At 40.5% G+C, this 142,440-nt stretch overlaps 11 protein-coding genes and 1 pseudogene across 28 annotated transcripts in view; 9 read left to right on the top strand and 3 right to left on the bottom strand.

Moving 5' to 3' along the window:
• Positions 1 to 604, top strand: part of LOC117733670 (FERM domain-containing protein 4B-like) — a 12,222-nt gene extending 11,618 nt beyond the window's left edge. For both annotated transcript variants that reach the window (XM_034537469.1, XM_034537468.1), the window contains one exon: positions 1 to 604. This exon is cut by the window's left edge and continues 280 nt beyond it. The gene's annotated coding sequence lies outside the window, so the exon portion shown is untranslated.
• A 753-nt stretch (positions 605 to 1,357) lies between these two features.
• On the top strand, positions 1,358 to 3,702 carry lmod3 (leiomodin 3 (fetal)). Its single transcript, XM_034537704.1, has 3 exons — positions 1,358 to 1,645; positions 1,788 to 3,404; positions 3,655 to 3,702. Exons 1-3 carry the CDS (start codon positions 1,358 to 1,360, stop codon positions 3,700 to 3,702), a joined length of 1,953 nt encoding a protein of 650 aa, XP_034393595.1.
• Positions 3,703 to 4,683: 981 nt separating this feature from the next.
• On the bottom strand, positions 4,684 to 8,265 carry LOC117733289 (PRA1 family protein 3-like). The gene is made up of 3 exons (XM_034536819.1): positions 7,953 to 8,265; positions 7,120 to 7,337; positions 4,684 to 5,765 (listed from the first exon to the last, which is right to left on the bottom strand). Exons 1-3 carry the CDS (start codon positions 8,132 to 8,134, stop codon positions 5,590 to 5,592), a joined length of 576 nt encoding a protein of 191 aa, XP_034392710.1. The 5' UTR covers positions 8,135 to 8,265; the 3' UTR covers positions 4,684 to 5,589.
• Positions 8,266 to 9,018: 753 nt separating this feature from the next.
• LOC117733286 (NEDD8-activating enzyme E1 catalytic subunit-like) lies at positions 9,019 to 14,943 on the top strand. Of its 4 annotated transcripts, none has more exons than XM_034536814.1 (18): positions 9,019 to 9,101; positions 9,204 to 9,242; positions 10,566 to 10,689; positions 10,849 to 10,929; positions 11,039 to 11,121; positions 11,381 to 11,461; positions 11,580 to 11,623; positions 11,710 to 11,774; positions 11,871 to 12,026; positions 12,258 to 12,360; positions 12,491 to 12,601; positions 12,701 to 12,754; positions 13,690 to 13,726; positions 13,814 to 13,895; positions 13,995 to 14,095; positions 14,177 to 14,240; positions 14,348 to 14,402; positions 14,504 to 14,939. In XM_034536814.1, the coding sequence occupies exons 1-18, from the start codon at positions 9,082 to 9,084 to the stop codon at positions 14,590 to 14,592; spliced, it is 1,389 nt and encodes a 462-aa protein (XP_034392705.1). In that variant the 5' UTR covers positions 9,019 to 9,081; the 3' UTR covers positions 14,593 to 14,939. The 4 variants fall into 4 exon arrangements, with proteins under 4 accessions (XP_034392705.1, XP_034392706.1, XP_034392707.1 ...); XM_034536815.1 differs by having other exon boundaries at positions 9,047 to 9,101; positions 9,204 to 9,266; positions 14,504 to 14,942; XM_034536816.1 differs by having other exon boundaries at positions 9,057 to 9,101; positions 9,204 to 9,284; positions 14,504 to 14,943.
• Positions 14,944 to 16,777: 1,834 nt separating this feature from the next.
• Positions 16,778 to 20,171, top strand: LOC117733288 (chemokine-like protein TAFA-4). Its single transcript, XM_034536818.1, has 4 exons — positions 16,778 to 16,892; positions 18,378 to 18,533; positions 18,801 to 18,925; positions 20,064 to 20,171. The coding sequence occupies exons 1-4, from the start codon at positions 16,778 to 16,780 to the stop codon at positions 20,073 to 20,075; spliced, it is 408 nt and encodes a 135-aa protein (XP_034392709.1). The 3' UTR covers positions 20,076 to 20,171.
• An 11,798-nt stretch (positions 20,172 to 31,969) lies between these two features.
• On the bottom strand, positions 31,970 to 49,083 carry LOC117733702 (chemokine-like protein TAFA-1). Its single transcript, XM_034537525.1, has 4 exons — positions 48,942 to 49,083; positions 33,390 to 33,530; positions 32,249 to 32,373; positions 31,970 to 32,051 (listed from the first exon to the last, which is right to left on the bottom strand). Exons 1-4 carry the CDS (start codon positions 49,081 to 49,083, stop codon positions 32,019 to 32,021), a joined length of 441 nt encoding a protein of 146 aa, XP_034393416.1. The 3' UTR covers positions 31,970 to 32,018.
• A 19,496-nt stretch (positions 49,084 to 68,579) lies between these two features.
• LOC117733496 (monocarboxylate transporter 2-like) lies at positions 68,580 to 74,411 on the bottom strand. Of its 5 annotated transcripts, none has more exons than XM_034537190.1 (6): positions 74,361 to 74,411; positions 74,266 to 74,328; positions 71,786 to 72,016; positions 71,413 to 71,556; positions 69,853 to 70,689; positions 68,580 to 69,748 (listed from the first exon to the last, which is right to left on the bottom strand). In XM_034537190.1, exons 3-6 carry the CDS (start codon positions 72,000 to 72,002, stop codon positions 69,525 to 69,527), a joined length of 1,422 nt encoding a protein of 473 aa, XP_034393081.1. In that variant the 5' UTR covers positions 72,003 to 72,016; positions 74,266 to 74,328; positions 74,361 to 74,411; the 3' UTR covers positions 68,580 to 69,524. The 5 variants fall into 5 exon arrangements, with proteins under 5 accessions (XP_034393081.1, XP_034393083.1, XP_034393079.1 ...); XM_034537192.1 differs by adding an exon at positions 72,188 to 72,355 and having other exon boundaries at positions 74,266 to 74,407; XM_034537188.1 differs by having other exon boundaries at positions 68,580 to 69,365; positions 69,516 to 69,748; positions 74,266 to 74,406.
• On the top strand, positions 73,105 to 76,337 carry LOC117733497 (uncharacterized protein At5g50100, chloroplastic-like). 9 transcript variants are annotated; one of them, XM_034537195.1, is made up of 3 exons: positions 73,533 to 73,863; positions 74,903 to 75,070; positions 75,216 to 76,337. In XM_034537195.1, exons 1-3 carry the CDS (start codon positions 73,777 to 73,779, stop codon positions 75,408 to 75,410), a joined length of 450 nt encoding a protein of 149 aa, XP_034393086.1. In that variant the 5' UTR covers positions 73,533 to 73,776; the 3' UTR covers positions 75,411 to 76,337. The 9 variants fall into 9 exon arrangements, 3 of the variants coding, with proteins under 3 accessions (XP_034393086.1, XP_034393085.1, XP_034393087.1); XM_034537194.1 differs by having other exon boundaries at positions 74,903 to 75,091; XM_034537196.1 differs by having other exon boundaries at positions 74,903 to 75,123; positions 75,216 to 75,329.
• A 7,333-nt stretch (positions 76,338 to 83,670) lies between these two features.
• On the top strand, positions 83,671 to 88,478 carry LOC117733618 (calcium-independent phospholipase A2-gamma-like). Its single transcript, XM_034537398.1, has 8 exons — positions 83,671 to 84,385; positions 84,641 to 84,793; positions 84,883 to 85,040; positions 85,480 to 85,574; positions 85,696 to 85,867; positions 85,992 to 86,049; positions 86,248 to 86,442; positions 86,841 to 88,478. Exons 1-8 carry the CDS (start codon positions 83,723 to 83,725, stop codon positions 87,297 to 87,299), a joined length of 1,953 nt encoding a protein of 650 aa, XP_034393289.1. The 5' UTR covers positions 83,671 to 83,722; the 3' UTR covers positions 87,300 to 88,478.
• Positions 88,479 to 92,695: 4,217 nt separating this feature from the next.
• On the top strand, positions 92,696 to 103,644 carry nfascb (neurofascin homolog (chicken) b). The gene is made up of 26 exons (XM_034536732.1): positions 92,696 to 92,786; positions 92,880 to 92,985; positions 93,102 to 93,292; positions 94,151 to 94,273; positions 94,403 to 94,621; positions 95,688 to 95,799; positions 95,961 to 96,148; positions 96,233 to 96,364; positions 96,439 to 96,582; positions 96,928 to 97,039; positions 97,189 to 97,352; positions 97,446 to 97,593; positions 97,707 to 97,831; positions 97,917 to 98,018; positions 98,118 to 98,315; positions 98,672 to 98,742; positions 98,834 to 99,056; positions 99,711 to 99,826; positions 100,865 to 101,075; positions 101,160 to 101,282; positions 101,515 to 101,688; positions 101,823 to 101,954; positions 102,043 to 102,112; positions 102,996 to 103,007; positions 103,255 to 103,290; positions 103,413 to 103,644. The coding sequence occupies exons 1-26, from the start codon at positions 92,711 to 92,713 to the stop codon at positions 103,642 to 103,644; spliced, it is 3,540 nt and encodes a 1,179-aa protein (XP_034392623.1). The 5' UTR covers positions 92,696 to 92,710.
• A 6,353-nt stretch (positions 103,645 to 109,997) lies between these two features.
• On the top strand, positions 109,998 to 114,764 carry LOC117733247 (acidic mammalian chitinase-like). 2 transcript variants are annotated; one of them, XM_034536734.1, is made up of 11 exons: positions 109,998 to 110,022; positions 110,105 to 110,134; positions 110,244 to 110,448; positions 111,706 to 111,762; positions 111,868 to 112,033; positions 112,203 to 112,327; positions 112,421 to 112,544; positions 113,049 to 113,231; positions 113,386 to 113,502; positions 114,232 to 114,364; positions 114,544 to 114,764. In XM_034536734.1, exons 1-11 carry the CDS (start codon positions 109,998 to 110,000, stop codon positions 114,762 to 114,764), a joined length of 1,386 nt encoding a protein of 461 aa, XP_034392625.1. The 2 variants fall into 2 exon arrangements, with proteins under 2 accessions (XP_034392625.1, XP_034392624.1); XM_034536733.1 differs by having other exon boundaries at positions 114,478 to 114,764.
• Positions 114,765 to 115,510: 746 nt separating this feature from the next.
• On the top strand, positions 115,511 to 119,339 carry LOC117733364 (annotated as a pseudogene).
• The last annotated feature ends 23,101 nt before the right edge of the window (positions 119,340 to 142,440 follow it).

Below are 142,440 nucleotides of genomic sequence, written 5' to 3'. Positions count from 1 at the left end.
AATATACAGGCCGATGAGAATGTGTCAAGGAACTTTAAGATGTTGCACAACCACACTGGTTGTGCAACCCTATTGTGTTTTAAAGATGGGGAAAAAAAAGAGGCAACGTGTTTTTACCCAGGAACTATCTTCTGCCTTATACAAAACAGTAGGTTATAGAATACAAATGATTTTCACCACTTTCATCTGAGTGAAATAGTCCAAATTGAAAACTAAGCTTGTACATGTTCACAATGGGACACTACAAGAAATTGAATTTCATTAATTAGAGCAGACTATTCAGTGAAATTCCATTTCTTTCTTTCGTTAAACTTTCAATCAGAATGTATTATGTCATTATTGTTTATAGAACCATTTGTCTTTGGTGGCGTAATGTGTTTTAAAATGCATGGTGAGAATATCTTCTTTTTTTTTTTTTATTATAAGAACTTCTTTTTCTACTAACAGAAGACCACTGCCGTGAAAACCATAATATTCAAGTCTCGTAGTTTTGTTTTCTCACATATTTGTACAGTCAGTGTGTAGTTATATGTTGTTAGATGTTGTCATAAAATATTTTCCACTGGGAACAAGGATGTGAATAAATACATGTGTGACACATAGAGGGGCTGTTGTCACTTTCTGTGTGGCCGGTACACAACCGGTTTCGGGTTCTGTTATTGAGTTTGTGAGTACGCCTTAAAGTAGTTCAACTTTTTGGTAGCCTGTATTTGCTTTCATCCTGGAAGAAGATGATGAGATCAACAACACTGTCCATTAATAAAACGTGAAGCCACAGTTAGCAGCTGGTTAGCTTAGCGTATAGCAAATAGGCTACTATGAAAAGGGGACGCATCTGGCCTTGCTCGGTCTGAAGGTAAGCATGGCTTTTCAAAATGTTTAATTCTTTTGAAATAAAACCTCAATTTCCAGGGCGCCAAAAGATTCCTGAGTAATGATCGAAAAAAAAAAAAATACAACTATTAGTATCCATTTCCCTGATGGCAAATGACTCAATCTCGTGTGTTTGTTGTGCAGCAGGAGACGTTACACACCGTCACCCCACCTGCTGCTGTCAATCCTGCACTCTCCTTTGCCTGAAGCAACTGTCATCCCAAAGGATCCTGATGACCAGGCCAGCTGGGTTTAGGGGCTGAAAGAAGAATGTTAGCATGCCTCCCGGCTAGTGCTGTAACTTAAATATCTTCCAAGCTCTTCACAGGGTTTAATTTTAGACTCCACATGCGGCAGGAACAAACGGTTCCCAGCTGGAGTCAAAGTCAGGGGCTTCTCAGTTCGCTCCGTGTGCTCCGAGTCACAGACCGCAGACAACTCGTCCTACCTTTTGATATCAACACAAGAAAGAAGTTAGGCAAACATGTCAAACAGTAACGACCTTGAGGATCTCAATGAAGAGGATTTTGACGAGGATGAACTCCTTGCTATGCTTTCACCGGAGGAGCTTAAGGAGCTCCAGAGTGAGATGGACATTATTATTGCCCCAGATGAGAGGGTACCGGTGGGACAGAGACAAAAGAACCAGACGGAGAAGGCTCCGACTGGGACGTTCGACCACAGAGCCCTGGTTGGTCACCTCCACTGGGAGAAGGAGTCCAACCGTATGCTTGAGGAAGAAAGAGTGCCTGTTACTCTGCTGCCCAGTGAGGTAAGAGGATCAATTTGGAATAATACTATTTCTTTAGAGATCATCCCTTGACTTGTGGAATGTTACAGGCAGCATTTCAACAAAACGTAATGTTTGGAAAAACCACAATTCCAGTTTCTTTCTTTTTTTTTTTGTATTTTAGAAAACTTTGAGGGAGGAAACTGAGAAGAAACACGAAGACGTGGCAGAAGAAGATGTGGAATATGAAATGATAGAAGAAGTCACTGAGGAAGAAGCTGTTGATGGTACAGGTGGAGAGGAAATGATAGAGATTATTGAGGAAATGATTGAAGAGGTTGATGAGAGAGATGAAAAGGACAAAAGGGTGGATGTGAAAGACGAGGAAGGGTTGAAGTCCCCTGTGAACACAGACAAACATGAAAATACTAACAAACGTGTAGATTCTCCAGACACCAACACAGACAAAGTACCAGAAAACAATACAGATGACAATCAGCCTTTTTCAGACTCAAAGAGCGAGAGCGTAGCCCCAACACAGAGCACATCACAAGCTGAAGAGAAAGAGGGAATTAAAACTACTGACTCTTCGCTTCCCAAAGAGGCCTCAGAGGAGCCAGAGATAAACGACACCAATGATAAGCTCCCGCAGAAAGAAGAGAGAAAAATCAATAAATTAAATATTCCAAAGTTGGCATTCAATAACATAAAAATGACATCGAGACCCTCGGGGAATGAGACCAACTTGGAGTCGACACTCGACAAAGTGCGCAACAACAACCCCTCTATCGCCGAGGTCAATCTCAACAACATCGAAAACATTCCCAAAGAGATGCTGTTAGACTATGTCAACGCCTTGAAGAAGAACAAACATGTGAAAACCTTCAGCATAGCCAACACCGGTGTTGATGAAAACATAGCTTACAACCTGGCCAACATGTTGCGAGAGAATCGCGGCATTACGACGTTGAATATCGAGTCCAACTTCGTGACCGGGAAGGGCATCGTGGCCATCGTCCGCTGCCTCCAATTCAACGAGACGCTCACGGAGCTGCGCTTCCACAACCAGAGGCACATGTTGGGCCACCACTCGGAGATGGAGATCTCACGCCTGCTCAAGGCCAACAACACCCTCCTGAAGTTGGGCTACCATTTTGAGCAACCGGGGCCCAGGATGGTGGTGACCAACCTTCTGACCAGGAATCTGGACCGCCAGAGGCAGCTGAGGAAGGAGGAGCAGAGGCAGCAGCAGGCGAAGGAGCAGCGGGAGCTGATGCAGATGTACGAGAGCAGTCTAAACCTGCCTCCTGGTTTACTCGAGATGCTCGGCTACGTACCGCCTCTGGAGCTCCTGCAGGAGTGCGGGCTCGTCCCCCCCTCGTCGGAACCGAGGACCGAACCGCAAGCGAGGACTGTACCGCAAACTCAACAGCAGACAGCAAAGCCGGAGCCTCAGAAGCAGCTCAAACACAAGAGCGCCCCCACGCAGCCCGGGGCCGAACCGGCAACCGCACTGAGGGACGTCCAGCTGAAGAGGACCCCCAAGAAGCGCGACCCTTTTCTGGACCTGGACCCGAGGGATAACAAGGGACCAGAGAGGGCGAGTTTCCAACTGAGGAAGACTCCCAAATTGAGGGATGCAGGCGGTGGAGCGTTGTCAGATGAAAAAGCAAACCTGAGTGACGTGATTAAGACTTTAAAGCCCGTCCCTCGCAGGCGATCGGCGGCTAAGGTGGACGTCACGCCCCGCGATCAGCTCCTCGGTGAGATCAAAAACAGCGGCGTGGCCTATCTGAAATCTGTGAGTATCCGAGAATTTATACAGTGAGAACAATCAAGTTGGGATCCTGCGCTGAGGAGTACTAACCTTTGACAAGTTAGGTTTTTTTATTGAAAAGATGGGTCACTACTGGCGGTGTTTATAGCTCTCAAAACACAAGAACATTGCATGCATGTGAATGCATTAATGGTCTTACAGCTTGTAAGGTGTTTTTACACCACTGCACTAGAAACCCAAGTCATCTTTTCATTCTCTCCTTTGCTTCTTGCAGGTGCCGCTCCCTAAAGTCCTGGAATCAAGTGAAACGAGTCTCCTCTGAGGCTGCAGCGTCAGCTCTTTATTTTACCCCTATTCTCTAGTCAACTTTGCAAAATAAGACTGAACTATACTTTAATCTCACATAAATAAATATTGTTAGGTTGTTGTTCACCTCTTGTTTTGTTCTCAAACTAAATGCTGTTGTATTCGGGAAGCCGTAACAACAAAGATATGCCAATTAAGACGACCCTAGAATCAATTGATATTAAAATGTTTGACCTTTTTCATCATTTGCTATTGCAATTCATATATTTCTTCACATGGCGTACTCAAAAATTCTATTTTTAGTTTAGGTTTGTTTGATTAATTGCTCGATGATTTATTTAGGAGTATTCTGTTCCACATGTTTGCATTTTGCTATAAAAGAATATTACACTCTTTGCCCGGGGATTCTTTGTCTTTCTTTCTTTTCTTTTCTTTTTTTATTAAATATAAAAGCTCTTCGTGCCAAACTTAAAAGATCCCCATGGAATTGTTTTACATTTCTCTTAATAGGTGCAGATATGAAAAAAAGACAAATTGTTTAATGGGAGATGAGTCTGAATCTGGAACAATGATGCCGTATCATGCTGAATCAAATGCTGTGCACTCGCCTGTAGGGGGTATTTATTAGTTCACTATTGAGCACCGTTATTGCTTTTCATGTATTTCAGGAGTAGCCTACAATGCATTAATTTGTTTCAAAGAATTATTTAACCCAAATAACACATGACAAACTTTATTGTGTGATTAATTAATGTATATATATATATATATATATATATATATATTCACACTGAGGCTGAATTGTGAAATGACTGCATACATCATAACATAAATCCCAATATCTTTATTTGTTTTATAGAGGACAGCTATGTTTTACTCCCAGTTCTGTGAGTCAATCACTTTCATGAATGAAAAGGTCTCATAAAAAAAGAGAATATATAATATAGCATTCATATTACAAACTGCTCTCACCATCAGGAGTAAGAAAATAAACACATTACAGATTTCTGATTTTTTTATTAAGGAAATGGGTTTTGATCCCAACAGTGAATGGGAAAATGCTAGCTTAGGAATCTAATTAATTTAATTAATAAGTGTTACTCATTGCCAAGGTTATGAAGCCTACTTTGTATCCTGTAGCCCATTTTATACATTTCTGCATGCTATATTATGAAAATAAAGACATCGCAAATAGCATGTATACATATATCGTGACATAACATATTTAAAAAATAAAATAAAGCTGCACTTGCCAATCATTTTTAATATTGCATAGCTGTGATCAGAAGGAATACAGTCAGGCCAGCCTGTATGGTCTGGAATATTAATATCCACAATTAATAGTCAGGCCGTACATCCATTTCTACACAAGAAGCAAGCTGATCTCAGATCAGTATTCAGAGCTCCTGGCGCGTCAAGATAGACATTATTGCAGTTTAATAAGCCGTGGACAGTTCATTGGGTGTTGGGTAAATTAAACATGCTGAAAGGATCTGATTTCTTCTTTGGAAAAAAAACAAAATTAGTAACTAATAACAGCATTAGATATTGTGTTTTGACATTCTGCTTAATTTGGTTAAAATAAATAACAAGTGTTCACAACAAAGAACATTATTTGTTTTTGGGGGGGGGGGGGACATTTACACAGGAATGACCTTTGGTAACATTTGGTGCCTTTTAACATCCAATCCACTCTGTGATTGTGCACATTGTATTTAAATGTCTGTGAGTAAAGTCACACAAAAGTACGAAAGATTAAAGTAAACCAGATGGATTAAAATAATGGGAATGCAAACTTCAGTAACTTGACATGTATAGAGGGGACAACAACTCATGGGAGTGTGCTATGGACATTTTAATTCATACGACACTGACTTCCCTTGGCACACGTTTGGCTCGAGCCTCATTTCTTCAGTTTGCTTTCAAGGAAATCCCGAACCTTGTTCATTTTCTCCTCCTGCTGGTCCAGGAGATCCATGATGACGCCCATGGGGGTCTTCTTCAGCCCAACCCCCTGAATATTGTTCTCCAGTTTGTTCTTTATGTTGCGCAGTTTCAGCGAGGCATGGATCAGAATCACTACAGGAAACACAACGGCAATGGATTCATATCGTGTGACAATAACGACATAGATTCTAGTGTCTGAAACTTATTGGGATGATTTTCTCTGGAATACATATCGAGAAATAAAAGAGACAAAATGTGATGCTGTTGCAACTCAGACTTGAAAGCAGGTGTAAGGATCTGTAAGGTCTTTTATTCCCGTGGCCGGCAGATACTGAATGCATGACATCAGCCAGTAAATGTAGTTCTGTCCAAATCAACAAGCCATAGCAACGCGTCAACACAGGCAGCAGTGGGCAGGCCTGGGGGGGGGGGGGGGGGGGGGGGGGGCTCATCTATCCACCATGATGGTAAAGCTGCTACATTTGCTATAACGAGACAACCCATCAATTATCGTGAAAATTTATTTAGAGAGCCGTAACTAAACTTCTGATCTAGTTTACCACGCCCTGTAATGGTGATTATATTTTGCAATCTGTGTGATGAGTGAATGCATTCAACTCTGGACATGCTGTTCAATCCCCAGAGTGAGTCAGAATGAGAGAGTGCTTGGAAAAGCTTGTTCACCCACAGAGAAACCTCAGTTATGCATCCCCGTGTGACTCCCTATCCCCCTCAGACATTAGCCAACAAGTGTTTGCAATATAGAGTATAGATCAAAAGCTAACGTTGCATTTAGATTAGGCTAAGCACTATACTTATTCATATATATATATATATATATATATATATATATATATATATATATATATATATATATATATATATATATATATATATATATATATATATATATATATATATATAAAGTTTACATACTTCCTAGAGTGAATCAATATTTTTGTTCACATCTGTTAAATTAAAATGTTGTGAAGCTAAAAGCAAGCAACTTATTTAATCACTCAAAAGCTTTTTTTTTTGTGGTCAAAATCCCAGTGTTGTAGAAGATACAGACAAAGACATGTGTGTGCGTGTGAGAGAGTGGGTGGGTGAGTGAATGAGTGTGTGAGATTCCTCATAACTAAATACATTTTTACAAGAGCCATGCCCTTAAATTACAACTGGGAGAGTGTGAGAACCTAAATAATATAATCAAGAACGTCTACACTTTTCTGAGTCCTATAATGTCATGTACGTGTCTTTAGTTTCTCAGGTCAAACCCCCAGAGAAGAGGTTTTGTTTTAAACAGGACTATGTCAAACTTGAATGTTCATTATTGATGTTGGAAAAGCAGTTCAACATTATCATGTGATCATTGTGGGATTTTGTTTATGACACCAAAGTGCATTAATTTCACACTTAGACAATCAAATAAAATGGGGGACATTAAATGTGGTGTTGTATACAGCATGTAAACCCTGTGACTTACACAGCAATGGGAAGGTGATCCCAAAGATGAAGACCATGACACCGCCACACAGCGACAGCAGGAAGTAACTGGTGAGCATGACCCCGATGATAAACAGAGAGGGGTTCTTCCTTTTGAAGTTCTTGACCATGGCCTGGTTCTCTCCTGCCCACACTGAACCCATGAAGACCAGAGTCACCACGGCTCCTCCCAGAAACATGCCAAATGGATTCAGGAACCTGCACAGTGGGAAAAAAAGGGAAAGTGGCATATTGCACATTCTTTCTCCAGTGACGACAACGATTTAAATAGCACAACCTGGTGGCAATAACAATAAACAACATCCTGGTCAGCTGGTCTAAACCATAAGGCCTTATAGTAAACTCTATTAAAAAGGAAAAACTAACAAACCAACAACAATCATGACCAACTAGCAGCAGTCATATGTGACTATTGTAGGAATGCGAGATCCGTTGTAGCACCAAAAGTTTTTTTTGAGAAACATTTTTAAATTATGGTGATTAACGACGTGAAAAGATTTTTTTAAAAAGACGCCCTGTAAATTACGTTTACTATAGGAAGCATTTGCACACACGTTAAGCTAGTTAGCTACAGCGTCACTACCGACATACGAGGGTATTTAGAAAGAAAATGTGTCACTAGCTTAACTGCTGGAGGCCGAGAAAGTGAACGTTAAACCGCTATAAATGTAAGAGGAAGACGGTTGTTGGCGCAACAATCCCACACGTCACGGAAACAGCTCGTGTGGTCATGTCGGGTGTGGACTCACGGTATGCGGGCTAATTAAACGCCGAGCCACAGATGCTAGCTGGCCTCCGTTAGCTGGGACTCACCCGACGATGAGGAAAACCACCACGGCCACGGCGAAGTAATTCGTCTGGTAGTACAGCAAGTTACTGATCACTCGGTTGTTCCACTTCGTCAAATCCCCGAACTCGGGTTTGGAAAACCGGTCCTGTCCGGGGATGAAATCATCCCACGGTCTGAGGGGCGCGAGCTCCATCTTGGCTGCCATGTCGTCAACGTGTGGCGAAGGGGCGCACGAACACAAACACAGACGCACGCGCTGCGTAATATTTTGACAGGGCCAGCTGATCGCCGTTTGAGCCCCGAGGGGGAGGGGGGGGGGGGGGGAAGTCAAAAGACAAGCCGTGCTCTCGCTCAAGATCTCACGAGAGTTTGATTCCCGAAGAAGTGTCTTTGAGAGTTTGACAGTTGCGTCCTAGAATGCGCAGCAGCACCAGTTCCGGTGAATCCAAAGAGTGCGTTTAGCAGTCTAACAACATCTAGTTTAAAAGAAACGAATAGGCAATGTACGTTTTTTTAAAATAACAATGTAAACAGGGAAATAAACCTCCACTGGGTTAGTTGATACATATTAAAGCAACACATAATATAGACATAGAAACATAATCTTTTTGTCAAAGGAAGATTACATTGTATTTAAATGTGTGTAAATCCTTAAATCAAAACTGATTGTTTTTTTTAAGTGTCTTAAAAAGAGGTTGTTGCCATTTTTATTGTAAAAAAATTATTGTGTAAAATCACTACAGATTTATCAACAATGAATACAGAAATATATTGCCCACACTTTTCTATATCAATCAATCAATCAATCAATCAAACTTTAAATAGAATAAAATACATACAAAATCACAAGTAAAATACATATGATATGATATCTATCTATCTATCTATCTATCTATCTATCTATCTATCTATCTATCTATCTATCTATCTATCTATCTATCTATCTATCTATCTATCTATCTATCTATATAATCTGATACACAGTGTGTCTTCTCTACATTCACATATAATTTGATACACAGTGTTTCTTCTCTACATTCACAGGATTGATAAAAACCCTATTTCCCCTATCCGGGTACTTGGCGCTGCCGGGCGCAGCTTTGACACTCGGAAACACAGCAGACACACTCGGGGAAATGGGACCGTGAAAGTATGGCGGATGCCGAGGAGCCGTGAGTCTCAATGGATGACAAATATGATTTAACCGTCGTTAAACCGGCGCAGTTTACCGCTAACTCGGCACGATTGAACCCTGTTTTACTTTCTTCTTCCAGGGAGAAGAAAAGACGGCGAATAGAGGACGTGACCGAGAAGTTAGTGACGAATGCTAAATAAAGGTCTCTGACTGGCAGCAGGTTTGCGTTGCACTCTGAGCAGCGACTGCTGGACCAGGAGACACGACCAATATAATATTAACTTAATAACCCAGTTAGCGCTTTGCACCATTCACCCGTTGACACGATGTATCCATTCGCAGCATCAAACATAATGCAAAGACCCCGCACCGCACCAGTCCTGCATCCTCCATGCGAGACAAATCCGGAATAACCAGCACATTGCAGCTGTAAACGTGACCAATTCCACACTAACGTGTCCTACTAATCCTAAACACTCACACAAGTACACTCCAATAAGTCAGTTATGCATTCTAATATGTAGGTTACTTCATTCATGAATGACATGTCGCACAATGCAACGTACAAGGAACACATAGAGTAACCAATTCAAGCTGAACACATACAGTTTAATAGATGGTGGCATTCCAAATGAGCAATTTGATGTTATGACACACACAGTATATTGATTTGTTATATTTAAGCTGCAAAAACAGCGTAGTGGAAAGGTATTACTGTAAAGTATTTAGTCCATACTCTATACCAGTCTGGTTGTTGCACTGCATTCAGTTAGTCACATCACTTAGTGCAACGGTTCCCATCTTTTATTTTTGTTGGCTATGACCCATCAACAATAAGTCATCTCTATTGTGTGAATGCATGTATATGATATGTTAGATGTTTAAATGAAGAGGGATTTCCCCCCCTCACACAGTTTATTTTGAAAATCTTTTAGAGGCCACAAGAAGGAAAATATTCCAGAAAAGTCCTAAAACTAAAAAGAAATGTTGTAGAATTATTTCTGTTATTGTTATTTTTGGTTATTGTATTATTTCCTACATGGCTAATCTTGTTGTGGCCCCTTAAATCCATCTCTCATCCCCATGTGACTAACAGGTTGGGAATCACTAGCCGGAGACTTTTGACAACTAGGCTGCGTAATCTCAAGAGATTAGTAAAAATTTTCACCTAAATAATATTGTTCAAATCCAGGTGAGGTTGACTCATGAACAGTGTGTTTGCAGTTTGCTGGGTTATCATAAATCAATGCTCAATAGCAGTTTAGTTGCTTTTTTTTCTCTTATTTTCATTAAGCCTCTTTCATCTGTGTTTACATATTTATTAATCCCCATCACTGTTATCAACACAGCAAATTTATTTGTTGCATCGCCTTCTTCACACAACTTTCAGGAAATAAAAAAAGACATATGATATGGGCCTACATGGCATTAATAGAGGGAGAAAGGTACTAGTTGAAGTCACGGTACTCGTTCAGTATGTGATGGTGCGTTTCGGTTCCAGAATGGCTGTAGATGGCGGACACAGGGACGGTGGTTGCGACTGGGACGGCCGGTGGAATCATGTGACCAAGTTTTTGGAGCGACCTGGCCCGTTCACCCACCCTGACTTTGAGCCAAGCACTGAGGTAACTTATACATACTTTAATGGATACGTAGAGCGTTCTTGTCAAATGTTAAACTGAAACTGTCTGGTGCGATAACGCTTGTGGCTTCACACTGTCCAGTGATGGAGATGTTTCCAAATCAGAGTATGTAATAATGTACACATCATTCTTTCATCTCAGTCTCTACAGTTCCTGTTGGAGACGTGCACGGTTCTGGTCATTGGAGCAGGAGGGCTCGGATGTGAACTGCTCAAAGATCTGGTAGGAAATAGTGTTTATGTGTGTGGAAATGACTTATTGCTGAAGTATGAGCTGAGCAAACACAAACTCGTATTTATATAAGTTCTTACACAGGCTTGTTGTGCTTTAGGCCCTGTCTGGGTTTCGCCTCATTCATGTGGTTGACATGGACACCATTGATTTGTCCAACCTCAACAGGCAGTTTCTTTTCAGGTAGGTTCCACTCCTCTATTGATTCTCCGCGTCGTAGTTTTCACAGTATTTAAACATTTTTTTAAAAAAGAAGCTATTTGTGGTGAAAAATATATTTGTACAATTGTTTTGAGAAATAAAAAATACAACATTCTTCTAATATTCCTGTTAATTATTTACGTAACAGTCTGACAGCCCTCAGTTCCAGTGTGATCAAATCAGATTACATTCGGCATCTCATACGTCCTACAATCGATAACTGCTATATGCATTCATATAGGCCCAAAGATGTTGGACGACCAAAGGCAGAAGTGGCCGCCGACTTCATCAACAGTCGTATCCCCGGATGTAAAGTGGTCCCGTATCCTTTGCAGCAACAGTTTTTACAGCTGAAAAAAAAAAACCCCTACGCTCTAGTTTACAGTGTAACAAAAAAATAAACATGACCAGGATTTTTATTCCTTATTAATATCATGCAGTCACTTCAAAAAGATCCAAGACTTTGATGATTCTTTCTACCGGCGTAAGTGTTTTTCTTACAAGACATATGCATCTGTGGAGCTTACCAAGTAAACTCCTCCGAGGTTTCAAATGCTCGTCTCTCTGCAGAGTTCCACATCATCGTCTGCGGACTGGACTCCATCATCGCCCGGCGCTGGATGAACGGGATGCTGGTGAGAGATCTGAGCGTTGCGTTCGCTTGAAGCATCGTTGCATACGAGGAGGGTATAAGTCCAATGTGTGTTGAGTTCTGATTGACGTTGCTATAGATCTCCCTCCTGAGCTATGAAGACGGAGTCCTGGACCCCAGCTCCATCATCCCGCTCATTGACGGAGGAACGGAGGGCTTCAAAGGAAACGCCCGAGTCGTTCTCCCCGGCATGACGGCGTGCATCGACTGCACACTGGAGCTGTACCCGCCGCAGGTCTTTCTTCAACAGCAACTTATCTTCTAGTTTCATTTGAAAGATTCATAGAGATACAGCACACATAAGTTCTTCTGTTATTAATGGATAAATGATATGAAAGAATATTTAATCAAAAAAAAGATTGGGTCATAAACATAAGCAGTGATAGCTACCAGACTGAGCAGAAACAGAAAAAAATAGTTTTGACATAGAGGTCTGCACACTTGACCCTAATTTTACTATCCACAGATTAATTTCCCCATGTGCACCATTGCGTCAATGCCGAGGCTACCGGAACATTGCATTGAATATGCCAGAATCTTACAGTGGCCAAAAGATAAACCATTTGGAGGTAAGCGAAATTATTCACTTTTTTCTAATCTTACTTTAATCTTTAACATCTGATCACATTACTTAACCTTCTTCTGCCTGTGTACATTATTACAATAAATGATAACTACAAGGGTGTTTTTCTCCATTAGAGACCAGCTTAGATGGAGACAATCCAGAGCACATCCAGTGGGTGTTTGAAAGAGCCCAAGAAAGAGCTGCACAGTTTAACATAACAGGAGTGACATACCGACTCACTCAAGGTGAATTATAAGACAATAATATATTCTACACTAACGTGGTATGTCAGTCATTTAATACAAAAAACAAAAACTTTAAATGTGTTACTTTCTGTTCCACAGGAGTTGTGAAGAGGATCATTCCTGCTGTGGCATCAACCAATGCTGTTATTGCTGGTATGACACACAGATGTTTTTGAGGCTGTTGCTGTTCAGAGATGTTGACGGAAGGGAAATGTTTTTTAAAATTTAAATTACATATTTGAGGAAATGCACCACATTGCATTGTAAAACGTACTAGTCGGCGTGGTGGCGTTGTGTCGTGTCATTTACCCACTTGTTAGCGACATCCTTTTGTAAGACACGTATACACTTAAAAAATCACAAGAGGGATATTTACCCACTGTTTTATATCATGGATAAACCGATCGGTCGTGCCGACACGCTCCCGACTGTCACGATCAGATTAGGCTTCAGCTAGCCGGCCAGTGAATGTGCTTGATTTAATAGCACATTTAATAGTCTGGTTTACTACATATGATCAATTGTACAATTCACCAAACTAGATTTTACCGGGCGGCAGGCAAAAGGCGTTGATCGAGGCGTGCCGACCTCCGGCATCGCCGACTGGCTCTAGGGATGTCGTATGTCACCTCTCTGGCGGGGGATTGAACCGTAGCGAGGTGGAGTGGTACCAACTAGACATGGAGCATTTCACCATTTTCAGTGAAGAAGGAAGGCAAAGCTCTCAATTTACCAGCCTGTCGACTCTTCACCTTTAGTCTTGAGCATTTGGGTAGTGACCCAAAGAATCCCGTATACAAGCGGCCAAAAAGAGCTTCCTTCAGGGTGGCTGGGCTCGGCCTTCCGACTTCCGGAGGGAACTGGAGGCGGAGTCGCTGCTCCTTCGTGTCGTAAAGAGCCAGGTTCACTGGAGGAATTGTATGTCTCATCTGTCCCGGGAACGCCTGTGGGTTGCCCAGGAAGAGCTGGAAAGCGTTGCTGGGGAGAGGCACATCTGGAATACCCTACTGAGCCTGCTGCCACAGATAATCTGTAGGATATGGACGGATGGATGAAACTAGACTTATATCTGTCTTTTTCCTCCATAGCTGCCTGTGCCACTGAAGTTTTTAAAATTGCAACAAGGTTAGAAGCAAATGACAAAGTCCTAATTTCTGATCTAAATTGATTTGTGAAATGAACATGACTTAACATCCCATTTTCGTTTTGCAGTGCGTATATTCCTTTAAACAATTACCTGGTGTTTAATGACGTGGATGGACTGTATACCTACACTTTTGAAGCCGAACGAAAGGTTTGCCATGCCCGAATTGTTCTTAACCTTAGCCAACAGCAACCGCCCTGAGCAAAACAGAGCATAACCACTTTACTCTGCATCTTCTTTGATTGGCAGGAAAATTGTTCAGCTTGCAGCCAGGTGCCTCAGGATCTCCAATTCCCTTCTTCTGCCAAATTACAGGATGTGTTAGAGTACCTCACGGAGAACGCCTCTCTGTGAGTATTCAGAAAACAGCATTTTTTTTTAACGCGTCTGACTGTTAAAATTGTGTGTAAATGTTGTTTTTCTTTCTCCAGACAAATGAAATCCCCGGCTATCACCACAACTCTGGAAGGGAAGAATAAGACGCTGTATTTGCAGGTGGACGAACAGCAGCCTATTTGATATGTGAATGCCGCACGGTGTCACCCACATTTCACAATAACATATGATTTAAAACTACGATTACTTTTTTTTAAAAATTCCAGTCTGTTAAGTCCATCGAGGAACGAACAAGGCCAAACCTCTGCAAGACTTTGAAAGGTAATAAGCGGCAGTGCTCCACTCATTCTGTCCAGTGACCCGTCGGCGCTGACTTTCATGACAACGTCATATTTAATGTTGGGTTCTTTTTCCTGACGCAGAGCTGGGCTTGTCGGATGGACAGGAACTGGCCGTGGCCGACGTCACCACGCCTCAGACGGTTCTCTTCAAGCTCAATTTCACCACCTGAGCTTTCATTGCGAAACCGAGGTCGGCTTCAATCTGAATGCAAACGGCTGTTACGGAGATGTTGCATTCGCCCTCTTGATATGATGATGTAAATAAGATGAGTGAGGTCTCGCTTTATTGGACTGGTTGAAATAGGAATATGAAATCCTTTAACCAAATTTTTTTTTTAAATTATTAGTAATGGTTACTTCTTGTATTTGTCTCTGTTTGGACTTCTAATGTAGCTATATATCCAATGTCAATCAAATAAGAATATGATGTGCACTATGCTCTAATAAAGTTTTATTATGGTTGAAGAAAAAAAATCTCTTTTTAAAAGATTTCTTTTGTCTCCATTTTGAGGCAACTGGGCCGCTTAAATGTTTATCTTTTAAGAACTTAAAATGTATTTAAAGCAGCTGGATTACACCCACAGCACATACTATTATTACGATTAGAATAACAAATAGATAGTCTTATTTGTTGAAATAAAAAAGGCTTTATGTCAATCTAGCAAATTTCCCGAATTGTCACACTTTTTCTTTTTGATATGAATCGCTAAAAATATGTTGGAAATCATTATTGTACTTGCCTATTAAGCTCTAATTGAGTCGCGCTATAGTCTTTTGCACATTTAAATAAGTATTCTGTTTAGCCACGAAGCAAAAAGTGTGAAATATATCTCTAAAAGTCTGTTTTCAAATATGAGCTTAAAGTAAAGCACCATCTCGTGCCTCGGCCTCCGGATGCAGCGCGTGCCCTCTAGACCGCTGCTGTGACGGCATGTCGATACTCACTTTAAGCTTCTTAGGGCGCTAATGAAAGTGTCCGCGTATTGTCCGGCGGACAGATGGACTGTGTCTTGATTAAGTTTTAATTTTCCCTGACGGGGTAAAAAAAAAAAGCTGGCAGGCTTTCGCACGTTGGATGTTGTGTTCAGGGACCGACATCTCTCTCTCTCTCTCTCTCTCTCTCGCATCGCCTCCGGCCGGAAAGGTAGAGGAACCGGGGTGTGAAGGAGCAGCTTGACGTGTTGACTGTTACCTCAGCTGGGGCGTTATTCGCCCCCCTCGTCCCCCCCGTCCCCCCCCCCCTGCCCTCCTCCACTCCGCTCTTACTCTGGATCGAGGCAGAAAACTTAAAAAAAACAACAAAAAAAAACGTTGGATCATATCTGCTGCAAACTTTTGCCTCCTCGATGAAAGGATCGTCGTGTATAGAATAAGATGCTGATCTAGAAACTGACGGAGGCTTCTGCAGCGGCTCATCATGCATATCAATAACCAGAGCAGAGGTAGGGCCTATTTGAAATATGCATCGCAACCTTTTTTTAAATCTGTAATTAATTGTTAACTGTTCTTAAATGAAGGGATTTGCTGCTTTTTCCTCATTTTTACATCAATTTAAAATGTCACTATTTATATGTTTCTCTTGACTTTGGGTTCTGGGAAAATTAAAACTTTTTTGTATTATTGCAAGTAATCTGCATTATTGCCCTTTCTTATTGCTGTAATTTGACATAAAAGTGCACGCCCCAGCTTTTCTTTGACTCATGTAGAAAACAAATTGTTTTGGAGGGAGAATTACACTTTGAATGCAGACTTGTTTACAGCCGGAGGGATAATCTGAGTCAGAATTAAGTGCAAGGACCCATCTGGCCCTAAAGTCGAGCCTCAGATCAAGATCTTATTGTCATTTCTTTGATTTGCCTTGGTGAAGCTCTGCGATGCACGAGTCACAACTGAGCAATATATGCAACAATTTTATAAACCTTATGTCAGGATATATCAGACACTTTTAATATTGACTTTTTTATCACACGCTTTAGGGAAACTATTGGCCTGATTCTGATTTAGTGTGCGTATACTGGAGAAAAAAAAAGGCAACTTTAAAAATAGAAAAACAAAAAAAAGATCTTGAATTAACTGGGAAAACAAGTTTTGAGCAATATTTCACAACCATTTGGAAGTGACTGTAAAAAGACTCATAATACTGTAAAAAGCCTCTAATGCTCGTAGTATGTTTTTGCTCGACATCAAGGATCTTTTGGCTTAAAAAAAGTCCCTATATATCGCACTGAAATGTTATCAAGTGATGCCGTCTAATATTAAGTGTTATGAGATATTTTGACTAGTAATTAAACAAATATCCGTGGTAAGATGTTGTGTTTCTTGCAGTGCGTGAACCTCTTTGTCTGTGCAGGCAATATGAAGCTGAACATATTGGCTGGACCATTACACTGGGGCCTCCTGGTCCTTAGTATAGTCGGCTTGTGCAGCCAGCTTGTGTCCACTGGCAACCAAAGCTCCCGAGGACAGACAGGTAAGACCCAACCAGACCAGTCGCACTCCCCTGAGGGACTCATTATGGCTCCTGGTCACCAGTCTGCTGCTGGAGAGTTCAGCTCAAGCAACAAGAACCTGAAACTCACTACGCGTCTCATTAGAAACAGGAATTAATATGGAGGATGCCGTCAGAGCCTGGTGGTGCAGCAGATAATCCACAGGCAGCAACACCCTTAGGGCTAAAAGAGCTAACTGTGTTTGCCTGGCGATGTCAACAGAGCAAAGAGAAGCTCAGATAACAGCACACACCGGTTAGAGAGAGAGGGACTTCTTCTTTGCTCCATTATATCTTAATATAGCAAATATTGTTTGCTTCTATATTAATGTTCAGAGTGCTACGACAGCCCAAATTAAAAAGAAAGTACCAATATCACAATGTAAAAAGTACTCCATTAGACCTTTGTACAAAATGATACAGTATTTTACATTAGATTGTTGATACAGATGAATGAATGAATATGCTATATACTGAGTGCTTTATATAGACGCTGTAATCCAACATGTTCCAGTTTGGGGGCCAGGCCTCTTCCAAGGAGAGACTGTGAGATAATGCGAAAACAAATTCATATTTGGTGGCTTTTTTTGTAATGGAAAATGTTGGGAACCACTTTTGTAATCCATAATATTCTATTGTGTTTGGTTTATATAACATTTTCAACTGAAATGTTGTTGAGTGGACACATAAAGTGGCATTAAATGGAAAAAAAAACTCTCAATTGTACTTAAGTAAATGTATTGCCACAACCTCCAACATTACACCTAAGATTTTTTTGGGGTTCTCTGCTTTGATTGTAGTCTAATTTTAAACCCTACTTTATTTATGAATTGACCTTCCAGGTGTAGCCAGTCATGCAGCCACACAGACACCTCCGTTCTAAATTAGCAATATGCATGCATGGGGTTTTCACTTTGTTGCCCCCCTTCTAATGGAAGTTCAGGTTAAGGGTACGAACCATCAGCTGCGTAACATTCACCACAAGCAACATTCACTTCCTTTGTTTTTTTGTTTTTTTTTTCCCGGTGAAGTCGTGCAGAAGCAGACGTGGGGCAGATATTTCTGTTCATGCTGTTTATTCAGGTCAATTCTCTTTATTCACAAATCTGAAACATTGAATCGGGCAGCTGAACATGGCGATTGCTGCTGATGTGTTTTGACATTGGAATGTGTTTTTCCCTCACTGTGGCATGAGTGCTGATGCTTTTTATCCACTGGGTGGCGCTGTAGCTTTAGAAACACACGACAATTGTATTTTTATCACTTATTCGGTCATCTGAACGAGTGTAATAAAAATACTACCGCATTAATCAATTTTACATCTAAAAAAAAAAAAAAAACAGGACATCATTACAACTCGAGTATAATTCTGCCAACTGGTAATGGCTGAAGTCCCTTAGGCTGCTCCTACCTACCACACTGCAGTCCACAAAATGGTCACCTTTCCCTCTAAATTCTCATCCTCAGGGTCATCGCAGGAGAGGACGGGGACTTGTGAAGTGGTCGCCGCTCACCGTTGCTGCAATAAGAACAAGATCGAGGAACGCTCTCAAACAGTCAAGTGCTCCTGCTTCCCAGGACAGGTGGCGGGGACGACGAAGGCTTCGCCCTCTTGTGTCGAAGGTAATATTAGTGGGAGCCTCTTCCACCTCTCTCGACCAGAAATATTCGGACATGACTGGAATATATTATTTGTAAAAGTAGAGTCAAGGGTTTCGTAGGTGTCACCAAACTCCACTGATATACCGAGGCTGGTAAAGGACCAGACAGATGATGTTTTTTTTATTCATTCGTTCAAGTCTTTTTTGTTGTTGTTGAAGTTCCTTCCATCTAAAAAAAAAAAAGAAAAAAAAAGTGACCTTTCGGGCTTGTGGAATGTTTTCCCTCCAGCCTCCATTGTTCGTCAGAAGTGGTGGTGTAAAATGGCGCCGTGTCTGGAGGGGGAAGAGTGCCGAGTTCTGCCCGACCTCACTGGTTGGTCATGCATCTCTGGAAACAAAGTAAAGACCACAAAGGTAAGGCCTGCATTAGTCTGATTCACACTGGCAACAATACTGTACAAAATGGCTTTAGTTTAAAGGCAAGGTATTTATAGACGCTTAAAATGCAGTCATTCAGTAAACCTTCATCTTTTCTTATTGCATTCCACTTGTGCAAAACAGGGGCCCGACAGACTTGTGAACACTCATCATAAAGCATTATTTTAGTAATCTCTCCTTTGATGCCCGAATGATTCCACAATCCAAAGCATAATCGCTGCTCCCCGTTGGCCGTCTCAACACACTTGGTTCACAAAACCCAGTTCTTTATAATCTGGTGAAGGAGGGGACCAAGAGTGCATACATGAAAAATAATCCGTAAACTAATACCGAAAAGTAACACCCATGTAATCAAATCTGACGGCCCAAGGAAACCCCACCGCGTTTAGAAATGCACTTTCTCATAAATTGCGGTTTTATGTAGATATTTTCCTGGGGGAAACAATTTTACAGTGAAACCAGTGATCAAAAGATACCCGGTAGTCATGTGGTCCATCAGATTATACTAATGAGCACATGAATACAATAAAAGTGGAGTTTTTTTCTATGGGGACACTGGTACTTAGAACACTTTTGTCCACAGGGGCCGCCAAAATCAACACACAATAAAAGCAATAAGTTAAAGTAAGAATATTACAGTGTCGAAAGTACAAGTTTACAAAGTAAAAGTTACTTACTTAAAGGAGCAGTGTGTAGAATTGTGAGGGATGTATTGGCAGAAATGGAATATAATATGCAAACATGAGGGCCTTTTGCATTCTTTCACGTTACCTGAAGGCCACCGTAGTCCTCCGACACGCTTGGAAAGGAAGGGCTGAGCACGCCGCAATCTCACTTTTCGATCCCACGACATCCCACACTCTGGACTTTGAAGTAAAAGCGCAAGAATATAAGCATTAAAATAAACTTTTAAGTACCCAGAGGGAAAGTACTCATTATGCAGAATGGCCCATTTCAGAATAATGCATATTTTCTGGGTTCTAATTATTATGTTAATGTTGTAGCTGGTAAAGGGGAAGCTAATTACTCTGTATGCTGAATACAAATGTGGTATAATATCTACTTTATTTTGTGTAAAGTTGTGAAATGTTGCACTTTTTACATGTCGTTATAGGTGGCGCGGTAGCACGACAGCAGCTCCATTTAATCAACCTGTCCCGGTCTGCTGCAGTCACCTCAACTAACTCTGGACTCCGAGGAGAGTGGAAGCTCATCAGATGGAGCAAAGCACAATGTAGATCTAATTAGATATCTCCTCGCTGTGCTTTTAAACTGCGGGAACTCATTATTTTAATTTTCCATTTTGCTTGAACACAATTTTAGTTGTGGTTAATCCCACGGAGTGGACAATCTATTAGCAGCTGATAAAATGACGCATACGACACCGGCAGCTCCCAGCGCTTGATATGCCGGGCACATCGTGACGCACTCAATCAAAGTTTGGATGGGCCTTGCTGGCAGACAATAAAAAAAAAAAAGAAGAGATTTTGTGGATTTACAGGAGCCAGAATGCGAATCCAGTCAGTTGCTCATGACTGTCTCCGCCGATCAAAGCAGAAGACCACAAAATACTGAGAAATGTATGATTATGTCGTATTTGTAAACAATGTGGACTCTGAGCTTTGTAAAGAGGTCAGATCCCTTTGGACTACTCCTTACCACGAAGAGGCACACTCTCACACACACACACACACACACACACACACACACACGCACACACACCGTTCTTTTCAACTCCACTGGTTGGACAGGCCACCACCTGCAAGGCTGTGATGGCGTGCACACGAGCATGAAGCGCTGACGCAAAACAAGGACTGTTTGAAATGCTAATGGTGGGGAGAGAGGAGGAGAGAAGAGGAGAAGAGGAGCTTCTCCACCGCTGCAAGTATTTACGTCATGCTTTTGTTTGTCTCTCTGTGGAGGAAACTCTGCTCAAGGTAATGATAGGAAATATTGGAGATTCTCTGCCTTGAATCACATTGTAACCACCAACGGAACAGAATATTTACTGTTATTTCCATTTTATCAGTTGCCCCATATAATAATGTTGATTATGTCGGATATTTAGTTAAAATGCTCTAAATCAATCCACATAACTACGTGTTGTCATATTGCAGCTACTTTTATTAATGAGAAGATTGTGATGCAGCAGACAACAGTATTATGAACACGATCTGACAAGATCAGTCAGGTAACGTATGAAGATGGTGGTTCAACATACGGTTTATTAAAGTCCTTACAAAAGTATGGATATAATAAAGATATAATGCAATCCACTCCAACCGCTCCATAAACAGCTGTGTGGCATTGAAATGACAAGACAATCTTATTATTATTTCAGAACATCTGCACCAGATTAATTACTTAACATACAGCTTCACCTTTTAACAAGCAAACATGCAAAAATATCATCTGGTTCCATCATTTAAATTGTGATCGGATGCTTTTTCTTTGTCTTATGTGGTTGTTAATTCAACACATTTAGGTTTTTGAGCGCTGGTCGGACAAAATATGCAATCTGAAGACATCGCCGTGGGCTTTAAGACATCGCGATGTGCATTTCTTTATTATTTTATGACAATTTCGATAGAACGTCTAATCCAGAAGGATCGCCGGAAGATTAAGCAATTTGTGACATTTGATCTGGTTCAGTTTTGGCAACTGAATCCTGTTAATGATGTATGCACCAACTCCGGGAATAAACCAATAAAATACAAACAAGTATTTGTGACGTCTGGATGCAAATGGTTTCAGATTGACTGATATATTGTTAAAGATGCTTCACGGGGACTGATTTGACTTCTCAGGCTCGGAAAATGAAATTTACACCGAGGAGTTATGTTTAATATAATACTACATGTTCAACTCAAGAGCGGGTCGGGCTTCACTAGGCCAACAGCAGTCTATTTCTGCTCATTGAACCATTCGTATTGTACAAAAATACAGAGCTCATTGAAGTGAAAGGTCCCAAGACTGTTCTTAAAAATCTGAGTAGATCTGGACAAGAAAGCGTTGGAAAGAAATGAAACTCACGGACGACACAGAAGCTGCAGAAAAGATGAATCCACTGGGGATCGAACTGAATAGGCTGATGTGTGACACTTCCATACTATTACCATCCTTACGCTCACTCGCACTTCTGTTTTTCACAAACATATTGAGATTTAAATGTTTTATTCCTGCACACTGTAACACCAGTGGTTCTCAAATGGGGCTGCGTGTACCCCTTGGGGTACGTGATGCCACTCCAGGGGGTACATGAGATTAAAACAAATATATATTTAAAATTAGCCTCCATTCCAAAATCCTTTAACGATAGTTATTTAATAAATATACAATCAAATATAAGTGTAAGTCCACGAACTAAATTGAATATAGACACTGATGGCACAGCGCTGTGCATTACATTTGTTTTGCCAACCCAAAATGCTTTGCGATGGTTAGGGGGGGTACTTGAGAACCACTGATGCACACGGTGTAAATAATGCTCTTGTATATATTGTTTGTAACCTTTATGGCCATATTTGTTCAAATAAGTGATTTTGTTTTTCAAATTCTCAACAAGAACTAACTTTTCTGGGATAACAGTTTGAGATGAGGTAAACCTATTTTGCGGCCCATAAGCATCCTTCAAATGTGTTCCTATATTCCTAAAATACCATGCAGCACTCAACAACTTTACATTTGTTTTTCAAAGGAGCTGGCGTGACATTCATTAGGTGACTTTCAGATGTTTCTGAGATAAACTGATGCACACTCCTTAGAAAAGTTTAAGAAATCTTTCCACACTGCTTGATTATCTTTTATCCTTAAAGTTGCCTTAAATCCAGTCAAAAGAGCTTTATCTCTCAGAAATTGAGCAGAAACCCTCTGAGCACCTGTCACAATACATGGCTTTAAAACAAATAGCATATCCTGAATTGAAAATGAAAGCAGCCAAAATAAGGTAATTAAGGTAGGAGTTATGGGATCTTCACTCTTAGCTCGAACATGTTGCACACAAGAATAATTCTTTACAGATGAGGCAATAACAGATGAACTGAAGAATATATAAATTCACAATTTTCTCCATTCCGTCCATAAAAATGAAACAGAAATGTTGTTATTTACAAAGGCCGGAACAATTCTTTGGATTTGAGTCTCGTACTTCAAACCCCTCACAAATAACACATTTCTGGCAGCTTATTTGATATCCGTTTGCCGGTGATATGTGGGAGAGAACCTTCCCTCTCTTGTGTGAGTCTATTGGGGACAGTAGTTCATATTCACTAATAGAAAATAAACTGTCCTGGGGCACATGAAAAACATAATAAAAACGCTGTTCTATTCCCCTTTAACAACTTTTCCCTCATATGGAGTTGACACTTGTAATAAAAAATGTAAACACAAATTTCCTTTCCTCTCTTTCTTTCGTTGTGTGTCACTGTGTGCGTGCGTGTGCGTGTGTGTGTGTGTGTGTGTGTGCACGCGCAAACTAAATTAGCCTCCTTTTACTGCAGGCAACTATATAGGCGACTCAGAGCGATAGACTGAAAGTAGTTTGGTCGTGGATGAGAGGTTTCATCTATTTTATTTTGTCATTATGCATACATGGTATCGAGAACATAAATTACAGTGTTTTGCTTAATTAAAAAAGAGAGATGAACAATTACACTTTAACAAACAAACATTAATTGGACGATATTAATGTTATCAACTACGTGTGATGTATTCATTGGATTCATGCCTCACTGCTGCATGTTGCACTAATGAAACAGACACGGTTTGGTGTGAGCGGAGGGACAAACTGAGATTCATGTGTGTTAGTTTGATATTCATGCTTAGAATATTTAGTTTATTTTATCATAAAGTGGAATGGAGCCCACCTTTTAATTACTTTCCTCACCCAAGTGATAATGAGGGTTTATTGTAATTTCATTTAATAAAACATTTAAAGCTCAAGAGATGAATCTGAATGGCTTTTAAAGGGGATTTTGCAATGTGGATCAGAACAGCTAAAACAAAGTCCCTCTGTTTAACATTTAAAGATCAGCAGTAAGTAAGTAAAACGTCTTTTCATATGTCCCTTTTCAAAACCAAAACCAAATAAATATACACATTTAAATAGTTAGTTAAAGGTTAATTGCTATGAAGCTGCAGCAGATCATGTGTGTTTTGGAGTCACGTCGTTGCTCCAGAGGTGCTGAAAGGCAGATGTTGTAACCTTTGTCCAGAATCAGGCTGGCTGTTTATGCCCGTTTCCTGTCCTAATGCTAAGCTAACCATCCACTGACTACTTCAAAGTGATATTAATCCTCTTATCCAAGTCTCAGCCAGAGAGCCAACGGCCAAGTGTGTTTCCCAAAATGTCAAACTATTCCTTTAAAGATTAGGACAAGGAAGCAACAATACAATTATCATGCCTCTCTCTTCAAGCTGCGCTCAGGCTTGTCCTCCACACCACTCAAGTTTCATTTAGGGCCTAATCTCATTACTATAAAAATAGTATTTGTTAGTACTTTATCACAAGTATTGTGCATTGTGGCTCATGGCTATGGTTAGCATTTTTGTACTTTGGCCTAGTACATTTCATTTTTTTTTAAATAGAAAAGTTCCATAGGCCCTAATCAAACAGTGATTAAATGTCCGTGCCGGCCAACATGCAAAGTGACGCAAATCAAACGCACCCACGATCTGGGGGTCACCAACAGGTCTTGAGCTATTGAGATATTTAGGCACACACCGTCCTGAATACTCACCTTGTGTCCTCCAGGGGATTCATATCTTCAGAGAGTTGTGTGAGGGCCTTTTGCTGCTTGTGACAGCCGATGTGACAGCAGAGCATCATTCAGCCTAAAATGTTTAAAACAAAAGTGTGCGGAGGAGAAGGTTTAAGTGCACTGCTTATATTCCTTATATTGAGGACGAACGAGCAGAGAAGCTGAACGTTGAATGACTTTGTGGTCACAAGACTCACATTATAATGTGGCGGCTCAGACAGGTGAGAACAATAACTCACTCAGTCATTGTTCTCACTGTACTGAGGGGAGCAAAGTGAGTGAGTTCCTGCTTTGCCTTTTGATGCTGTAGCTGTGGAGTTTACTGTCGATACAGCCGTGTGTCGTGTCTGCCTTGGTGATGTGTATTCCTCCTGTTGATGATGAGAAGTAGCTATTTAATTCACGCGTCTTAATGTTTGCTAGTCTTTCTTTTTTTTAAAATTATAATTCTCAGAGTTTTGCCTCATTTCTGGTGTATTCTCGTGAGGCTGCTGCACTGAGAAATGGCGATTGTATATTTATAATATAAATAATTTGTTGTACGTACAGGCTGCACCGTACAGGCTGTAGCCTCGAAGATAATGGAACTTGTTGTTGGTTTGGACGGGCTCTTCTCGCTGATGTTGTTCAACTAGTGCGTAGCTTGACATTTATTGCAATATATTTTGCAGATTAATTGCAATATATTTTGCAGCCTAAAGGTGTTTTGGGATTTAATAGTAGTGTCATATCATCTTAAAACATCTAGTTGATCTACTGTTTCCACATCAATTGAAATAATGCTGTATTTCTCTCTCTTTCTAATCATATTAACAGTTTATAACAGTTGTGTATTTCTGTAATATTAGCAGGTTATGTGGTAACTTTACTCTGAACCATGGATTTGTAAAAAGAACATTTCTAAATGTCCTTAAAAAAAAACATCACTGTGCAACATTTAAATGTCAGATGCACTTCTGTATCAGACCGGAGCAAAACCTTCCGAACCATCTTCACGAGGCTGACGGTATTCCGTCTTTCTTTATTTATGTCAGTGTCTCACAGTAGCTAAGATGTGATAAAGTACTTTGGTAGCATGCATCATAGGTCAATTCAAGTCAAGAGAGCAGGTAGAGACCATACTCTTTAATTTTCCCAACATTCCCCCATATGAGAGAGAGAAAGAAGAAATGTACACTTTTATTGATCCCTGTGGGGAAATTCTTCTCTGCATTTGACCCATCCTTAGTTATTAAGGAGCGAGCTGCAGTGAAACGCCCGGGGGAGCAACTGGGGCTTCAGTCTCTTGCTCAAGGACACTTCAACATGCAACTATGGGGAGAGCGGGGATCGAACCCGGGTACCATGTGGTTAACGGGACGAACACTCTTCCCCCCACGAGCTACAGCCGTTAGCTACAGTTTAGGGTAGCCGAATTTCATCAACAATCTTTCCAAAGTGTCTCATGTGGGTAATTGTGATTTCCTGTCAGTCTCCATTAGAGTCACGTATCAAGCTGAGGCCAAAGTGGTGAGGAAGAACATAACCTACAGCGAGACACCGCCGTGAGAAGGAGGGATTGGACACGAGTCGGCCGCTGCTCATTTCACGTCCTTCACCTCCAAAGATGACTCTCGCATTATGTCATTGTCTGCCGTGAGACAACAAATGAAAATGTCAGACAGACATTTTCTTGACGATGAACACAATAGTATCCCTATCTGTTTTAAGGATGGACATCGTCAATAGGTGGATGTTAGAAGCACTTTCCATCACTTCTAAAGGCACAAACCTTTTTAATTCATAGGCTGAGACATGAGGAATCAAACTACTCGCCTGATTATGGTTGTTAGTTTTCAGCCTTCCAATCCACCAATAATAAGAGCACACAGCCCCACTAACTCAGCTTGGTGGCACTTCCATGGTAAGTCTGTTCCTCTTCTCTTCAAAGCGGAACCATTATACAAAACCTCTTTTTGCATACCTGTAGTTATAGTGTACTTTATGCTGTGTTGTTCACAATAGCTTGACAAAATGCAGGTGAGCTCATCTTTAATTCAAGGCAGTCTTTCACACACACAGAGAGATAAATCCGCTTCCCACTCATAAGAGGAAGAAGAAAACAGCCTCAGAGTATTTATTTCCCAATTTGGCAATTATTCAGCCTACCTATGTCGTCTTCAATTTCATCCAAGGATTCAATTCAATGTTTCCGTGAGGCATTTAGCTGATGCTCCTACCCAGAACAACACTGACTTGCTCTTCCACAATGCCAGCCTTCCACACCACAACATATGCCCCCCCCCACACACACACACACACTTGTCACATTAATTTCCCAACAATCACTTCAGCTTTACAGCAGGTCACACCCTATGCAAATCATCCCACCAGGAGAACTTTAACATTTTTTTGTATTTTTGTCTTCACGGGCGCAATGTGATTCTATTATAAAAAACATATTTAGCCCTCTGATTTAATTTTCTCCTCACCCATTTGTCGGCACGAATATCTGTAAAAACGTCCGTGCAAAAAACACAACATGTCAGCTGAGTGGCCCCGGCATCGCTCTGACATAACTTGATATAAGTCGGTGCAACAGACACTGTGCCGGTGTCATTGTAAATCTGTCTATGTTTGCTACGTATGATCAAGTTGTTATTCCTTTGTGGGGACCTAACGGCATGAAAGGCCTGGTGCTCTCTGCATGAATCATTTAGATGAAAGCCCGAGGAGGAGGGGGGCAAAGGAGCATAAGGCACCTGATGTCAACTTTAATTAGAATCCAGTTTGGTCGGCATTACCGTGACTTTAAAATCTGAGAATCCTGCAGGGGCAGCGGAGACAGTTGTCGGTTACAGGATGTGATTAGACTCGGTAATCTTGTCGATCGCTGGATACCACAGAAAACCACTGCAAAGAGGAGCTAATGGCTTCTATCTTGTTAAACGCTTTGTGTACACTATACGTGCCCCCTTTTTTTGGTGTGTATTTGTATCCAGGGCAGATATAGTATTCGCAACAATTTGATACACTACTAATAAAAAGGCATCTTGAGCATTGATCCTCTTTCAAGCAGATAATTACCGGCGTGTGGGTATTTTTTTTCTCGATAGGAGATATTTCACACTTTTCACCTTATCATTATATCCTGTCGCTTTAAGTTGCGCCTTGATATTCATGGAAATGGAGGAGCGACTTCCAAGTGCAGAGAATGGAGCATGACTAGACTGTCTGAGTGTTTTGAATGAAAAGTGTCTTCTGAACAAACCAACCCATGGGAGCTTCAATTCCCAGGATGTCCCTGGTGCATCATAAAAAGAAGTCAGGGCACATCATCATCACTTGTGTCTTATTTCTCACTGTTCTGCAGCTCGATGTGAGACATCAGATCCTCAAGCAGCCGCCCGGAGAGCCACGCTGAAGACTGACGGAAAACAATGAGATGCCGCTCGCTGCCGTCCTGCACATATTATGCCCATTTAACAATCCCATGTTGGACAGGAAACATTATTTCAGAGGCTGGTTTGCATTGCAAATAGCATTTTCTTGTGTTCATGCAGCCATGTTTACAAGTCACCCCTGTCAGGTTCAAGTTGTACATTTAGTGCAATGGATGATGGACAGCATGCTGTAATCACCCTCTCTGTGACCACAGCTGATTTTTTTCTTTTTACATTCTGCTGCAGCAAACTGCATTATATTTCGGGTGCCCAGTTATGGCTCAAGAACCGATATGGGCCGCTTGAGATAACACAGCTGAGTGCATCTCAGACCCGATGAAATGGCGTGTGCGTCTACTTCGAACCGATTGCCTGCATGCATCGCCGCTTGTTTTTGAGTTGGGATGAAGAGTGTTTTACGGCGCTGTACAGGCCATCAGTGTCTGGGTGTGGGAGCGGTAAGCCAAATGTGGGTTGTATTAATTCAATCACACATCACAGCAGTGTTTGTTGCAGACACACCTGGCAGGGATCTGGACTCTATTGAGTGCACCTTTCTAGGAGCTAACAGACAACACATGCAAGGGCAGAAACACAGCAGGGAAACACTGTGCGATGCCTACTAATTCACTATTGATCGCTAATAAAGCCTCACCTGGATTTGCAGTCCAATGTCCTCCTTCTCATTACAGCAGAACATGGTTGTCTCTCCTCATTAAAGTGTAAAGGTAAATTCACCAATTCATTTGTATGGTAATGACTGGGGACGACAACTGCAATTATGACAATTTGACTGTAGTTGTCTTGCAAATATCCTTCATATGGGTTTCATTGAGCCATAGTCTCGCCACACTACCAGGTTTGCTTCTGTTCTACTTGGCTTTGGGCTGCATTGTGGGTTTAATTGCATAAGTCTTCATAGAAAGCTGACATTTATATACTGGGTTTGATTTGTGTTCTCAGCACTCCATCAAGCACCCTGTGATTCTGTCACATACAAGAGCACTCCCTATTCAACACTTATGGGAAAAGTCAAACTGTTATTTAGGGGTTTTATTCAGCTATTATACAGCAGTAAGTTCTTAAGATATATTTTTGTGACCACACATATTTCCTCTGTCAGTCCAGGCAAATGTACTTTTCCCTGGGGTCAAAACCAACTTTTAAATCGACTTGTTGTCCATGTATGTGTCCAAACACCATATTCTGTAAATGTTGAATTTAAACATTATCTTTGCCACCATTTTATCTTTCCGGACAGAAAATTGACATTTGGGATATCAGGACAATGCATTTAAAGATGCATCCCCAAAATAAGTAAAAGATGTAACGGTGTTGTCCTAAAAATGGAACCAGGGATTTGAAAGACTCATGGGAGCTGTCATTGTTGAAAAGCCACCAAATGAATCCCCATTTTATCTTCGTTAAAATGACAAGATGATCAAATGTCACTCACCGGTACAATGGTAGATACTAAATATCACATAATTTCCGAATAAACAACAACAAAAGAAACCTCTTCAATGCATAAATAAACTATTGAGAGGCTATTGAAACAGAGGCTCTCTATTCCTGTTGCAAAATATTGTTGACGTTGGCAGATCATTGGTCAGAAGCTGATTTATTTTTAAGTTTAAAAGCAGATGACTACAATCAAGTTTTTATATTTGTATCTCATGAATGGGAGACAAACAGTGCTTTTAAGGAAAGTTGAATATACGCACAGAAAGTGGACGGTGGAAAACTACAAAAAAAAGCCTTGGATCCAGGAAAAAAAACTTTTTTTCTCCTGGAAACATTTTTCCAGAAGATGGATGACACACAGCATCAGCAGTCACCCAGAGTTCCTCCTGCAATAATTTCCAAGGGGCAGAGGCTGTGAAAGCCATGGCCAGCATCCCACTGTGGTACTGCATCAAAGTGTTGTAAATACAGGAGTCCCGTGACCCATTCATCTATGTGCACGAGTGTTCATAGCTTTATATATCTGTGTCCAGAGAGCAAGAGTAACTCCAGTTGGTGACCTGGGTGTCTGGCTTAAAGATGCAAGCCCAAAGGGGATCAAAGGGGATGGCCTAGAATCTTTTGGTTGAGATTATTATGATTAAAGGAATAGTTTGACATTTTATGCTTATTTTACTTTCTTGCCGAGAGTAAGATTGACACCACTCTTATATCTGTCTATTAAATATAAAGCTATGGTCCTATTATCCACTGCAGCATGAAATTGCAACAGGATTCTGATAAACTCCAACCATAATTACTTTGTGAACATAAAAAAAAACTACAGCTCCCGTGTGGAAATGTATCAGCAATGTTAGCGGGTCCGCTAAAGACAGAAGTGTTGAATAAACGGCAAAGTTATATCTTGTTTAAAAAGAAATTGCGATCCTTATCTTAACAACATGACATACTTTTGAGTCGCAGCTTAGGTGAATCTAAATTCTTGCTAACGTTGACCAAATATCCCTCGTACAACCACAACGTGTCATTTTTACACTTCCATTCAAGCCTGATTTAAATAAATGACCTATAGTGTGTTAATTAGTGAGCTTTCGACATGCTTGTTTGCAGATTTTGTTACTTTTGGAAAGCGCCAGGCTAGCTCTTTCCGGTTGTTATGCTAGGCTAAGCTTACTGTTGCCTGACTCCAACTTCTATTTACCACACAGCCACCATGAGAGTGGAGCTAATCTTCTCATGTAGCTTCTTTTAAGAAAGGTAGACCTTTGTTTTACAAAATGTCTAAGCCAATGGTTTGACTACTTTCCCATCAAGGTGTATTTAAATATCATGAGCGCCTGGTACTCTGACACCTGTGAGGGCAATGGCAAGGAAGCGCTCACATTAGTTACAGGAACAGTGACTTTAATGACATTTCAGCACATATCAATCATATGTACAATATCCTCTTTGAATGATTTAACACAAATAAGGCATTTCAAGTATCGAAAACAACCTACTGGTATCACGTTTTTTTTGGTGAGTCAATCAGTTTCAGGGTAGCTGACACAATACCAAGTTTGACTGGTAAAGCCATTTAAGAGGTGATCAAAGGCAAACAAGTACCATACAAACAAAATGGTAAAATGTACAGTATTGCGACACACAAGCTGTATTTGCAAAACATCTTCCTCACGAGTTCATCTGCTTTACGGTCACATCGCATCCTTGAATTCGTCACAATTTGGCTGTGTTGGGTTTTGTGGGGAACAAGGGGGACGGTCAAGACTGCATTCAGGGACTCGAATGATTGTTTTTCCACACCACCATAAATAAAAGTTCATGTACACAAGAAAAGGACAAAGACTTCTGTACAATATTTTTCCTCTTACAATATATATGTAAAAAAAGAAAAACCTGAGGGCTGTCAACAACTGTACTTGCTCATGTCGTGTCCTTTTGATGTATTCTCGTCTTGTTTGGCGCTTGGTAGAGAACATCCGTCCTACTGATGTCTGAGGAGGGACGTTAAATGCTCTCCAGATTCTAATTCAAATGCACAGACATTCACATTCCATCTCAAAGTTGGAAAGAAATGATGAAAATATACTCATTACAAGGTTATGATGAAGTTCCCCCGCAGGCATCTTTTTACACTTTAATCTGAGAAGTGTTCACAGTTCTCAGAGCAACAATAGTTTCATTGTCTTTGTGATAATTGCTCCTGTGACAGTCCTGAAACAAGAAGAAAATACATATTTAGGACGATGTGTAATATCACATAAATTATCATACATTGTGTGCTTTGCCTTGCCCGAAGCTTAACAATTAAGACTGTTAAGAGAAACAAATTAGCATAGCAGGGTCCCAGTATAAATGAAGAGGCTGACCTGCAGATTAACCTTTCCACCAGAGGCGTTCTCCTGCGTCCATTCTGCAAACGTGTTAATATGTTGATGTTGTGTATGGCTGAGTGTTCTGAGAAGAAAAACAAAGGAGGAAATTGAGGGGAATGGACCGCGTTGTTAACATTCAGTCCAATCGGCAGTATAATTTAAACCGCGCTAACTGTGCTGCTTTGCCGACGCCACAGCGAGCGTCGCTGCGCTTCACATCTCTCTCCCACCTCTCCGCCGCGACGTCTTGTTTCCTGCGGTCGAGAGAGGTTATCTTACCCTTGTGGTTTTGATCTTGTTGCCGGCGTAACACATCCAGCCCGAGTTGTCAGGAAGCGTCTTGCATTCTTCCCCCTCCAGGCAAGGCTCCATCTCACACCACCACTTCCCAATTACTATGGATGCTACGGGCAACGGAGACAAGAGAGATGGTGATGCAGGTGCCTTTTCACCCTTAACAGAGTGAACCACCACATATCACAACACGGCACTTTGCAGATAGATGGCCATTAGGCGGGGGGGGGGTTGTGTCAAAGGTGGCAGTATGTGTCACGTGTGTGCGATTCCAACAACTTGTAACTGTGCAAAATTGTAAAATGCAGTTTCTTTATTATATGCAGTCATAGGCTACATGAATGTGATTGGTTGAACTGGAGCTTTTCACCGATTGACTGGATCGGTAGATGTGACTGTGATTTGACTTCAATGCACGCCACATTCTTGCCGTCAGGAGAGAAAATTGCCTTAAATATAGAGTAAGTAGACAGTAAATGGTTTGTAATGTGTGGCGGAGGAAAGGGATCTGTCAGCGCTGACATCCAGCAACCTCCAATTCCCCCTGACCGCTCAAGAGATTTCATATTTGCAAAAAGGATTTATGATAAAAAGCTGCAGGTGAGAGGTGAGAGGTTTTCCGGAGTTTTAGTTGTGGCAGCGCCAAAATCCATTTCTTACAAGGGATCGAGTCTGTGCAGCAGACATTTTGTCAAAGCATGTGTAAAACCATCATGACATATCTACAAGAAACCTAATCAACAGCCGCTGTCCTCGGCATCAATTTGCTTTTTTTTCCTTCTTCACTTCTTTACTCCTCCCCGAGGTGCGCTACATTCAGTCGTTGTGTGTAAAGCTTACCGCTGCAGATACCTTCTGCTGTCTGTCAGCAACAGTATTTGACATTATCCCCGGGAGTGTTAATCTCACCTGGGATGAGGCATTGCATGGGAGACTCTTATTTGTGTATCTTTACAAAACATTTTAAAAAAACATTTGTTTTTCCCAGAATGTTACTTTTTTTTTCTAAAAAGAAAATGGAAACCTTTCCTTTTCCTGCAGTGTGTTCTTGTGCCACATTTGAATTGTAGTACAACCCATTATGCATTTTTTTGTTATCTTCTTTTTTTTATGCTAAAATACTCACCGTCGACGCATGAAGGTCTGTTTCTGGTGGTTCCAGCAACCTTCCCAGGCAGACATGAACACTTGACCGTCTGAGACCGCTCCTCGATACGATTCTTATTACAGCATCGGTGAGCAGCGATCACTTCACATGTGCCCCCCTCTGATAAGAAAAGAAAAAAAACAGACGACGAACTACATTAAATCAGCACCTCAAAAAGCTTTCAGAGGACATTGGAACTCCTCCCTGTGTGGACATGTGTGCACCGTCAGTGTTTTTGTCTTCTAGACCAAATTATTATTGAAATATGTAACTTAATCGCAGATTAATTGTTCAGCCCTGTCTCCTAAAAATTACATTCCAATACAACGAAACGTATTTAGTCATGGGTTACGTTTGCTTTTGACGTATCATGAATTAGTTTCAAATTAGTGTCAAAAAACACCAAGGAGATTGTTGAATTATTGAATGCAGACCTATATAAAGTGAATCCGACAACTGTAGTTACTGCTTAATTTTAGGATCACATCTTGACATGATAATTTTATAAAATACATTAGTTTCCAAGTTTTTTGACTGTACACCTGTTATTAAAAAGCAGTGCGTGCCTGTGGCCCTTTGTCCTGTTTCACATGCCAGTTGTTAGCTGTTCCACCAAAGAGACATTCCCCCTCTAAATGTCTGTCACGGTTTCATTTAATAAGTGCTCACATTGTCCAATATGTCCCAACACAGTAAAGGCTTAAAAAAGTCTAAATTGACATTGCAATACTATTAGTATCACTTCAGTAAAACATCTGCATACTTCCTCCACTATAACTGTCCATCTATGTTTAAACAACACTTTATACATGTATTTTAAGCGACCTTAATCTAGGGTATATCATGCTTATTAATACAAAACAACTGTAAAAACATGACACAAGTGAGCTGTAAACAAGAATAATTGTGCATCACACTCTTTGAGCGAGCGAGACCCCTGCAGCTTGTTGAATTGATGAAGAGATGTGTGAGAGCAGGCAGAAAAAGAACACACACACACACACACACACACACACACACACATCTATTCTCAGGAGGAGAGGCCTGCTTCAGGGTTATCATGAATATGAACACTGGCTCAACCATGCAATTATCACCGAGCTACTGACTTTGCCCCAAAGGCTAAGAGGACTGGACCGAACGGACTCGACCCACCTCAACCGCTGGCATCTCCCACCCACTGCGCTCAGACTCTCCACATATATGAGAGTTGTGCAGCAAAGGACCGTCTGACAATTACACCCGTCAGCACGACACAAGATCAAGGAGGTTGCGGCGAGAAAAAAAAGTGCAGAGAGAGATGGGGGGGAGGGTGGGGTGGGGGGGGGGGGGGGAGTAGCCAGTATTTTGCCTGCAAAGTGATTTGAAGTAATGTTCGGCAGTGAGCTGTGGGTTTGTGAAATATGTTATGGCGAGATTTGCATATATCGCTTCACCACATTTGAATACTTTGGTTTGTGAGGCCCGAGAAGTTAGAAGCACGAATGCAGCGTCGTGGAAAGAAAACCTACCGCGGTTAGAAGAGCGAGCATTGAATCTATGCAGCTAATTAAATTAGATAGCAGATAATTCAAATTAATAAAAAAAAAAGCCAAGTGGTGACATTGATTTGTTTTTATTTAAATATTTTCTCATTAGCATTTAGAAAAAGTAAACACACTTAATAACACACATAAAATAGTTGTGAGCGGATATCAAGACATTTATTATTTGTCAGTGACTATAACGCCTCCTTTATTGTTCTATGAAGCATTCAGAGCTGGTATATGAATGGATAATTTCTGCTTGAAAACACACTATGCCATAGGCATATGGTATCTTTTCTTTTCTGCATTTTATGTAATACTAAATTACTTTAAACGCCCCTATCATTTAGAATAATTACAAGCAATATATGAACATTTACTTATTAGTATTCTGTCAAGAGATATAACTCGTCCCTGTGGTCACTCATAAGTTATAATTGTTGATAAATGTTGTATATTTATAATGAAAACATTTCCTTATTTCTGCAAACAAATATTATAGTGTGCTATAAACCATTCATTAAGTGTTTGAACAACAATTATGGATGGTTTGTGGGAGGAGTTTAAACATTGTTTAAAAGCAACAGCAATTATTTTCATTATGGTCTAATGTTCTCAGTTAATCGATTAATGGTTTTGTCTATAAAACAATAATTATGAGGTAATGCACATTATCCAGATAACTTGGACCAAAACATCAAGGAAGAAATTATTGCAAAATGATATTCTGTTAATCAACTCCGAGATTAATCTACTAATAGTTTGGCCTCTAAAATAGTTTGAAAATGACATATTCTGTTTTTATTTACTGCCTTAATGCTAATTTGGGGCTACAATTAATAGTTTTTGTCATTACAAGAGTGAGGACGCATCAGTTTTCACATCGTTTTATAGAACATTTGTTAATTGGAATCTAATTCATGACGTAGCTCAAAGCCATTGAGGACAAGAGAAGTTGAGTGTCAGTTTCTGAATATCACTGAACCATCAAGTGAGCTCCTGTGGGGCTCAACCAACAGCGCCCCACTTGACCTGCTGGGTAGAAGCAGATCAGTGGGCTCCACTCTCCTCTGGATTCTTTTCATTTATATCACATTGCATTATTTACAAAAAATCATGTCCTTTTTATTTTCCATAAAACATTTAAGAGAAGTCAGAATCAACTTGATTGCACTCCATTTGGGATTTGTGTGTATCTCAAGCGTGGATAATCAGAATATGTGCGGCGAGTTAAAATTACAAGAAATAATAAACAAAACTAATATCAAGGTGTTGATTGGATAAGGCGGTTTTAAGGTACTACATTGATAGCGGCATAGCGTCTTTTTTTCTTGCTTCTTGCCAAGTCTGTCGAGTTTTTTTCCGGGGGGTTATGATGACTCCTGGCTCTGCGTTTCAGAAAACATCAACAGCCTTTGGTTTAACTGAATAATATCCAGATCTTGTATCTGGTCCGGGAGAATGTTGCCTCCTGTCTGATGCACTCAACAAAAGGGCATGTCTGCACAACTTTAATCGTGATGTACCAGTGGAAGCAGTGGGGCATCATTTGAAAACAACAGCCCACAGGGGTTTGTTCTTCTTAATGCATCTCCTTAATTGCATAAGACAGCCCTAGATTTCCTCTTTGATCTATTAAAAACACTCTACGCAACAGAATTAACTTGCGATGCTTGTTGGTAGCAAACAGAGAGAGGAATCGGGATACTCTATATTTGGAAAATCATCACCTCCGAAGAATACATTAAAATCAAATAAAAATGCAAATCAGTGTGGTATTTCCAGCTGGCAGGTGCACTCGGTGCCTTTTTAAACAGAAGCAATGCAACACGGATGAACATTTTTCAAGTTCACCCAGCCTGCGCGTACAACACGCTGCATGCTCTGAGACCCCATCTTTGCATTATGAATATTTCAGAAGGAGACGGAGAATAACATGGCTTGAGATGAACGCTCTCATCAGGTGAAGGCTGGAGCCATGCAAGGGTATAATTGTTTTCTGTATTTCCATTTTCCCCCCATTATCAGAGACAAAGTCAGGCTCCCAAATCGCAGCTTCAGAGTGCGAGTGTGTGAGCTTTTGTTGTCTCTCCAGCAACATTTTGACGGACAGGGAACAAGGGTCACGGGGAAATTGTCATCCGTGGGGTCAGGGGTCACCGCGAAGCAGAGGGTCTCAACTGGAACTGCCCTGTTTCTGTTGTCATGCTCTGTGCTCCTGCCTCGTTATTACTCTGAGCCAGGAAGGCTGTCAGGAAACAAGGTGCCCACCGGCGACCCGCCCAACAGGACACAGACCATTTTCAGGCCTGAAAATGAGCTGAAAAAGAGTCAAAACTTTGCTCTGTAGGAGTGGAGTTTCCGTCGTGGTTTCTTAGATGATTTGTTCGCGGTGTTTCTTTTGTTGATTTCTTTTCTTGCTCATTTCTGTCTCCGGGGGGAAAAAAATGCCCTCCTCCACTTTGCTGTATTTAGTTTGGTCCAAATTGTCTGTTCTCTGTCTCATCTGCACTCCCCTAGTCTTGGATTAAAGTCAGTTATATAAATGAATATGACTTCAACATCAGTGCCATCTTAATATTCTGCCAAATGTAATAGAATTAGAATACACTTTGCTGCAATTGCATGTTAATTTGTTTTCTAAAATGTTTATATTTACATGGTGGTGGAAATATAATATAAATATAATATGGCTTTTCAAGGGCTTACAAGCAATCGTTTGATGTGAAACTCTGTGACTGAGTTTGTCTAACTTTGTCTAACGTTGGGCGAGTCTAACAGCTTGTTATAGAGTCAGATGATAAGGAAATCATAAGACAGATCTGTTATTGAGGTAAGTTATTCATTCTTAACCTTGGAAAGAGCAGATAAAAAAAAACTACACCATTGGTTAACTTGTCCAACCAACGCTGATGCTTTTTCAGAGGTAGAAAAAAACATAAAACAGTTTCACATCAAACGACTGATTGCGTCGTTGCAAATGAACATGGGTTGAATGTGTGCTAGTGTATTACAAAAATCCTCAAATATTGTGTCACATATGGTAACTTGTTCATTATATATTAATATGAAATATCTTCAATTCTAATTTATTCTATTCTATTCTATTCAGCACGGCTCCTTTTATGTCTGCAAAACTATGTAACAGTGTGTTGACAGTAAATAAATTGAATATAGAGAAAGTAAAATTGACTTGTGAAACACAACAAACCCTCTGATACACGACGCAACTTCTCACAGAGGGATCTGCTTTGTTTAAGTCAACCACATGGAAATTTGTCAGAGCACTTAACGATAATGCTATTATCTACACAAATGACAACACCTGGCAGCAGCAGTGTCTCAGCGAGTGCCGCTGAATCCACGGGTCTCTGGCACAATGAGTCACGCTGGAAGCCCAAAAAAAACCGCTGCATCAAAATCGGATGAGTTATGGACAGCAAAGGCTGGATGAAGTCAAATGCTGTCAAATCATGCATGACATGAACGCGTAGCGGCCGATTCTGAATTTCTGTGGATCTGCCGGTTGCGCCTGCCTAATGAATGTGGGCAGAGTTCTTGCGGGACCAGTAAACGGTTCTTCAAATGTGATGTAACAGCCATTGCGCAGAGGAAAAATGGTCAGTCCATCTCAATTGAAACGTCGGTGTGCAATAAGTATGCAATGACTCGCTGTCTACTGTAATGAGCCCGGACTGTGGCGGGTTTGTCTCTGGAGATCCCGATAGCGAGTATATCGTCTGAATATCTCTCTGCCATCTGTTCCAGGCGTTCGACACTGTGTGTACATGAAAAAGTACTACGTGTGCAATTTATACAGGGATTCTGTGTATTAATCATTTGAGTAAGACCTAATAATCCAAGTGAAATATGGATTTAGTGTACGACTGAAAGGATAGCTGTGAGAGCAGTCACTGTTACACTTAATTTTAAAAAATCAAATGGAAAGCCTAGGGGACTCAATTTAGCAGGTACCCCCGTCTCTCTCGGGCTTTGGATTCCGGTGATTGGCAGCCAATGGTTACACCCTGTACTGAATGTGCTCACACATTTATGTGCGCTATAGCAGATAACTGTATGACATCTGAATACCGGTAGCTCCCTCCAAGTCCAGGGCACATGCTAGTCCATTGTAAACTCCGGGTCTGCACAACCTGCCGTAATTATTTTTGATAGCTTCAAAGTAATTTCCAGGTGACAGCAGGTCCTGATTTCCAAACCACAGCAGTCCGTGTTTTAGAACAGCAGGCCTGTCACCTTTTAATGGGGAATGCATCCAAGGTGACCCATAATAGGCTCGACTTTCTCTGTGCATGCTCTCTGCAGACATCCAAGCCAGCAGGCTACAGCAGGTCTGTCGCTGACAGGGAATGGGAGCCGCTAGATTAGAGAATGTCAAATTAATGCAGATGGAAGACAGTGAGAGGTACCAAACATATGACTGCGCGGTGTCAAATTGAGTGACTATTTTTCCCTTTCCTCCTGCGAAAAACATCTGAAGCTTCGCGATTTACCGTTATTATTCTCGACAAATGCTGGGGTAAAAAGTGAGTGGCACATCGCTCGATAAACTGCGAGGCAAATTTGTTTTTTGAGGCTGAAGAAAATGCAGAGGACTCGCGTGTTGGTGTGAAACCGGTGCAAAACGCTTGAGTGAACTTGAGAATTCAAAAAAAACCGTTTGAGAAGTTACAGCGTTCGGGGGAAAAAAAGCTTCAGATGGCAAAGGAGTCGACACTAGAGGATATTTTTTTCTTAACAAGCTGGATATGCTGGGTCTTTTTAATGCACCTGTGTGCTTTTAGTTTACACGTACATGTGCGTACGTGCGCATGTTTGTTTATAGGAGAGAGTGCACGTGATCGCTGGAGAGAAACAGAACAATTTACAAAACATACAAAACTACCATTTGCTGCAATAAAAAAAAAGAAAGAAAAAAGAATCACCGTCCGTGAAAATAGAAGCAGAGAAAGTCTTGAAATATGGCTGGCGGTTTTGACAGCGTGTCACACAAGGATGCCGTGAGATTGGTCCTGTGCAGTGGGCCAAAGATGGGTGATGCTATTGAAATGCAAAATGACTACACACAGAGAAGAGATGCTGTTGTCTCAAGATGCATGAAAAGTGCATGGAACAGAGGAAGCAAGCGAGTAGTAGTGGAATGAATTTTTTTTTTTGCATTTGCATATGAGCCTCAAAGTCCGTCCTCTCTGTTGTCACACTCAACACAGGCCCAGGACACCACGAGTCTGGTCCTGATCAAGGGCATTAAATGCCATTCTGATTCCTGCAAGAAAAATGCCCGTGGTTATTTAGCTTTTATGGTGGAGATGTGTGGCTTGTCGAGCATGCCAGATTCACTGTACAGCACCAATCACACGGCAGCTTTCATGTCCATTAAACACGTGCAAACAAAGGCGCTATGTCTTCGCTATCCTCCTCCAACCCCACATTCACATGTGAGCTTTTTCAAACGTAAAAATTATAATGTAAAAAAAACATCAAAAAAACACGTCTTCTGTCAGTGAGATGTCACTCATTTTTTAAATGTCAACCTGTTCTAGCCCTTTTCCCCAACTGGCAAATGTCCAGAACTGGTATTTCATATTTTTTTAGATCGCCTGCGCTGATGAAACAGTTACATTCAGAAAGGAAGAAAGGCAAACAAAGATAGAGAGAGCCTTTAGAGAACAGCTGCTAGCCTCTGATGTGACTGCTGGCCTTCTCATTGCCAGACAGACCATTTACGCAGTGTGCCAATGTGCCCGCAACATGTACACCGCGTATTTATGCATAGCACCAAAAGCCAAATGACCTTTTGTGCCTTACGATGGAGACTGAAGGGTCGGCTGTGATAGACGATTATGTAACACCTGCGAGCTGATAAAGGGAGAAATCGGCGGGGACGGTTCGGTACTTATTCAGTCTGATGCAACAGAGCCGACGGTGTCACATGTTCAACATTTTGATCACATCTTACTGCAGTTAAGGGAGGTATAGAACATGTGTTGCTGCATGGTGTCATTCACTATCGATATAACGTGATTTAAATTGTAGATGTGTTTATTTTACTGACATGATACAGTATCAGATCATATTGTCCTTTTTAAAATAGTGTGACATGTATCTGAAAGTGATATTTCCCACTTTTGTCCCCAACTTTCACACATGCATGCTCCAGTCTCTCCAGGAAAGGTAATTGGATCTTTAGTGTAAATATGCAAGATGACTTATGGCACGCCAAGGAGATATTAGAGCAGAATAAAAACCTAAAATCTGAACTAGAGCTTGATAAAGCCAATATTAATTACTTTGCTTAATACTCATACTATCCTCCCCCTTGGAACCAATTAGTAAGTTGAGATGCCTCTTTTCAGTTTAATGAGGTCTAAGTACTGATAATGAATTTCATATTCCTGCCAAGCATTTAAAATAGGCTTGTGGAATCACAAAGGCAATGCCATATGAAATGCTCTCTCAAGCATAATTCACATTCTGCGAGTAAGTAATTATTTCAACAAGACAATAAAAGAAGAGGATATACGCTCCCTTTTTCACCACTACAAATACAGAGGATGAATTAAAATAAGTATTTTCTTCTTCACACTGAGCCCATTTGGGGATGTGTAGTCACATCCAATTGGTTTACAGACCCAATTGTCACGACATTGTAATAAACGATGTGTCTGACAAGTGGGTCGCCAAATCTACAAAAAAAACCACATCTAAATCTCTCCACGAATGGGGCCAGCATTGAAGTGACACAAGCTCTGTTCATCTTCGAAAGAGCAGGGAGAGCCACACCTTGAAAATCCTCAACAAAGGGAAAAAGGGACAAAAACAAACTTAGTAGCCTTTTACCTTTGCTGGAACAATCCTCAGTACACAGAAGACAAGGAGGTCTGAGCTCGCTGATATAATATTTACGAACAGCGGGGACACAAAGCTATCATTAGTTTAGCAGTAGATTTTGTTTCATGGGAAACATGTTGAATTAAAGAGGAGCAGTGCTCACACATGAACCCACACAGGCTTGTGCAACCACCAACGTCAGCAATTACCGTGAAGTGTGGGGACAATGGGATCCTTTCCATTGTGAGGGTTTGTTTTGATTCTCTGGCATGGGAATAAAAGATGAAAAAGAGGTTGGATTTCTATTTCAATTTTTTTTAATCAAGAGAAATTGGAAGTGCTGTCATTGGGCACAGCTTTCAGTGCAGTCTGTTACCCTGTAAATCAGTGGGGTTTAGGGTGTGACTACAAATGGGCTTAACCCAAGACTGTAATTGGACGGAGGTACGGTGCGATAAAGTGCTTCAGATTTGTGTCGTTGGCTTTCCTGTCATTGTTTAATGAAAAGACGTTCTTTCTCTAACACTCAATAACTTTTTGCTCCTGCACATGGTGATGTGTTTGTACGCCCCCCAGGTGTTAAGAGAATACTGCAACGGGGGACACGTTGAGCATTATGGTCATAAAGTAAGTTTATACCGGGAACGGGCTCAAGGTCCCTGGACCAGAACCTCTGTATGAAGGGACAAAGATTTCCTATTGGAAAGGCACTCGAACTCAAGGACCGGTCCATTTCTACAATAAAGGAGGAAAAGAAACTCAAAGTGGCCATTGGAGCTATTTGGACCTAATAATATCAGCTATTTTTCAATATTATTTCACACAATATTAAAATGCTAATTGATAACAATGAATATGTACCCCTTCTCAAACGTTTCTATAACCCTGTTCTAATGCAGAAGCACTATTCACAATATTGGCAGTTTAAAACATATTTGTCAATAGGAAAAATTAATGTATACATAAACTCTATTAAGACGCCAATTGTGCATTTTTTTGTAAAGTTCCTTAATGTTCTGCAGGCACAATCAGTTTTCAGAAAAAGTGTCTAATATGGGCAACAACATTTATAAGGTTTGGTGTTTTCACTCAACAAAAACAATAGTGTCTGTTTTAGCTGAGCTTTGTTTTGGACTATTTCTGGATTAAAGCAAGTGGAATGCTTTTATCAGGACTTGGGGTTTCAGAGTCAAGTATCCTTTAGCTATGTCGGCTGTCACAACAACATATTTAGAAAACTGCTGCTAACTACTAAACAAAACAGGGGTCTTAAAATATTGCTAATGATACCAAGAGCATGCTCTGCTTTTTCTACCCAACAGAGCAAAGAAGAAAAAAAGCAAAAAGAAAAGCAAATAATTTCGTTCTGAGGCAATTTGTGTTTTGCAGTTATTAAAAAGCTTAACTACAAACCTTCTCATGTGCACTTTATTTAATTTGTTTGGCCAGGGGCTGCAATTCATGGTAGCAGTGCCGTAACATAAATGTACCCTTTATTTTTCTCGGTTGCAACCCCATTAGCTATTTGGAACAGGATATTTGGCTTACTCAATTCATCTTATTAGTATAATAACCCCTACTCACAATTAATATCTTACAAATTGCAGCACATGTTCTCAAAAGTATCAGTTATATTACAGTACATAAGTGGTTAGCTCAAGCCGTGCTCATTTATCGCCGTTTAATGTTGATATTTTTTTTAACCCTAAAAACGCACCCCTCAGCTCTTTAGTTCAGTGATCTTGAAGCCGATACTGTAGTTTCTAATGGATTCAATTAAACCATTAAGTCCCTGCTGTTTTCTCTTGTGTCATTATGTTGAAGTTGTTGGAAGTAATAGTTTGTCGGTAGGAGCGAGGCTTCATGGACGGCAATGTCGGCTGCTCGGTTGGTCATTCCACCACTTTGATCCGGACTGAAATATCTCAACAACCATTGAATGGATTGCCAAAATATTTTGGTCTCAAGAATAAACGGGCGTAGCTGATGAATGGAATGAATGACCGCCTCAGCTGTACTTTGTGTTTTAGTGCTATATGGCAACAAAGATGGTGAACATGTTGCTGATGTTAGCATTTGTCTCAAAGCACAGCCGTGCGCACATGTGTAGACTAACGAGCTGCTAGCATTGCTTTAGAGTCTTTTTATTCTAGTATTTATTATCTTATACAGTGGCGTAAGGTAGATGGGCCCCAATGCACATTATGTTATTAATTATACACATTAATTATTATGATTGGCCCCAGTGCATGCTAGTTACCTGTTCTATTATGAACCACTCACACACCATTGTATCTTTCGTCACATAATCAAATAGAGACTTAACATTGGACAACATCAACATACAAATTACCCAGCAACATTACATATCTATATTTGACAAAATACCCCCCCCCCCAAAAAAACCTATTCTTTCAATGTATTAGTTTTTACCAAATTTGTTTTGTCATCGCTATTGTCTTATTTACCAAAACTAGAATTACTGTCTCGCGGTTGTATGCCTCCGCCAACTAGTCAAGTTACACTTTACATCTATGTCTGTTCAAAATGACATCACTTCATACATTTCTCCTTTAAGATATGTGTATGAAATTTAAATAAGTTGTGGACATTTGTGCCAAAACTACAGAAGTTCCCCTCCAGTGCATTCCTGACATATTGCATTCACAAGAATTGGCCGGATGGACAGCCAACCCTAACACATAATGTTTCCAGTCCTCTCGTGGCTGCGGTGACCCACACTTTCTCAAAACACCTTTTTATTGCCTGTTTTATACCGCCATTGAGTGCCTGCTGGCACCCTCACTCACACTCTAGTGATAACCCGACCTAGTGATAACCCAGCTGAGTGCATCGTCAAGCCCCAGCCGCCACACTCTGTGTCTAGAGACGCAGTGGGGCGGAAACAGTTTGCACACTATTGTTATTGTTTAAGGTGGTATGTTTGGCCAATTGCTCATAGCTAACGGAACTACCAGCACACACACTGCTGAGTACCTCTCTGCAGTGTGTGTAACCGCCAACAGCTAACAAACCCATCAGGATACACACTCCTGTAACTCACCACCAAGTGATGCACGTGCAGTTTAGACAAGGCGTTGGCCAAATGTGAGTTGTATTCCTTCAGTTGCACCAGACAGCAGTGATCGTTGAAGACACACCTGAAGAAGATATGCACTCTACTGAGTACACCTTTCTACAGTACTTAAATTGGACTGCTTCTTTGAACAGAGGTATATTTCCGGGGTGGGGAATCAGAATTCATCCCTCAATGCATTGTTAGAGAGCCTGCTCTCTCTTTGTAGACCCACCCCAAGGTCCCCAGTACAATCGCACTGCCTGCACTGTCTTTATTTACGCCCCTGATTTTATATCTAGATATGCAGGGAGCATAAATTGTAAAAAAAAATGTGTGTCAGGGTGAAGGTTTATATTGTCAATCGTATGTTCTACGAAGTTTACAGGCAATGTTATTTTCATTTTGTTTTCAAAAAAACAACCGTGACCCCAACACTGCGACGCGTAATCGAGCTGTCAACTTTGTCTGCAGTTAACACCCTTTTTTATTAATGCTCAGGGATTCTAGGAAATAAACAGCTGGTGTAGTCAGCTGGTGTAGTCTTAAGAGAAAAAGATGGCTAATTAATTAAGCTGTGGGCCAGAGAAATTCATTTTGCATATAAGCGTTGTGACCACAAACCATAGCCCCTGCACAGAATTGGCTGAAAGAACGCAATTAAACATGCAGTTTAAACAAATATCCACAAGCTTAGAGGATTTTTCTCTTGTGAATAATTCATAGCCTGGAAGAAGAAATAAATGGGAAATACTGAAATATGTTAAACCTATTTGTAGCTGTGAGCATATACTAATAATTAGGCCACTGATTGTCCATAGATTCATTTACTTAAATATGTATTTTTCTTTCAGGGCCAACCAAGGAAATGACATGAATAGTTTATTTCTGGTAACATATACCAGCTTTGCCTCTCCTGTCTACGCAACCAATAAAGCAAAGAAAATCCACTTTGAAGGCTATAGAGGACGTTTCTGGTGTTATACAGATTGGTCAGGGGTCCTTCGGCATCTCAGTGGCATGTGTAACAACATCAGGACAAAGTGGGTTTGCTGAGCTCCAGATGTGGAGAGGCCTCGGGCTGAGGCTGCACGCCACTTCCCATTGGCACTGCAGTGGAGCAGCAATGACACTAGTGAGATCATGGTTGAGAGGAGGTCTATGGGAGGGGTGGAGGAAGATGTCTGTCAAAATGATGTGCCTCCAGGATGCATTATATAAGGCTATTAAATCATCAGTGTCTAAAATCGTGCACAAACCTTTGTTTGCGACAGCCGAGAATCCATTTTTCATGTTTGTTTCATTGTGAGCGTTACTAGCGAGTGGTTTCTTTTGTTGGAGTGCATTGGCGAGAAGAAAAAAAAAAAGCCTTGATCCTCTACTTCTCATTAAAGCTCCTCAAGGGGAGACTTAAGAGATTTGAATGTAATTTTCGCTCTGGAAAGAAATACTCCATATTCTAGAAGAAAACTGATAATAAAGTTGCATACCATTGAAATGACATCGGTGTTGAAAAGGTAAATCTTTGAGAGGGACAGACAGGACAGAGGAGGGAGGGTAACTCAGTAGAGGACTATCGCAGTAGTGTGTTGCGAGTGGAGGACAGTGAAACGAATATCACACAGAGTAAAGTATTTATGACTTAAGTCTGAATAAATTATAGTATACTGTGGATACTTACAAGTGAGTTACTTCTGCTTTTATCACCGGTTCTGCTGCTCTGAATATCTTATCTCCTTATGCTTGTTCACTCGCAGCTACACATTTTACAGCAACCGCAAGGCGAGAGATTATCCGCACAGTGTTGAGGATAGATGACCTTCTATTTATGAACAGGTTGACCCCTCAAAGCCGACTGTTGGTCGGAGTAAACAAGGAGCAAGGCCACCTCGGGCAGCCGCTATACTTTTTTGTCTCTGTTATCACCTGCACATGATGAACTGCATCAACAATGGAAGGATTTCGTGCGAGAAATAGACTGCATGCTCCACACACTCAATGGCCCTTTGTTCTCTTCTGCACTGAGCGTACATTTCAGTCTGACCAAATATCATACAAGAGCGGAGATGTTACTTCTGACAGAGTGATTTTCCACACCTGCAAAGCACATTTTCCTGCTAGATTAAGTTTAAAAATCGAGGCAAGTGGGAGTTTATTTTTCTGTTCAGCGAGTCAGTGTTTCATAAAAGGAGAATTCTGCTTCTGCGGTTTCCGCTGGACATCTCCGGGGGTTGAGAAAAGCATGACCCCCGCAAAGCAACATCTCTGCCAGGCACTTTACAGATGCACAACAAACACAATCTTTTTTTTCTTTTGTGCATAGTTCACGCTCTTTGCACCAAATAAATACAGCACCTTATGAATCATACAGAAGAGAACAACCCTGTCTGTACCAGGAAGGCAGAGAACACCCGTAAGCATATCTAAGAGAGTGGCAGGCAGCAATCTGTAAGTAGAGCTGGGAAACCGGCTGCCGTGTCCGAATCACTGAACACACGCAATCACCTACTCAAGAGTCATCCGGCTAATGGACTTCTGGACACATAAGGTGGTCTGCACTAAGGTGGTCAATATCTTAGTGCACGATTGGAACAGTTGCTTATATGCTGCTAAAAGTAATTATCACTGAGAGCACATACATATGTAATCTCCCTTTCTCGTATGCCTTTTTGACAATACAGGTGTTTGTATTTACAACTTATATATCATAGGGTTTGTGTATGTTGACAGGGTCAGAACATCAGGTCACACGTTGGCTGTTTCCAAATTCGCTCCACGTGATTGACTTAGTTTTCTAAACAACATCCTCCAATAGATCTAAATTTATATTGGCAAGGACAAAACTGATCCCTCTGGCCTCTGTAATCTCGATTTCCGCTGGTAATACCAGTCCCCGTGAACTTGTGGCATTTCGCTGCCTTTAATGATTGGCCCAATGGTCTGCAACCAATGGCCTCTTTGCCACCAATTCATGACCCGTCAACCCCAATCCTCCCACCAATCCAACAGGCACACGGCACACAGCACAGAACAAATGTCCCAGTGTCAGAATCAATCCAGACAGGCTTCCCATCTTCCTCTCATAAAACTGGCATCTCATTTATCCAGGAGTGAGGACTAGCCATACTATGGTAAATGGAAAGACAGCGCATTTACACTTTTAGTGGCAGAGGGTCTTGGAGGATTCAAAAGGTTCGCTTTGAACTCGTTTTCTTCAAAGATGTAGCTGAATGCACATTTAAAATATGAATTCCCTTTTGTTGACATGAGATATGACAAGATATCTTATTTGCGTGTTTATTTGTCTTTTATTTTTATTTTTTATGTTCCCCTCCAATACACATGTGCATACGTGAGTAATGAAATGAAGACGTTGGAACAGAAAGTCTTCTGACTCACAATATTGAGAATATTGAAAGGACCCCTTGCTGATATGCTTGAGGTGCACCGGCGCATGGAGGAAATAGCAGACACCAAAGACCTGCACGCTCAAGCAGCTACTCCTCCCTTTGAAGTTCTGACAGCATTCGGCTTCCTCTCCTCTGTTGAATCCTGAGATCATAATTATTTACCATAACCACGGCACACCAGATGAAAACAAAAGTTCGACCGCAATGATTCGGTCCCTATTCTATTCAGTGCAATTTCACAGGGACCACAATCGCAGAGATCAAATTGAGAAGGAGCAGTGTAGCATGAACATCAACTTTAATAGCTCAAGAAGGAAAATGCAAAGGCATTCGTTGTCTGTCTTTGTGATCTTGAGTACATTCTCATGCTATCAAGGCCAAACCCCAACGGAAAATCAGCATCTGTAAAATGTGCCCGCTGAATAATTGGTTGTTTGTCCAAGCTTAACCGATAATATATCAATGAGTGTAATAAAGTCAAGATGGAACTATAAACCCACGACACGACCAAGTGTCGTTATCTGAGCAACCACACCTGTGACGCAACTATAACCGGTGGCAGCAGCTGAAAAGATGACATTTAAAAGGCAAAACATTTGCTTCTCATTTGAAAAAAATTGCTTTTGAGAAATCTGTAGTAGCCAGAGCAGGCGAGAAAAGGACTCACCAATCATGTGGATGGTGGTTCGCCCAGGCCTCGTCCCGTGATGCTGCTGGATGGTGTCGTAGAAAGTGGCCTGACACAGCTGAATGGCAGTCACACTGACCCAGAGGCACAGGCAGAGCAGCCAGGACATGACAGGACACATCTGCAGAGGACCGGCAGAGGTGGAGTCAAAGCGAAATACATCATGTTCTCAACCTATGACCTTAAACCCCTCCAACAAGTACACACACACACACACACACACGCACGCACACACACACACACACACACACACACTCGTATCCAAAATAAATTAATGAATACAAGTGAATACATTTCATGTTTTTGTACGAGCACTCTGGTCTATAATTGGCCTTAACGCTACTCAGTCGAGTCTTTTAGTCATTGGGATTCATCATTAGCATGATTATATAAGTATGACTTCTTCCCTGTTTCGTCTTGCTAGTTTGCCCTGTCTTGTCCCTGAGCCACAACGCTGTAAATGTGGTGTGATCCCTGGGGAGTTTTTCCCATGCAGCAGAGATTCCCCCTGACAGGCTGACTCCCTTCAACTCCTGAGCTGTGCTCCTGCCTCAACACCTAAATCAAACTTAAAGAAAGATAAGATTTTTGCAAGCAGCTGGCTGCCAAGGCTTTTCTGTATCTGTCAGAATAATGTGACAGTGACACAGCAGTAATAGGAATCAAAAGCCTTGTAATGTTTCACCAGGCTGTTTAGAAAATGAAAAAGGGAAAAGAAGTAGAACAGCGATGCGGCTCCTGGTCATAGGAGAAGGGTGGCTGTGAAGGAAATCTACCAAGGTGAAAATACTAAATGTTTCAGCAGCAACAAATTGCCAGCACGCATTAGATTAGTCAACCATATTTTTAAATGCATTAATTCACATTAGCTTTTGTAAACATGCATTGTATATATTTGGATGCAATTCTTCAGGATATGATTTTCAGCATGATAATGTATTGTTTCAAGTCCACAAAAACTTTTTAGCAAAAATATGTATTGCATCCTTTCTGCTAGTCGTAAAAGAAGTGCATTCTCCAGGCTCAACTCGCCAGAGCAGAGTACTTTTCAGCCCTTTTCACATTTTCATTGTGCTTTAATCTTTAAAAGTAGCGTAGTACAGATAATTGCAAAATTGCTGAATAAACATTTTAATGGAGATTGCAATTCTCTGTCTAATCAAAATTCGGGGAATAAAATACCAGAAAAATGCTTTATCTATTATCTGTCTATTTCACCAATGTGCCATGTAATATACAGTAAATTATGCGTGCATATTTCTCATTTTGGCATTTAAATACCAACTCATTTTCATGGCAAATTTACGATTTGCCAATTTTCTGCAAAAAGCTAAATCTCTTGACAATGGCATGCTTTAGATAGGAGTAGAAAGGAACAAAATCTTACCTGAGCAACCCAACAAAGAGTATATAAATATCTCAACAGAATGACATAAATCCATCCATAATGCTGCTCATGTTGATCCCATCCAGTAACTCTGAATTTAGCTCGAGGAGGGAACTCCAGTGAACCCCGCTGCACACTTTGATAGCAACAGTCCAGTGATTCAGAAATGACCGTCAAGCCGGAGTCAGGAAATAGATTTACCGCTCTTTCAATTCCACCTTTGAAATATCACTGCATCCCCCTTGAGGAGCTGCTCCCACTGACACTGAATTCATTTGCCCCTTTCGCATTTACAGGCACGTGCCGAGTGCTCCTTAATTAACTGTAGTGGAATCTCTCCATTCACCGTCTGCATCCTTCCAGTGAGAGGCAGCCTCTGAGCAGCGACTCTCGCCGAGTCCCCCCTCAGCGAGCACTAAGAAACAAATGCTCCCGTGCAGCCTCGCTGTGTGTAAAGGCTGTATCACATGTCTTAAAGCCAGACTGCCTCTGGATTAGATGGCATGGTGGGAAGCACCTGATCATCTGCTTCTGACAAATGCAAATCAGGGAAACTGGCACCACTCACGTCACCGTGACCACATGATTAACAATTATTTACATTTAGAATGGATTCCTTTTGCTCCCGAGGGGAACATTTTATTATTTTATTCCTTTCCTTTTTTTTTTGTCTGTTGTCAGTTTCTACACTGGCCCGACATAAAGAGAACTAAGAACGTGATTAATACTTTTAAGTGAGTAAAAGTTGTTCCGAGAAACTTAAGAAGAGAGTCAGGGTGTTATATTAGCAGATGCAAGCGCTTGAGGGGGGAACTAAGTAAACCCTCGGGTCCTTAGCTTTACCTTTGTGCCGTTAGCGAAAGGTGCAAAAAAGAAGATTAGGAAAGAACATATTTTTGCCAGCTGAGCAGAAGAGGAAGTTGAAAGCAGATTGTGACAAGAAATAATAATGTCCATTCTGCTGAAGGTAATCTTCACTTCCAGTTCTTCACTGGATGATGGAGATGTAATGGTGATCTTAACAAAGAGGTGGTGTGAATGCTTTTGAGTAAATCAGCGGCGATCTGTATGTGTGGGAAACCGGTCCTCCCCATTCCTCATCACCTTTAACTACATAGTGAGCTACTTTTGCATTGTGTCTGGGATCTTTATTTTTTTCTGTATCGCTGGCATGCAGAACATGCCCAAGGCCTGCAGCTCACACTGCCATCTCTACGGCATAAAGACTTCACATTTTATTTTTGATGCGTGCTCAGGAAGACAGGGTGCATTCCCAGTTCAGGACGAAGTGAAGAATACCCAGAGTGAGAGGAACAGCAAGGAACTGCTTGAGATGTAGGCGCACTACAATGCAGCAATAATGTCAGAGGTTTTGGCAGCAACTCTGTGCAGAGGGGGGTTTTGGGACATATAGGAGGAAGCCAAATTGTATAAATTGCCGAGTTGTTCTGTGCAGAACAATGGTTTCTGAAGATGGGGTCATTAATTGTTCATAGAGATATTCCCAAGTTGACACTGTGCTTTGACACAGGGCTGCATTTCATTTAAGCCATCTGTTTTACAGGGAGTTTGTTCAGAAATATATTGAGTTGTTGGAGCACATCAGAGGTCCAGTATCTGAAACCGAGCCGTTAAAGCTGGAGTGTCTCCCCCCTCTGGCGGGCCATATGGGAGAGACCTTGGCGCTGGAGAAGCAGCTATATGGCGAAAGCAATGGCGGAAAAATCCTTAGAAGTGTCCATGAAAGGTTTCTAGATTTCACCGGACTCAAAGACAGCCAATCAGAGCCAAGGAGTCTCTTACACAGCTGTCAATCACTGCTCACAGTGCTAAGGAAATCAAACATTAATCGAGATTCTGCATTGCCCATTTATTGCCCCAAATATTTTCAGAAACATATATTCAGTGTACTGTTTAGCTTTAAAATGAGAGTTGTATGACCATGTTAAAAAAAAGGAGAAAAAATAAATGTTGTTTCTTGCTAAGAGCTACACGAGCAGCAACCATTTAGCTAACTCTCGACGTGACCTTTGACCGGGTTGTTAATGTTGTGATGACTCTGTTGTGCCTGAAGCCTTTCCCTGTTCTTTAAGAAATACTCATTCGGCTTCCGGCTGCTTTGAGTGTTTCTGGAGCTTCGATGGATTTAGTGCCTCATTTGACAGGAATTCAAGACATTCAAAACCCTGTGCTGCCTGTATTACTGCCGGCTGCAACCTTTTAGAACCTTTTAGAACGTTTTCACACGCAGGTTTATCTCGCCCATCCCGTTTTCATTTTAAAAAGCTATCCATTTTAATGTCACTGTATCCGAGGGAACGTTTGCTATAGCTAACAACAGCGAAACCCGTTAGCTGCTACCTGATTGTTTGGCTTGATCGACGTGACGTGATTCAACGTCACTGTAATTATGCAATTTATCTTTCTTCATTCATGTGAACTCTTAAGCACATTTAGTTATATAAATAACATTAACAAATAATTTAATTTTCCATTTAATCTAACCATTGTGGAGTACCTCCAGGTCCCAATGGTGGTGAGCTGCTCAACCTTTTACAGGGAGCAGGACAGTTTATGTGGGAGGGATTGACTCAAAATAAATTGGAGTTCAAGGATGCATTCAGTGCAAAGCTGTCACTCATTTGTGAATTTTAGACAATAATATGACATCGATAAATGTCATATTAAATATCAGCTTTTGGATTTACTGGCAATATGTGTTAGGATCAATTAATTGGTTTTTCTTTTTGCCTTTACATGGAATTTTATTGATAACAAGAAAAATATATGATATCAATCCTTCAACTTCAGTGGAAAGATTACCATGTAGATTAATATAAGAAATACCTCTTGATCTTGTGTATGCTTGTTTGATGTTTGTTGAAGCAAAATCATTTCTATACGGATACATGTTTTACACTCAGTACTCATACAGGAGCAGCACTAGCAAACTTTACAAAACTGACTCTCTTAGAGTGTGTTAAACTGCATTTGGCTTTTAGGCTTGTGACACCCCTTTAAAATGCTAACTTTATACCGAAATTATTCAAATTCTGAAAAAGAAATGAGCCTTTATCTATCATTCTTGCATTGCAGCAAACAAATCAAACAGACTTTTTTTCTGACCTGCAGACTACCAGTTTTCTGTCTGAAGAAGGTTCATGCACTGCTGATTCAATGGACTCCTCCCTGAAAGGTTCTGACGGCTGCTCTGAAAAGTAACAATGAAAACAATTTTTGTAAGAATGTTCACAAGAGTTGTCTCCTAAATCTAAAACGGTCGGCACAGTTATGGCCAGGAAGCATAGACAGGCCCATAAGCTCCCACGGGCTTTTTGCCTGAACGTTACATACCTACAGTGATGAGATTCTCAGGGACATCGTGCTTCTTCTTACATTTGCAGAAAGACAACATAAAGTCATGTATTTTACAAATAATAGCAGCAATATGGGTCTACTCTTAACGCCTGTCTGATTCCATGTCAAATTTCCTTTCCAAATGGCATGCCCACAAGATAAGGTGTTGGTTGCTACGTTATGCCGAGGGTGGCTAAGCAGAGTAAAAATGTCAATAAATCGTTGTGTTTTGCTCAGGGTGAGAGAGCTGGAGATGTCTCAGGAAAAACTATCTAGCAGTTTTATATTTCTCTTCCCCCTCAGCTGTGCCTACATAACAGGAAACACTAAAGGTTTAGCTGCCCGCAAAAACATGTGACATTTTAAGATGAAATTACTGTTGATAACAATAACTCCATTTCCAGGAGGCCTGTTACAATTAGGCATAGAGCACATACTGTAGATCATGACACGCATCACCACGCAATGCATTTTGAACAACAAAGGAGGGGGAGGGGGGGAGGGGGGGGGAGTTATTGTAGATAAAAGTCATATATTTCTACAGGCATTTCTGCCGTAATTTCGCACAAATCCTCACATCCGGCCTGTGTGATTGCATAGCTGTGACAAGTGGTGTGAAAAAACATTCAACAAAATAAGAATATGTTATCTCGCCGTTGGTTTAACAATTCAAATATCCTCTCTGTGAGATCAATAAATCATTGCCAGAAAATTACTTACAATGAAAAAGTGAGGGACCCCTCTCATTTGCATTTTCATTGAGTGTTTTTGTTTTCTGAAGCATTCTCTGCTCCTTTCTGGAAAGGTCAATGGGAAACCAGTTGGTGTCTACTTTATCTGCATGAGCCAACTCACAAGTTCAGCCAAGTAAGAAATAAGATTATCTTTAGAAGGCAGTGTGAGAATCTGGCCTTTGAATCTTATTCAGCAGAGTATTAATGTCTTAGCGGGTAGAATCAGCCAAAATTGTTATTAAAATAACTGAAGTCTTGAGTGGATTTTTTTCAATTCGCTGAACCCCTCATGTTTAATGGAAATTGAGTGCCTCACCTTTTACATCCGTTGATCTTAACATTTAATAGATTCTTTTAAGGATATTCATCTTTTCCATTATATCTTTGTCGTGGCTCTGATTGAAGCATACTTCTCTCAGGCCAAACAACTCATTAATTTCACAGACACACATATGAGAAGACTCACGTAACCCAATTTAATGCAAGTTCAGCGTATCATTTAAAACTGGAAATGCCTTTTCTTCTTGATTATTTCCTGAATCTGATTGACATTTACTGAACGCTACACTATTTGATCTTACCATGAAGTCAAAAGGCATTGGACGCACATTATGAAAATGTCCAATTAACAAAGAGGGCTACAGTATTGCAGTGTCAGGAAGAAGAAAATAGAGCATTTCAACATAAGTAGCCATTCTTTTGGTCCAAACTGCTGATGACAGTCTCCAGAGAGAGCAGATGCTGTTGCCTTCTGGCTCAGGGCTTCACCGTTCCATTCCCTTAACTGCCTCTGTGGCTCCTGAGATTGTCTACTGTAAAACCTTCTGTCTCTCCGGCATACAGGTGACGAAAAAAAACACGGATACAATAGGTGGCTTTTATTCCTGCCTTTTTTTTAAAAAGTCATCGTCCGTCAACGGTTATCTGGGTTAAGTGCCTGGCCTGGGATTGTGTTAATAATAGAGATTAAATATATATGCCAAGTGGTATATGCGTTCGCATATTTTTAAGATGGAAGAATAAGATATAAACATTATTATGCAGGGAGATTTTTAAAAAAGGGGGAGGAAATCTTTTTCTCATACAATTCATACAATCAATCATCGTCATTGCCTTTAGTGTCTTCATCTCACACGGTCGACATGGCACATTGTAGTCCTGTTGGCTCCGTCACATCACATGACAACCCCGAAATTGTGGTTGCTCATGTAATTGAACTTGCCAGTCTTCCTCGGAGGCCTCTATTCATCTCCTGAGATGAAACTATGTTTGCCCTCCGGATGTTTACATTAGCGCCTGAACGGCATGGACATAATAATTTGGTCTTGTTCCTGTAACAACCGTATGTTGTACATCAGGAATGAACACATCAGACCATTTGTCTGACCTTTTTATGCTGTAGTTGATGCTGGATTGTATAAATACATCCTTACTGCTCCTCCCAAATACCAAAAGCTAGTCAGAAAACAGGTGTAATACGGGGACATAAAAGTGTTATGTCTTATTTTTTGGGGTATCAGGTGGCTGTTACGCCAAGTTAAAGAGCCATAGTTCCGGATGAAACCAGTGAGAGACATGCCAAATCTCTGCCGGTCTCCTCTGCAGACTTGAGGGGATTCAGCAGAAATCTCAGTCTGACCTGACAAGGTCAGAGTGTCTCGTGCAACCTTTTGCGGAAAGCACTCGGCACAACAAATGGAGCCCAAACGGTTTGAAACCTGCTGTTTGCTCTCTAAAGGCGGCTCATTTGGGTCGGCTGTGGACACTCACCCCAACGCTCTCCGTCCCAGTCGAGTAATTGTTCTGGGCCACTGCTGGATGAATATGACTTGAACAGCTGGAGGAACCTCACCGGCAGAGGTGAACATTTCTATAAGTGCTAATGTTATTTCTGTTATCCGATGGTTGGGTTGTCAAAAATGTATAGATGGTATTAGGCAACTCTGCTACAGATGAGAAGGACAACCTGTTTTTTAGGACTATGAAGACAATAGAATTTTCTTTTGCATGAAAGTCAAGGAGCAGCCTGCACTTCACTAGATAAGGATGGTAAAAAAGAAAAATGTAAATACTGTTTTTTATAGTAACATTGCAAGAAAAATAGTAATATTGCCAACCGGGAGCCAGTGTGTGGCTTGCTTACACTCTGTGAGTCTGTGTTTGAATCCTCATGACAAACTGTGGTCCAGAAGACACCTACTGTAGCCGGAACTACCACAGAAGTGTAAATATGCGTGAACAGATATAGTCTCTGCAATAGTGTCACACATGTGCAAGATGCAGTCACAATGCTTTACAGGTGTGTAGTTAAGATCAAACTGAAGGCACAGTGTGAAGATGGGTGTGTTCCGAGCAAGGATGCCAAAATAGGGGGTAGGAAGTGGGGCAGGTGCCCTTGCCCCCACCCACTTTTTTACGTGGATGTAAACTGGTCTTAAAAAATGGATCGGAAAATGGAACGGAAACCTCAGAAGGAAAATGAAAGTAATGCAGAATGAGGGATTGCGTTGCAGTTAAAGAAGCTAGTGGGCGTTTTAATATTTTTGTAAAAGGAATAGCTTTCCGGATTTACAGTTTGACAATTTTGCTTAATTGATACCCCTCTTTTATCTGGACAGTTAGTATGAAGCTATGGTCTGTAGCTGGTTAGCTTAGCTTAGCTTAGCACAAAGACTACACATGAAACACATAGGTTACTGTGTGTTGTTAATCAGACAATATGTCTGTACCCTGCTTCTAGTCTTTATGCTCAGCTGTCCCTTGGCACCTGCTTCATATTTAACAGACATATATGAGAGTGGTATCAATCTACTCACATAACTCTTGACAAGAAGATTGAATTAAGGATATTGCTATGATATGACTTGGCTAAAAGAGAGCAAAACACCCTTTCGTGGACAGGGAAGAAATAAAAAAGGATGTATCTCAAATACATGGTTATATAGAAAAGTCCACCACAAAGCAGGTCTACAGAGCAGGCTGCGCAACAGGATCAGAAGATGGTGAAAGAATTACTGTGAATATTTTCACGAACTTGATTTCACCATTACTGTGCTCACTAGTTTCCCCACCTCCACAGGCATAATAGGAAAATGGCTAATATAAAAACTGAAATTGTATTCTTTCCTCTGTAAAGAGAGATGATTGCATATCAAGTTGGCTGGTTGAAGTACCTACTGTGTATGACTCCTGTGTGGTGGGAGAGGAGGCATTTTTCTTCTAACCAATGGAAGAGTAAGTCAGGTTTATGACTATGGGGAGCAGAGGGTGGCCTTTATTTCCATGAGAAGAGTCATTGTTATTGCCCTGCAAATTTATGGCTTGCTTCTGGAGAGAGCCTACCAGCAGAGTCCTGTCATTTCTCTTACTCTCTTATGCATTATTGATAAGTCTATGGTCCTATCATCTATTGTGTGCAATTGCCATAACTCAACAGCAGAAAACAAACATATGCAGTATATACTGTAGATGTATAGAGTGAATCTCTCTTCTGCTCCCTCTACTGTATTTTACACCACTATTTTTACGAGGTCTTTCACCTGAAGTTATGACGAAACCAAGCATGGTATCAACAACCCTGACCCCTCTTAAAAGGAGCTGCATTTAACATTGTGTACATTAATATTGCAGCAAACCACTGTTTGCTATGTAAAGATAAAGAGTAATGTCTACCTGTATGTGTGTGTGTTGTTATCAGACCTTCACCTTGTTTTGTGTGGCAGTGCGTGCTTTCAGTGCATGGGAGCACATGTTAGCGTACCCCAGCCATTAGCTAACAACCGCTACTCTGCACTGCTGTCATACGGCGGATAGAGCTGATAACGACGCCCCGACCGACAGCGTTGTCTGACAAACCCTGGCACCCACCTCTCGGCTCCCCCTCAGGTGAACAATTTCAAGTCAATCGGACATTCTGGGTGAGGGGCGTCGCCGGTCAAAATTTGAGGGGGCGCTAGAGAGCAACTATGAATGGTAAAAATTTGACTCCCTGATCATACGTCTATTTTGACCAAGCCTGACAAGCTTGCCAAATTTGAGCGGATACCCCCAAAATGCGCCCAATGTTCTAAAATAAAAAGCGGAATAAGAGGAATAATAAGAACCCTAACAAACTCAATAGGCTCCTCTCGGACTGACTTCGTCAGTCGCTTGGACCCTAATAATCAATATTGGATCATAAAATTGAAGTCAGCGTCATGAACCAGCTTACATGGTTTGACGCTTGGGTTCAGGTGAAGGTTGACGAGACACAGATGATGGCTGAAAACAGAATAGACGTGGGCTGTAATGAGCATGCTAATCCACAACAAGAAGCTCTGATGCAGGTAAGCTAGTCTAGAAAAACAGAAAAAAAGTTAGAGTGATAAAAGCACTTCTTTGAATTGTTCAAACAGAAATGAGATATTTATATATGATTACCCCCTGACTACAATATGGTTCTGTGTGCATTACTGGGCTGTGCAAAAGTAATGCGTCGCATGACAACAGCCAGAACAACTGATTAATCGTTGACGTCTGCTTCAATTAATATGTCCTGATAAATGGTTGCTATTAGCAATACACTCAGCAGTTACATGGGGAGATAATTAGATCAGCATGCTGTTAAAAGATAATAAGGATCAGCCTCTTCCACAAAGGTTGCCCTCTTTTTACTTTGTCCTTCACCTAGCCGTGAACGCTGCTCAAAGAGAAGGGGAAAAAAAAGAGACATCTTTCATTTTCCTTTATCAAATCTGCCAGTAAATCTGCCATCTTTCATGTGCACACACAGAAAAAGGAGCTGTATGTTCAGGCAACAACAAGTGCAAACACACACACACACTCATCAAAACCCCTGTACTAAACGAGTTAATCAGTGATGTATTATTTGGCACCTCCCACATCTCTTTCTCTCCTTCTCTTTCCTACAAAGCTCCTCTCGCTGAAGGACCCTTCAGACCAGCAGCAATCATCCTATTTAAACAGCTGAGAGAGAGAGAGCTGCTTTTGGAAACATGGTATTGTATAATGCAGCCTGTGCTTGCAATCATGCACTTCACTCTGCGATGATGAGGTTAATTTCGGGTCTTTTGTGTATATTTTGCTTATTTGCTTGTTTTTTTATAAGCAGTTTAATTCAAGGTAGTTTTTAGTTTAACTTGTTTTCTCATAAGATCATATTGGCCTTACTTTTCATTTAGGTTGTATGCGTTTTTGCTGTAAGAATAATTGTTGCATATCACACAAACAATATTGGTAAAGCTTTTTTCTTGATTTGATAGTAAAATGATGTCAGACATATTTCATGCTGTGCGGCTGTGCCTCTGGAGCTGCAACAGTAAAGAAGGATAAAGACTTAACACATTTGTTTATTAGCTTCCCCACTTTCTGAAGTTCAGCCAATCCATCACCACTGAACGACCTTATGAATACATTACAGCTGATTGGCTGCCCAGGAGTCAGTTTGTGAGTTATGTGGTTTGTCATTCTTTTGCATTAGCTCTTCACTCTTCTCCATTAAAAAGATAAATATGGCTGCAACTGCTTGCTAAAATATATCAAATAATTATTTGTGGTCTAATTTTCCACATGAGAGAAATAAAGGAAAATGATTATAATTCTTATTTAGGCTTCAATGGAGCCTATTACATGTATTGCAGAACTAATAAATAAACTAAAAGGTTGATCGTTGATTTGTGTTGCATGGCAGGAACAGGAATGATCAGACTAATTTTAGGGGGAAATCTCTTATCATTACTTCAGAGAGGTTTAGAAATCAAAACTGCTGCATTTGAGTTGCCACTGAATGCAGTTATGTTAGAAAATAAGTCCCTTTTTATCTGGTAAAGAAGATATCAAGAACATATTCAGTAAGGCTTAAGCCTCAGATACATTCACACAAACTGGGATATCAGATAACATAACAGCTGAACTGCAGCCACGAGGACTGTGTTTTAGTAATATGTATTAATTAAAAAAGCAAATTAAACAGTGAAATGTTTGCAAAAGAAAAATGCATTAATGTGTATCAGTTTGCAGAACTAAACCAGCTAATTCTTACTGTGTTTTCTAATATATATCATAACCTTGAGGCAGAAAGAGGTTTCTGAAGCCGAGTGTAATAGATACTGCCATTATGACAAATCTTTGCTTTGCCTGTTTTATTTTTTATTTTGGACATAGTCAATGAAGCATTACAGATACATTACACTGGAGCTTGCAGTAAAAATATGTTGTGATTTTTTAATGTTTGCAAGCCATTTTATCAAGTCGACTTCCACATTTGGAGCTAAAGCATGCCCTCTACAACATACATTATGCGGTTCTGCAGGACGACATATTTATCAGTGCCTATCAAAATAATAATGCATTTAATTTATATAGCGCTTTTTGTGGTATTCAACGACATGCATAACATAATTATAACATCCTAAAAGCTAAAAAAATAAGAATAACTAAAATTACAGGTAAAACAAATGGGGACTTTGTCAGTTGCTCGGACTCTAATAAATAAATAAAAATAATAAGAACATAGAGCAAACAATCAGAGTTTCAGAGGGAGGGGGCAGATATAGAGAAGGCTCTGTCACCCCACGTCTGGTGCTTGGTCCTATGTGGGATGGACAGGAGATCGGCGTCAGAGGAGCGGAGCTGACGGGATGGAGTGTGGTGGTGGTGGAGCAGGTCGGTGAGGTAGGAGGGGGCCTGATGGAGTGTGGTGGTGGAGCAGGTCGGTGAGGTAGGAGGGGGCCTGATGGAGTGTGGTGGTGGAGCAGGTCGGTGAGGTAGGAGGGGGCCTGATGGAGTGTGGTGGTGGAGCAGGTCGGTGAGGTAGGAGGGGGCCTGATTATGGAGGGCTTTGTGAGTGAGGAGAAGGATTTTGTAGTGGATCCGTTGTGGGACGGGGAGCCAGCGAAGGCTCTGGAGAACAGGGCTGATGTGATCACGGGAACGGGAGTGGGTGAGCAGGCGAGCAGCAGAGTTCTGGATGTATTGGAGTTTGTTTAGGATTTTTGGAAGATGTGCCATAAAGAATACTATTGCAATAGTCAATTCTAGAGGTGATGAAAGCGTTGGATTAAAGTTTCAGCAGCAGATGAGGAAAGTGATGGGCGGAGACGGGCAATGTTTTTTAGGTGCAAGAAGGCAGTTCTGGTGATTTGTTTGATGTGATGTTCACAATGAGAGGTTGCTGTCAAACATGACTCCGAGGTTGCGGACGTGTGGGGAGGGAGACAGAGCGGAGTTGTTGATGGTGAGGCAGAAGTTGTGACTGGTTTTGGTGAACAAAAACAGCTCGGTTGGTGTTTGGGAAAAGGTTCAAATGACTTGATTAAGGTTAAGGAATGATGGCTGTCACAGTAAAAGAAACCAACTATTTATTTTGTTTACAACGTGACACACTTTCCTTGCTTACTCCTGACTTCATTTCTATTGGACAATAAGAAAAGCATATAATACCAGCCTCATCCTCTCAATTGAGACTGTTCTTCCAATAATATACACAAGAAATATAGAAATATATCCAAGTGTCAAAACCCTTCAGCAGCATTAGTGATTATGGTGGGAGCAAAGGAGGAAGTCAGTCGATGATATTATAGTGTGACAAAGTGCGCTTAGGGAGGAGATTGTAGATGATGGATGGGTCAACAACATATTGAACATTGGGAGAGCAGTCAACTTTGTTTGGAAAAGCGCTATACCATCATTTGATTATTCCATAATCTTTTTTTCCCCCCCGACCTTTACCAAAAGGGCCCAAATCATGATATTTCCCTAAACTTAAACAAGATGTGTCCGTGTCTCAACTAAACCTTAACCATAATGTTGTCCCATCAGTAATTTCCTTTTTCTTTTTCCAATAGTGATTTTGGAAGGCAAAAAATATATCACAAGAATAACACCTGTCTTACTTACATCTTAATAAGAAGCCAATTTTGAAATAAGTTTGTTTTTTATTTAATTTTCCCCTCTCGGCTTTATTTATCTAGTCACCAATAAGACGGCAGGAATATTTATATTTTTTTATTAAGAAAACATTAAAGACTCGTGGAAAAAGCAAGATGATGAAGTTCAATAAAACGTTTGTCAAAACACAGAGTTTAAGAAACTGTGACTGACAGAGGGAAGTGGCATTGTTTGTTTTTTCCATGATGCCAGTCACGTATGACTGCATGCGTCTCGGTTGGAAGAATTCACGTTATAATATATATATTTTTCAACAATGCCCTTCACTTAGCGCCTAGTCTGCCTTGTTAACAGGAACTATTATATCAAACTGTAAATTATTTCCCGGTTGAAGGACAGGAAGACGTGGTGCTTTGGTCTTTTCATTGGGCCCGTTAGCGATAACGACATCCACGTCTTTCTCCCTTAAGAGTGGTTTCATTTTAGTAGTTTTTATTTCACTAGTCCTTGAAACAGTTTTTCCTAAATGACTAAAGAATACTTTTGACACCTACAAAGAGGAGAATTAGCTTTTAAATTACTTTTTTCTTCTCCACCTGTGCAGCTGTTGACAACTCCTCTTACCATTTAAAATGCTGTTGCTCAACCGCATGGAATCTGAAGGAGAAAAGAAAAGAAAAAAACTTGTGTTCAATAATATGTGCCGCACACAAAATGCATCCACATTCTATTGTCACTTACTTCTGAAAGAACCTATAGGCTCTGCTCTAAAGACTCTTTATTGACTTGTCCATATGGTTTATAGGTTTCTAAATGGCTTCACTTCTCTCGAGGAAAAGAATGGGAATTTAATCACACACCTTTGGGGGGAGGGGGGGGGGGGGGGGGGGTAGCGAGGCAGCTGTGACAGTCAACAACCTCGCGTCATGTCAGCCTCAGACTCAGGAGAGACTGTCCTTGAAACACAAAGGACCCCCTGATGACATTGATTCACTTCTACTACTGTAGCACACTAAAATTACAGTGCGCTCCGGGTATCAAAATAAGCTTTTCATGAATGCCTCCCACATTCCCAGGGATAGCTATGCCGCCATCGCTGCTCCTTTGCTCATCAACAATTTAGTTTCAGAGTAACGATACATTTTTAATTATTCCGGGTGATGGAAAATAAATGTGCAGATGACACAATTTGGTAACAGAATCTCAGCATTACAAGGGTTCCCGATGTGTAATTACTCAGATGTTATCAGTGAATCAGGTACTGCGTAAAAGGCTTGCGGTTGATTTGTGCCGTCATGTTTCATCCTGCTTTTCATTTTTTCGAGGCGAGGAACAGCCGATACGCCTCAGTTGCTGTTATAATTATTTCTGCTCCTCTCTCTCTCTCTCTCTCTCTCTCTCTCTCTCTCTCTCTCTTCTCTGTGCCCAGTCTCTCTGTCGTGCTCTCCGTCTCAGCCGAGGCCCGGGTGTCGATCCCCGAGGACATGGCGCTGGATGCCTATCGCAGGCGTCTTGCATGTCGGGGGGGGGGGGGGGGGGGGGTTTGGGGACAATCTCAGATTCAATACCGTTTCCAAAAAAAAAAAAAATCAAGCCCGAGGAATTAAAACGAAATCACACAATGTTATCTCGGGTCGAATTGGTCACTCAAGTGTGCTGATAGACTGACAACACAAGCCACTTACTTTTCTATCAGCCACATGCCTCAGTTTGCATTAGAGCCCCGCGTGTGAGCACAATGTGTAAATAGTACAGTGCCTGCGGGTAGTTTATGTCATCCAGTCCTCGAGCTCTTCAATCAGAATTGTGTAGCATGTAGCAACGCGATTCAGTGTGGTATTCAAAGCATAGATTATAATACACAGGACAATCCTTCCATATTCTTCTCGTAACATGCACACAACAGCACCCGCCGTCCCCAGACATGCAAGCTTTAGTGGTCGTCTGTGTTCACCAGATAAAGAGGAAGAATGGTTCTAATAAGCAGCCGAGAGTCTCCACAACCAGTGTTTCCGCGGCGCACCTTTGTTCTCACAAAGGCTAAATGTATTTTGAGTGGCAGATTAAGGATATTGGTCCGGGGTTCTGCATTGTCAACTCTGAAAAGTGGGTTAAATGTGTGCCGGGATGATAATTCACACATTCTCTGGCTCAACGGCGGACAAAGGAGCCGTAGTGTTCTCGGGTTTTGGGAAATGTGTTTCACAGATTGTTAATTGTGGGTAACATAATCTCATTAAGTCCTTTTGCTTTGCGACTCAATTTCTTTTACAAGCATTAGTCATGATTGAGTAGTTTAGGGGTTTAAGATCCTCTTTTGTTTGAGTTCAAAACATGGCCGTCTTCATAAGGGCCTGTGTTGTCCAATTTCAAACTGTCTTGGTCTGATAAAGACATAAACATTCAAATATTATTATTATTACATTACTTCTCCATTCGGGTTTGGGCACGTTTTAAACTTTGTTTTAATTCTCAATACACAAGTGGTGTAAGAAGGGTTCAGAGCCTTTGCTTAAAGCTATAATCGATATTTTAGAATAGAAACGTATCAAGTGAAATGAGTGACGAGTTGAACCTACTTCTCCCTTGTGCTAATATATCCCCCTAAATCCAACATGCTGTTCCTTTAAGAGCGGCTCATTCTAACGTAACAAAAACACAATGATTCCTATTTCTATGTGAAATATTTTTTCCAATATAGATCCCCTCAGACCCTCTACCTTTTAAGAAGCAGAACTAGCTCTCATGGCATTGTTTTGAAGATGTTTTCATCAAAAATAAAGTTATAAAAAATGGCCAGTGCCTACTGTGCATCACACATCAGAAGACACATGTTTAGGGAGCAGGTGGTGAACAGAGTGGAGCATTTAGCAGCTGAAGAGACATTTCATTCACTCCTTAGTTGGTAGAGACCAAAGACAGAGCTAAAATATTCATTTAAATCTTTAGGGAAATGTATCAAAAGCCAAATAATTAATAATTCAGACATGACCACTTTCAAAATGGTATATTATTCTGTAATTGATTATTGTTATAGAACCATTAACATGTAAGCAGCATTTGATTTGTGTAGCTGGTTGAGGTGGAGCTAAGTATAATAAAATAATGTTGGGCAATAACAGTTTGGGCGGAACCAATAAATTGATTGAAAATAATCAATGATCCCAACATCCCAAAACGTTCAGCTTCTCTAGTGTAACGATTTGAGTTGTATTTCATAAGCTTATGAAAAGAAATATGTTCTCATAACTACAGCTGCTAGATAAATGAAGTAGAAGTATAAATCAGAAGCAAATTAGATACTGTACCTCAAAACTGTTCCTTGAGTATATTTACATAGTTAATAACCACCACTGTAGAACAAAGCCTTTGTTTACACATGTTCTTTCAAGATGAACATTAACAGAAATCTCTCATCTGATTCCGGCTTCCTTCCAGGGATTAGAGACACTGCAACACAATCTAAGACTTGCTTTCCCCTCTACTCTTTCCGGGGGGAGGGGGGGGTTTGAACTGCGTGTGCTCGAGAGAAAAGTAAAAAAAATCTATTTTTCAAAAAGAAATCCGAGAAACACTGACGATTTTACGCCACATAAATATCAAGGTGACCATGATCAATATGACGGTGGCTGTTTGCAAAGATGATGGATTTTAAAAGGCGTAAAGGGACTCCGTGCCTTGTTTTCACCAAATGATCTCAGTAAATCTTGTGTTTCATCGTTTTCAGGCGGCACACTGCGGGACACGGTGTCTCCAGTCTCTGGGAGGTGAGATTGAGTCCTTGAGAGCTCCTTGGATAGACTGACATGGTAATCGCTCCTCTGTCGACATGCCTTTGTGAATCCGCGTTAGCTGCCCCGGCCGTCCACGTTTATTTTAGACCGGCGATGTGTCATTAATAGCACGCGTCCACGGGGCTGATGAATACACTCTTTAAGTCTCTGGTATTTTCACGACGTTGCCTTCCCCCTCCGAGTGCAAACATTGTGGAGACAGATTAGTTCTGCTGCTGTGGTTAAAGGAGATTAGCAGAGATTATTAACAAACATGCATGGATTAAAAGGACAGTATCACTCCCCTTCTTTACAAGACTGTGTGGGTGAAACAGAACTTTGCGTTCGACTGTACAAACACAGCAGCATTATGTCCCAGTGCGGTCGCAGTCATCACAGGGATTGGACGCAAGAGCTGCCTGGATTTAATCGTTTTGGTCCCAATTAAAAGTCAGATTTACTGACATCAGTCACAGTTCGGCCCAGTGATTACGCTCAAGCTGTTCAGTAAGGAGATGATACAGAGTTTATGGGAACTGCCCACTAATTGGACATCTCACTTTGTGGCCACTCATCATTCCCCCCCCCCCCCCTTATTGGAATAGATGACAAATGTGTCACATCCGCGTAATCACGTTTGTACCTATGTTTTTATAAAGACAGATTTAAATAAGGTCATCATGCTTCACTAAACTAAAATAGTGTTTGGTTGTGAACTGTATTTACTGTATAGCTCTTTTTAAACTTATGTGTCACTTTTAAAAAAAACGTATGTACTATATTCTTTGCAGTTTTTAATATAATATGCACAGTGGTGGGATTTGACCATGTACATCTATTCAAGAACTCCACTTAAGTACAAATTAGGAGCATCTGTAATAATGTATTTCCATTTTAAATTCAATTGTACGCCATTATCGGGGAAATAATATACTTTTTACGCACAGCTATAGTACTATATACTATTTACTTTATAAATTAAGATTAAAACAATTAAAGGTACAAAGTTAAACTACTCAACAAGTATTTTTTTAGCTTAAACAATTAGTCGACTAATCGATTCGTTGATTAATTGATGAATCGGTTAATGAAACATTTTTGAGAATTGACTAATCTTTCATGCAAAATGCTTCCCAAATGAGACAGTTTGCTGCTTTGTATCAAATTAGAGTAAACGTACATATTTTGAAGCTTAAACAGTTTGAAGAGAAGACAAGTCAAGATCTCACTTTGTGCTCTGGGTAATTATGACGGGCATTTGCAACTATTTTCTAATATTTCGCAAACCGCTGATCACGAAAATGACGAGCAGAATAATTATAATGAAAATAATCATTAATTGCATTTCTCTGAAATCCACTACAATGCAAGGAATACTGTTAATACGTATGTACTTCTACTACAGTAACATTTTTAATGCAGAACTTTTACTTGTAATAGAGAACAACTAAAACTACATTTGTTGTTGTCGTTAAAAATCACCACTTTGGGGAAACATTATAATCCATGTTGGTTGATTCAAATTAAATCAGCATCCAAAGACTTCCCACATAGAAGACATGTACTCACACTGTTTATCGGATTTTCAGATAATGTTAACTCAGGTTATAAATAAAAATATTGACTTTTCCACAATTGTCATCCATCTGAAAAAAAAGGAAGTCAATATGCACCTTGCAGGGGGGACATGATGAGAATGGATCAATTAAGCATACATCTGTAATAATGGCATTGTTCTTGCTGAATGGTTCCACTGTCTATCTCTGTACTGCAGGTGTACTGCTGTAATAGGCTCAGGCTAGAATATAAACTTATATAAAGACCTGTAGCCTAATGTGTTGATGGGAGCCGGCAAACGATGCACATTTCTTTCTATCAAACACTTTATCTGTGGTTTGTTGGATACGGCAGAATCTTCGATCATGTATTATTAGGTTCTTCACAACATGTAAGATAAATATGTATCAGCTGAGAAACAAACCAAAAATCGACCTGTGAAATATTAAAACATTTGAAGGCCTGGCCTGTGGCTACATTGTGAAAAATGTGCGGGTTGTTGCATGCGCAATACTTTTAATGTCACCGAGGCTAAGCAAAACATTTCAGTTCTTCACCTACAAATGCAAATTAAGGCTTTTTATTAAATGCACACAGGTTTCCAAAGACTTATTTAAAAGTTGGATGCTAAAACATTTCCATAACCTCAAACTGAATTGTTATGACTGTACTAAAGCGATGCCGCAGTGAAACAACTTGTACAGATCCCCATGGCATAGGAAATGTATTTTACTGTAGATTAAAACTTTTAGAGCGAATAAAGAATACTGTTGAACTTATAGACAGGGGATTTCAGGAAAGGTATTTTAAGAGGTAGCGTGTAGACAGACATTTAATTTTCTGAGTCTAATTGCTTCACATTCATAATATCTGTCACAACCCAGACTTTGGAGAGCAATGCTGTAAAGAACCAAACCACCAATGAAGATGCCTGTAGTTTAATTGCAGTTCAGTTCATAGAAGAGATGTGTTGCACCTTGAGGACTCACATGGTAGAGTCCAGTGCCATCTAGTGGTGAGAAGATGGTAGTAAACAGGAGTCGAACAGCTGTGTATTGACAAGAACGTTACACATACAAGGAATTTGGCCAGGTGAATGGTGAATAACAATAAACACAGTGCAACACTACAAAACATCATTTAAAAATATAAAATATAAAAATTAACTTGATTAGTAAAATTATTTGATCAGTCCTTCGGGAAAGCCACTCGAGAGACAAAGAGGACCCATATTAAATGAGTCATTATGATAAATGCATTGGAAACTGCATGGAACTGTTGACCCGTGAGATACAGTTGACCCATGATGCAATAATAACACACAATAACCAATACAATAAATGTTGAACAGGTCCAAAGACTCTAACAACCTCATCCAAAGTAACAAAATAACTGTTAGTCACATTTATATTATTACTGCTACCATTAATGCTTTCATGACTATTATTCTTTGCTTCTATTACTGCTGGTGTCATTATCATTAGTCGTCATTTTTTCCATCATTATTCTGCTTACTACTCTCATCATATGAATCATTTATGTTGTATGCGTTAGCTGTGTTGTAATTATATTATGTTGTTAATCCTATGTTAATACACATGCCATCTGTCCTCAGTGTCTTCTATCCTCTCCGAGGACGGCCGGAAGTTCGTCTCGCTAAGGTTTCTTCATTTATCAGGAGGGGCTTCCTGTTCCGAAGTCAGGGTTCCTGGGAGAGAGGATGTTGCATGCAGTACAGATTGTAAAGCCCTCCTGAGGCAAATTTGTGATTTTGGGCAACACAAATACATTTAATTGAATTGAATTAAAGCCTGTGCATACAGTGTCATCTGTCTATCGATTAAAATAAATATCATACTCAACGTTTTCATCCATCGGTGTCGTGTGCTGTGTTACTATCCTGGCTCATTTTGAGTTGTACTGCCTCTTCACAAGTCCTCATATCCACAGGCACATTCTGCCTCTTCTCCTCATCCAGTTTCTTGTAGTTGAAGTAATGCATGATGAAGAAAAATATGCCCGGCACCAGCATAAACACTCCGCACGCATAGTACATGTATTTGTATTCTCCGAAAATGTCAACCAGAGCTCCTGAAAGAGAAGATGCGCACTTCCTTCGTCACCATTTCATAAATTCACATTTTGTTTATTATAAAAAAAAAATGTTTTTAAAAGTCTCATAAAAGTACACAAACCTGAAAGTGGAGGTCCAAGAAGCACTGGTCCACACTCGATGATGGTGACAAGTCCAACTGCACTGGAGAAGCGTTTAGCTCCAACGAGGTCCATCAGAACTTCAAAAAGCAGTGCGCAAACCATCCCGAACGCCAGACCGAAGATGACAGCGTACACAACCAGACCCACGTATCCGGGTAACAGCGGGCACAAAAGGTGGCACACACCGTTGAATGAAACCGCAAAACTGAAAAAGTATTGGATCCGTGGCCGAACCCACTTGCTGTTGCCAATGAAGCCGGTTGCCGGTCTCATAAACATGTCCACCAGAGCAAAAATAGAGAGCAAGAAAGCTGCTGAATATTCATCAATCCCTTGATGTTTTGCATACGCAGCCATAAAGACCACCGGCGCAAAAAAACCAAAAAACATGACCACATTACCAATGAGATAAATGAGGAAGCCCCGGTGTTTGAAAAGGGAGACGTCTATGAATTTGTGCAGACAGCCCTGACTCTCGCTCTCGTCTTGCTCACCGGTGTCTGAAGCAGCAGCAGCTTCCTCAGCGGCTGCCCCGTTACGCTCCGGTGGTTCGGTCTTTGGTTTTGGTCGGGTGTTATTATTGACCGGTCTCATCAAAGCGCCAGCTACGCAGCAGTTCAAAACGATTCCTCCCAGGATGAGGAAGCTCCCTCTCCAGCCAAAAGAATCAAACAGAAACTGATTGAGAGGAGCCAGAGTGAAGAGGATAACTGGACTTCCTGCCATGGCGATGCCGTTCGCCATGGGCCTTTTGACCTGGAAGTAGGTACCTATGATGGTCAGGGCCGGCTGCAGGTTGAGGGCGAGTCCTAAACCTGTTGAAATAACAGACCGATTCATTGATTTACCAGAAATAATACAATATGTGTTCATATGAATTCAATGTAAAGACAGATAGAGAAACATTGAGGCATGTGAACACATAACTTAAGTCTTAAGTCTATTAAAATATTAATAGTCAGTGTCTCACGTTGCCCATGGATTATTTCTGATTATGAATTTAAATACAAACTCATAAGACCATGAACCATTATAATAAAAGTATACAACAAGGAATTGTTGACTAATCAAAAAAAGATGTACTTTTGAATTCCAAGAGAAAATCGGGCCACTAAAGTTCTTTTGTGTGCCTCAGTAGGCGGAGCCTCTAGATTTAAGTTTAAAGTCTTTGCTTACTTGGTGGTATTAGTATGATTGTGTGTTCTGGTGCACATGCAAGCAAGTAGGGATTTTCTTAATCATCCGATTTAGAAATGTTCAAAAGAATACAGTCTTGAACACAAGTCTGTGTATTGTTCAAATAGTAAAATATTTACACATTGCACAGCATGTGGAGGTTAACCCCCCACAGTGGCACAAACGTCACTAATGGACTGACTCTGATGATCAAAACACTCCTTCATCCTCCCTTTGTCAGCTGGTCACAAGCAGGCAACATAAAGCAAACAGTACACCGAACAGCAGCAAACTTAAACAAAGCCTAAATTGAACTGTTGCTCATCTAATAGGATTATTATTGAACAAAATATATAATTTACCACCAATAACTCCAACGCAAAGATACAGATGCATGATAGTCCTGCCAAAAGAAGCAAGCACCATGCCAGCGCTAACCATGAGCCCACCGACCATGACCACGGGTCTGCTGCCGTAGCGGTTGACCAGTATGCTGCTCACAGGTCCTGTACGGAGCAGAGAAATATGTCATGTTCTTGGTCCCTTCTTTTACTGAAGGTTCGCAGGACTGAGGCTGTATCTGTTTTTTGGTTGAATAAAAGACAGCACATGTATGATAGAATAACTTTGCTCATTCAAAATGTTGATGGGAAACATGAAAAAACATATTTTAAACTGCCTTTGTGAATTTTCTTTTAAAAAAAAGAAGAAAAAAAAGGTATGATTGCCACTGACCTCCTGCATACATAGAAGCGAGCATGACCGAGGACAGCCAGGCAATCTCGCTGTAGGAGACCGTAAAATATTCCTGAATCTCCTTAAAGTAGATGGTGAGGGACTTGGGAAAGGCATAGGAGAATCCTATGGAGATGAAAGCACCAAAGACAACAGCCCAGCCCCAGCCTCCATCTGGTGGTGCGTGGCCTCTTTTGGTTGCTGCTGCAGGGGGCATGTTCGGTCCACCGGCTGAAAGTAAGAACAGTTAGAAGAAGTACAACAAAAAAAACGCACATTTTCAAAGCTGGGGTAACGTTTACATGAGCGCCAACCTTAAAAAACATACTTTCTATATATATATATATATATATTGATATATATATATATATATATATATATATATATATCACAGGAGCTCACCTCTGCACAATCCTTGAAACCGTAATGGTCAAGCTATGAACCCTGTTGTTGTAAGAGGCTGTGGCTGCCTCTCAACAGGAAGACCCTGCTGGTGTGAGGCCTTTGATCTCATCACGTGTGTTTGCATGCCAAATACAAGTGACCGTACACAGAAAAGAAACATTCCTCCTGGAAACAAAAGGTATTTTGTTAGCATTCAACAACAACAGGCGTCCCTTGAGCCACAGATGTTCCGTCAAAGCCGTGTGGGACTTGTGGTTGTTGAATACCAACTAAATAAGCTAAATGGTAAATGGACTGCAATGGTCTTGCTTTTCTAGTAACTCAAAGTGCTTTACCCCACTTCATGTCATCATAAACCCATTCACACAGTCATACACTGATGGCAGTGGATAGACTAACTAACATTCATACAACGTTCACACACCGTAGGCACAGCTACGGGAGCAACTTGGAGTTAAGTGTCTTGCCCAAGGACACATCGACATGGACTAGAGCGCGATGCTCTGATTGAGGATGACCCTGCTGTCGCCCAGCTGTCTTTTATCTTAATTAAAATGGTAAAGGTGTTCAAATGTAATCAGACTTTACAGTAGATACCTATTTGGCTTAGAATATAAGCAGGAGCCCTCAGTAATTCGTTTCAGGTATTCAGAAATAAGTATGAAAAGCACTGAGAAATTACAACAAAAAAAGTATCTTTAGTAAAAGGAGTGCATTCTCAAATAACACTAAATCATTAAACTTATAGAAAATGTATCTCATCTATCTCCAGAAGACCAATAAAAGATATCCCCTGTGAGAAATGGGTTATCTTTTAAAACTGCCGTTCACCTTTATTCCGCGGACATTTGGTTTGTTTAAAAAAGCAGCAGAGTGGGACCTCACGCGAAAAAAATATCACTGCGCTGGAGCGACACAATAGCCACGCCCCCTTAAGTCACGCTCTCCCAGTCAGCTGCTGCTAATAATTTAGTTTGTATGGACTTAACTTTCTTTTTCTAAATAAGCGACTGTGAGCACGCGAGACAACTTTTAGAGGTGTTGCTGTCGAGCGTTTGCTTCTCAACCCCGCTGACCTCAGTTACTCAACCGCTCGTGTAACACGTGCACTGTTAGCTGCTACCAGAAACCCCTCTGTGTTGCTAGCGTGTCGCCTGTTTGATTAGCAACGTGTTGCCGCTGCGGTGGGCACACATTGTTTTTTGGAGATCCCAAAGGAGAGGACGCTTGACCCGCTTGCGTAACGCGGACATTCAACTCAAAAGGCGACTACTAGAGTGACACATGCCCTCCACAAGCGTCATCTGCATCGGAGCATCAGGCTGTGGGTGTGACGGTACACTTCCCTCGTGTTGTACTATAGTAGCCTCCAGTGTGCACGCACGCGCGCGCATTTAACGGTTCCATGTTTTGCGTAACATGAAAGAACTCCAAGGCATTTTTATGTGTATCATGGCAGGTGAATTATTAATGTACAGGACATCGAAATGCTCCCTACAGATGTTTGAGGCTCTTCTGTTTACAATAGTTTCAGCCATCAATGTTGCTATTTTGGGGGCTTTTTTCCCCCAGTCGGGTCCGCCTAAATGCTCTGTCTGGGGTATTTTTCCTCTGTAAGCTGCAGCGAGGATTGCAACAGATGCTGTTTTGCTTTTGGACACGGTATTAAATCGGTAATTGTAAGCAATTTAACACAAGTTATAGCCAAACTGACCGGATAGTAAACGTGACCTGCCGTGTCGGTATGTTATGCCTTTTACTGAAGGTTAGTACCACGTTCGGTCAAAGATGCTCGCGATGGAAAGACCACCACTCTGCCGTTGTAATGGCAGAATATACGAATTTTAAGGGAATGTATTGGCTTTTTTTTTTGTTTGATACAGCAAATGGCCAACGGAGTGATACGTCTGTCTTCGAGTAAATAGCACGGCGCGTTTATTTTAAAGCATTCGGTCAAAGTTCTCTTTAACTTTTTAGCTCTATCACGGTCGAGTACTGGCCGGCAGCTGAGGCCGGAGGATCAACTACAAGTTTTCCCAGTTAAATTAATCTTTAAAAAAAAAAAAAAACATCACCTCCGTATCTGAAGCCTCCTCAAAGTCTCTGGATCTTCACCCCGGAGTGTGTGTGTGTGTGTGTGTGTGTGTGTGTGTGTGTGTGTGTGTGCGCGCGCGCGCGTCCTGTCCCGTCCCGTGATGCTATAATGGAAACTTTCGCTCAGCTGCAAAAGTTGAGACTGAAAATATCTTGTGGGCTACATTAGGGGTCGTCGGATATCCAGATAAACCGAGCTTTAAATGTCAGGTGACGCGAGTCAGAAAACATGTTACAGTATTCCAACAATGCAAACGAATGTAGCTGGAGATATGCAATGTAATATACTAAATCCAAATGATGCTTTAAATGACCATATCATTGAATTTTGACTGTGATATCATTTTAACTCTACATTAGTTTGTATTGTTGTTTTCATCTTTAGGTTTTCCAGGTGGATTGGGTTAAGATTATTTGCAATTGTCATATATATATATATATATATATATATATATATATATATATATATATATATATATATATATATGAACGTGGGATACTAAATGTTTGAACATGTTTGCTTTAGAGGGGGTCTCATTAATATTTTTCTAGAAAACCAATGTTCTCATGCGAACAATAAATGAGTTACTAAAGAGTCCATTCCCTGCTCTGTTTCAGGTGCTGTATGATGGACTTTGTCCCATATGTGTGACGGAGATCCAGTTCTTCCAGTTTCTGCAGAGAAACCGTCCGGTGAAAGTAGATTTTGTTGACATTTCCCTGCCAGTCTACTCTGGAGAGAAATACAAGGATGTCAGCTACGAGATGGCCATGGAGGAAATGCATGTGATTGATGAGAAAGACAAAGTGAACTTACGTTACGAGGACTATAATGTTCTGTGTGTCCGATTGATTTTTGCAGATTAGCCGACATGTCATTTTATTTTGTAGTAGTACCATGCCAGTCCTCTAATGTCGGGTTCATTGGCAGGTTCATCGTGGGATACCAGCTTTTGCAGTCGTGTACGGAGTAGTTGGCCTCGGCTGGTTGGGTTGCCTCATAATGTGGTCGCCTGTGAGACCATTCATGGACAAGTCCTATGCCATCTTTGCCAGGAATCGCTTAAAGTGGACCGGGCGTGGGGGAGAGTGCACCAAAGGACACTGTGAAAAGAAAAAGCATTGATTCCAGGCCGCAGAAAATGTTTAAATGTTTAGTTGTGTCATATCTGTCCATTTATCTTTAACCGTTTATCCTGTTCAAGTTTGCGTGGGCGCTGGAGCCGATCCCAGCTGATATGGGGCGAAGGCCCACAATCAGCCCATCGCAGGGCTTGTTTTTGTGTTTAAGTTAACTGACCGTTAGGAACTAGATAAATACCACTCGGTCTGTCTGGTTACCACTCAATTTATTATTATTAATGGAAAGGTTTAGAAGTTGTTTGCTGAAGGTTAAGCCTTATTAAATGTGTATACTTCAAAGCCATTATTTGATGCAGAATATCTTTACTTGTAAAACTGTAAGTTTGGTTAAACATGCTTAAATTAAATGGAAGAAAACATTAACTTTATTACTGTCACTTTAATTCTGTGACGGAGATTTACAATATAAGAACAGTTTAATAACACAATCTTCTGGAGCTTTTGGAGTTCTGTGTTCAATAATGTTTTATTCTAATTGTTTTAAAACTCTGAGCTGTTTCTTTTAACATGACCACTGGTAAAATGACTGAGGTTAACCCTAACACATTACGGCGCATAGAAAAAGTTATAATGCAAACGTCAGAGGGTAATGGTGTACGATGTCCAACACTCATAATATGGCAAATATACAGAAAGTGATAGAAAAGTTTAGTCATATAGTTCCTGTTGCACGGAATCTCAGATTGAGGTGCATTCAAAACCGGATAGAGAACAAGACCATCAAGAAGCCACTAGATGTCATCGTAAATCTACAATAATCTCCCTTGAGGGAAGTTGCTCCTCTTGTACTCTGCTGTAAGGCAGTCGGGATTATTTGCCGGATCATGATCGGGCTGTAATGATGGGTGAAATCTTTATCTAACCGTCCTCACAGTAAAGGAAATAAAACATTACAACAGTTTGCAAGTTACTGAATAATCATTTATTGCCTACGTCAAAAGGTGAGCGAGTAAGGGAGCGTATGTGCACTTTGTGTTTAAGACGGACTCAGATGTGATTGAGGTTAGGTTGCATTTATTTTTTACGATATAAAAGTCTTGGAAAAGTCATTGTTTAGGATGTTGAAAAAAGTCATGAATCATGTGTAAAAAAACAACCAAATACAAATTGTCGAAAAAAGTAACTAAAGTATAGGATGTTGAAAACGATCAAAATGTCATAATATAGTATGACGAAGAAAGTCGTAAAAAGTCATGAAGTTATCATATAGTTTGGTGAAATAAGACATGTACAACTCATACTATAGTATGACTAACAAAGTCATACAGATGGTACGTTCGAAAAAGTTATAAAAGAGTCGTAAAACATTCACAAAGTCATCGTGCTGTTGGTCAAAATATAAAATGTATAATATACACATATAAAAGGTTACAAAAAAATGACATTATTAAATACTTAACTGTAAAATAATGTTCCATTGTGACATTGCTTACACCCTGGACAGTCACAGTTTAAATGAAAGGTTGCTTTTTGTTCATGCTATTAGCTGTTTGTACATTGTAATTACTCATACTGGTTTACTGTAATTTGACTATAATCTTAATCATGATTAAGCATTTATTTTTATGTATTAAGCACGACAGACCTAATTAGAAGCAATTGTTTCGTATCACATGTTGTGACCTGTGCACAGTTTCTAAGAAGCCCGTTTCGGAGGAAGGTGTGTGTGTGTGGATTGCTGTGACGTAAGCAGCAGCGAACCTTCAGCTCAACCCTTGAATTATTACACCTCTCTAATTTTAGCTTGCAGCCTCATGGCATTCACCAGGGACAATGAAGTTCAGCACAGCATTGGCTTATGCTTGTCCGCCCCCCTCAGCCCAGCTCCACCAATCACGGTTAAGTACTGCATGAGAGAAAGGTTGAGTTAAGTATCAAAAGAAGAAATAGTGCTTCTGACAGTTGGTTAAAAGTGATTAAAAAACAACAGACTTGAAGGGGAATTGTGAAGACAGAAGAACTACCGGTAGTGTTCATCTCAATCAGCTCAGCCTGAAAGTACACACTTTCCATTAAAGAGTGACAATGTGCCCCTCCGAACACATGATGTATTTTTTATACCCAACTTACTTTGTTTTGCAAGCAAATTCATTTGTTTAAATGGTATGTTTCATATAAATGATTGGATTCAAGTTATTATATGTTCCATGTAGCTCTCTGAAGAGGATGAATCCTGCTGACTGGTGACCTCTTGACCTTTCCTCTTAAACCACTAGCAGGGGGGACATTCTTTTTTGAAATGGATTGCCAGGAAACGTGGTCAGGTATTCACGTTCCCTCAGGATGAATGGTAATAACGTTGATGCCGAAGTTTCCATCTGGTGCCGAGTCAAAAATGAACATCAATGTGCTTAATTGCTCCTCCTTGAACCGCTTCCTCCGAGATAATACCAAAGAAATGAATCATGTCCAGGTGGTGCGTTTTTACTCGTCCTCCAATAGGAATACATTCAAACCTGAAGCTCTCAATTTGGATCTTTGAGGAGGCTTTCGTTCACTGGGAATCACTTTCGTCAATCATTTAATAAAAAGTCGTGGGGATCGACGTGTCCACCGTCTCCTGGATCACTGACTACCTCACAGGCAGACCACAGCTTGTCCGACTGGGCCGTGTGCTGTCTGGGACGGTGGTCAGTGATGTTGGAGCCCCACAGGGAACTGTTCTGTCTCCCTTCCTGTTCACCCTTTACACCACTGACCTCCAGCACGACTGAGGGTCATGCCATCTGCAGAAGTTCTCTGATGTCTCTGCAGTGGTCGGGTGTATTAGGGATGAACGGGAAGTGGAGTACGGGGCAGTTGTGGATGACAACTGCCTTGGCATCATTGGCTGCAAACTGACTATAAGGAACAGGTGGTGGAGAGGAGGACACTGAAGAAAGTATTGTCCGTATTGGATAACCCGGAACACCCTCTCCACCTACTGCAGGGACAGCGGAGCACGCTCTCCACCAGACTGCTTCAGCTGCGCTTCACAAGGACAGATACGGGAGAACGTTCCTGCCAACTGCTATAAAACTGTAAATAACCTCTGGCCAGATCCTCATCAAATTAACAACATCAATAAACCTTGCACCGTTTCACTTTATAAACTTGGATACACTGTATAAACTTTGCATTTTTTGTAATTTTTTGTTGTTGAAGTTTTCATTTCCTTTATTTTAATTCTTAAATGTAATATGCCCTGCTATTTTATTTTATTGTATTGTATATATTGTAAACATGCTTGCTGCTGCTACAAAGGAATTCCCCCCTGGGGATGAATAAAGTATATCTAATCTAATCTAATCATAAAGTCTGCCTTGTTCTCACAACTCCATAATATCTTGCCAAGTCACGGAGAGTCAACCAGCAGCCGGAGAACCAAAGTTACCAAAGGGCAGAGAGACACAACGCGGACCTTGAAAAGAAAAAGATAAACCGGAGCTTGGAGAATAGTCCTTAGAGTATGGTTCTGGACTGGACTCGTTGACAATATTTAAAGAGAGATACAGTTATGTTGCTATTCACGTTAACTCGCACTGCTCTCACGCTTTTGCACAAGTTTCAATGCATGGACACCATGTCAACAGAAGGTTGACAAGGAGAACAACTTCAAACATTTTGTTATAAAGTCTAAACAGAGAAAATTGGGTGCCGATCAGTCAACAGTGGAAACTAACAATATTTATATTACTTCCTCTTCCAATCTCTTCCACACATTCCTCACAGTCCATGTCACAACTGTAGCAAGAGAAACCTGTTTTTGTGCATCCCGTCCTCCAAAAAACGGTCGAGGAGCAGCTGTAGAACCACAGGGAGGCTCAACACAAGTGCAAACATGTCATGTCAAGTGCAAAGCATGTCCAAAAAGTCACATTATAGCATGTAAAAAAAATATTGGCATAGTGTGGTGAAAAAAAAATATATATATTTTGAAAAAAGTTAGTGTAGAATGTCGAAAACATTTATGAAAAAGTTAGAATATATTTAGTCTGTTGTAAAGTTATACGAGTCATAGTTTTTTAAAATGCTGAAAGTCTGATCAGGCTTATTCAGACATTTTCTGGCAGTCTAATCTGGCCTTCCTGTTCTCCAGTGTTACCAGTGGTTTGCACTTTGTTATAAATATATAATAGTATACCTTTATTACATTTTGTTGGCTTTTTATGGCATTTATTTACGACATACTTTTAGAGCACAGTTGTTATGGCCTACTATAAAAGAAACACTCTGAATCCCAATTACATTCAAGCTTTTTTTTTAAATGCTCCCATTACAAGACTGCGATGTCCATTTGTTCACTTGACTTTTCTAGCCATCTTTCCTAAAAGTTTATGGTCGTCGCCATCTTGGGTCACATGCGACACAAAGGAAACATATTATTAACGTTACTCTTACTGAATGTTCACTCTAAATGTTATTCAACATGTGTTCATAATTATTCACGTTTTAAAACTTCACAAACCTGTAAAGATAGAATGAGACAGGTGTCGGGGCCCACCTGCTCGGTGCAGCTTCGCACCACTTTCTTAGAAATACCCCCCCCCCCCTCCCCCCGTCCCAAAAAAAGAAATACATAAGATGTGTCAATACGTTTGTGTGCATTTGATAGAGATGTTTTGATGTTGGAAGAGGAAATGGCCAGAATATACAAAATCGATGTATATTGTTCAGCATCATATTAGCATCTAAAGAAATATAACTAAAAAGCATAGGCTATTTTAATAGATAATTCAAACGTTGATTCTCATCATCTAGAACTCTGGGTAAGTCAGTCTGACTTGTTTCTTTAAATATGAACATTGCTGGTAGATGAAAAGGCAGACAACAACAACAACTTTGGATATTGAGGAAAATATTGAGCCTCGCCATAACAAACATGAAAAAAAAGTATTTCTGCAAAACGCAAAGTAATTGTGTACTGTATACAGTACATTACTGACACATATACAGAATATAGAACATGGAGAAAGCTAAATGAAGTCAAATATCCTGATATCCAGATTTAGGTTCACTCAAAAGCAGATAAAGAACCAAACTGTCAGGAAGCTGCCACTAGGTGTCAGCGTAGATCTAAAATAATCACCCTTGAGCGAAGTTGTTCCCCATAATCTGTTGTATGGCAGTCGTGATTATTTGCCAGATCGTGATTGAGCTGTTCATTTGAAGGTGATGGGTGAAATCATAATCTATCGTTTCTAGGAAAACTAAAATATAAAACAAATCAACTGACCAAACTGGCATAATATTTGTCATTTGAATGACATTTTGTAAGTAATTTCTGTGCTGCTGGACAAAACGTTTCCAATCTCACAGGAGCCTCTCCTATTATGAGCATATTTCATCATCATTACATCATTGCAATACAACACAGCGTGTGCTTTACTAAAGTTATATGAGTTGGGAGACTAAACACACTGTGATATACGGCAAACACATTTTTGATTTACACAATTCTTGAATTTTGCTTTTGCTTTCCACAAAAGCAAACTAAATGAATGAAATGTATTTCAGTAAATCCTTTAGATTACAGCTGGAAAAATACTGGTAATTGTTTTATGTCGAGGACGAAAGGTGAGCGAATAAGGGAGTTTTTTACTTTTCCTTTACGACTGGCGACCTGGTGTACCTGTTAATAATTGCAGAGTACAGTCAGGTTTTTTTTAAATAACAAGAAGAATAACAACACCCTTCAGTATACGTACAAAATAGTTACACTGTAACTTGTTGGCTTGTATTTACTCAGCACGACAGACCTTAGACATAAACAATTAGACGTACTAGTTCTGCACCACATGTTGTGACCTCTGTTTCTAGGAAGCCGGTTTGTTTCGAAGGAAGGTGTGTTTGTGTATTGCTGTGACGTAAGCAGCAGCTAACTTCAGCTCACTGAGACCCTTGAGTTGCCACCCTCTCTCTAATTTTAGCTTGCAGTAAGCAGTGTCAACACATGACTTTAAGCATGTGTGGTATTACACAGCATTGGCTTATGCTTGTCCATCCCTCAGCCCAGCTCCACCAATAACAGGTGAGTACTGCATTAGAGAAAGGTTGAATTAAGTATCAAAACACTGACGAAATAGTGCCTCTGACCATTTGTTAAAAGCGGTGTACTGGATATAAAAAAACAACAGACTTGTGAATTGTGAAGACAGAAGAACTTGGTGTTGTGTTTGAGGTAAATCCTTAGTGTATGTTTTTATGTGACATTTCCTGTCAAGGTTACAGTAGCTATAGGCTACTTCATGACCTTCCCCTTACGTGGGAAACAACCATTGCGAGCAGCTTGCCTTTCTCTTTGTGAAGGCACCGAAGAAAGTGTTCAGGAATGCATGTTACACAGTAGAATAGTAGGAGAATGCTGGAATGCTCGTAAAGCTGTCTTGAGTTATCACTTTTCTATTTCACATTGCAGAAATAGCAGATATATTGACAGCATGAAGAGTTATTTACAGGTTCTATACGCAGAAATATTTGTTTCTTTGATTTCTTTAAAAGGTGGACGTGCAAGGTTGTTGAACATAATGTTTGTACACAATCAGCTCACCCTGAAAGTGCACACTCTCTTATCAGTGACAATGTGCCTCTCTGAACAGAAGAGATATTTAATAAGTTAACTCGTATATGTTGGATAAATGGCGATCCCTTGACTTTTCTCAGGCAGGATGGCATTCGTTGTTGTGATTGAAATGTCTCTACAACTACTGGATCACTTGTCATGTTATGTAGTAGAGGCTTTCATGTTTCCTCAGGATGAATTGTAATAACTTTGACACCCTGATTTTTCCATCTGGTGCCAGGTCAAAATTGCAAATGGTCCAATACTTTTGTTTATCACCAAACACCACCAACAATTCCATTCCCATCAGCTTCAACTGCACTTTGTTTGACGTAATTAACAGATGTTAACATGATTAAACACTAAACTAAGACTCTGAACATGGTAAATGTTATATTGTGTACAAATCTCTTCATGGTCTAGCACCAAAGTACATGTGTGACATGTTAGAGCCATATGAACCATCTCGGGCTCTGAGAAGCTCAGGGAGTGGTCTCCTGCTGGTGCCGAGTCAGGACTCAACACGGGGAGGCTGCGTTTCACTTTTATGCTGCAAAAATCTGGAACAGTCTTCCAGAAGATGTGAGACAGGCCTCAACTCTGACAATGTTTAAATCCAGGCTGAAAACGGTTCAATTTGACAACTGAAAGTATTTTATATGCACTCTTCGCTTTTATTATAATTAATATATTATTATTTTTATGTTTTTATGGAATGATTTTATTTGCCTTTTTGTAATTGTATGTAGCTGTAAAGCACTTTGAATTGTGTAGGAATTGTGCTCTATAAATAAACTTGCCTTGCCTTGCCTTACTGCCAAAAGTCAACAAACTACACTGTCCTTCTGACCTTGTTAGCATGCTAATTTTAGCATTTAGCATCACTGTGCTAATACATTCTCTCACAGCTGCTTCTATTTCCCTAGATTCCTGTTGAAAATGCTGCTACGGCCAAAATCAATGCCAGCTCAAGAGTGACATTTGGACTCAACCCCTGCAGGTCAAACATGGGTCGCTACCTCAGCACCAACTTGTCTTCAAGTTCGGTGAACAAGACATTGAGATCATACTGCAAAGTTAGGTACCTAATGAGCCTCCTTAGAAAGTACCCTCGTCTGGCTAAAGCAACACTCGGCCTGGACCTCCACAGACATTACCTGCTATCGCCTCTTCATCTCTCCAGATTTACAAGAAAAGGTATATTCAACCATTTAAACGTCAGTGCTGCAGGCTTTGCTTCCAACCACTTTCTCCGTGATTATACCAAAGAACTGAATCATCTCCAGGTGGTGCGTTTTTACTCGTCCTCCAATAGGAATACATTCAAACCGGACGCTCCAATTGGGATCCTCGAGGAGGCTCACACTGGTTTACTTTCGAGTTCACTGGGAGGACGTCTCGGTCAATCGTTTAAAAGGATGTCCAGACACATCAACATATATTTCAAGAGAAAGGATGTTTCTCTCGCCGAAAATGCCCGCCTTGTTGTCACAACTCCGGAATGTCTTGGAAGTTCACAGAGGCGTTGTCAAAGTCAAACAGCGGCCAGAGAGCAACATAAATCAGGTGCAGACACAACGCAGACCGTGAAAAAAGATAAACAGAATAGCTCAGGAATAAGTCATTCAAAACAAAACAACTTTGGACTGCAACTATTTCACATCAGCTCTTTGGCGACAGCCTTTGGGGAGAGCTACAGTTACGTCGCTGGTCACATTAACTCGGCCTTCTCTCGCGATTTGACAGAAGTTCAAATGCAGGAGAATTTGGACACCGCGTCTTCCACAAGAGGGAAACACACAAAGCTGAAGAGGAGACAAACGCAAAACACTTACATCATGAAGTCGAAAGAAGCTGAAATGTCTCCAGTCAAATCAGGTGGCGATCAGCCAACAGTGGAGACTAACACTATCTCCAGCAGCTGGGAGGAGGGCTACCTCCATTTTGCAAGACATATCAATAAATACTTTGGTGCCAAAGTTACCAAAGAAGTTGATCAAGATCAGAATAGGGGGGAACAACTTCCTGAAGAAAAGAATAGCACTTCCTCACAGACCCAGGGTGCCATGTCACAATTGCAGCAAGACAAACCTACCATCCATGGAACAGGAGGCCTTTTTCACAGCAGCTCTAATACCACTAACTTCGGAGAGAACTATTTCCAAACGGCCAGCCACATCAACCAGTATTTTAATGGTCAAAGTGGATTGAATGAGGACACTGATGGAAATCTCTTAACGGAGATGGATCCTGGATCTGCTACCTCTGAGAGACTAAAGACTGTGTCCTTCATGGACTGCCTGTACAACCCCACAAGTGCCATCCCTGACTTGCTGGGTGCTTATCTGAAACTTGGCCCTTTGACTCAGACCCGTAAGCCTGCGATGATGTCGCCAGAGACAATGCTGAATAAAAGGGTGAGTTGAGGTTACATGTTCAGTGACCAAGAATGTGAGGAATTGATTGTTAGTCTTGAAAGCTTCCCCGTGTTTCCCTTATAACATGAGCTGACACGTCCCACTATGCCTCAGCTCATTCTTAAAGTTTGTTCAGCATTGCTATTCAAAATGTCATAAAAAAAAACATTGCTGGTATCGTTGCAGAAGCTAAACCAAATGCATTCAAAGTTTTATGCAAATGTTTATTGGTAATCTCTGGCTGTGTGTCCTCAGCTGGTATTGAGTCAGAGGCAGACAAAGGAAGTGACACGGGGGCTGATTGGCACTCTGTCACAGGCTTTGTCTCCCGAAGCTCTGGCTGCCTGCGTGGAGGCTCTCAATGAACACCTCATCCGTTACCCATCATGCAAAGCTTTAATGTGGCAGGTCTGTTGGAAGTGGAACAAAAACACAGCACAAGCGTTTAACTGACTGATTTGACCTCAGATAATTCTCAAAGAAGTTTCTGTTTCCAGGAAAGAACTGCAGTCACATTGTTGAAAAAGCGACGGACCAACAGAGATAACCAGGTGCTTCAGAGCGCGTTAAGAGAAAGCTTGGCTCTCATCGGCTATGTGGACCCGGTCAAAGGTCGTGGCATAAGAGTGCTCTCAATTGACGGTGGTGGCACACGGTAACAGTGAGAACAAATATTATTGATGAATGATTGCCTTTTACAAATTTAGTGTGCATGAATATTTATTTATTATTTATTAGTTCATCAATTAATCTTTCATTTATTTTCCTGATAATCTATTCATTGTTTTGTCAATAAAATGTCAGAAGATAGTGAGAAGAGGTTATCAAGACAAGGAAAGTAGCAAAGAGGGAATGTTTGACATTCTGAGCTTGAAAAATAAATCAAAGTATTAATCGATTATCAAAATAGTTCATTGATTTTTATGTCTATCGACTAATTGATTTATCAACTAATTGTTTCAGCTTAACCCTGTTAAAGATGGTCTCAGTACTGTAATGTGTATATAATTTATTAACTTAATCAACTAATCTTAATATGTTTATTCTACATTTAATATTTATGATATTCAATATTTTGTATTGGCCTTTTCCAGAGGTGTGGTGCCTTTGCAGGTATTAAAGCTACTGGAAGCTCAAACAGGCAGGAAGATCCATCAGCTGTTTGACTACATCTGTGGAGTGAGCACAGGTGACAAACAACATAATGGAGAGTTTCCAAGCTAATATTAACAATATAATATATGCCTAACAACCTCTCCATGCTTCTGAATCTGAATCCATCCGTCTTTCTCTGCATGCGTTTATTCAAGGTGCCGTTCTGGCCTTCATGCTCGGTCTTGCCCATTTTTCTCTCGAGGAGTGTGCTGACATGTATCGTCGCTTTGGCTCTGAAGTGTTTCGGCAGAACCCGCTGGTCGGCACTGTGAAGATGGGCTGGAGTCACTCTTACTATAACACTGAGACCTGGGAGACAATACTACGGTATTCAAGGAATAGATTCTGACACTATAAATGTACTCCAGTGTATGTGGTGTATTCTTAACACGTTAATAAGACAGCAATCACAATCTGCTCTGATGGAATTTTCTATTCTCGTCATGCTTAGAGAAAAGCTTGGAAATCGAGTACTTATCAAAACAGCTGGAAATGAGTTGAGTCCCAAGGTAAGAATTCTGCCTTTTGATGATGAAATGATAATAACCAATAATGTTGGATTGATGAGGTTGCAGCTTCTTAAGTCGAGCACACTACTGTGTAACAGGATATAATTAGCACCATTCTTTTATTTTCAGCATTGAAATTTCAGTTTGCAATTTGGTTTTGTAGACATCTCCCGGAGGGTATTGTTGTTATGTGTTCAGGTTTCAGCAGTCAGCGCTGTGGTAAACTGGGGTACCAGTCCAAAGGCCTTCGTCTTCCGCAACTACAACCACAAACCAGGCTCTCTCAGCCGCTACGCAGGAGGCTCAGCTTTTCAGATGTGGCAGGCAGTGCGAGCGTCGTCCGCCGCCCCAGGATACTTCCAGGAGTTCCCCTTACAGAGTGACATTCACCAGGTAGGAAACTGCTATTATTTCTGCATTTTCAGAGAGTTCTCAGTGACTCAAAATGATGCTGACATTTGGGACTGTGTGGAAATAATTTAGATAGCATCAATACCTTTTTTTACAGGATTTTAGATGAACTAACCCAATTATGTTTTATTGGTAAAATTATTTTTAACATACCCAGTTACAAAATTGATGGCAGGAGTGTTGTCCTCTGCATATGGCCAAACACATCGTTATGACTTGTGGTGCACACAAAAGCCTTGTTTTTAATGCAACTGAGATGAAAAAGGTAAGAGCAGGGATGAGTTTGAAGGTTTATATTATAAGGAGATTATTTAGAGATTAGAAAGGAAGAAAATACTTGTGCTGTACATTTTTAGATGAATTTCTGTACGTTTTCGTAGGATGGAGGAATCATCTTGAACAATCCCTGTGCCTTGGCTGTTCACGAGAGCCGTCTATTGTGGCCCAACCAGCCCTTCCAGTGTGTGCTGTCCCTGGGCACTGGTCGCTATGACAATGCAAAGAAGGGACCGACCACCTCCACCAGCCTGAGGGCCAAAATCAGCAACCTGATCAGCAGTGCTACTGACACTGAAGGAGTCCACACCCTTTTGGACGAGTTGTTGGCTCCAGATGTGTACTTCCGCTTCAACCCCATGTTAAGTGTTCTGGTGTCCCTGGATGAGAGTCGGCCGCAGGTCCTGGACCAGCTACAGATAGACACCCAGAACTACCTGGAGAGAAACCGGTCCAAAGTGGCACGGCTCTGTTTGGTGCTCGGGGCGGAGCGCTCAGCTGCGAGCAGAACTAAGGACTGGATGGATGAGAGGGCCTGGGAGATGAAGCAGAGATGGGTGTGAGTACGTACAATATGAGGTATGTGTACGCAGAAATGCATACCCAGTGGACAAAATAACAACCCTGATGTATTGATGCAATTTGGTTTGCTTCAACTAGGTGGTTATTTTCAGAAACTCTATGGCATTGTCAATCTGTCAGTTTGTCCACCATTTCGGCCGGAGTGATTTATTTAATCAACTATTGAATTGATTGCCATTCAATTATGTACAAACATTCATGTTCTCCAGAAGATGAAGCCTCATTGAATTTGGTGATCGCCATTAGCCCAAGCAAAAAAAAATGGATTGCCCTAAAACCTGGTGCAGACATTCATGTCCGTCTCTGAATGAATTGCATTTATTTTGTTGATCCCTCACCTTTTCAACTAATGACATTATCAGGTCAACATTTAGATTTGTTTCAATACTAATTTCAAAACTAAAAACATTCCCGTCAGCCTCTGTTGTATTTTATGTTTAGTAGAACATTTTATATTGCTAATTACTAAACAAAGATGGTGAACATGGTGAACATTAAACCTGCCAAACATAAGCATGTTACTGTGAGCAGGTTAGCATTTTGCTCAAAGTAAAGTACAATATACCAGAGCCACTAGTGTGAATTATATGCTGTGTCTACACTTTTCATACGCATAAATGAGACCCCAATAGTATAGTTATGCCTCAAGTCTCTTTTCTTCTGTTTTATGTGCTACAGCGATTGTGTGTTGGCCTATGAGTTGTTGAGCGCCTACATGTGATCCCAGTTGTCTTTGCTTATTGCATTTTTCTGTCTTTGGCATCTGTTATTGTGAAACTCGGCCCCTTGGCAAAAATATGTGATTTGTAGAGTTTGCGGCCCCTTCAGAGGGGGTTGAACCATCACCAAGAGACTTTAAGTTATAAGACAACTTATAGAGTGACAAAGAAGCCAGATAGTTGTTCCGAAGCTTCATCAAATTCATCAAGGTTATAATGTCATAAGATGTTTTGGCTGTTTTATCCACTTCCTGATATACATGCGGGCTATTTTAAGCCAAATTAATATGATGTTGTCAACAAGCCTCACTTATAGTACGTTCATGCACTTTATTAAAATGCTTTGTGTAATGTGACATAATGCCCTATCTGAATATTAATATTAATGTCGCACTTCTCAGTGTTGTTAAATGTGATATAAGCTATAAATTATTCTTTTTATGTGACATCACAGATAAAGTAGTACATTATTGTGCAAATGGACATTGTTTCATTGTATCTTTTGAATAAATCAATATTCATGAAGGCTTTTGTTTTTGTCATTGAATGTTAGTTTTGTTCCTGTAATGGACAAATAAAACCAACGCCATTTTTTTTTTTGCCAACCCAATAAATAAATCTCCCTGATCTTGGTAAATTGTGTCAGACTTTATCAATGAGGGAACAAAAAAATCATCCACTCACTCGAATGTGACGGGTTTAATCCCCCTCCCCACCCCCCGCCCATGCTTGTGGAAGCTGTGTCCACCCTGTCCACAATAGACTGACTTTGTTCCGAACAGAAACGCTTTGTGTGAGAGAGTGTGCGTTCGTGCCAGCCAGAGTGAAGATACAAGGTCAGTAACCCACTCCCCATCTAACGCACTGCAAATCAACAGCACACATGAACAAACACCATTTCTTAAACAAGCTGCAGCTGACTGTTGCTAGATAAGAGCTGGACGACACCCAAACCTAAAAGTAGTGTACAACCTGTCACTTTATTAAACTATTTATTCTCTCATCGCTGTGGCGATGACGTTATACTTATGTGAGGATTTCACAATGGATTTATTATTATGGGCTCTCTGGCCCTGTTTGCCAGGCGTGTGACCCGGACTCGGGACCGCCGTTCTGACAGGCCGCATGAGCCCCTGTTATCTTGCTTTTTACCTGCGTTAAGCTGGAGTGACAAATAAGACAAATAACAGATGCTGCTGGAAAAAAATTGAGGCTCGCTGTGAAGAAGATGATGTGAATCTACTGTGAAAGGAAGAAGAAAGTAGGAGTCCGCTTTCACTGCAACAAAGAGCAGAGAAAACTATTTAAACTACACTCGAAGGTAGGAGGACCTCGAACAATCACTGTTTTGTACTTTGTTTAAATAATTTTCTATATTAGCTTTTGGACATAAAGTTTAAAGAACTGGAGCACATTGAGACACGTTAGCGTAGCATATAGAGCCTCGCCATGTGAAGGAGTGCTTTAGTCCTTGCAGCTGTTGTTCAAGACGGCTCTCATGGGAAGTCAAGGTTTTAATGATGTCATAGTCTGACTTGAGAAGTGGGACGGGTCTACAGCTGCATCAGCAGATTTGTATCAGAGTGAACACAAGATGGTTCAGCTTTCACGCCTGTGAGATGACTGGCATCAATCTGTGGCATTGTTTTAGTGACACATGTGATGTGCATTTGACTTTATGAACTAATTATGTCACTGTATAATGTCTGGAAGTTAACTATAAGTTTCCCTTATGTTGCCCATCTCACTAAATACCCATTGGTCTTAATATTTTTTTATTTATTCAACAGCGTGCCTCTGTGAATGACAATGTAATATACATAACAGCAATGTAATGGTTTGCCGTGATAATTTGGACAGACAGTCCGACCGAGATTAGTGATCCACAGATGCCCGTTACCTCACTATAAAGTCAGAGCTCAAATTTGTGAGACAATAATGTTTTGATAGCACAGTGGCGATGACTCAATGCAGCTCAGTGGCCTGGAGTCTCTTTCTGGCCTTTTCTTGTGTGCCCCCCTGATGCAGTGACGTCAAAGTGCAAATGAAAGGTGCTCCGAGTCTGAAAAGGCGACTTGTGTGCGGTCGAACATTCCCTCCCACATGACATCTGCTTTTACCCGAGCCCTGTGCACACGTGCCAAAGGAGACACCGCGAGCATAGAGACCTTCTTGTCGCCACTGAGCTGGCTCTGTCCATCCCTCTGCCTCTTCACTGTGCAATCTGGTGCATGGCACAGATCATTGCTCACTGCCAGGCCTGCTTTAGTCCAATGTATGGGTGGGGGGGGGGGGGGGGGGGGGGGTAGAGGGTGGGGGATGGGGGTATTCTGACACACCACTTCTGCTTTCTTTTCTGTGTGTCAGGTTGTGTTTCACTTGTGAACACAGAGGAGGGCATCAGGGCCTGAGGATGCAGGCTGTGGGAGTCCTCACGGTCTACGTCACGAGTGGTCTGATACTCTTTCCAAATGTGAATGAAAAAATATCAAATTCTTAATGATGAGGAATATGTTTGTACAAACGTTACAATTTTAAGTTGGCTTCATTAGTAGACCCCCCAGATACAAATCTTCATTACAAGTGTATTTTCATCTGTAGGTAGAGCCACCTCACCCCCCCCCCCCCCCCAGCATCAAGCTATTGTTTAGCCCAGTCAGTGCTGGTTTGTTTATGCAGTCCTGTGTGGATGCCTAAAAGCCTACACAGATCAGGACTCTGTCGACAGCATTGAAATGTCTTTTGTTTTATACAAATACAGCTTCTCCTGTGACTTTGGTACTTTTTCTAGAAAAGAAAACTGCTGCCTCCCCCCCCCGTAGGATTTTCTGCGCTGAATAGTAAAGACCTTTCCTTTTCTGGGGATATGCATGTGAATGGTTGAGTGTAGAAAAAGAAAAAAAAGTCTTAAAAACAGAGGATACGTTCTAATTAGTGTTATGGAAAACGGAAAAAATCAGAAAATACAGATGGCGTAAGAAGGGAGTTAAACATGAAGTGTTTCATATAGCAGAAGGTAAAAGTAATAGTTATTGTTAATGAGGAAAATGTGAATGCCTATTTCCATCCTTTGTCAGAGCTATTGTGCGGGAGTCATGTGACTTGTGATTTGTCACATGTAAAATTCATATGAGAGAAACAAACATTGCTTTCATTCTCTTGTTTCCCGAGTTCTCTCCAGTCAACAATAAAGCCCACATTTTGATGTCATTGAAACCAACAAGAATGCAAAAGCTTGTTGCCTTGAGAAATAAAAACCGGGCGCAAGAAAAACACGACCTGCCTGCTTTCAGTCCAAATCGTATCCAACTAATTTCTTCTTCTTCTCGAATATATCGGTTTGTTTATTGTGTGAACAAACTTTGAAACCGTGTTTGATTGAGATGGATTGTTCAGAATCGTGAGAGACTTTTGTGGGCGAGGAGTAGGTGGTGTACGGCGCTCATTCATTATTCATGAGATGGGTGGGCAGAGTGTAAGTGGCAGTGACAGACAGAAACGTTATTACTGAAGTGTATCAACTCTTCTGGGGTTCTTGAGCTGATCATTGAAGGACAGAGGCTTTAATTGGTATACTGCACAAACAAGAATAGTTTTGTTGAGAAAAATCGTTGGAATTATTGATGCGTTGGGGAAGCCGAAGCGATGGGGAGGATGGAGCGCTGATTTGACTTTATATGAGAGCGGTAGGTTACTGACAACTTTTTGTTCTGGTCATACTAACAGGACTTGTGGTTCAATGCATATTAACAGCAATACTGTGGTGAAAATATTGGAAAAGACACTCTTTTACTACTATTGACTCAGCGGACATTCAGGGAGTTCATTGCAGCTTGAGACAGTTTAATCACCTGTTCTTATATTTGTGTCTCTGAGTAAATGTGATACAGCAGTGTGATCTAAGTAGTGGAGATGTTAGTGGTGGGAATAATTAAGTAAAATGTTGAGGTATTTGATGCCACTTAATGCTTTTACTCCACTACATTTCATGGGGACCTTTTTTACTTTTGACTCCACAGCGTTTACCTGACAGATATTACTTTTCAGGTTAAGAGTTTATATTTAAAACATTGGGGAAGCTACAATATAGTTCTTTTTTTAACATTGAACCGGTTCACCAAAGAGGGATTATTATCCCCTCTAAATGTTTACATTCATTTAAATATCTGAATATATATTGACTTTAAATATTTTACATTTAAAGAGGTATTCAATTATTCAATATCCTACAATAATATTAAATGAATAAAATACCAATTTATCTAGCAGAACTTTCTTTTCTTCTTTTCTCTCCCAATTATCAACTCAGACCCCATCAGATTAGTTGTGTGACCCTTTGGCAGGGGCCTGACCCTTAGGTTGAGAACCTCTGGATTAAACTACCAAACTGCAACTAGTTCCACCTCCACGTACAACAACAACAACAACCAGTAAACAGCTGCCGGAACATTAGTGCATGAGTTATAATAATCTAATTGTAACTGATGTATAATAAAACAACATTTGCGTCCATGGGGATTAGTTGAAGTTTCATTTACAGTAATTGTTTGGCTGTTTTTTATCTGCATGATATGACTGTGTTGTACACTAGATATCCTGTATTTTTCTTAATCCAATTTGAGAACAGGAAAACTGGTGAAGGAATAACTTGCTTGGTTCCATGTACTGTAAAGATGGGGATACTGGTGGAACCAGCGCTGCTCCTTGTTTTATGGCAGAGTGTTTGGGCTTTGGACATCCCTCTGGAAAGTAAGTCGGTAATTTAACGTGCATTCAATTCATGATATGTGTATGAGTTAAGATATACGTCTCTAATAAACCAAGCTGATTCTCTGCCTGCAGTCAGGCAGCCCCCGGCCATCATAAAGCAGTCGATGAAAGAGCATATTGTTGACCCCAAAGACACCATGGTCATAGAGTGTGAAGCCAGAGGAAACCCTCATCCCATGTAAGAGCTGATGGAGACCGCTGAAGAGTTTTGTTTACACTCGTATAATTATCTGAAAACCGCCTCACATTATTTATTTTTTTAATGTCTTTTACACTTTTTGCTCAATAATGAAGTTTCTCATGGAGACGTAACGGGAAGTATTTCAACGTGGCACGTGACTCTCAAACTTCGATGCGGAGGCGTTCAGGGACTCTGGACATCTACGCCTGGAACAATCCAGAACAGTACGAGGCAGAGTATCAGTGCATTGCCTCCAATGAGTATGGATCTGCATATTCCAACAAGATCAGACTACGGCTATACAGTAAGGAGTGTTAGAGATCCAACTATGGATTTGTATACGTCACTGACAGGCGATGTTCGGTGACCTCATTGTGTGCAGTGACACAAATTGACATTATTTTGGAATGAAATGCAGAGAGCAAACTTTTTCAATTAAACACTCAAAATCTAAGCAGCAGCATTGTTTCACATTTCCCACATAATATGTTATGAGTAGACATGCAAAGCATAAATGAAAACGTATGTAATTTGTGATTTACTTCCGACCTACACACATTACTTGTTACTGTTTCGTCAATATTTAGAATTATACCAAAAAGCTACAAGAAAAATACCTTGAAAATGAAAGAATAAGTCAGGCTATATTCTGTATTCTGGTATTGGTCGACTCAAACTAACAATGTGTTAGTTTCTTTCTACCAAATAAGTAAATCGTTAAAGACACAAAATCACATATTCTTTATTTAAACAGCTGCAGAGTGTAACATTACTCAAACAGGAGTATACATTGTATTTGATAGGGACTATTTACAGCAGAACAGCAGCATACGGACAGTTTAGGGGGGATTAGCTCAACATAAATTACAGTGAGGCTTATTGATGTCTTTTTCATGGTGCTGGGACAACAATGGAGCTCTCTGGCACAGAACATAAATAAACTGTATCCAGCTTAAGCTTGAAACAATACATGATGGTAGGATGAATTCATTGCCTGTTTTGATCTTTTCACAAGATTCAAGTCCTACAAGATAACATAATAATTTGATTAGCTCAGGTATTAGTATGTTGCTGTTCAGATTTGTGATGTGTGCTGTTGTGAAAATAACAAAACACAACGTTGCTGCTCAATGGATCATTTTCAACCTCTGTGTTTGTGAAGGACCTCCTGTTTGGCCAAGGGAGGTTCTGGAGCCTGTGGTGGTCAGCGCTGGCTTGCCTCTGGTCCTGTCCTGTGACCCCCCACGAGGCCCGCCGAAACCTGACACCTACTGGATGTCCAGCTGTAAGAGTCTCTAAATGTTTGAATCAATAAGGCTCAACAAGGAGTCATTGCAACGATCCGCCGATCGAACAAGCGTTCAAGTATTCTAGAAATCCCTGTGAACAGACTTTATTTTTGACACCGTCTCAGGCTCATACGCGAGGCCTTTCAACTGGCCCGTTCAGACCGCTTTCCCCACCATGCAGCCGGTGCGACCGGACCGCCGGGTGTCCATGGGAGTAAACGGAGATCTGTATTTCTCTAACATCCTGTTCAACGACTCTGCTGCTGATTACTGCTGTAATGCCCGCTTCCCCTACAAGAATGTTATCCAGCAGAAGATGCCGGTGGTCGTCAAAGTGCTGACAAGTGAGTATGTTTGTGTGTTCACAGTGTCCATTTTTTGGGGGGACGGGTTCACAAAATATTCCTTTTCAGTAGTAACCTGCAGTGGTGGAAAGTAACTGAGTACATTTTCTCAAGTACTATACTTAAGTACACTTTTTACACTTCTACTTTATTCTATAATTCTACTCACAAGCTCTCCAGCAGTAGTTACAAATAAGACCCATCTTTACCTGATGCAACATTACATTAATATTCACATAAATGCATCAAAAAGTATAATTCAATATCATAATATACATTGTTCTGAAAAGGGCCAATCTGCAAAATTAGTTTAATTTAATGCAGGATCTTTACATGTAACATCTTATTTCTACACTCCAGTATTGCTACCTTAACTTAAAGAACGTTTTACTTCAGATATGAGCCTAAGCTGAAAGCACAGCAAATATCTAAATGCAAAGGATGTAAAGAAAACAAATGATAGAGGTTAGATTCAGAGATCTGAGGCTGGAAGTTTGGTCTGATTCATGGCAGGGCTCTTTGGCCTGTGGTGGGTCAGGTGAAATGTTATATTCGTGATTGCAAAAGATCAATGAAATTGAAAAAAGAAAATCACATTCACTTCATGCAAAACATTTTGGAAGATATTTGATGAGCTGTATTTCTTATTTTCTTATGTAAAATGTGTCCAAAACAGATTTTGTGTAGCTTTTCCTGTCTATCTTCATGCAGCATCTGTTTTCTGCCGACAAAACATTAATTGGGAACTGATTTATTCTTATTATTTATTTATTTATAAACTAACACTGTTTCTGTTCATCTATAACGCATTTACTTTTTCCCCATTAACTCCTTGTGTTTTTTTGTGTGATTATTATGCCTATAAACCGGTCCATTCGGTTTTATGTCAGACTGTACCCTAAAGAATAAGAAGAAGAAGAAGAAGAAGAAGAAAACAAAATGTACTCATTGTGGAGAGAGTGTGCACGGCTCCAGCTGTCCTCTCTTATTGTAGTTGGCTTGTTTCATGGTCAGACAGGGTCAGGTTTGTGAATGCGTGGTTTGTTTTGGGTTATTTCCTCTGCAGCTCGCACGGTGGCCGAGGCTGCCCCCACCTGGCTGTCTCCCACAGGATCATCCAGCTCCATACTGGTCCTGCAAGGGGAAGAACTTCTCCTGGAGTGTATCGGTGCAGGAGTGTAAGTGTCAACTCAAAATCACAACGTATTCTGTAGCTGAAGGTCTTTATTTTTGTTTAAAAAATCCACCGTGTCTATATTTTTCTCTATGGTGTAATCTTTACTTTGATTTCATGAAAGTGGACCTGTGTAAAGCCTTGTTTATCATCATCATCATCAAGGCCAACTCCCGGTATTACATGGACCAAGAATGGTGACGACCTCGTGGTATCGCCTCGCATGAAAGTAAAGAACTTCAACAAGATGGTTCAAATCCCAAAAGCATCTTTTGATGATGCGGGAGAATATACTTGCACCGCTACCAATAAAATTGGATACATTGAGCACACAATAACCGTCAGGGTCAAAGGTGAGGGTCTCTCTCAGAAACACATTTTGGTCGTTTCTTACTTCACAATCGTGTCGAATCAACTAAGTGAGTTGTATTCGACAGCGGCCCCCTTCTGGCTGGAGAAACCCACTGATCTGGTCTTGGCCCCGGAGGAAAATGGACGCCTGTTGTGTCATTCTGATGGAGCTCCGCGTCCCACAGTCAGCTGGTTTATCAACGGGGAACCTATTGAAAGTATGATTTTGGAGTTTATGCCTACTGGCTGTAAAAGTGAATCTAAATAACAGCTGTCTGTGGTTTTCTTCCAGCTGCTACACCTCAGCCTAACAGACAGGTGTCAGGAGACACACTGACTTTACGCAGTGTGACCACTGCAAACACTGCAGTCTATCAGTGCAATGTTTCCAATCAGTTTGGGTACTTGATGGCCAATGCTTTTGTCAACGTGCTGCGTAAGTAACCACTCTTACCATGTCGTTTACAGTGTAAAACTTGTTTTGTTATGGTTTGCTATGGGCTAAAAAAAATATTATTATTCGTAATAATAATATATGATAATATGTAATATAATAAAATATGATATGATATAATATAATAAAAGCTGCTCAAAAATATTAAGTAGGCTGTGATCGAAATGTTTTGAAATTGAGTTTTAAATTAAATAGTGGGAACCCTCTACTATATGCATTTTAAAAAAGCAGAAATGTGCAAAATATTGACCAGGGGATGTGCAGAAATTCACAGTAAAAAGTATAATTATTAATAATATTTATTATAAATTCTCAATGTTTCTGTAGATGCAACGCCACGTATTATTGGGCCCAGGAATGAACTCATCAAGGTGATAGAGGGCAGTCGTACCCTCCTTGACTGCCGCTACTTTGGTTCTCCAGTACCTGAATTGCGATGGTGAGAAGACACTGGAAGTTATTTTTTTAATGCAAAGAGTGTGTTCAGACATCAGCTCACAGTTTGTGTGTGTGTGTGTGTGTGTGTGTGTGTGTGTGTGTGTGTGTGTGTGTGTGCGTGTCTGTGTCTTTATGGCTCTGCTCAAACAGGTCTAAATATGGACAGGGTACTCTAGAAGGAAATCGTTTTAAGACTCAAGGTAACGGGACTCTGGAGATCAAAAACATACAGATAGAGGACCAGGGAACTTACGTTTGTGTAGTCAGCAACGTCGCAGGAAGAGATGAGAGTCAAGTCAGATTAGAGGTTAAAGGTGAGGGTCGCACAGTTTTATACAAAACATATTTTACTTTAAATTCTTTGATTGTGTGATCCATCATGTGTTTTTTGGGTCCACTCTTCCCAGAGCCCACTTTAATTGTCACAAGACCACAGAGTATGAAGGTCATCCGTGGAAGTGATGTGCGCTTTGAGTGTGTCGTGAAAGCAGATGCAACGACTCCTGTCACAACCACCTGGATGAAAGGCAAAAAGCACGTCACTCTCGGCTGGAGGTACGTCATTCATGAACGAGTTCTCTAGAGATATCATTATTTTCGTTTTTGTTTTCAGCGTGAACCCAATCAGTGTCTTGAGCTCACCAGTTAGTCCTTTTTTTTATCCTCAGGATTTCTCTGGATGAATCAAATCTGGTCATCACTAATGTAAACGGGGGTGATGAGGGAAATTACACCTGTGTGATCAAGAGTGAGCTGGACCAGAAGTATGCTTCAGCACGCCTGATGGTGATGGGTATGACGCGTTTAAAAATACATGACATTTCATCAAGCATAGGACATGTTTGGCTTTTTAATTGTTTATGCGTGTTTGTGTGTAGACCGTCCAGATCCTCCCTCCAAGTTGGAGTTGTCCGATCCATACGAACGTAGTGTAAGACTCAGCTGGGTGCCCGGAGACAGCAACCACAACCATATAACAGGTAAGAGCTGTTCAACTGAATAAACGTACAGAAATAAAAACGTTTCGTAAGTCTCGTTTACAGGAAATTCCTATAAATTCCTGTATTGCTGTGTTACAGAGTACTTAGTGCAGTATGATGATGATGACTGGTTGCCTGGTAAGTGGAGAAACCTTTCAACGTATCCAGGGAACCTCAACTCTGTCATCCTGCATCTCACACCTTTCACCTACTACGAGTTTCGGGTAATCGCCATCAATGAAATCGGAATGAGTCGCCCGAGTCGTCCATCCATGCGCTTCCAGAGCAGCGGTGCTCGTGGGTTTGATGTCCCTTTTAAATACACACTTGTTTTCAGACACCGATTTTAAGATAGCAAACAGGCAATTGTGTTGCACCTTTTCAATGAACAGTCGGACTTTTTGCGGTGAAAATACACCAATTAGTTTTCTAGCAAAGAGTTAGATGAGAAGATCGATACTCTCATGTCTGTACACATACTTGTGCTATGGTATGCTAACCTCTCCTGGCCAGAGCTTTACATTTATTTAAATACATAGTGGTATCAATCTTTTTTATCTTACTCCCAATAAATGTAATCAGTGTGTTTCCCATAGTGTTGAACTCTTTCTTTAAAGCTAATGATCTTACCACTGCATTGGTTCTCTTGACAGCCCCAGATATTATCCCAAAGAACGTAAAGGGTGTGGGTACATGGAGGAATAACATGGAGATCAGCTGGGAGGTAAAGAACACTATTTATCTTGACCGTTGAGTATTTTAATTCCATCACAATGAAATCAAACTATGCTGGTCCCTGTTAACCATGCTTACAGCCTCTGACCTACAGAGAGTGGAACGGGCCCCACCTGAAGTATCTGGTGTGGTGGAAAAGGAGAGATTCCCGAGAGGAGTGGAAGAATGCGACCACCAAATGGCTGAGATACTACATCTACGATGCCGATACCTTCACTCCGTATGACATCAAAGTCCAGGCTGTCAATGACTTTGGGCTGGGTCCAGAGTCTCCTGTTGCCATTGGTTACTCTGGCGAGGACCGTAAGTAATCCTCCGTATTATATAGATGAGTACCAAAGGCAGAAAAACTTAACTTCTTTTGTCTTTTGGGGATTTCGATGTGGACAGCGGATGCCAAGACTTCCTTTTTTTCTGTGCTATTTTTAACCCAATTAAAAGCGAAGTCATCGTCAAATGTTAGCCAGTGGATTCTGAGATTGCATTTCAGACAATGTTTTCTGCCTCTTTTGCTCTCCATACGGACTGTTTAGAGATGCATACTCTTATAGCTCATACAGATCCTGTTCATGTACATCTCTTCATATTTAGATACACATTTTCTTAATGTATGCCATGCTTTAGGTTCAGGTGTTAAGTGTTCTATTTGGCAATTTGGTTGAGATCTGGTGACTGCGAAGGACAAAGCATATGATTATACACATCATGACCGGTCAATGACCAGTTCTGACTTTTATGGAAGCCTCCGTTGTTATGATTCTCCACGTTTTACTCCATTCTGAATCCTAATCTACAGGGAACCGTGAATGGTTTCAGACGAATGAACTCACCTCTTATTGTTTTTAGATTAGTTACGTTTTTTCTTATTCTTTTCTTACATCTTGGGGCCAAATTGTCCTTCTCATCACTAATCTCTTTGTGTTCACTGATGACCAAGGCCATCTCTGTTTTCCTCAGGTCCCTTAACCGCACCACTGAACCTGAGAGTGTCCGACATCGAGAGCACTCAGGTGACTTTGCACTGGGATTCAGTCACACGCGGCTCAATGATGGGCGATCTGAAAGAATACAAGGTGACTATCGTGAATTTATGGACAGATAATGGACTTTGAATATAGCTTACATTTAGGTTGATAGACCTATTTATTATTTATTTATAGATTTATAGACAATATAAATTGAGATACATACTTTATTCATCCCCAGGGGGAGATTTGTTTGGAGCAGCAGCAAGCAAAGTTAGAGTAAACATAAAACTATTAAGTATGAAACATGTTCAATATATACAATACAATAAAATATCAGAGTATATTATAAATTTAAGAAAATTAAATAATAATGAAAATGCAAAGTATATACAGTGTATATAAATGTATATAAATGTATATAAAGTATATACCGTGAAAGCGGTGCTAGGGTTATTGATATTGATTCAATTGAAGGAGGATCTGGCCAGAGGTGATTCATTATAAACAAATTTCTTTCAAAATCCAAACAAATACAACTGAAAGTTAAAACAAAAGATGTAAAAACAGTAGCAAAGTTTTACAGCCATTAAAGATGTATGCTTCTTAAAGATAAGATGGGAAAAACTAAAGTAGTGATTACAACAAGTGACTGAAAGAATGGTGTGAATGAGAGGGGCGGATAGGAAAGTAATCCGTCCAAATCAAAAGAGAAAACAAGATATGATTGACCTTATATTGTTGTCAGGTAATTTATTTGATATTTACTTAATCAATTGTTTCACTCACTACCATTTGTCTTCATCATAAATAAATGAAAATATTGGCCATATGTTGAACGTTTTTTCTTCCTATTTCCTTTTTAGTTGTTTTTTGATTATATTTTCGTATTTGCCGTATAAGAAAGACACATTATAGTTGGACTGGTCATCGATCTGCCTCCCCTGATAGAGCCAATCCAATCCTTTATAAAAGCCTTTTTGTTTATTTTTTTTCTATGTTTATTATTATATAAAGCCCGTGACTTTAGTATAGAGATGTTGATGTAACTGAATTAAACATTCATGAATAACTGGAATCTTTTCTCGCGACCAAAAATAACAATACAGTACTTTCAGCATAATCCAAATGCTTCTCATCTCTCAGGCCTACTATTGGAGGGACAGCAGCCAGCTGAGGTGGCTGAGGGTCAATAGAGGGATGAAGTCGAAAGCGTTTCCAGACAACGATCCAGAGCCCTCTGGGGTCCTCACTGGACTCATCCCCTATAGCAACTACAAGTTGTATATAGTCGTGGCAAACAATCGATATGAAGGGCCGCCCGGTAACAATATCCACTTCTCAACGCCTGAGGGAGGTAAGAAAAAGTCCCAAATTGAACAACCAGGGAACAAGAGAACAAAGCTCATGTGTGTCGTCTCCTGCTGTGTTTTGTCTTTAGTACCATCTGTTCCCAGATCTTTCAGGATCCAACAGCGACATCTAGACAGTATTTATGTCGACTGGGACCTTCCAGCTGAACCCAACGGTGTCATTATTGGATATTCCCTCAAGTACCAGACAGGTACCCAAACCCAACATTTGAAACACTGAAGTCCACATCCCTGTAGCACATAATATCACACTTAACTGTGCACATAAAAAAACAAAATGACAATGAAGTATATTCTTGAGAGGGTAATGAACACTTGTGTAGGCATTCTCTGAGCAGGGAAGCTACTCAACAGCTCAGTTGTGTGCACTCTACCGGCATCATGGGTGCTCCTAACACACTGGAATGTCCGCTCTCTCCACAGTGAACGCCACCAGGGGAGAGGAGTCTCGAGTTGAGGAGTTCACTCCAAACGTAACAAGTTTCTCGGTCAGGCGGTACGACCGCTACACTCGTTACAGATTCTCTGTGGCGGCACAAACTCGGATCGGGATAGGGGAATGGCATACGGAGGAGTCGCCTCACTACACCACTGAAAGTACTTTACCGCGTCGTGCAACACATCTTGTGCTCTTCCAAATAAACGCATTGAATTGCTGAGTGGATGCTGAGTGGATGCTGACTTTGATGCATGTCCTAACTTGTGTGTGCACATGCTTGTGCGTGTTTCAGCGTATGCTCAGGACCAGGTGGACATCTCCACTCAGGGCTGGTTCATCGGGATAATGTGTGCAGTGGCTCTCATCGTGCTCATCCTACTCATAGTCTGCTTCATCAAGAGGAGCCGAGGGGGGAAATACCCAGGTACATTGGTGACCCCTCTTATTACGCAATGCCCAATAGCACCACGCTGTATCTCTTATTTCAGTGTAGCTTGTTGTTGTAATTTCAGTACGGGAAAAAAAAGATATTTCATTGGAGCCAGTGGATGACAATGATCAGGAGGGATCATTCGACTACAGGTAAGCATTACAGTGGACTGAAAAAGATACTGACTGCAACAATGCACTAAAGAAAATGTAGATTTTAGCACACCTTATTGTTATCGGTCTATAATGTCATATCTACCGAACTTTTCCTCATTCCAAGTTGTGCAACAACATGTACTATTATTTTTATAATAGTGTGGTAATAATACCTATCACTGAATAGATATTTTTGTTTCCCATAACACTGTATAGCACTATTATAATTAACTACATCCATAACAACAATATCCCTGTATTTACACCCTTTGCTCTGTAGCTGTGCATTAGCTTTATGTTTGGTGCCTCAAAGCTGCCCTGTGGAATAATTTAGTAAACAGACAAATCCTATGTTGCCACTCGGTGTTACTCACCACAACGCACTGATGTGCAAATTCACTGTTAATTGCATTAATTGCACATCACTTCAATATTTGTAATATTTTAAATTGTGCATTGTTTATATCCACATTTGCTATCTGGCGGTCTTCCTCACTGCCTTTCTGGTGCGTTGCTTTGTGAGTGGCTTTTCGTCGGCAACCATCGATCAGTTGAATAACAGGAAACTGGAGGCAGGAATGTTTATCACGTCGCATGCTTGCATGCACACAATACAAACAAAATGGGGACCCTCTCAAAACATGAGCTCCATAGCCCTGCTAGTTGTCAAAAACTGTGCAGGGTCTTTAATATCCATTAAATGTGTCCATGAGCTGCACAGGTGCAAATCAAATCTGCTTAAAGTATGTATCGCCTTCTTTATGTTATCTCGTTGATCACACTTGAATTATTTTCTGTTTTCATTTACTCTACCTTTTCTATCTAAACCTTTATTCTCCCGAAACCTCGGCCCTGTTCTTTTCCCACTGAACCACTCAAGGTCTCTTGAAAGGTATGAAAAGACTAAATATTGACACATTGACACTATTGACATTTAAACTGTACAACCCTGCATGGATTTTGGAATTTATTTCTATTTTTACAGTATGTAACTTGTTTGGAGCTATAAATAGTATATTCCTAACATAATATTTGAACTGTAACAAACATTGTATGAGTGGATGATGAATGAAATTAGATCAAATGATCTATCCTGTCATACAAATGATGATCTCATACACGGTCTCTTCATATTCTAGGATAGCGCGTATCTCCACTCTGCCTTACCCCCGGCGGTATGTACATGAACATCTTGAAATGTATTGATACATCAGGTTTAGTTGTACCCTTTATCCTTTTCTGTCTTCTAGTGCTGACACAACGCACCAAGATTGTATTTGTTTGCACTATTTCGCAGAGAGGAGGAAAGGGGACTTCAAAGAGGCCAGCTGTCCATGGATGCGATGATGAAGCGATCAGACAGCGACGACAGTCTGGTGGACTATGGCGATGGAGGCGAGATACCGTTCAACGAGGACGGCTCGTTCATCGGCCAGTACACAGGAACCAGGAGAGACGTCAGGGAGTTGGACTTTGGTGGAAATCTGGAGCTTCACTCTCCAATGAATACCATCTACTCCCTGGCGTAAAACTCAAAAATTCAAACTGCCTCCGTATTTGTCATGTGACTTCAACGTGCTTGTACCCTCACCTTGAATTAAGAACTCGTGGTGCCTGTGGTTTGTTTGCAGAGGGGAACAGCTGGAGCCTGAGGCGCTGTAACCCTTTGTGTCTACATGTATGCAGAAAAAGCAACGTTCATGCATTTAAAGAAGAAAATGGCAAAATAGTTGGGACAATACTAGAGATGAGATGCTTGTTCATCTGATGAAAAGCAAGCTTTACCTTTTGTGTTTTGTATTGCATTTCCTGTAAATAAAAATGCGGTGTGTTTGTGCTTATGCATGAGTACATGTTCAGTTATCCTGTAAATGGAGAGACACTGGCTGCACATCAGAGGAGACAGAAGTGAATCAATTTATCATGTTGATAAAAGCAGCTGCAAGGACCAACTTTACTACTGTTTTTACATATTTTTCTTTCAGCTAATTTCAATAATGAGATTTGTGTTTTTTCATGTGTCGGCTGTTTAAAATAAGGGCTGCATACTTTCACGATCAAGGGAGGCAACATGTTAATGTACTCTTTGTTTTATATACTAGTGTTTATGGTGCAATGTGAGAGTATAAAAGTGTTTTTGATGATAGCTGAAGGATTATAAAATATCTCCAGGGACTAATGATTTATCTGCATGGTCCGTTTGCAAATTGTGCTCTGCCAAGAAGCAAGAGGTCAAACCGTTTAGGGAATCAGAAAGCTGCAAAAAATAAGCTGTAAAATGAGAAGTATGTTTTTCTTTGAACTTGCCTTAACTGTATCCTCATTTCCCTTCACGATGGAGATTGGTAGAAATCATTAATCTTGATGTAACAGCTATAGTTCATTTGACCCCTAACATTATCTGTGTATTACCACAGTTATGTCCTTAATGTAAATAAAGTGGTAATATGTATTTATATAGCATGTTTGTTGTGATTATAAATGTTGAATTCAGCTGCTCTGTTTCTTAATATTAAAAGGGGTGAGTTATTATTCCTTGAGTATAATTGTTTCAATCACAGAACACCTGTGAGCGTAAGATCACTTTCAGTTCTGTACGCTTCTTATGAAGCTAGTCAAGCAGAAAGACTAGAAACAGGGAAACACACAGCTCAAAGCTAACAGAAACCACCTAAGAGCTCATGTTGGGTTGCCTCTGGGTCAGTGGTTAGCAGGTCAGTCTGTTAATCAGAGGATTGGTTCGATCCCCGGCTCTGCTAGCCCTAGTTGGCACTTAACCCCAAATTGCTCCCCGTAGCTGTGTCTACGGTGTATGAGAGTATAAGTCAGCTAAATGTAATGTAATGTAACAATAATGACACTTGTGTCACGCGGCGGGAACTGTGGAGGAGGACTCGGACACAGAGTGGAGATTTAACTAACCGTATATTTATTCCATAACAAAAAATCACAGGAAAAAAACCTGGAAACAACTAACAAAAAATCACAGGGAAAAAAACCTGGAAATGACTAACACTAGGTTCCTGGACATGACCATGACTAGGCGTGTGTGCAGGACGAGGGATCAGACACACTGGCACAGGACAAGGGGAGACACAGACTATAAGTACACATGAGGGAAGTGGGGAAACAGGTGGACACAATCAGGAATCAGGGAAGACAATCAGACTGGTGACACAAGAGGAAGGGCACGGAACCTGAAACGAAAGGAGAGTTAATTTCCAAAATAAAACAGGAAGTCACAAAACAAACATGGAGACAGGACAAAAACCCAACCTGACATACAGGTGTGACAACTTGCCTGTTTTACAGCTGGTTAAGTTAGCTGACTGTAGCTTCATATTTACAATATGAATGAAAGTGGATTGAAACATCTTACCTCTTGCAAGAAAGCGAAAAAGCTTATCACCCAAAGTGTTCCTTTAACTGATGCGGCAACACTTGGTCTTTCAAACAGCTTAAAGCAAAACCTGAAAATATATTTATATCTTATTGAACTCTGGCCTTTTTGCTGGTATTCAAGATAACTCTTACAACATCAAAGGATCACACAGTTTATTGGAAAAGTACATCTTATCTATGACGTTCTCCTCCTTTCAACATTTATCAAGCCTCTGATATGATACTGTAATCCCCGATATTATGTTTTTATTATGGTACCCCTCTGGTTATAGGAGTGAATAACTAAATCATAAAGTATATACCTTTCCTTTGTTAAGTTTGTAGGTAATGCAATGTCAAGGTGGTCATGACAAGCCCAGGGCAAACAAAACAGGAGCAACTCATAATGTATAAACTGTGCGTAATGTAATAACTGAGCATAATGTCATGATTTAATTATTATAATAATGATAATCAGTTCCATATCATCAATCAGTTCCAAATTGATGAAGTCTCGTGAATGTGTGACAAAATTCAGGACTACAAAAGAGAACCTTACCTTAGATTATGCTGAATGTAATGGACTCTGTGATTCTTAGCATGTTAAATAACTGTTCCATACATAATCACGTTTCGAACCGGTTTTCCCCACTCGGTGACACACCCGCTGAGAAACCCACTCTGGTTATAGGTAGCTGCATAGACAGAAACGTGAAGATAGCGAAGCCACGGACCAAACTCATATGCATTCCGGGGGCCAGAGCGTGCTTGTTTAAAACTGCTGGCTAAAGATGAGCGTAGTTACAGTAAGATTATAATACACGCCGGCGGTAATGACTCCCGACTGCGGCGGTTGGAATCGGTGTGTGCCCAGCAAACAATGTGGGCTACGTAGATAACTGGCAGACTTTCTGGGGGGGAAACCTGATCTGATGAGGCGAGACGGCATTCATCCCACTTTGGATGGATCGGCTCTCATTTCTGCGAACATGGCCAAATTGATTAACGGACTTAATCCATGACCCAGAGTTCAGATCAGGAAGCAGAAGCAGAGTTGTAGTCTTTCACCCTTCTCTGCACTTCCATCCGAGCAGTTACCCACCCTTAACCTTAACTCTATAGAGACTGTGTCTGTCCCACGGCCAACTTAAATTAATTAAATCAAAAAGTAACCACAAGAGGAGTCATGCAAAATAACCTTTTAGCAAAAAAAAAATTCAAGCATGTCTTAAAGACATAAGAACGGATGACCTGCAACTTCCTGATGTTAAACTCAGTTATTTTACTCGGCCCTGAACACCTCAGAGATCAATTATCTAGTGATGTGGTTTCTGTAGATGGCATTGCCCTGGCATCCAACACCACTGTAAAGAATCTCGGCGTTATCTTTGACCGGGACTTGTCCTTTAACTCCCATGTGAAGCAAATCTCAAGGACTGCATTTTTCCCAAGGATTTTCAAGGATCAACCGACAATCAGGGCAAGTATTTGGACTGTGACATCATTGTTTTAAAGTTGTATCCTTCACATGACTTTACACATATTTGAAATTATGCAGTGTGGTTGAAGTGTCGACTTTCAGCTTTGATTCAAAATAGATAAAACAAAACTATCGCATTAACCGTTTAGGAATTACAATAATTTCTACACATTCCTCCACATTTTCAGAGGCTCAAAAGTAATAGGTTACAAATGGTTTGATGGCCATGTGGGGCCTATTCCCTTGTTATTTCATCACAAATTAAGCAGATAAAAAGGTCTGGAGATGATTCAAAATGTTGAATTTGCATTTGGTAGCTGGTCGAGGGAACTCTCAGCATGAGGACCGAAGTGATGTCAATTCAAGTGAACTACACAAACCTATCAGGCAGATAGAAGAAACATTAGGATTGGCCAAATCAGCAGTTTGATACATTCCTAAAAAGAAGGAATGTACTGGCATGCTCACCAACACCAAAAGGCCCGGAAGACCACGGAAGACATGTAAAGTAGATGTAGCAGAATTCTTTTCTTGGTGAAGAAAAACCCCTTCATAACATGAATACTGAGGTCAGGAATACTCTGTAGGGGGGAGGCGTGTCGCTGTCAAAGTACAGAAGATTACAGAAGGTTTACAACAAGGTGCAAACCACTGGTAACGCTGAAGAACTGGAAAACAGAAAACATCTGAATAAGCCTGATCAGTTTTAGATGAAGGTTCTTGGGAAGACGAAACCAAGATTAACTTGTACCAGAATGATGGGAAGAGAAAATTGTAGAGAAGCAAACCACATCATCTGGTTAACATGGTGGAGGTAGTGCTATGGCATGGGCTTGTATGGCTGCCAATGGAACTGGGTCACTGGTGTTCATTGGTCAGTCACCTGATCTCAACCCAAATGAGCATGCTTTTTATTTACTTGCGATGAAACTGAAGGCAGAAAGACCCACCAACAAGCAGCAACCGAAGGAGGCTGTAGTAAAGGCCGGGCAAAGCATCTCAAGGGATACAACTCTGTGTTTTGTGATGACTATGGGTGTAAGACTTTAGGTAATCATTAACTGAAAAGGATGTTCCTCCAAGTATTAAACATCATTATATTCACTATTATGTTAGTTTGTCCAATTCCTTCTGAATCTCTGAAAATGTGGGTGACTGTAATGTGTAATGTGCCCTGACTGTAGATGACATAAACCCTTGTCCTGAGTATGACAAGTTGGATAAAGAAAGGTGTCGAAGTTATCAGCAACAACTAAAGGCTACTTCAGTTGCTGTTACCATGGAAACCATTTTAATCCTAATGTTAAATAAAATACAATCATGTGTTTATCAAGTTCATCTTATCTGCATGAATTGGCCAGCTCTCTTGATCTGAGTGACTTTGCAGAGTTACGTTTACATAACCTTATGTGCATTGATCCAGTTTTATCTGGCAATAAAAACAGATATCATCTTCCGTAGGTTATTATAATGTAATGTGACAACTATTCTCTCCTAAAGGATCCATTGCACCTCACTGGCATGCCCTTTGTCCCTGTCTTATCACATCTATAAAAAGGACTCCAAGGTGGATCGTTGGCACATCCAGCCAATAACTGGGAACAGGTAAGCCATCAGCACACAGGTTTTAGTGACCTATATTTTATTTTTATTTGCTGCATTACTACCTACAGTAGAGCCTCTAGATCAAGGGTGGGCAAACTACGGCCCACGGGCCGGATTCGGCCGAGTATTATGAATTATAAATTATAGTAAAGACCGCTGTAACGCTTTGTACGCTCGGGGCTGCGCGTGCGCGCTCCTTCAGCAGAACACGGCAGGTTAAAGAGCGCCGTCACGCTTTCTGCTGCAGGAGAGCGCGCACACAAACAGCCTGAAAGAGCTGAGCAATAAATGAGCATTAAGAAACATTGATGCTGGTCTGTTGCCGTCATCGTGCTTCAGGAAACTCCTAAGTCCAGGTAGTTAAAGAATGTGTCTGTCGGTAGTTGTTAACGACTGTTACCTGCTTACATTCAGGTTTACCTGTGAGTCCAGGTAGTTACAGAATGTGTCTGTCTGTAGTTGTTAACCAGTGTTTCCTGCTTATGTTCAGGTTTACCTGTAAGTCCAGGTAGTTACAGAATGTGTCTGTCGGTAGTTGTTAACGACTGTTACCTGCTTACGTTTAGGTTTACCTGTAAGTCCAGGTAGTTACAGAATGTGTCTGTCTGTAGTTGTTAACCAGTGTTTCCTGCTTACGTTCAGGTTTACCTGTAAGTCCAGGTAGTTACAGAATGTGTCTGTCTGTAGTTGTTAACCAGTGTTTCCTGCTTACGTTCAGGTTTACCTGTAAGTCCAGGTAGTGACAGAATGTGTCTGTCGGTAGTTGTTAACCAGTGTTTCCTGCTTACATTCAGGTTTACTTGAGGCAAATGAAAGGGAAGTTAGAAACTGTCTCCATTGAGCGAGTGTGAACAAGCGAATTCGAAATACAAGAAATAACTATTGACATCGCTCTATTCTTTGCATTAATATAGATTATTATAATGTTTTTTTCCCTTGAAGGACATATTTGACACTGAACTTGCTCATCTTTATCTCAGTGATAGTGTCCAAATGAGCATAAAATATCACTATGACCCTGACATTCTGTCTCTTGTGTTATCATATTCTGAATGAAGCAAAACTACAGAGCAAAATCACACTCTGATTGAACCAATCTATGAACTGTCAGAAACAATGGATATCAGGGGCCCCAAGAAAAATGTGCGCACACATTCACCAGGGTGACACTCCCCTTGGGGCTTAGCCCCCCCCCTTTCTTGGAATCCTACAAACGCCCCTGCTCTCCATCCATCTGATACTGGACCGGCCCGTCTGTCAAATTTTAAAAGTCAATGTGGCCCCTGAGCCAAAAAGTTTGCCCACCCCTGCTCTAGATGGTAAATGGTAAAAAGTCTACAAAAACTATATTGGAATTTCATAAAGATTCATAATTCTTTCTTTTTTTATTGTTACAGCTCTGACGAAAAGAACAACATGGCTCGTCTAACAATCTTGGCTGGTAAGTTACATTCTTTCAGTTCCTTCAAATGCAATTATCTTGTGCACATTTTAAAAATAATTAAATGTCGTTTTTTTTAAAGGACTGTCTCTTTTGATGTGTCTCCAGATGGGTATGCCTTCATTATTTAATTTCTTCATATTATAAATTGTCATTTGCTTCTTAATCCATATGACCTAAAATAGAAAAACAACTCTAATAATTGTTCCCCTCTCCAAAAGTGTCTTCTACCAAACTGGTGTGCTACTTCACAAACTGGTCCCAGTATAGACCAGGTGCTGGAAAATATCTGCCTGCAAATGTAGATCCCAATCTCTGCACACACCTGATCTACGCCTTTTCAATAATCAACCCTTCTAACGAGCTGGTGACCTACGAGTGGAATGATGACGTTCTCTACAAGTCCTTCAATGAACTTAAGAATAGGTGAGTTGTTCCAGCCTGCCGCATCAGTCAATCTGCAGTCATATCTGCTGTAACAACTAATCTCTGCATTCGAGAGGAAGTTGCATGTTTTAGTATGTCTGGTTAAGTGGTATCAACAATTTTTCTGTGTAGTTGTAATACTTAACGCTCGATTGTTGACCATTAGTCTCACGTTTAATCTAAAGACGCATCTTGTATGGTTGTTATTAATAAAGCTTATTTATATAGCACATATTAAATGAACAAAGGATGAAGCTACACACACATGTCTACATAAATATATATTTACAAACCCACGTGAATGAATCCGAATGAGGTCTGTGAACTACAAGTAGCTTACAGATTGGGTCTAACAGAAAGTCACTGTTTCTGTGACTTCCTGTGTATTCTTGGAAGGCAGCTGGCATTCCGTTTGTACAAAAATATTATTACGTTATCTACGGTGATGAAATTTTAACCAAGTAGATAAAGAAAGAGGTTACATGAAAACAACAACCGATGCATGTGGTGGAAATTAATGTTCCGTTACCTTGTGAGAAATCAAAAGTACTTTAAGCACGGTTGTCTTATAACACTTTATTACCAGAACACATTTACAAGTAATCAACCATGAGCCAAAGTACAGACAAGTCTTGAAACATTCAGCTGAATGGAACAGGAACCTCTGAGCCTTCCCGTAAGGTTATCAGAAATTACTGCTGCCCTTCTGTCCAACATTTTCATCCTTTATACGTTTATGAAAGCTTAGTAGACAAATAACTGTGTTTAATCTACCTAGCAACACATTGATTACAAGCCAGTTTCTTTCTATCTCAACCGCCCTGACCCTCTATAATCCATATGTGTCCACTAAGATGAACCCAGGACAGGTCGGTCATCATTGAATGTCCCGAAGTTGCACATGTTACTGACAGAAGGACAAGATTAAGGGTTTTTTCCCCGACAATGCACACAAGAGTAAAAGGCAAAAAGAAACGGAAGAAAAAATGCACAAAAAATAATTATATGTATATACTGTAGACCTTTATATAAAATATTTTCAAAACAGGGTTTTGAGGAGAAACAGCATGAGTAAAGGATGAAATAATGAAGAAAAAATAGGAAAAAATACGATGCTCTTGGAGAAGATCTTTTGAGCGACAATTTGCATTGCAAGTGAGTCTTTTACTTGTAGAATATTCATACAGTGGCACTAAACAAGGGTCTAACTTCTTCTTTCACTAATTCATTGTTCATATACATGTTTATCCTGCACAGAAACCCCCAGCTGAAGACTCTGCTGGCTGTTGGGGGGTGGAACTTTGGATCATCACAGTGAGTCCACAAGGTTTCAACTGCAAGGCGGTTGATTACAGTATATCCTATAACAATGAGAACATCATCAACAGTGTAGCTATAACTTCTTTCACATAATTATAGATTTTCCATCATGGTTACATCACCATCCAACCGTGAGAGATTCATCCAGTCTTCAATCAGATTCTTGAGACTGCATGGCTTTGATGGGCTGGACCTGGACTGGGAGTATCCTGGTGCACGAGGAAGCCCACCAGAGGACAAGAAGAGGTTCACACTGCTCTGCCAGGTCAGTTTGTAAAATGCACACACTCCCTTAGTCCCGATCACCATTGACATAAATCCTGCAGGATGCTGCACCAACACAGCATTCTTGTTTGAGATGAAAAAGCAATGTGATTATAAATATTCTCACAACGTACACATAATTAGCCTCAACTATTTCCTCTTGCATTTAGGAACTACTCGCTGCCTTCGAAAAAGAAGCAGCTGAAACCAACAAACCACGTTTGCTGCTTACAGCTGCAGTGGCTGCAGGGAAGGGAAACATCGACAATGGTTATGAGATTGCAGACGTCTTGAAGTGAGTTCCTGTGACATAGTAATTTAGCTTAAAAGTTGATTAAAATAAATGAGTTCCTTATTTCTATTTTGTGATATCATGCTTGTCTAACAGATTCCTAGACTTTATAAATGTCATGACCTACGACTTCCACGGAGCATGGGACCCGTTCACTGGTCACAACAGCCCTCTGTTCCGCAGCTCTTATGATCAGGGCGACAACATCTTCTACAATGTGGTGGGTGAAAGAAATGCTTAACACAATTCTGTTGTCATCCTCAGCGCCCAACGAGATGAGTACCTAACAGGTCTTGTTTTTAAAGACACAAGGAGTGTATGAATGATTAGCCTCTTCCAAAAAGAATCCCTTAATCCCTCATGACCAACTGGAAGTGTGTGGAGTGGTTTGTATGCCCTCTGCCTGTATTTTCTCTTTCATTTTAATTTAGCTGTGTTTGGGTTGTCTCTGCACACCACCTCTATAAAATCATGCCGACGAGGGGTTAGATCGTAAGCATGCATTCAAACGTAAGCTATGAAAATGTCAAAAATGGTGAGGCAAAAAGCCAAGCGGACAATCTTTGTTTCAAAACGAGTGACTCTGTAGTTGGCTTTCACCCGCAGGTGAGCACCTTAACCCTCGTTGAGCCGGGAAGGAGGGGCCAACTTTGAATGGTGCGTTAACAAACCCTACAAATTGTTCCTTTAAGAAATGTTTCTTTTTTTCTTTTTCTTCTCAAAGGACTTTGCTTTAAAATATTGGAGAGACCAAGGTGCTCCTCTTGAAAAGCTCATAATGGGATTCACTACGTATGGACGCACATTTCGCACATCATCAGCAGCTAACGGCGTTGGGGCATCAACCAGCGGACCAGCCTCTGCCGGGCCCTACACCCGTGAAGCTGGGTTTTGGTCTTATTATGAAGTCAGTTAAGGTTCAACACAAGCGCAACCATAAGACACAATATAATACGTAACACAAATAAACGCAGTGCAAATTAAATTAATACAAGCCCAACATAAATATTTCAAAATAAGGATGTTTGAATATAATTTTCTTTCATTTTTTTTTTTTACAGATTTGTACTTTCCTCCAAGGAGCCAGTCTCCACTGGATTGATGAACAAATGGTTCCCTATGCCTTGAAAGGAAATGAGTGGGTTGGGTTTGATAACATGCAAAGCTATGCAATCAAGGTAATTAGTAACGTATCATCCTCCACATCTATGTTTATGGAAATAATATGAACAAGTTAAAGTAGCATATCATTATCACTACTTGCAGCTATCAGTATATGTGCCTCCTAATGCACTAGGTAGAGTGAATGAAGCTGCACAGGCAGCCCAAACAATGTTCAATACCTTAGATTGAGCAGAAACGTTATGCTTTGGCAAACACAACCTCAGGTAAGGAATCTTGTTTTCACAAGGTCATTACAGTTGTTTACTTTTGCATTTTTCATAGAAACACAACAAAGATGAGCAAATATATACTTTACAGCATTCACAAGCACATTCACCACTCAGTTGGCTCAGTGCAATCTGCATGATAGACTGAACTAATGAGAGCAGAGCTGGATGACCCTCTCAGATACTCACGTATAGGAAACAAAAAATATATATGATATATGTATTAGAATCCTTATGTCAATGGATTTAATTGTATTTATTTGACCTGACAAAAAATCTCCTTTTCTTTAACATGTTGCTTTGTTAAATAACCGTATACGGCACCTTTTCTAACAATAATAATACCTCAACTGCAAACTTCTCCCAATTGGGCGTGGACCCATATGCTAACCTTGTTATTTCCTATATATGTTTGGGGATTCTTGGATGTGATCAACACACCTGCTGTTTATATGCATTAAAACAACAGAACTTGCATTTTTAACTACAGCAGTTTCTCTAATGTATATCCCATAGGTGAAGTATATGAAAGATAACAAATTTGGGGGAGCCTTCATCTGGTCTCTGGACCTAGATGATTTTAATGGACAGTTCTGTGACCAGGGAAACTATCCCCTCATTAGTTATCTGCGCGCTCTGCTGGATTCAGGTGAGTCCGACCTCAACACTGCACAACAAGTACACGTTTCATCATCTTCACTGAACAAATAAAACCTTCCATAATCTATTGAATTTAAATGTTAAATTTTTTTATCTTCGTAGATATTCCACCCCCACTGCCTGGAACCACACGTCCTCCAGCGGTTACTACACACCACCCAGGCTCAGACAGCAGCACAGCTGCCAGTGCTCCAACAACTACCATTGCCAAAACAACGACCACGGGTGTCTCTGGAAGTGGTTTCTGTTCTGGGAAGGTTGACGGCCTCTACGTGAATGACAATAACCGCAACTCCTTTTATCAGTGTTCTAACGGAAACACATACCTCCAGCTGTGTTCAGCTAATCTTGTGTTCAGTAAAAAATGCAACTGCTGTGATTGGGCTTAAATAAATGTCTTCTTCATGATGTCTTTTTTTTTTATAAAATGTTTAATTTGATTACATTTTATAGACTTTTGAATTAAATAAAACACGATTCTGACATGAAACAAAAAACATCAAATTGTTACTTGTGCACTCCATATTAGGCATTATATTTGAAATGAATGAGCCCTAAGTTGTATGTAAAAAATGTTTTGTCAAGATTGTGTTACTATATTAATCTACTTTCTACTGAGACAGACTTCTGGCTTTATACATCTGCCCGGCTTGTAGTTTGTAAAAAGAAGATTCACTTTTTCTAGCAGGACACTGACCCTGAAGGCACATTAAAGCTTTTCCTGGTCTGTCCAAATGCCAAAGAGGCACAAAAAGTGCTGTGAAGTCATCTGATATCAAAGCCACAAAATACCTGCAGGAAAAAAATGCTTTAAAATTGCTAAAATACTATGAATAGAAAGCTTTCGAAGAAATCGGTGAATTGATACCAATCAAAGTGTAAGTTGCATGATTAATAGAGATGTCAGACAGTCCAAACACTGAGAATTAATCTGTTACAGGAAGATTTGGGACTATCGATTACAAAGGGTCACTCACATCCTGTTTATTTGATCAATGTAATGCGTAATGCGTAACGGCTCAGAGTCCAAAACTTTGATATCTATAGTTTGTCAATTTGTTCCTAGTTAATCATTGTCATGGTTTGGGTATTTCACCAGAGAAGATTATTCAGTCGTCATCCAACTACAACCACCATGTACAAGTTAACTCTAATTGCAGGTAAGGCACGATGAAAATGTTATTGTTTCTACAAAATCAGTTTGACTTAATATTTACTAACTACATATGTACTTTTGAAGGTCTTTGTCTTTTCTTTGGCGGTTTGGGTGAGTTTGAGTTGAAACTAATATTGAACAAGCTCATAGCAACTAAACAAAGTAATTGATTTATCCTGAAATATGATTGAAAATAATTTCTGCTACTCCATGAATAGTGTCATCCTCCAGACTGGTGTGTTATTTCACTAACTGGTCCCAATACCGACCTGGCAATGGAAAGTTTATGCCTCTGGACATTGATCCAAACCTGTGTACTCACCTGATATATGCCTTTTCTGGAATTAATGAGGCAAATGAGTTGGTCACAATAGAATGGAATGATGATGAACTGTATAAATCCTTCAATGGACTCAAACAGAGGTCAGTCCAAAATGTTTCGCATTCTGTTTTTCAAATTGTTGAGCAAAATAGTGTTTGGGGCAACTAATTCTATATATTCCAATAGGAATACAAATCTTAAAACACTGTTGGCAGTCGGAGGCTGGAACTTTGGAACACAAAAGTGAGATATTTAGCCCACAACTATCATTAAAGATCAACGTATTGTGATTATGTCTTGTTGAAAGCAACGTTTACTCCCAAATTCTACACAGATTCACAACAATGGTGGCAACAAAAGCCAACCGAAATACATTTATCCAGTCTTCTGTCAAATTGCTGAGAAAATATGGTTTTGATGGACTTGATTTGGACTGGGAATACCCAGCTGCAAGAGGGAGTCCTCTGGCGGACAAGCAGAGATTCACATTGTTATGCAAGGTCAGATGCAAAATAACTGTTCTGGTGTTCAAATTATGTAAAACATGAACCACAAATGGACTTTACCATGTTTTTATGGCGTACAGGAACTCCTAGAGGCCTATGTGACTGAGGGAACAACTACTGGTCGGCCCAGATTAATGGTCACAGCTGCTGTGGCGGCTGGGAAAGGAACTATTGATGCTGGTTATGAAATCGCAGAGATGGCAAAGTACACCGAAATGTTACACCCCACAGTATCCCAATGATTAGATATCATCCTGTTTTGGTGAATTTGATCTCACATCCATTTCATCAGGTACCTGGACTTTATTAGTGTGATGACGTATGACTTTCACGGCACCTGGGAGAGTGTGACAGGACATCACAGTCCTTTGTACAAGGGATCCCTTGAAACTGGAGATAATGTTTTCTTAAATACTGTGAGTACAGGATTACCTTTTGGCCTCATTATGAATGTAATGGCATACTCTACTCAACATTGAAGTAGCTTTACATGTACATACGAATATCTGTTCTGTGAGGTGCGATAAGGAGACTGTAACATGCATAAAATTAATACATGACACCAAGACACCATATTTCCCTCAGGCTTTCCTTGCTTTGAAGATTGCCTTGTTCTCTATTCATTACTTAATCTCATTGCGCCGTCTTCATTTGTAATGGTTTAATGGCAACTAGAGAATAAGCGCTACAAACTGTTTAACCCAATGAGCCAAACTCCCAACATTTGCGTTAAAAGTAGAAGATAGAAACATGCATTCATTTGCATTTTCTCTAGCCGATTTCTTTAAATCTATTTACATTTTCAATACATTTGATTGTATACTTAATTGGATTCTATTTGTCTCTTCTTGTTCACATTTCAGGACTTTGCCATGAGATATTGGCGAGACAAGGGCACACCTGTAGAGAAGCTAAATATGGGCTTTGCGACATATGGGAGGGCATTTCGACTGTCTACTCCATCCAGTCAGGTTGGAGCACCAACCAGTGGTCCTGCTGCTGCTGGTGTTTTTACAAGGGAAGCCGGCTTCTGGTCCTTTTATGAGGTGAAACTGGCAACACCTCACTGAATTATTACTCTGTCTATGTTATATTTGTAAATCTATTTAACTATAAATAAATAAATATTATTTTATTATGAAGTCGTCGCACAACAACAACAACAACAACACTGCAAATTACATTACATTACATTACATGTCATTTAGCTGACGCTTTTATCCAAAGCGACTTACAATAAGTGCATTAAACCATGAGTCCAAACTCAGAACAACAAGAATCAAGCAAGTACAATTTCTTCAATAAAGTCAAACTACAAAGTACTATCCGTAAGTGCCATTTAAGTGCTACTAAAGTGCTATCGGTAAGGGACATTTAAGTGCTACTACGGCATTTAAGTGCTACCTATTCAAGGTATAGTCGAAAAAGATGTGTTTTTAGTTTGCGACGGAAGATGTAGAGACTTTCTGCTGTCCTGATGTCAATGGGGAGCTCGTTCCACCAATGAGGAGCCAGCACAGCAAACAGTCGTGATTTAGCTCGAAGTGAAGGAGCTACAAGCAGATTGGCAGAAGCCGAGCGAAGTGAACGGGCTGGGGTGTACGGTTTGACCATGTCCTGGATGTAGACCGGACCCGATCTGTTCGCAGCACGGTACGCAAGTACCAGTGTTTTGAAGCGGATGCGGGCGGCCACCGGTAACCAGTGAAGGTCGCGGAGGAGCGGAGTAGTGTGGGTAAATTTTCGGTCGGTTGAAGACCAGTCGAGCAGCTGCATTCTGGATGAGCTGTAGAGGTCGAATGGCATTAGCAGGAAGACCAAATAGTGTGCAAGGCGTCAATCTCCGCATTTGAAAAGTGAAGTGATGCTATAAACCTGCATTTTTTTTCGAATAGGGGCGACTCGTCTTGCTTCAAAAATAAGTCTGATTGTATAAAGGTCTATGAGATAATGACCTTACTTCTTACATCAAGTAATGCTGCGGTCACACCAAACGAGTTGCGAATTTTTCGCGCGAGTAGGTCCCATGCAAAGTCAATGCACAGATGCGAATTATGTGATATTTCGCCGGGTGGCGCAAATGACGCGAATGGAACGGTGCGAATTCTTCAACTTTGGCGAAAGAAATTTCAACTTTGGCGAAAAATTAATAAAAACTATATCTTTTCAAAGCGAGTAGTTGTTAGCTGCTAAATTAGTAATCTGAACATTGAATACAGACATTTTGACATATTGGTTTAAAATGTAACCCTTTTTTTCAGATTTGCACTTTTCTTCAAGGGGCCAGAGTCCAGTTGATTGAGGATCAGAAAGTTCCATATGCGTTCAAACAAAACGAGTGGGTTGGCTACGACAACAAAGACAGTTTTGAGACTAAGGTAATCATGTAATTCTACAAAACGTTGCTGATTTCTTTTGTCATACCAGAAGTTAAATACAAAGTCAAAGTGCAAACATCGTTCTGAACTGTTTGTGTCGTTGTTCATCCAGGTCCGTTACCTGAAGGACAACAGATTTGGAGGAGCTTTTGTCTGGGCTCTAGATATAGATGATTTCAAGGGACAGTTCTGTGGACAGGGAAACTACCCCCTCATCAGCTACCTTCACTCTCTCGTATCCCAGGGTGTGTAGAATTTTTTTTTTTTTTCATGATCCAGCCAGTAATTAGTTATTGACATTTGTGAAATTTGACTGTACAGACTAAATAAAATGTACTATTATTTCTACAGATTTTCATTCCCTTCCCACTATGGAAACCACCCCAAATCAAGAGACTCACACCAAACCTCGTCCCAGACCAACAACATCTACTTCATCCAACATCCCAGACAATTTCTGTGCTACAAAGACTGGTGGGATTTATGCCAAACCTGATGCCCCGAGTTCCTTTTACAGTTGTGCCAATGGCATCACCTGGATCCTTAACTGCCCAACAAATTTGGTCTTTCAAGATAGCTGCAAATGCTGTAACTGGCCCTAAACAATTGACAAGCCCTACTCCTGTTATAGCAATGGTCCATTACTCCAATAACAATATACAAGGTTGACGTTAGGAACTTGATCAGTAGCCTGCACTGCCATGTCTCACATGCTCTGAGACCTGATGATCTCACACATTGGCACAACAATGTGCCATCCATTAAAACAACATGAAGGTGTGTCTTGTTGATGCAAAGCACCACATGGAACTACGTAAAAATAGTCACATATAAAACACTCAAACAGTAATGCAAATAAGTTTTCATGTGTAAAACAAAAAAACAAATGTTAGAATCTAAAGATTTAATAAATCAGATAACTCATTTTAAATTATTAGCATCTGACCTGCCTAAGATTAAGCTTAGGGCTTGGAAAAATATAAGTGCCAGTACTCCCCTTATTCACATGTTGGCTTGTGTACAGGACGCCATCTGAATACCAGTGCAAAGCATTTTTGGTTAAAAAAAAAAAAGTGTAATACACAGCGTTGTGCCATCATTGTCTGATTTAATATATCCAATTCAGTTTCTGAAAATACACTTATTCATTATTGAATATTTATTAAATAACTTTTTTTAAAGGATTTTTAAATTTATTCTAATTTTAAATGGTTTTTTTTTAAATCTCACGTACCCCGTGGACTGCCTGCACATACCCCAATTGGAGAACCACTGTTCTATAGTATGCCGAAAATAATATTTCTAGTGAAACATTATAGGGTTAAGGAGGTGTATTTCTATATATTGCCCACAGTGATCTGTTACAGTGCTTTCCTGTGTTATTCAACACCTATTTTATTGTTCTATAATATAATATAGAAGGCATACAGCCTGTAATCAACACCAGGCAGCCAGCTATTGTTTCAGGTTTTAGGAGCAGTCCCAGTCAGAACGAGAGACATACTCTGAATTTCTACACTGAATAAAAGATACTAGAAGATATTGGGTTTGTGGGTCATACCCCAAAAAATGTTTTATGTGATTTGACTATACTTAAAAACTTGCTATAATAATTATTATCATTTACATATATCACATGTTTTAATTCTCTGTAAATGTTTGCCCTGTAAAATAATATTCTGTAAATCAAAAGAGCAGATTCAGAAAACTTTTAAATAATATGTTACTGATGTTACACTTTTATGGATAATTAAAGCACAGGTTTGTGGTATAATATCAATGATTGATGCCAGGAGAAGAACAGTAATTGCAGTACTTTTTAAGGGCCACATTTGTTTTGCAGTGTTAGATGTAGGATATTTCAGCCCTATCTCCTCTGTAGAGTCCGACAACAGCAAATAATAAACATAACAGGTTTAGATAAACTGAGAGTTACAGCCATAACATGCCAGTTCATTTATTGCCAGTTACTATTAAGACTCCCTGAGATCAACCAATATATGTAAACATCATGACATGATTTGCAGTACGTTAAATACACAATTTATTGAGACAAAGTTACAATACAAACACATAATCTATCTTTCCAATGCAAGGGTTAACAGGTTGTTCAGACAGGGTTGTGGTGGTTGTTGTGGTTCTGGTAGTTGTTGTGGGATAGTCAAAGCAATTAAAGTATTGTCTCAAGACCAAATTTCGTTGGATGTAGGCTCTTTCACTAGCACAACTGTAAAAAGTATATGTGTCATCAGAGTCAGTGTATTGCCCATTGAGCCGTCCATTACAGAGGTTTCAAGTATGTGTCCTGGTAGTTTTATTAGTTGTGGTAGTTGTAGTACTGGGAAATGTTGTGGAATAATCACAGCATTCAGTCATGTCTTAACTTACACTCCAGCCTATTTTTAGGATTCTGCTCGAAAAACATACCCAAACTAAAAAAGGGTGTATCTCCTCATCTACAAGGGCTATTTGAATGATGTTGGTGTTATAATAAAAGTAAACACTTGTGAGAGATGTGTAAATATCAGCCTATATGTTACTGGTTAAGATTAAATGAAGATGGCACACACCACAAATTAAAAAAGTTACAGGTTCGCCTTGTAAAAAACACTTATTATAATGAGCTAATAGCATCCTAGCACAATATTAGAACAGTATCTCTGCAAAGGTCGACTTTAAAAAAGTGAAGCAGAACAGAATTAGAGCCTTGTTAGTAAAGACAGTTTAGGCGAGATCTCCAAAATAGGCATTTGCGCACATTTGGCACCATCTGTGCCATTTGAGTTTTCTCATGTACCAGATCTCACTTTTATATTACTAATGGGGTTCAATACATGCAAATACAGAATAAAAAATTAAAATGTAATAAATAAATATATATATATTTTTAAATGATTTAACATGACCTATATTTACCTATTCAAAAAACACCACAAAACAACTGAATGTTGAATCAAAATGGAAAAAGTATTTTAACAAACTGTAAACACCTCATCCTCATCACTGTAAACACAATAAATATATGCACCCAGTGGTCTGGTTGTAGACTGTGGTAAGCAGGGTGAGGGGGGGCGGGGAATACCGTCACTAAACACAAACGTCTCGCCACCTACCGCTAAACTAACCACCCCTCCCCCTCCTAAGGGAACATGTTCATGTTCTGTCTATTGTGAGCGGATGGGTGGTTAGTTGGTCTCAGCTGCGCGTCATCCTGCGTAACAGTCATTTCTCACCAGGCTGATGCATGAAGATTACACATGGCCCTATCTCAGTCAAAGATTGGTCGATTTCAGTAAATGACATCTCTTTGGAAACTTTAGAGCCAAAATAATTGAGTTTTTCAGACCAAATCAAGATTGACAGCAACAGGAGCCAATAAGATACATATCGGCGTCGTCATTTGTGAAAACTTGGAATCTGATACGCTGAAAGTAGCTTTCTTTCCCAGGTCAGAACGGCACTCTGAGTGTCAGGAATGATTTTACACAGAATATCTGAAGAATACTTATAAAGTGTAGTTTTTCCGAGTTGTGTTTGGAGTATTTGAAAATGGCTTACTAATTATTGTAGCTTACTTCAGCTGTTTAATTTGATGTGAAACATCATGATATTATTTTATCATTATCTTTTTGGTTTTACCTGAAGCCCAGCGTCCCCTAATCTGGGGCTGCGGGGTTTAAAAGGTTAAGGTTAATTTGGTAGCTTTGCATGTAGGCTATTACAGCCCAATCTCTCCCTCTCTCCTGTTGAGTCTTCAGTCGTACAACCTTTTATAGTCATATGAATGTGTGGCTGCTGGAGGACAACAGAGCACCATTTGGACTGCTGACATATTCTACCTAGGAGTTGTTGGTGGGCACTGCAGTTGGGGCAGTCCTGTTGCTCTAAAAATACATGTCCCCCTTTCCCTCTCACAGACCGCATGGCACCTTTTTATCGTCACAGCAAACACATCAAATAAAGGTAGCAACAGCTGTAGTTTAAAACACCAATTAATTCCTATATAATATATCATGAATAAAAGGTCAACTTGATTAATATCTCTGTGGAGAACTCAATCCAAATGCTTCATCACATCCAAGAATGACAAGTTCATTCTTTGCGTGGGGAAGCCGACGCGGGGTGCATGTTTTATTGCAATTTATTGAAATATTTTTTTGTCTCCACAGTATAAACAGTATTAAGTAGTTTTTGGGGTGGAGCGTAAGTGGAGTCTGTTAACACTTGCGAGAAAGTGTAGTAAGCTAGTTGTTTTTAATTAATGACTTTCTCTCACATTTACTCACTCCATTTGAATGCAAGTGTTACTTAAGAAAGTTAACTTGAACTAACGGGACCATATTAACCAATCCTGGTGGCTTTGCTGGGGTAAGAGTAAACAGGATCTCCGTAAAGGATGTCTTGCTAGTTAGCTAGCTTGCTGGTCTACGTCAAAAGCTGGCTAGCTGCTCTGGACCTGTTCTCCTCTGGATGAGATTGGTCACATGGCAGGGAGGAATGGGAAAGAGGGTCTTAAGACCCAGCACTGCCACTGGCCAGCTGTTGGGCTTGTTATAAAAAGGTCTATGTGTTTTTAATTTTTACAAAAAGCAGATAGGCAAACAGAAACCAATACAGAAAAACCAAAACATAGACCAACCCCCCCCCAAAAAAACATGCCATTATAAGTCTGGTATATCGGTGATATTTATTTATTATTTTGTCATTATTTTAAGCAAGTTAGGATTTTTGTACTTAGAGACAGCACATGAATACATGAATGCAATATGCAACATCTGTGTCATAATGTCAGACAAATCCATTCACCAAAGGTTAAACATAAACCAAAGAAAACACACACATACAATTAAATACACCAACAATTACATAGGCCTAAATTATATACAACAATCATGGAGTTAAGTAAGGCATTTCAGATAAATGAACGTATCTATGGGGTATTTCCCATGACTTTCATGAGAGAGGTTTCCGTTATGTGTAGTGGTAGGTTAATAAGGATGTCTGGGATAGTCACAGGCATTTATGGATTGTACATACACCAAATTTGATGGGCATTGTAGGATGTAGGTTATGCCACCTGAACAGCTTAAAAAAGAATGTTGGTCATGAGGGTTGGTATATTGCCCATCTGGTCTTCCATGACAGTAATTTCCGTTTGGGGATGCAGTAGTTTGAGCAGGATAGTCACAGGCATTTATGGATTCTACATACACCAGATTTGATGGACATTGTAGGATGTAGGTTATGCCACCTGAACAGCTTAAAAAAGAATGTTGGTCATGAGGGTTGGTATATTGCCCATCTGGTCTTCCATGACAGTCGTTTTGGTTTGGGGATGCGGTAGTTTGAGCAGGATAGTCACAGGCATTTATGGATTCTACATACACCAGATTTGATGGACATTGTAGGATGTAGGTTATGCCACCTGAACAGCTTAAAAAAGAATGTTGGTCATGAGGGTTGGTATATTGCCCATCTGGTCTTCCGTGACAGTAGTTTCCGTTTTGTGTACCGGTAGTTGGAGCAGGATAGTCACAGGCATTTTTGCATGATGCATACACCAGATCTGATGGACATTGTAGGACGTAGGTTATTCCACCTGAACAGCTGAAAAAAGAATGTTGGTCATGAGGGTTGCTATATTGCCCATCTGGTTTTCCATGACAGTAGTTTACATTTGGGGTTCCAGTAGTTTGAGCAGGATAGTCACAGGCTTTTTTGTATGGTGCATACACCAAACCTGCTGGGCATGGTTGGACGTGGGTTTTTCCAGCTACACAGCTTAAAAAAGAATGTTGGTCATGAGGGTTGCTATATTGCCCATCTGGTTTTCCATGACAGTAGTTTCCGTTTTGTGTACCGTTAGTTTGAGCAGGAAAGTCACAGGCATTTTTGTATGGTGCATACACCAGATTTGATGGACATTGTATGATGTAGGTTATTCCAGCTGAACAGCTTAAAAAAGAATGTTGGTCATGAGGGTTGCTATATTGCCCATCTGGTTTTCCATGACAGTAGTTTCCGTTTGGGGATCCGGTAGTTTGAGCAGGATAGTCACAGGCATTTTTGTATGGTGCATACACCAAACCTGCTGGGCATGGTTGGACGTGGGTTTTTCCAGCTACACAGCTCAAAAAAGAATGTTGGTCATGAGGGTTGCTATAATGCCCATCTGGTTTTCCATGACAGTAGTTTCCGTTTTGTGTACCGTTAGTTTGAGCAGGATAGTCACAGGCATTTATGGATTCTACATACACCAAATTTGATGGGCATTTTAGGATGTAGGTTATGTCACCTGAACAGCTTAAGAAAGAATGTTGGTCATGAGGGTTGGTATATTGCCCATCTGGTTTTCCATGACAGTAGTTTCCGTTTTGTGTACCGTTAGTTTGAGCAGGATAGTCACAGGCATTTTTATATGGTGCATACACCAGATTTGATGGACAATGTATGATGTAGGTTATTCCAGCTGAACAGCTTAAAAAAGAATGTTGGTCATGAGGGTTGCTATATTGCCCATCTGGTTTTCCATGACAGTAGTTTCCGTTTGGGGATCCGGTAGTTTGAGCAGGATAGTCACAGGCATTTTTGTATGGTGCATACACCAAACCTGCTGGGCATGGTTGGACGTGAGTTTTTCCAGCTACACAGCTTAAAAAAGAATGTTGGTCATGAGGGTTGCTATAATGCCCATCTGGTTTTCCATGACAGTAGTTTCCATTTTGTGTATCGTTAGTTTGAGCAGGATAGTCACAGGCATTTTTGTATGGTGCATACACCAACCCTGCTGGGCATGGTTGGACGTGGGTTTTTCCAGCTACACAGCTCAAAAAAGAATGTTGGTCATGAGGGTTGCTATAATGCCCATCTGGTTTTCCATGACAGTAGTTTCCGTTTTGTGTACCGTTAGTTTGAGCAGGATAGTCACAGGCATTTTTGTATGGTGCATACACCAGATTTGATGGACATTGTATGATGTAGGTTATTCCAGCTGAACAGCTTAAAAAAGAATGTTGGTCATGAGGGTTGCTATATTGCCCATCTGGTTTTCCATGACAGTAGTTTCCGTTTGGGGATCCGGTAGTTTGAGCAGGATAGTCACAGGCATTTTTGTATGGTGCATACACCAACCCTGCAGGGCATGGTTGGACGTGGGTTTTTCCAGCTACACAGCTTAAAAAAGAATGTTGGTCATGAGGGTTGCTATAATGCCCATCTGGTTTTCCATGACAGTAGTTTCCGTTTTGTGTACCGTTAGTTTGAGCAGGATAGTCACAGGCATTTTTGTATGGTGCATACACCAACCCTGCTGGGCATGGTTGGACGTGGGTTTTTCCAGCTACACAGCTTAAAAAAGAATGTTGGTCATGAGGGTTGCTATAATGCCCATCTGGTTTTCCATGACAGTAGTTTCCGTTTTGTGTATCGTTAGTTTGAGCAGGATAGTCACAGGCATTTATGGATTCTACATACACTAAATTTGATGGGCATTTTAGGATGTAGGTTATGCCACCTGAACAGCTTAAGAAAGAATGTTGGTCATGAGGGTTGGTATATTGCCCATCTGGTTTTCCATGACAGTAGTTTCCGTTTTGTGTACCGTTAGTTTGAGCAGGATAGTCACAGGCATTTTTGTATGGTGCATACACCAGATTTGATGGACATTGTATGATGTAGGTTATTCCAGCTGAACAGCTTAAAAAAGAATGTTGGTCATGAGGGTTGCTATATTGCCCATCTGGTTTTCCATGACAGTAGTTTCCGTTTGGGGATCCGGTAGTTTGAGCAGGATAGTCACAGGCATTTTTGTATGGTGCATACACCAAACCTGCTGGGCATGGTTGGACGTGGGTTTTTCCAGCTACACAGCTTAAAAAAGAATGTTGGTCATGAGGGTTGCTATATTGCCCATCTGGTTTTCCATGACAGTAGTTTCCGTTTTGTGTACCGTTAGTTTGAGCAGGATAGTCACAGGCATTTTTGTATGGTGCATACACCAACCCTGCTGGGCATGGTTGGACGTGGGTTTTTCCAGCTACACAGCTCAAAAAAGAATGTTGGTCATGAGGGTTGCTATAATGCCCATCTGGTTTTCCATGACAGTAGTTTCCGTTTTGTGTACCGTTAGTTTGAGCAGGATAGTCACAGGCATTTTTGTATGGTGCATACACCAGATTTGATGGACATTGTATGATGTAGGTTATGCCAGCTGAACAGTTTAAAAAAGAATGTTGGTCATGAGGGTTGCTATATTGCCCATCTGGTTTTCCATGACAGTAGTTTCCGTTTGGGGATCCGGTAGTTTGAGCAGGATAGTCACAGGCATTTTTGTATGGTGCATACACCAACCCTGCAGGGCATGGTTGGACGTGGGTTTTTCCAGCTACACAGCTTAAAAAAGAATGTTGGTCATGAGGGTTGCTATAATGCCCATCTGGTTTTCCATGACAGTAGTTTCCGTTTTGTGTACCGTTAGTTTGAGCAGGATAGTCACAGGCATTTTTGTATGGTGCATACACCAACCCTGCTGGGCATGGTTGGACGTGGGTTTTTCCAGCTACACAGCTTAAAAAAGAATGTTGGTCATGAGGGTTGCTATAATGCCCATCTGGTTTTCCATGACAGTAGTTTCCGTTTTGTGTATCGTTGGTTTGAGCAGGATAGTCACAGGCATTTATGGATTCTACATACACTAAATTTGATGGGCATTTTAGGATGTAGGTTATGCCAGCTGAACAGCTTAAGAAAGAATGTTGGTCATGAGGGTTGGTATATTGCCCATCTGGTTTTCCATGACAGTAGTTTCCGTTTTGTGTACCGTTAGTTTGAGCAGGATAGTCACAGGCATTTTTGTATGGTGCATACACCAGATTTGATGGACATTGTATGATGTAGGTTATTCCAGCTGAACAGCTTAAAAAAGAATGTTGGTCATGAGGGTTGCTATATTGCCCATCTGGTTTTCCATGACAGTAGTTTCCGTTTGGGGATCCGGTAGTTTGAGCAGGATAGTCACAGGCATTTTTGTATGGTGCATACACCAGATTTGATGGACATTGTATGATGTAGGTTATTCCAGCTGAACAGCTTAAAAAAGAATGTTGGTCATGAGGGTTGCTATATTGCCCATCTGGTTTTCCATGACAGTAGTTTCCGTTTGGGGATCCGGTAGTTTGAGCAGGATAGTCACAGGCATTTTTGTATGGTGCATACACCAACCCTGCTGGGCATGGTTGGACGTGGGTTTTTCCAGCTACACAGCTTAAAAAAGAATGTTGGTCATGAGGGTTGCTATAATGCCCATCTGGTTTTCCATGACAGTAGTTTCCGTTTTGTGTACCGTTAGTTTGAGCAGGATAGTCACAGGCATTTTTGTATGGTGCATACACCAACCCTGCTGGGCATGGTTGGACGTGGGTTTTTCCAGCTACACAGCTTAAAAAAGAATGTTGGTCATGAGGGTTGCTATAATGCCCATCTGGTTTTCCATGACAGTAGTTTCCGTTTTGTGTATCGTTAGTTTGAGCAGGATAGTCACAGGCATTTATGGATTCTACATACACTAAATTTGATGGGCATTTTAGGATGTAGGTTATGCCACCTGAACAGCTTAAGAAAGAATGTTGGTCATGAGGGTTGGTATATTGCCCATCTGGTTTTCCATGACAGTAGTTTCCGTTTTGTGTACCGTTAGTTTGAGCAGGATAGTCACAGGCATTTTTGTATGGTGCATACACCAGATTTGATGGACATTGTATGATGTAGGTTATTCCAGCTGAACAGCTTAAAAAAGAATGTTGGTCATGAGGGTTGCTATATTGCCCATCTGGTTTTCCATGACAGTAGTTTCCGTTTGGGGATCCGGTAGTTTGAGCAGGATAGTCACAGGCATTTTTGTATGGTGCATACACCAACCCTGCTGGGCATGGTTGGACGTGGGTTTTTCCAGCTACACAGCTCAAAAAAGAATGTTGGTCATGAGGGTTGCTATAATGCCCATCTGGTTTTCCATGACAGTAGTTTCCGTTTTGTGTACCGTTAGTTTGAGCAGGATAGTCACAGGCATTTTTGTATGGTGCATACACCAGATTTGATGGACATTGTATGATGTAGGTTATGCCAGCTGAACAGTTTAAAAAAGAATGTTGGTCATGAGGGTTGCTATATTGCCCATCTGGTTTTCCATGACAGTAGTTTCCGTTTGGGGATCCGGTAGTTTGAGCAGGATAGTCACAGGCATTTTTGTATGGTGCATACACCAACCCTGCAGGGCATGGTTGGACGTGGGTTTTTCCAGCTACACAGCTTAAAAAAGAATGTTGGTCATGAGGGTTGCTATAATGCCCATCTGGTTTTCCATGACAGTAGTTTCCGTTTTGTGTACCGTTAGTTTGAGCAGGATAGTCACAGGCATTTTTGTATGGTGCATACACCAGATTTGATGGACATTGTATGATGTAGGTTATTCCAGATGAACAGCTTAAAAAAGAATGTTGGTCATGAGGGTTGCTATATTGCCCATCTGGTTTTCCATGACAGTAGTTTCCGTTTGGGGATCCGGTAGTTTGAGCAGGATAGTCACAGGCATTTTTGTATGGTGCATACACCAACCCTGCTGGGCATGGTTGGACGTGGGTTTTTCCAGCTACACAGCTCAAAAAAGAATGTTGGTCATGAGGGTTGGTATATTGCCCATCTGGTTTTCCATGACAGTAGTTTCCGTTTTGTGTACCGTTAGTTTGAGCAGGATAGTCACAGGCATTTTTGTATGGTGCATACACCTGATTTGATGGACATTGTATGATGTAGGTTATGCCAGCTGAACAGTTTAAAAAAGAATGTTGGTCATGAGGGTTGCTATATTGCCCATCTGGTTTTCCATGACAGTAGTTTCCGTTTGGGGATCCGGTAGTTTGAGCAGGATAGTCACAGGCATTTTTGTATGGTGCATACACCAACCCTGCTGGGCATGGTTGGACGTGGGTTTTTCCAGCTACACAGCTTAAAAAAGAATGTTGGTCATGAGGGTTGCTATAATGCCCATCTGGTTTTCCATAACAGTAGTTTCCGTTTTGTGTATCGTTAGTTTGAGCAGGATAGTCACAGGCATTTATGGATTCTACATACACCAAATTTGATGGGCATTTTAGGATGTAAGTTATGCCACCTGAACAGCTTAAGAAAGAATGTTGGTCATGAGGGTTGGTATATTGCCCATCTGGTCTTCCTTGACAGTCGTTTCCATTTGGGGATCCGGTAGTTTGAGCAGGATAGTCACAGGCATTTATGGATTCTACATACACCAAATTTGATGGGCATTTTAGGATGTAGGTTATGCCACCTGAACAGCTTAAAAAAGAGTGTTGGTCATGAGGGTTGGTATATTGCCCATCTGGTCTTCCTTGACAGTCGTTTCCGTTTGGGGATCCGGTAGTTTGAGCAGGATAGTCACAGGCATTTATGGATTCTATATACACCAAATTTGATGGGCATTTTAGGATGTAGGTTATGCCACCTGAACAGCTTAAGAAAGAATGTTGGTCATGAGGGTTGGTATATTGCCCATCTGGTCTTCCTTGACAGTCGTTTCCGTTTGGGGATCCGGTAGTTTGAGCAGGATAGTCACAGGCATTTTTGTATGGTGCATACACCAACCCTGCTGGGCATGGTTGGACGTGGGTTTTTCCAGCTACACAGCTCAAAAAAGAATGTTGGTCATGAGGGTTGCTATAATGCCCATCTGGTTTTCCATGACAGTAGTTTCCGTTTTGTGTACCGTTAGTTTGAGCAGGATAGTCACAGGCATTTTTGTATGGTGCATACACCAGATTTGATGGACATTGTATGATGTAGGTTATGCCAGCTGAACAGTTTAAAAAAGAATGTTGGTCATGAGGGTTGGTATATTGCCCATCTGGTCTTCCTTGACAGTCGTTTCCGTTTGGGGATCCGGTAGTTTGAGCAGGATAGTCACAGGCATTTTTGTATGGTGCATACACCAACCCTGCTGGGCATGGTTGGACGTGGGTTTTTCCAGCTACACAGCTCAAAAAAGAATGTTGGTCATGAGGGTTGCTATAATGCCCATCTGGTTTTCCATGACAGTAGTTTCCGTTTTGTGTACCGTTAGTTTGAGCAGGATAGTCACAGGCATTTTTGTATGGTGCATACACCAGATTTGATGGACATTGTATGATGTAGGTTATGCCAGCTGAACAGTTTAAAAAAGAATGTTGGTCATGAGGGTTGCTATATTGCCCATCTGGTTTTCCATGACAGTAGTTTCCGTTTGGGGATCCGGTAGTTTGAGCAGGATAGTCACAGGCATTTTTGTATGGTGCATACACCAACCCTGCTGGGCATGGTTGGACGTGGGTTTTTCCAGCTACACAGCTTAAAAAAGAATGTTGGTCATGAGGGTTGCTATAATGCCCATCTGGTTTTCCATGACAGTAGTTTCCGTTTTGTGTATCGTTAGTTTGAGCAGGATAGTCACAGGCATTTATGGATTCTACATACACCAAATTTGATGGGCATTTTAGGATGTAAGTTATGCCACCTGAACAGCTTAAGAAAGAATGTTGGTCATGAGGGTTGGTATATTGCCCATCTGGTCTTCCTTGACAGTCGTTTCCATTTGGGGATCCGGTAGTTTGAGCAGGATAGTCACAGGCATTTATGGATTCTACATACACCAAATTTGATGGGCATTTTAGGATGTAGGTTATGCCACCTGAACAGCTTAAAAAAGAGTGTTGGTCATGAGGGTTGGTATATTGCCCATCTGGTCTTCCTTGACAGTCGTTTCCGTTTGGGGATCCGGTAGTTTGAGCAGGATAGTCACAGGCATTTATGGATTCTACATACACCAAATTTGATGGGCATTTTAGGATGTAGGTTATGCCACCTGAACAGCTTAAGAAAGAATGTTGGTCATGAGGGTTGGTATATTGCCCATCTGGTCTTCCTTGACAGTCGTTTCCGTTTGGGGATCCGGTAGTTTGAGCAGGATAGTCACAGGCATTTATGGATTCTACATACACCAAATTTGATGGGCATTTTAGGATGTAGGTTATGCCACCTGAACAGCTTAAGAAAGAATGTTGGTCATGAGGGTTGGTATATTGCCCATCTGGTCTTCCTTGACAGTCGTTTCCGTTTGGGGATCCGGTAGTTTGAGCAGGATAGTCACAGGCATTTATGGATTCTACGTACACCAAATTTGATGGGCATTTTAGGATGTAGGTTATGCCACCTGAACAGCTTAAAAAAGAGTGTTGGTCATGAGGGTTGGTATATTGCCCATCTGGTCTTCCGTGACAGTCGTTTCCGTTTGGGGATCCGGTAGTTTGAGCAGGATAGTCACAGGCATTTTTGTATTGTGCATACACCAAACCTGCTGGGCATGGTTGGACGTGGGTTTTTCCAGCTACACATTGGTAAAATGAATGTTGGTCAACAGGGTTAGCGTAGTTCCCATCCGCTCTTCCATGACAGGGGTTTAAAGGAAATAATGGAATTCCTGTCACAAGGCCAGGTAAACCTAAAAGAATCATAGTCAGATATCTGTTAATAGATCTTTCCGAAAGAGCACATATTTTCACTCTGCATAACAAAAATGTATAAATGTAATAAAAAGGGATTACATTAAAGATAATGACATTTAATCACTACTACCCCATCCCTTGCTGGTTTTCTAATTGTTGAGTTAAGGACATCCTTGTTTGAATAGTAAGACTGTTAATTATGAATTATACATGTTATAAACTTACCCAAGCTGGCGATGATCACACAGAGACCTTCAAAGTGACAGACTGGTTAGTATCAGGTTTTTTGGTTATCTGGTTAAACTAACCCTAACAACTGTGTTCCCATTAAGCTGGTTATCTACTCCGTAAAACAATCCAAGGTTTCTTAATCTGGTTATGAGCATGTTCACATAAAAAGGGTCAGTGTTTGCAGCATCTGACCAATCACAAACACGGCCAAGTCTGCCGTCAGCAGAACAAAGAGAAAATCATAATATCGGACTTATACGTGGAAGTTAAACACGTAATTCAGACTTAATGCAACAAGGTTTAAACAGACAAATGAAGGAAGGACAGCTGGTAAGAAATCTCCTACTGTGTGAATGCATACATTAACGGATTGATAATATCACTGCTTCATATATAGGACACAATAGCTCTGGCTATAATTAAATGTGTGTATCCCTTTCGATTAATGTGTTACTTAGATGTAATCTTGACAATAATTTAGCCGTATTTCTTTAGCTGCAACTCCGGCAATGTTAAATGGACTGGGACTGAATACAAAATATATTTAAAAACATAATTCTCAGCAGTAAGACGTTTTATTTCCGTATGTTATAATCACCCACAGCGTACATAAAAGTAACCGGAGACAGGTAACACTGCAACGCACGGTCAAAAGTGCCATATGATAAGAGAATAAATACGGATTGTATTTAGTTTGTTTTAAAGTCTGTTTCACAACGCCAGGGTTACAGCTGAAAGAATAAGGCTAACATATTGTCACATATGCCATATAAATACATCTGCAACATATTCCTTAACCTTGATACACACATGAATTCATATACAGAGCTATCATGCTCAAATTGAAGCATTGCTATATGGGGTCAGATTAGTCTCAATAATTGCAAATGCACAGAGAGAGACTCACAAATGCAAACACGGATTTACAAATGTGCACAGAACAATTTCAAATATGTTCGATTTACAAATAAATTAGACTCACAAATGCACGCAGAACGTTTCACAAATACCTTCCAATGCACACATAATAAAATTACGATTTATATAAATGTAAAAGAAAAAACAAATACATTTCTGCATTTGTGAAATTCCCCTGCCGTAGCTAGATTCGCAAATGCGTTTTGTTTAACATGGACCTATCTGTAGCCAATCAGATGTCGCCCTCATTTTCAGCCAATGACATGAGCGCATCTCCCCTCCCAACGAGGCTGCCAGTGTTATGCTGCGTTCACACCAAACGCGTTGCGAATTTTTCGCTCAAGTATATCCCATGCAAAGTCAATGCACAGACGCGTTTGACGCACATTTTTGCCAGGCGCGGTGTAAATGACACAAATTTTTCACCAGTGTTGAAATATTTCAACTTTCGAGAAAAATTTTGAAAAATGTATTTGTGGTTTTTCTTTTTCATTTATATGAATCGTAATTTATTTATGTGTGCATTGGAAGGTATTTGTGAAACGTTCTGCGTGCATTTGTGAGTCTAATTTATTTGTAAATCCTTCTGTGTGCATTTGTAACTGACCCCATATTGCTATTCTAAATCAGTTATTAACTAATTGCTGCGATTTCTTGCGAGCTGTCACTTTTAATCAGAATTAAAGCTTTAACTTTTTCCAAATTGTGTTATATTAATTTTCGATCTACGTTCTAAGCTTTGATTGGTAAGGAGGCGTTACTTTTACATGAGATGAAGCAGTGATATTCTAAATCAGTTTATTTACACATTCACACAGTTCTGCGACTTCTTGCCATCTGTCTTTTTTGCATGTATCTGTTTAAACTGTTACTTTTAGTCTGAATTCATGACTTTAACTTATTCCTAACTGTCTAATAATAATATACAATCAATGACCGAGCTTTGATTGGTCAGGAGGCGCTGCTTTTATACGAGTTTACCTCCTATCTTTAACATCACCTTCTCCGGAGCGAGTTAGGTGTTTAGGATAAGTAACCATGGCAATCTATGCAGGTAAGAAGTGAACCTCTGTCATGGAACTAAAAGCCCAGACCTAACACTGAAGTTACCTCGCAAACCCTATCCCTGCACAGCACAGGCCCAAGGTCATTCCACCCAAAAATTAACAATAACAAAAGGAAAAGAAAACGTAGGTATTATAACGATGTGTGGATTGTCAAGAATATAGAGTGAATTACATTAACTGTAACTATTATTTGAGTGGCAAAAACATAGGTAAACAAAATTAAGTGCAAGCAAAAGAGTTGTTTAAGACCATGTTGATCTTCAACAGATACCATAGACCACTGGAAGTAAGTTAGAAGATAGCTTTTTGTGATTTGGGGCCTTACCTGCAGTTAGAGTGAGCTTGCACATTTTGCCACTATGGGTGTAAGCAGAAACAGAAGCATTTGATTAATGTGCAGCGGAAACAAATATGAAAACAATTATTAACAAGTTAAACAAATACTCATCCTGAGCCAAATATTTATAAATTGGTCCCATAAATTGTTTTTATTTTAAGTCAGAAAACCTGACAGCATAATACACAAACTTGCTGCATCGTCTTTAGAAAGTGTGTCACTTTAATATTCTGTGGTGTGTCCAGCAGTGCCAATAAACAGTTAGTGGTTTTTAAAGTATTGGAAAAACTGGTGTAATTTAGCATATAAGATAAAGCCAACAGCCACTGTCAGCCCCCACCAAAATATGTAAGGAATATTCTCAATTATCACCTTAATAAACATTCAAATTTTACAATTAAGTGAACCGAATGGAGAGAAAAAATGTACAATACAGCTATCGAATGCCTAAAGTATAGGTAGAGAGTAGGAAGGACATAGTGGTACTTAGCATCTTCCAACACATACAGAATCCCTTTATTTGATATATGTATAGCAATATACACTGCAACACAAGCAAAACAGTGAAAAAGTGGATTGTTAAAATCGTAGTAAAAGTTATACTTACAAACGGTGAAAGAAGCAAACACTGTCTCTCTGCTGTGACTGATGACTGACAGATGTCTCTCTGTGATGCTTTAAATGGGTATGAAGCTGACGAGGTGTGGCAATAAAGTACGTCACAATGTTCCAATTTTACAATTGTCCACCGATGGAAACTGGGACAGAAGAAAAGTGGTTATCACAGTTGTGACTCATTGTTTATTACAAAGGGTTACTAATGTCACAATGATTGGATACTTTCAGATCTGGGCAAATGTTGATATATGATATAAGGTTTATCAAAATGCAAATTGTTGAGATAAAGTAACAATACATGGACAGAACAAGGCTATTTTCCTTGTTGAAATGAGGAAGAGCATATGAGGCACATCTAAATTACACCTTGATTAAAAGTTTCCCAGAAGGAAACAAACCAATTTCACAACCAATTTTAATTAATAGCTGTGGGTGTGAGCTTTCTGACGTGCACAGTTGTAAAGCATTCTTGGCCCAGCAGGGTTGGCATGAGCCCCTTTAGATTTTTAAATAATCTGTGGGTAATAATGTAGGACATTTACAGCAATTGAGAGGAGTTGTGGTGGTGGGAGCTGTCATGAGACAGTCACAGCAATTGCATACATATACTGTATCTCCTTACATCATGCAATGTTGTTCGAGCCATATATTTTTGTTTTGATTACAAATGATATCATGTAATTTTTTTGTGTGATCGAAATACGCTACGTTTACCATATGAATGGAAATTAAATTCATATTCAGAGTAATATAGATTTATTTATATTAATCTGATGAGGATCAGATGTGATAAGAGGAAGGGGTGGGACAGAGTATCTGGTGTTTTACTTTGTGTAGAATAGGATAGCAGCACAGTCTTTGACCTCATGTTAGACTTATTATGGTTTTAAGTTTGATAAAAGTTTCAATAAATCGATCAAATGACGGAAATGGAATCAGCGTCTGCAGAGTTGTGATTCTTTTTAACGTGTGAGTCGAGAAACAGAATCCTGTAACATGGCACAGAATATAAGAAGTACAAAGAACAGGCCATCACAGAATATAAGAAGTACAAAGACCCACTGACCGGGAACTACAGGTAGTCTTAGAGACAAACAACTGGTCAAAGAGAAGAGAACAATCTTTAGGTACTTTTAGGCAGAACAAGACGTGAATAAATGTATTTTGTTGTTGTGCATATAAGTTAAAAGGGCATTTGGTTTTCACCTCAAATGGTCATCAGGGCAGAAGTAGTAAAAAAAAAAAGGACAATAAAATCTGATCAATATCTCGTGTTGAGATCATCATGACATGACACAAATTATTGAGACAAAGTAACAATAGATGTTTAGAACAAGGCTAGTTTCCTTGTGGAAATAAAGAACAACATTTAAGGCACATCTAATTACACAGTGATTAAACATTCTTCAAGGGATAGTTCTGTGGACAGGGAAACTACCACCTCATATACCTTCGCTCTCTTGTATCCCAGGGCGTGCAGAAATGTGTTTTCCATGATCCAGCCTGTAATTAGTTCCTTTTACAGTTGTGCCAATGGCATCACCTGGATCCTTAACTGCCCAACTAATTTGGTCTTTCAAGATAGCTGCAAATGCTGTAACTGGCCCTAAACAATTGACAAGCCCTATTCCTGTTATAGCAATGGTCCCTTACTCCAATAACAATATACAAAGTTGACGTTAGGAACTTGATCAGTAGCCTGCACTGCCATGTCTCACATGCTCTGAGACCTGATGATCTCACACATTGGAACAACAATGTGCCATCCATTAAAACAACATGAAGGTGGGTCTTGTTAATGCAAAGCACCACTTGGAACTACGTAAAAATAGTCACATATAAAACACTCAAACAGTAATGCAAATGAGTTTTCATGTGTAAAACACCAAATGTTAGAATCTAAAGATTTAATAAATCGGATCACTTATTTTACATTATTAGCATCTGACCTGCCGAAGATTAAGCTTGAAATGTCAGTACTCCCCTTATTCACATGTTGACTTGTGTACAGGACGCCATCTGAATACCAGTGGACCCTTATTATTACTATAAATAAAACCCAATATATTTAAAAATGAGCTAAAGTTGAATAATTCTTTTTATCATTTACATATATCACTTTTTTTTATTCTCTGGGAATGTTTGCCCTGTAAAATAATATTCTGTAAATCAAAAGAGCAGATTCAGAAAACTTTTAAATAATATGTTACTGATTATATTTGTTTACAAATGAATTACAGCACTCTTGTTAGTTAACACCTTGATTGAACAAGTTTTTTTCTGTCCCTGATTGTTCCTCCTGTGTCTAATCACCTGCACCTTCCAAGTGTATTTAAACCCTGTTTGTCTTCTGCTCCAGTGTTGGTTCGTCCTGTTTAGATCCCTGGTGATCCCCCAATGTAAAGCCTGTTGTTTTCTGTAATTCCTCTATTTAGTTTGTATTTAGTTTGTTTGGACCATTAAGAAGAATAAAGTTTCTTTGCAACGTTGTCAGTGTTCAGGTCCTCTTTCTCTCGGTGGCTACACACGTGACATCCGGCATATTCACACTTTCTAGTTAGATTATCCATGACGAGTGTGGAGATATTTTATATCTCCTGTATGTATGCACATGTTGGGCTTGTTAACATTGTATGTCATGTTATAGCAGCTTATGAACAGTCTCAGAACAATGTATTAGTGTGTGTGTATGTGTATATATATTGTGTATATATACTGTATATATATATTGTATATATATATATACATACTGTATATATTATATATATATATATATTTTGATGTATAACAAATGGGTATGTATCAAATGCAAGTGCCTTTTAAAAAAGTGGATTTAAGAAATTATGTAAAAGCCGTTTGATGTAACTGAAGGCTTGATGATGTCTTCCCTCGATGTTGTCATCAGAGAAATCTTTAATCTGTTAGTTTCTACCACCAGGTGCTCAGGAGAGATTATTTATTTGTATTGACATCTTCATTACTAAAGTTTGCAAGACAACCAGTGTACAAGAAAACATACAAGAAGACAACCAGTGTTTATCAGACAAGTCTTTTACCTTCACCAAAGTTTTTTTTACACTGTTCTTCAAACCGCCACACAAAAATGTCCAGTGCTGTCGATGTTGGGTTATACAAGGCTGCTCTTCTCCAGAACTGCCCAGGGCCTCCACCTAAAGAGCAGGTCCACCACTACAAGCAGCCACAGGCCACCTTTGGTGCTGTGGACATTAGGAATGAGGGATTCAAGGCTCTTCTCCAGAACCGTCCAGCACCTCAACCTAAAGAACAGGCCCACCACACCAAGCAGCCACAGGCCACCGTTGGTGCTGTGGACATTATGAAAAAGGAGGGATTCAAGGCCACTGATCCCCTGGACCGTCCAGCACCTTCCTCCGACGAACAGGAATTAAAAACTGAGCTGATGAGATCTACAGTTTGAAAAACAAACCAAGCAACATGGAGAAATCTAAGATCCAATTGGATATCCAAAAGTGGAATTTCTGTCGAAGAGTTCACCAAGAGGTAACTAAAAGAAGATCTCCAACTACAGGAGGAAAAGATGGAGGATGCTGAGCACCGCAGCCACCAGAATTACAACGAGATAGTTGCTAAGTTTGAGGAAGAGGTGAAGAAACTCTGTTTGCAGAACACCAAGATCCATTTCACGCTTCGGAAAAAGTCAGTAAATAGTTTGTTTTTATATATAGGACATATTCTCTTCTTGTTTGGAAAACTGTTCTTGAAAAACAGACTAAAATATATAGTAAATACTTTGTTTGACAACAAACACATACATCCCATGATGCTTGATCTATAGTATGAAGTAATTTCTCAGTCCATATTTTATCTCAGTCCTTTTCACATTCGGTGAAAGTGGAGTGACAGACAACACTTTCACTCAAAAAACGCCATTAAAGAATTTGGTTTTAGACATTTCTATTTTATTCATATATTCCACCACTTTTGTGAAACTAAGGCAATTTCCATCACCAAAACAGTTTGTCCATACAATATATAATTTGTATGTATATTTTCACAAGAGATTTGAAGAATTTTAATAAATCGGACATTATAGCTTTAGGGCCAAATTACCTCTTTACACTGTGCCTAAAGACAATGGTGCTATAGATAGCTGAGATTGTTCTGCAATTTTTGATGTATAACACATTGGGTATGTATCAAATGCAAGTGCCTTGTAAAAAGTGAATTCAAGAAAATATGTGAAATCGAGAAAAAGACCTTGGACCCCAGGGGGTTAACAGACTAAAGTCCTCTGTTATTGTACTGTCTTCACTAAAGTTTGTTGTAAGAAACGTATTCTTCAGCTATACAGCCATCTTGTGAGTTCATGGGCAAAAGGAACTTCCTGAACATCACTGCCGTTACTCCGTATATTTATGATAAGCTCACTTCCGCTTCAGTGCAGCTATTCACAAACACCACTAGGTGTTGCTAGAGGACATATAAAATAAACAAATACACTGGGTCCAACACAGTTATATTAAAACATGGTTAATAGTGATATAGTTTTTAAACATTGTACTCTGTTAAGATAATATATTGTGAATTATTTAATCACAAAGTGTATTCTATCAATCCACTGCTCCAGAGAAAAACAAACAAAAATAACTAAATATTAATATATACAAATTCTATGATAGAAAAGGGTTTATAATATATTTCTACTGCATCCAAATACATCTTTACATCAAACAATGAAGAGTGCTGAGTCATTGTCAAATTTACTCTGATATGTCCAAGGAACATTAAGGTTAGATGTTAGACAACAGATTCTTTAAGTAAGTCCAGTCTCATGACAATCTTAAGTATACAGTATGCAGAGGTTGCTTGAGGCCCACTACATTTTCTAATAAAGTGTTTTTCAAGTTATTAAGATAGAGTAGTTTTGGTCATTGTGGTTTTTGTCGTGGTGGAAGTGGGAAATATTGTAGGATAACAACAGTAATTGCAGTATTTTTGAAAGACCACATTTGTTTTGCAGTGTTAGATGTAGGATATTTTAGCCCTATCTCTCTCCTCCTCTGTAGAGTCTGGCAACAGCAAATAAAAAACATAACAGGTTTAGATAAACTGAGAGGTACAGCCATAACATGCCAGTTAATTCATGGCCAGTTACTATTAAGAATCCCTGAGATCAACAAATATATGTAAACATCATGACATGATTTGTATGTTAAATACACAATTTATTGAGACAAAGTTACAATAAGTCAGGGCCTTCAAAGCCTTCTCTGAAGGCCTAAACAGAATCACAAAGTTATAGCTTGTGTAATTGTTTTTCACAAATACACTACATGTATTATAATAATTTTTCCCGATTAGCTTATTTTCTCATTGCACAGACAGGAGTCTGATGTGTTCCTCTGCTTCAGGCCTCTGATATTCCTCTTCCATAGGTAGCTGCTTAACAGCATCGTTATCCAATCACATCGCATATGTTAATGGTCACGCGGGCCGTGTGACCAATCACACGTCCAGGCTTCTAGAAGACTCAACTATTTTAAACGGGTTTGTTTTCCACGTATTTCCATTCGTTTTTGTAATTGGTCACACAGCCTGCGTGACCATTACCATGCGTGATGTGATTGGTGAATCGGCTACTGTGACTCGTCGTCTAACAGAAAACTATTCTGTTATTGAAACTGTTGTTTCGAGAAGTAATTGAATTTATAATATTTTAGTTCTTTCATCTATGTCTGAAGGAGGAGTACTAGAACCTGACTTGGTGGCTTCTCAAGGAGGACGTTTGAGGAAAAGCACGAAATCGTAGAAAATGGCCGCCCTACCCCACAGCTAACAGACCACTTTCAGTTCGCCAACTACGAACGATATTCCTGGATGACAGCATCGGAGAAGAGTTGCAAACTGTATTGCTGGGAATGCCTTTTATTTGCGACCGAGCGTCTTGGAGCGGACATTCTCAGCCAAAAAACGCATCAAATGCAGAAACGCAACTGGGGAGGCTCGGCTGTCCTCACTGGCATCCATGGCCATTGAGAGGGACCTGTTGGTGAAGCTGTGGCGCACTGACACACTTTACAACCGCATCATCGAACTCTTTCTTCGCAAAGAGAGGAGAATGGACTTTGTTTTTAAGTGAGCATCTGGTGAGTTTACTGCTTCTTTTTTTTTTTGCATTTGCAGTAGCGTTGTGTTAATGTGTCTATGGTGTTGTTTTTATTATATAACATTCAAAATAATCTTCCTCATCCAGCTCCTCGTCCCAGCCCACACACGTGGTGTGATACCACGTGTGTGGGCTAGGACTCTCGGGAGGGTCGGCTTCCCTGCACCGGCCACACTCCCAAACTGTCTCCATGTCTTCAGGAGTGTGACCTATACACAGAATTTAAAAAAAACTTTTAATTAAAGAAAATGATCAGAATTTGCTCCTCCTATGAATCGCCACCTTAACGTGGTGGAGTTTTAGTGGCTCAGTGATCCTGGGAGCTATGTTGTCCGGGGCATCAGCCCCTGGTAGGGTCTCCCAAGGCAAACAGGTCTCGGGGGAGAGCCCAGACTAAGAGCGGTTCAATAAACCCTGATGATAAGCAGCCCACGGACTGAAGCTACCTTGCCCGGACAAGGGCAATGTAGCTCCACAAGGTGGAGCCAGACCCAGGAGGGGAGCTCGTCGGCGAGCGTCTGGTGGCCAGGCTTTCGCCCATGGGGCCCGGTCGGGCTCAGCCCGAAAAAAACATCGTGGAGCAGCAGTCACCCTGTGGACCCACCACCCGCAGGGAGAATTATCGGGGTCGGGTGCTATGTAGACCGGGCGGCGGGCCAGGCGGGAGACCTGGGCGGGCCGATCACCGGCGGCATAGACTAGCTCTAGGGACGTGGAACGTCACCTCACTAGCGGGGAAAGAGCCGGAGCTGGTGCAGGAGGTGGAGCAGTACCAGCTAGATATAGTTGGGCTCACCTCCACGTACAGCATGGGCTCTGGAACCAAGCTCCTGGAGA

This window comes from Cyclopterus lumpus, chromosome 7 (genome assembly GCF_009769545.1).
Source record: "Cyclopterus lumpus isolate fCycLum1 chromosome 7, fCycLum1.pri, whole genome shotgun sequence".
In the NCBI taxonomy this organism is placed as follows: domain Eukaryota; kingdom Metazoa; phylum Chordata; class Actinopteri; order Perciformes; family Cyclopteridae; genus Cyclopterus; species Cyclopterus lumpus.
The sequence above is the reverse complement of the archived record's forward strand: the minus strand, read 5'-3'. Positions and strand labels throughout refer to the sequence as shown.

Coding starts and splice junctions, on each gene's coding strand:
- lmod3 (XM_034537704.1), top strand. CDS start 1,358: ATGTCAAACAGTAACGACCTTGAGGATCTCAATGAAGAGGATTTTGAC. Junction 1,646..1,787: donor TTACTCTGCTGCCCAGTGAG/GTAAGAGGATCA, acceptor TTTGTATTTTAG/AAAACTTTGAGGGAGGAAAC. Junction 3,405..3,654: donor GCGTGGCCTATCTGAAATCT/GTGAGTATCCGA, acceptor TGCTTCTTGCAG/GTGCCGCTCCCTAAAGTCCT.
- LOC117733289 (XM_034536819.1), bottom strand. CDS start 8,134: ATGGCAGCCAAGATGGAGCTCGCGCCCCTCAGACCGTGGGATGATTTC. Junction 7,338..7,952: donor GTGGTTTTCCTCATCGTCGG/GTGAGTCCCAGC, acceptor CCCACTGTGCAG/GTTCCTGAATCCATTTGGCA. Junction 5,766..7,119: donor GATCACCTTCCCATTGCTGT/GTAAGTCACAGG, acceptor TGTTTCCTGTAG/TGATTCTGATCCATGCCTCG.
- LOC117733286 (XM_034536817.1), top strand. CDS start 10,477: ATGGGCCTACATGGCATTAATAGAGGGAGAAAGGTACTAGTTGAAGTC. Junction 10,930..11,038: donor GTGAACTGCTCAAAGATCTG/GTAGGAAATAGT, acceptor GTTGTGCTTTAG/GCCCTGTCTGGGTTTCGCCT. Junction 11,462..11,579: donor CCCGGATGTAAAGTGGTCCC/GTATCCTTTGCA, acceptor AATATCATGCAG/TCACTTCAAAAAGATCCAAG.
- LOC117733288 (XM_034536818.1), top strand. CDS start 16,778: ATGAAGCTGAACATATTGGCTGGACCATTACACTGGGGCCTCCTGGTC. Junction 16,893..18,377: donor AAGCTCCCGAGGACAGACAG/GTAAGACCCAAC, acceptor TCTCATCCTCAG/GGTCATCGCAGGAGAGGACG. Junction 18,534..18,800: donor TTCGCCCTCTTGTGTCGAAG/GTAATATTAGTG, acceptor TTTTCCCTCCAG/CCTCCATTGTTCGTCAGAAG.
- LOC117733702 (XM_034537525.1), bottom strand. CDS start 49,083: ATGTGTCCTGTCATGTCCTGGCTGCTCTGCCTGTGCCTCTGGGTCAGT. Junction 32,374..33,389: donor CAGACCTTCATGCGTCGACG/GTGAGTATTTTA, acceptor CGTTGCCCGTAG/CATCCATAGTAATTGGGAAG. Junction 32,052..32,248: donor ACAAGATCAAAACCACAAGG/GTAAGATAACCT, acceptor TTTTCTTCTCAG/AACACTCAGCCATACACAAC.
- LOC117733496 (XM_034537190.1), bottom strand. CDS start 72,002: ATGCCCCCTGCAGCAGCAACCAAAAGAGGCCACGCACCACCAGATGGA. Junction 71,557..71,785: donor CGCTTCTATGTATGCAGGAG/GTCAGTGGCAAT, acceptor TGCTCCGTACAG/GACCTGTGAGCAGCATACTG. Junction 69,749..69,852: donor TCTTGGACCTCCACTTTCAG/GTTTGTGTACTT, acceptor CTTCTCTTTCAG/GAGCTCTGGTTGACATTTTC.
- LOC117733497 (XM_034537194.1), top strand. CDS start 73,777: ATGCTCTGTCTGGGGTATTTTTCCTCTGTAAGCTGCAGCGAGGATTGC. Junction 73,864..74,902: donor TTGGACACGGTATTAAATCG/GTAATTGTAAGC, acceptor GCTCTGTTTCAG/GTGCTGTATGATGGACTTTG. Junction 75,092..75,215: donor TGATTGATGAGAAAGACAAA/GTGAACTTACGT, acceptor GTTCATTGGCAG/GTTCATCGTGGGATACCAGC.
- LOC117733618 (XM_034537398.1), top strand. CDS start 83,723: ATGCAGGAGAATTTGGACACCGCGTCTTCCACAAGAGGGAAACACACA. Junction 84,794..84,882: donor GCAAAGCTTTAATGTGGCAG/GTCTGTTGGAAG, acceptor TTCTGTTTCCAG/GAAAGAACTGCAGTCACATT. Junction 86,050..86,247: donor GAAATGAGTTGAGTCCCAAG/GTAAGAATTCTG, acceptor TTATGTGTTCAG/GTTTCAGCAGTCAGCGCTGT.
- nfascb (XM_034536732.1), top strand. CDS start 92,711: ATGGGGATACTGGTGGAACCAGCGCTGCTCCTTGTTTTATGGCAGAGT. Junction 97,353..97,445: donor AGTCAGATTAGAGGTTAAAG/GTGAGGGTCGCA, acceptor CACTCTTCCCAG/AGCCCACTTTAATTGTCACA. Junction 101,283..101,514: donor TTCCCTCAAGTACCAGACAG/GTACCCAAACCC, acceptor CTCTCTCCACAG/TGAACGCCACCAGGGGAGAG.
- LOC117733247 (XM_034536733.1), top strand. CDS start 109,998: ATGGCTCGTCTAACAATCTTGGCTG. Junction 112,034..112,202: donor GGTTCACACTGCTCTGCCAG/GTCAGTTTGTAA, acceptor TCTTGCATTTAG/GAACTACTCGCTGCCTTCGA. Junction 114,365..114,477: donor GCGCGCTCTGCTGGATTCAG/GTGAGTCCGACC, acceptor TTATCTTCGTAG/ATATTCCACCCCCACTGCCT.